Source organism: Perissodus microlepis, chromosome 3 (assembly GCF_051167445.1).
Source record: "Perissodus microlepis isolate ML-2025 ecotype Zambia chromosome 3, ASM5116744v1, whole genome shotgun sequence".
Lineage (NCBI taxonomy): Eukaryota > Metazoa > Chordata > Actinopteri > Cichliformes > Cichlidae > Perissodus > Perissodus microlepis.
This window is the reverse complement of record NC_140463.1, coordinates 40,544,356-40,682,786: the sequence shown is the minus strand read 5'-3', so window position 1 is coordinate 40,682,786 and position 138,431 is coordinate 40,544,356. Positions and strand designations below refer to the sequence as shown.

Below are 138,431 nucleotides of genomic sequence, written 5' to 3'. Positions count from 1 at the left end.
CAATAGTCACAGAATCCCAGGAGGATTCCTGCAACACAAAAGTGAAATGAGATCAACCTGTATCATCTGAAAACAGGCTGTAGAGCCTGGGTTAGTGGCCGGGTTATTCAAGCCTTTTACGTAGGCTGAGCAAACAATACTACTGCGGTAGTTTGTGTAAACTAATGTGTCACCTAAGATTTCACTACACTGAATTACCTGGAATTACCCAACTATGCGTAAGAAAAGCGTGGGCTGTGGTCTTGGAAACCATTTTTAGTGTTTTTTGAACAAAAAGTACAGGCTAATGTTACAAATGCATAAGCTTTATATTTATATTATTTAATACAATATTTTAACATTTTAGACAACACTTAGAATTCCACCGGTTTCCTCCCTCTTCTGCTTTTTTTTTTTTTTTTTTTTAGCTCTGGACTCCTTAATCCGCCTGTCAGTCATCCTGACATCATGTTGGGAGGGGCGGGGCTTGGAGTAAAGATGATTAAATAGCAGATGTGAGGTTAATGGTCTGCAAGCTTTTTAAACACCCTAATAATAGGTTGTTTTTACGCCAGGCGTGATAGTTAACTGATAGTTAATCTGCAGCCCGTCAGCTCACTCAGTGCTGACATTTCAATGTACATTCATTTTTTCCTTTGTGTGCAGCAGCCATGTGCGCTCGCTTTCCCGCTTCCTCTTCGGGGTTTTTTCTCCCAGCACGGCTAGCAAGGGATGCTGGCTGACCGATTTCACGGGGCCAGAGTGCAGACATGTACCCCGGCTTTAGGATAAAGGGAGGGGGTCACGCAGGAACCCGGATTAAAGGATTTGATAGACGAAGAGGGGGAAGGAGGGCGAGGACTGGGGTCAGAGGTGAGGCAGCTGATGTTCAAAAAAGTCAAATGGAACTAAGGAGTGAGCGGCGCCGTCTCTAATCGAGCTTGATTAAGCCCACACTGTGCGTGTCCCATCTTTAAGCGGCCAATGAATTTCGAATGACTAAACATCAGACAGCATCACAATGGATGTCTTCATCGGAGACTGTTGCAGTGACCATTGGAGGTGAAGGCATTATTTTTTTTACAAAGGCCCACCCTTGACTTTTGGGGTGGTCGGCATATTTATCAATGTCATTTTGGGGGTTCAGATCCACGTCTAGTGTCAGTCACTGTTTAGACTGAATGCAGTCCAGCTGGTGGTGAGATTGTTGCCTTTGTCCTTACTCAAATGTCCCAGAGATTAGCTGCTGCCCCCTTCTGGACAGGTGAGGCAAATGCTAAAACAAAATACAGTACTGATTGCCCAGAGCCTTGTATATGGATTGCACTGAACGAAATAGAGCAGAGATTTAAGAAAAAATAACGTTTTACTGAGACTCGGCTAACAGAATGGGGTGAGACACAAAGACAGAGCAAGATTGTACAGACACTGTGAGCTTGATTGAGTCCTTCATATCACTCAGCATGCACTGGTTCAAACAGAACCACAACATTTGCATAAACCGGGCGTACAGATTGGCATAAATTAAGCACAGGCACCAACCAGAGAGGAATATGACCCTTAAAGGGATTGCCATGGCTGCTTATCTGTCGCCACGCATTAATAGTCAGGTCCTGATGTAAGGACACTGCAATCCGTGACCCTGCACTCCTTTGGCTAATGTGTGTGTCGCTGTGCATGACTGTTTATGCATTGTCACTTGTCTGTTAATGTGCATTCCCAGTGTGCACGCTTCTCCTGCATGTGTGCCAGCCAAAACTAGACACTGCCTTATGCAGGCCAAAGGTTGTCACTGGTCTGCAGGAGTGTGTGTGACTAATAGTGGAAGCTGGAGGGACTGTTATGGGGAAGAGGATGACAGAAAAGAAAATCAGACAGAGGAAAGATAGAGAGAGACACACAAGCCATCTCCTCCAGCAAATGTAATTATATGGCTGGGAATCAGGGAGCTGATTCTTGGTCAGCTTTAGGCTGGGCGTACACACACATGATGTTGACCTTGTCCTTGTCCCTTTACATCATGGCAGACAGAGAAGCAGTGACTTGGTTAAAACAAAAAAGAAAAAAATATCTTTGTCTGAAATCCATGCACTAAATGTAGCAAAACTGTGGCCAATCTAATTGCTGTGTAAGTAATGCATGCACTCAAGGATATTAATTCTGTTCCAGTTAAAATTCACTAACAGCATGTGTGTGTGTGTGTGTGTGTGTGTGAGGGGGGGGGGGGGTCACAGTAAGGCGAGGGGCTTCTGCCCCGAGGAACAGTGGGGCCACATGCACAGAAACAGTCGTTTAGTTAACGGCTTTCATTTTCCTAATTAAGATTTAGTGAATCCTGGTTTTCCACCTCCCTCACCCCAGCATCCCTGCTCCCCATTACGCTTTCCGCTTCTTGCGCTGCATCTGCACACATTCGCCCCAACACACGTCTCTTCCATATAAATATATCATTCACGCTATCAGTCTGACTGAACCATTGAAAATCATTGCAGAAATGTGCTGAATGCGTGTATTTCACCCAGAATGTCTGGTTAAACAAGATTACAAGAAGAGCAAGGGGTCAATCCTTACCCTCTGTGATATCCACTACTTGGTGTTTGTGTCACAGCTGGTTGCCAACTGATTTACCCCCCCATGCCTCACCTCTGCTGAGGAGGAAATGGAACAAACAGCTTAAAACCTTTTCTACTAATCCCCCAACAATGGAATCTGCTGTTTTTATCGAGGGCGGAGATGGAAAAGATTTTAGGCAGTAGGGCTGAACCGCAGTTCTGAGCCCAGGTAAGCCTGGAGATTTGGTTCAATGGTCCAGTTAAAGCATTTGATTAGCTTCATTCCACCACACTGCTCCATGACCGGGTGGATTTTTGTCCAGGTTACGTAGAAGCCAAGTGTGAAATCTTAACCTACAAATAATAAGGGGAATGTTGCCAGCTGCTCTTTTGCAACTGGAAATCATTTGAGTATTAGAAGCAATGTCTGAAGCCGACTTTGTTTCTTTGCACAGAATTGTCCTCTGCAAAAGATCCTGCCATCCAAATGTTGGAAGGTAGTCAAAAATTACCTCTTGCTTGAAGTGCTTCCTTGAAGCGAGTTTAGCACCTGACCTGTGGACAAGGTTGGAATAATTAAGCCTGGGTATTGTCTGAAGGTATCCTCTCTCACGCTTTTGGTCATACTTCTGGAAACACTCCATTTGGTTCGTTCGTGCTCAACCGGATAATAGCGAGAACAGTTCAGGGCTGCTGCACACATGTGAGAGCAGATTTGTTCACTCTGAGTCTAAATCATCTGAAGATGAGATTGCAGCTATATTACAAGCACAGGAAAGTAAAGTACTGAGTGCACTTGCTTGAAGAATCTCACAATTGTGTAGTATTCAGTTAGAACTCATTAAAACTCTGCATTAAGCAAAAATTTCCCAGAAAAGTGACAAGCTATCAACCACTATCACTCTCTAAATAAGGTCAGGCATAAAACAATTGGATGCTTCCTGTTGAGAGGATGTAACACAGTAGTCTGATCTTCACTGAGGTTTTATTGCCAGTGCGTCCACCCGTAGCCTTACAGAATCTTGCTATGATACGACATCAACTGTTGTGGCTACTTGAAAAACCTTGTACTTAATCCAAGGTGAAAGATTTCACCATCCTTTATCCAACTTTCCTCCTCAAACTTGACTTCTCTGTCATGCGCACAGCAGCCAGAGGGGTTGCACGAACCTGACGAACTTTGAGCAATGTCAGCGTCTCACAATCTTTGAGCAAACAGTCAGGTTGAGATAATACAGGGAAATCAAACACGACTTAACTGGTTGCAGTGATTAAGTGATAAGAGCTCATCAAAAATATGCAGTTGCGAGTTAGAAAACACATTTTCCAAAGCAGATTTCCAGTGGAATCGGTTTTGCGTGCATTTTTGTCAACAGGAGGAGCGAGAAGAGATTTGCTTCCATACAGAGAAGACTTATCTCAGAATGCAGTGATTATGCACCTCATCTTGCCTTCAACTGTTATTAATCAGGTATGCCACATGCATATCACATTGGATATAATGTAATTAGGTGTAACTCTCAGCTGTCTGGTGTCCTTAAATTTCTGCGTGAAATGCTCTCAGCGTTCACGTATTATAGCATCAATCTTTCACCCCGTTCCTTTATTTCTTTCCAGGGTGTCATAAACACAACATGCATGATGCTTCCAAGAAATATAAACACATGTCGAGATGGTTCTCCTGTGGCTGCAGCTGAGGTGTTGGCAGAGAAATCAAAGCTGCCTTGCACCATCACAAACATGGTGAATGTGCTTGTTTTCAGCATTAATAAAAGCGTCTTAATCAGTGAAGCATTAGCACATGTTAGCAGGTTTGGGGGTTTTGTGTGTGTGTGTGTGTGTGTGTGTGTGTGTGTGTGTGTGTGTGTGTGTGTGTGTGTGCGTGTGTGTGTGTGTGTGTGTGTGTGTGTGTGCGTGTGCTGGGAGAACTGTGCACTGCACTAACCTTCGCTGTGTTGTGGGTCAAAGATGTTCAAACAATGCTAACTTCCTCATTATTTATAGACAATACACAAGCGCAATCTAGCAACAGCAAACACATGAATGAGTACGCATACACACACACACACACACCATCCTAAATCTTAGGATTAAAGGGATAATGTCAGCTATTCAGTGAGTGTCCAGTATGTAGGTAGCATAGCCATTGAGCTGAAATAAAATCATTTACCTCGTCCTTGAAATGACCATAAGCTCTTTGTAAATGAAACATGCAGCTGTTCATCTGATGTCTTAGATTTAATGCCAATATGTCTAATCAATGAACGCAATGGTTGCTAATCAGGCAGCGACGCCCCAGTACGCCTACTGCATTAGCCACTGAGTCAACTGTGACCCCTGGACATGTTTCCTCAAATAGTGACCTGAGTCTTTATTTCCCCAAAGTGAGTGTAACAGGCCTTTATTTGAAGCAGACTTTTTTTTCTATAATAAATTCAGCTGGCTCAGTAAATGAGATCATCTTAGAGATGATCTTGTTCCGATGTCCCGTTACTGAGGCTGTTATTACTGTCTGATTAATGACACAGTTTAGGCATTATGTGTCATTACTTAAGCAAGGTAGCATGAAACCCTCTGTGTACACTGATATGTGCATTAAACACAGCATAGAATTCTAAATGCTGATTAGCACTGTCTCCACCACTGACAAAGCATTACAGCAATCTGTGGTTTTTATTCGTGCAATGGAGTTAAAAATATAACTTTGATATATGTATATTCATCAAACACCAGTATTTAGATCAGTGACTACTTCACTGTGAAACTGATCACTGGTCATTCCAGAACAGAGCTCTGGCAGGGAAATTGTTCACAGTGCTAAAACAGCTACCCACTGCGCTTAGCCAGTCTAATATAAAGATAAATATAGACAAAACCTGATCAACTGACCAGAAAAGAAAATTGCACAAACAAAGAACATCCCAAACACATCATTTCAGCTAACTCAAACCATCCATTTCTTAACATTTGAAGCCTTAGCACCTGAAACAACCGCAGGATGGGATTGCTTTCTGCTCTGAACTGGAGCTTTTATTTTCCAATCAAGCAATACCTGACTGGTAGCTAAAAAAAATGAATAAATGGTTAGCTTAATGTTATGTAAAAAGAGATTAATTATTTGTAAAATATAACATTCTCCATTAAGTTTAGTTCTGTGGGGAAAAAATAACAATGATTAAATTAAATGAAATTAAAAATTTGTAACATGTTATACTACTTTATGAGTTCATGTGATCTGCTCGGGAGCAGGTACATCAATCAACCCAAAGAACTGTTTTTGCGCATTCATTTTACTGAGAGTATGATGAAAGAACATTTTGAAATATAATTATACAGTATCATTTCCCTGATGGGAAAGATAAAGTATAATTACCCTGCACTGCACTAACCTAATTCCATACATATGATATTGTGGTAGATTGATTCAACAGCAGATGGTGCTATCAATTATTGAGCCTGTGAAGATGTCTCAACCCCCAGTCGGATTAAGTAGATTACCCCAACATCAACTCCCTTATGTACACAGCATTATGCTGATCTAAAGATGAATAGCCCCTGACAGAACCGCCTCAGTCTATCTATCTATCTATCTATCTAGCTTGCTAGCTAGCTAGCTACCTAGCTACCTAGCTAGCTGGCTATCACTCAGTCGTAAGACTTTATTGTCCCCAGGGAGTATTGTGTATGTTTAATGTATACATTCTTTTGAATCTGACCTAAATATGCTACATGATGATTTCTCTGAGCATTGTCCCACTGCATACCATGATGGAGGCACTTCCAGTATATTCAGCGCTCCACCCAACACGATGCACGTCCCCTTAATCCTGTTAACCCACTCCAACTGTGTGAAGAGAGGAGAGACTAGGAGAGAGCCCGGGGCGAAGACGACATTGTACCCCTCCACCCCGCTGAGATCCAATTGAAGAAACAAGTGCTTGGTACAAAGTGAAGCTCCTTGGCTCGCTGGGACATTAATGCATGACTAGTGTAAAAAAAGGGGGGAAAAAAGAAGTCTCTGTGATTCATAGCGTATAAATGTGAAATACAAGATTTTGAATCTGGGGGTGCAGAGGAGGAACCAAACGTTTGTGTAGGTGTTTATAGCTGCTCATGTTGTGAAACATCTAATCTACAGGTGAAGCAGCCAACAGATGTCTTTATAAATAATTTTATTATTTAGCAATGCCTGTATCTGTCTCTAGAATTACTTGCAAGTTGTAAGAATCTATTAACAGCATTAACTACAATAACTTCTTATTCACTATGAGCTACAAAACAGCCATTTTCCATTGATGTTGTTACATTTTCTGCTACTCCCATAACAAGTACCACTGTTGCACCTCTTGCAGTACTCTACAAATTACTTTTGCTAATGTTCGTAGTCAACTTCCACATGACTGCTTTGAATTGTATCCAAAGCTTTTTGAGAATCAAACGCTAACCTTACCACCACCCCTTGCTTCAGAATTTCATCACAAAATGAGTGTGAAGTTTGTGTTTTTGTCATTAGTTTACTTGTAGACATGTACTGGGGTCATTGTTTGTTAGTGATAAAAAGTGACCTCTAGAACGGTAAGACAGAGCCTTTGTGCGCTAAGCTGTTCTTAACAACATGTTTTGATTCTCACCCAGCCCGATAAAGTAGTCTTAACCCAAAAGAGTGAGGGTGTGGGTGCACTGGGCATTGTTAGCTGCAGTTATAATGTCTACACATTTTACAGTATGAATAAATGTGCATTTTAAAGAGGAATGACATTCAAGTTATGTCACTATGGTAGATTTCACAGTAGATTTTTTTTTATTGCAGAAGCACCCCTGTAAGTGGAGCCCCCAGTGCCGGAAGATAAACTGCTGTGGGTGGCTGATAGCGCAGAGATTTTAAATCCTTTACAGTAAACATTGCCACAGCTTTTGACTGGTTCTGGTTGCCTCTGTCGGCTTTATAACTGTGCTGCAATGTGGGCCATAGCAGATGTGGAATATTCCCATTTCAGAGTTGCATTGCTCAAGTCCTTTCTGTGTCAAAGCATTCATTGTTTGAGGAAAGCTCTGGCTGTGCTGGAGTCAGATCTATAAAACTGTACAGAGTCCAGCTTTAGTACTGAGCCTATTTTTATACTGTACCCAGAACTCAGCGCATTACACACTCTGTACAACATTCCTAATGCATTCAGCTCTAGGTACAGTGTAAAATGTTAAGTAAGGTAACAAAATCATTAAAGCAGCTAAAATGAGCAGTAGCTGGCTGCAGCATTTGACTTAATTACCGTCCTCCTTATGCACAGCTACACAGAGCTGCCACATGGCTGCTTGTTTACATTCGGGAATAGGTGGAAAATTTCTGTTTCCACCTAATTCTTAAGTGCATTCACATGGTGTTGGAGTCATCGGAAGAAATTAGTTCCTGAAATTTCACATCAAGGTGGAACAATCACTCGGAAAGTTGATGAAATATAAGGAAAGAAGTTTGGTTAGAGGTAGAAAAATGTTGACCGTTGGTGCAAATTTACATACTGCAGGTAATAGGGAAGAGGGGCTGAGCGGGGGAATCCAATGACGATGTTAATGCACTTATTCTAAATATGACAACTTAAAAGATAATAATAATAATAATAATAAACTTTCAGTTTATACAACTTTCTTGTGCCAAATTAGATCTGCTTAAAAACTGCCTGGGAAATAAAAATAACCTCTTCTTTGGCTCAATTCACTTAAATCCATCGTCTGCAAGTATGCTGAAAAGTAAGAAGTCTGCATTATAAGCTTTTCACCCTCATTTACAGAAAAAATTACATTTCTGTCAGACTGTGTAAGATCACATTCAAATAATTACACCGCAGCCAGGACTGAAAGGATGAGAGATGGTGATTATGTAGTGGAAGCAGATTATTTCATTCAGCTGATTCAGTGGCTGATTACACAGTTTATATTGCAGTGTGGATCGCTGATGAAATAATTCTTTGGCTTTATGTGTCTGCAGTTATATAAATCCTCAGTGTGATATGTTGAACATACATCATGTTAAAGGTTTATGTCACATATCGCTCATATCTGCGATTCTTTTGGGGCCAAATGACTGATTTTTAAATGAAGTGTCATTACTAGCAGGAAAAAACACGCTGCTCGCTTTAAATAGGCTTTTTCATGCTGAATCAATGAGTGATGAGTGAGTCTCCATTTACTGTAACATTCAAATTCATTTAACTGTAACAGCTTTAAATGTGAGCTGGAAAATGAAGTACATGTGCTGAACTCAAATAGTATAATTGATCACGATGCCGTAAAATTGACTCTAACTGCGTTTTGTGCTCATTTAACTTTTAAAACATGGAAAGACTTACAAAATTGTTGCAGATATTACCTTTTCAGTGACTCCACACTCAAATACAGAACCAAACATATCACTTTAAAGCAGAACGCTATCTTCTGTCAAACACTTAAAGGTGTCCAGTGATATTTTTGACCACTGGCAGAGCTGTGATCAAGTGCGTCAACATCTTATCTGCACTCTGCAGATCCACACGAATTTGCATGCTTGTTTTAAGGCTTTTCTTCTGATTTACTGTTGGTGGCTGTAATGTGCATTGTGTGCATGGTAATGAGCCATCAAGAAGACTGTAAATACAAGAAATGTCAGTTCGAAATACTGAAAGACTTAATGTGTTTTAGTGAATTAGTGTTTAAGCTTGCTTAGTTTAAACCAGCCTCTCTCTCTCACACACTCTGACATCAATACCATAGCATGCAGAGGGGGATGTAGCTCAGTGGTAGAGCGCGTGCTTCGCATGTATGAGGTCCTGGGTTCAATCCCCAGCATCTCCATTTCTTATCTTATCTATGTCAGCCTATATAACAACAAATGGCACAAAGTGTTTACCAGAATAGGCAATCATTCCTGATGAAAGGATGAATGACAAAGCAGCAGCATCAGCGGCTCTCCTCAACTAAATAAAACCTATTTTGTTTGAAATATATGAGCATTTAATTGACTTACCTGTCCTTTCATCTGAAATTTGTGATAAATGAGTGTGAAACATGGGTCACATGCAAAGTCCTCTCATCATATTCTCTGATTATGTTATCTGTCTCTATCTGCTGATCTCTATTGTCCATGCCAAATTTGCAAAATGAGAATAAGAGTGCAAAGAGAGTGAGGGTGGAACAAGGAGCAGGAACAAAGAGAAGGAGTAAATTGATCCTTGGCTGATGGAAATTGAAAATGCTTCGATGAAGAATGCCGTCTGAGCGTGCGAACACGATGCCATCGTGTCTATTAAACAAAGGACACGGTTCAATAATCAGCGCACGAACAAGCTTTATTAATTTCATCGGGAAGGATGAACAGGTTTGTGCAGGGAAGGCGGGAGGGATGAATCCAGCTGGGTGTCTGCTCACATGACAACAGCTCCTTCATTTTTAAGATTTTGCAAGCCAAGACTGAAAGAAATTCAGAGGGGATTAAAAAGGGGGAGAGGAGGAGTGACAGGAGGACAGGAGGGAGGAGAAAGAGAGTGGCATCTGTCCCTCCCAAACATCTGCTCGTTGATTAGCAGGAGAGGAGAGGGGAGCAGAGGAGGACAGGAGAGGAGAAGAGGGTTTAAAGTTGGTTTGAGCGCTTAAAATAGCCATGGTGGAGTGGAGCACAGGAAATAAATCACACGTTCTTTAAATACTGCATGAGATTAGAAAATATATTATTGAAATGTGAGTCCCTTTTATGAAAAAAGTGCTCGTCTCTCATGGTGAGTAAAATACAGAGTGCAGCGTCTCATCCATGGCTAATGTCTTTCCTCCTACTGTACGCGTACACTAAAGGGAAAGCAGCCTGATGTGTGCGTATGTGTGGACCAAAATCTGTTCATTGTCTCTGAATTGTTATGAAGTATCTTTTAAAAATGAGTCCTCTTGGCTACTATTCAGGACAGAGAAGCTATCATTGCAGTGGAACCAAAATAAAATATCGGTGCTGTGATAAAATTAATCTTAGTGCATTACAGCGGGCTGGATTTTGACCTTTCTAACAAAAGGCATCTTGGGATACATATGGCAGACAAACAGCAATGATGAGCCTCTGGGGGACACGCTGACACGCTGCTTTAATGGTCTAATATTAGATGTCTCCTTTAAAAACTGGCTGTATCCACAAATTTAGCTCCACTTACCTGCTGTCACACTGATAAATAACAGTCCCCAACCCCCAAGAGCTGCACTTAATTGAATTGTGAAGACTCCATAAAGTGCATTGAAGTGTAGGAATGGGTACCGTTTATGTTCTGACATAAACGGTACTAGTAACCAGACCGAAAAGCAGCGCACATTTCGGTGCTTTATTTCGGTGCTTTTTTTTTTCCTGAGATGTCATACACTTTGGATTCCAGCCTATCATTTTACCTTTGCGAGCGTAGTAGGCGGGCCCAGGTACGTACATTCTTTTAGAGCAGAGCTACAGATTAAAAATGCCCAAGGCGAAGCAGTCAAAAGTCTGGCTGTACTTCACAGCAAAAGATGCAAACTCAGCAGCCTGCAACAAGTGCTTTAAGGTGATACTGTGCAAAGGAGGTAACACCTCGAATCTGATGAAACACCTGGCGACGTATAGCATTTTGTTGAAAGCCGAGAAATGCGCCGTATTTGATAGCTTGCTGCGAGACCGAGCAACATCCCCCAAGAACCCAAAGAGTAGAGTCCTGGCCCCTAGCCCTGCCAGTGTAGCAGAAATGATGACGGATGATGATGGCAGCAGCAGCCGTTCTTCTCTGCGTGAGTAGCTTAATGTTGTTCGTGTGTAATTTACGTTGAGTAGGCTAACCACGTTATTACATTAATGCATGTAAGGTGAACTAGCAAACACCGTCGTAGTTACATGTGGCTGTCTTCTTGTTTGATGGCAGATACTCCCTTCACCCTGGCCAAAAAGGCTAAAATGACCAAAGAAAAAGTGGAAAACAGCTAAACATGAGAGGTTTTTGGACAAAGTTTGTTTTTTCCATTGATTAAGCACTGCTTCCAGCCAAGAGTGATACCATAAATCCCCTATAGCTGCAGAAAAGGCTAACATTGTTATCTTTTTACAAAAAAACAGCTGAACATGAGAGGTTTTTGGACAAAGTTTGTTTTCTCCATTCTTCGAGCACCATTCAAGCACCGGCACCGTTTCAAAAGTACCGGTTTGGTACTGGTATCGGATAAAACCTAAACGATACCCATCCCTACTGAAGTGCATGATGTTATAAGTGTACTTCAGTTGTAACGCTGAATACAGCTTCCACTAACTGCTGATGTTCAATATAATTGCTACAACTGCATTGTGATCACAGTTTATGTACCAGGAGATCAAGAACGAAAACATTTTTTAGACAATGTCAGAAAAACCCGCCCCCACCCCAACTGATTCTGTAAACAGGTAGTTCTCAGGGGTAAATTTAAGTCGACAGGGAGTTGAATACCTTTCTGCTCGGGGGGCGAATTGTGGAGAAACGTGCAGAATAATCACGCAAAAATGTCAGAAAGGATTACATCAGCTTAGGCTCGCTCCTTTGAACACGTCCATCACAAAGACATCTCATCCCAAAGTTGGTTTCTTTGGAAATTAATTAAGAAGAAATCATCCATAAATAAACAGATGTTTTTGCACACCTTTTGCTGTTATTTGACAGCAGAGTGACGAGTGTTAGGGAAGCTAGAAGACTACAATAAACCTATTATAGTGGTGTCGTTGCTGCGGCTTAATAAACCAAATTGTCTCACTCTGCTGTTTCATAGATTTTAACATTACTGCTCTGATACTGACCTTATTTAAAAGTGGGTTTTTTAAGTAGTGTGTAAAAACGCTACAGCCTGTTCTTCATCTGCTTAGTGAATGGATCATTCCTTAATGGAAATTAGAATATATCTCCACTTCCGAAACTTCGACCTAGCTGGAATCAAAACAAGCTGCATCTAAGCACAAACTAACATGTGTTTGATGCTCCTGATCCACGCTAAAGCTCGCGTTCACCTGTTTATTTCCAGCCTGGATTCTGCCTCGTGCGCTCCTCTTTCATTCTAAATTACTTCATTCTCATCCCAGGAGCATTAATTAGTGGTGTTATGTCATAGCCACTGGAGTGGCTCATGTACGCACAAGGTGTCCTTTTGCATATGTGTCCTGACTCAACGGGTTATTGCGTTAGCGAGACAGAACTTCACCAACGAGGGAAAGCAAAATTAAGAAGTGAGCGAATGAAGAACAAAAAAAACAAAAGACGTTGTCAAGCGCAAAGATCCCAACTGAACACAAATGTACATCACAAATGATGATGTGACAGACAAACCAAAACACAAAAAATGTGTCTGTCTGTGTACGCGTTTCCATTTGGAGAGTAAACAGAGAGGGTTTCTAATCCACTGCAGTCTTCTAAAATCCTAACTGTACATCGTTGGATGTGAATGATGTAATCGTCTGCCCACTGAGTGACTGACATGTGGGTTGGAATAGGGAAGTGAGCAGCGGCGGAGTTCCACGGGAACAGAAAACAAACATTAAAGCGTTCTAATTCAGCTCTTTGCATGTTATAACTTTGCTCTTCTCAGCAGCTGGCTGATGGACCAACAACAGGACAGGCAAGACTGGCTCACAGTCTACCATATATGTACCACGTGTTTTTGATAACTCCCCCATTAACAGTAACCACTCTGTTCTACCCCTGCTCAAGCGCAAAACAAGTCTTGGCACCATATAAATCCTGTAGCTTGTTCATCAAGGTACCAACAGTAAAGAAAAATGTTTGCCCAACAGGAAGACCCAGGTGGCATCTTGCAAAAAATGATTTTACAGAATCTAAACTCTCTTTTCATTCAGATAAACATGGCATCAGCACCAACATGCTGCCCAAAAGTGTTTTCTTTCACAAAAGACCTGCTGCACAGTCATAATGACTGAACTCAAAAGGGTCACAGGTAGTGCTGTTACCTTGAGTAAACTCATCAAGGAGCAAAAAAAGAAACTATTATATTGATGTGTTCTTACATAAGCTCATCTATTAATGATGCTGGTCATGGCTACAAGACAGTGCTGCGCTTTTTATTCTTCCTCTTTTTTTGTTCAGTCCTCATTTATTTAGTGTGGCAGCCGATTTGTTCTATCGTTCAGTTCCTCTTTCATCGGTTCACCCTCCTCTGTTTTCCTCTATGTCCTCGACCCTTCCTCCAGCTCTCCTCCACTCTGGTGCGTCTCCTTTGAGCTCCGTCAGCTCCCTGAAGACAGAAGGGAAAGCCGGCTTTGGGGGAAGGGGCGATAAGGTGGTGGTGGTGCTGATGGGGGATGAGGAGAAGGGTGTGAAGAATGGTGTTCCCAGAATGTCAACACCCACACATGTGCACATTTAACCTACATATATCTACACACATATATGTGCACACACACACACACTGGAGATCTAGCTCTGTAGCTGCCACTGTGCCCACTGGCACACACACAAAAATGTAGATACAACTGCTGCCAGTCGTTCCACACTAACCCCCCACCCCCCCCAGCCCCCGGAGGCCCCTATATGCATTAATTGGTGTAATTATATTTGCATAAGGGTGTCCTGTTTCAGCTAACGACATGCACCACAAACACACACACTGCAAGTTTTAATAGGCAGGATAATTGAATATGGTTCTCCCGCTACTGCCCCGAAGGCTCTTTCCACGTGTACTGCAGAGGGTCGCGCTTTACATTTGCTTAGATAAATAGATACGCATTTGCCTGCGGTGCAAATTCTAATCATAAACTTCAAAGGTTAATCATCATATAGCTGATCAAGAGCGGTAACGTCCTGTGTCCAAAAAATTGAAAACAGAGAAGATAACCTTAAAAAAAACACAAACACACACAGCATTGAAAACAAATCTGCATATTTGTCATGGGCTTGAAGTGGAAATCAACTTGACATTTTCCCGAGTGTAATGCTTTTTTACCCCCCCTTCTAATCATTACTGGGTTACGTTTAATAAGTGAGACCGAAGAATGCACGCTACTTGTTTACAACGGCCGCAACATAATTACCACCCATGCCATGCAGTCGGAGATGCTGATTAAAGGAGTTACAAGAGACAATTAGTTGTTTTCATTATCGCTGGAGGAATTGGAAGAAACCTTGAGTTTGCCTGGATGGATTTACTGTACGGGTAATTATATCTCGTATTATACAGTACAGTTTAATTTCAACTAGACAACATTAGGCATCGTACTAAATCCCAAAACATTAATTACTTGAATGTTGCCGCTACAGTAGAAATTTCCAGTTTTGTCCACTCAAAGACTGTGACCGTGACCTTTCAGGCCACAGTCACACCAACATAACCAAGGAACTTTAGCCAGGTTCACTTCTGGCCAGAGCCCAGAGTGCAACAGTATCTCCCAAAGTATTACCACCACTGGCCAGATTAATGCTGTACACATCCCTGCTGGATTATTTTCTAGCAAGTACACCACATTTCTGCTGATATCCTCACCAATATTGCAGCAAAAGATTAGTCCCATTAATGCCTTCATGATAAATTGTTGGACTCTGGCGATGTATTGATCTGAAAATCTCTTGGACTGAGACTTTCCAATTTATATCAGGCAGTTGAATGCACCCTTGGAGACAACTAATCCCTGCTTACAGTCGTTTTGTACTCAGCCTCCATACGTCAGCTACCTTTTCTCCAGTAACATGGCGCCAGTGCTGGAGTGGAGCACACTGATAACCAGCCCACATTTACTGCTCCCTCTGAGCTTTTTAGAAGCAACACCGGTGTGTTTTGGTCTGGATTGAGCACCAGCAGAGGAACAGGGGCGCTTCATCTAAACTCTGAGTGATTGGATATCATGGAGGCCTAAAAACAAAGGTGTTTCTGGGATTTCACAAGTATCTAAGTAAACAATAAAACTATATTAATCGATATTCTCACCTGACAAGCTCTTACATTTTGCCTGAATGCAATGGGAATGGGTTTCACTGCTCAAGCAGACACCCAGCTGGAGATACTGGCAGCATTAAACATGCTCATTGAAGAAAAATATGATCCCTCAGAAATCACTGTGAGTGTGATTTCCTCTTACTGACATGCATCATCTACATTACATCCTACTGTACTATACATTGCTACTGTACTGAATGACATGTTAAAGTATAGAAAAGGTATAGCCTTACAATAACAACCAGGCTTTACTGTCAGAAATCTCAGAGATGTTATGGAAAAAATGAAAAGAAATAAAAAAGAAAGCTGACTTATTCACACAGGTGACGTTCAAGACGATTAAATACGTTAGGAATAAGAAGAAACTCAAAGTGAATGGGAATGCTCTGTAACTGTGGCCGCTGCCGGTCATAATGCAATGTTGCATTTTTTAGGCTTTTCTTTTACAGTCACTGAATACATTTTTCTTTTCTTGCTTTGTTAACCATATCTCCCTTCCCCCTTTCTGTCTCTCTTTTTCATTTACGAACTCACCTCACCTACGCTATCCATCGCTCCCCTCTCCTCCTCCTCCTCCTCCTCATTTTCTACACTCACCAAGCCCCTTGCCTAAAAATGAAATCTGATTTTCCTTCTTTCCCTCTCACTCTTTCTCTCTCTTTCTCTCTCTGTGTATGAGGGTCTCTGGGTCTTTTGTTCATCCACCCGCTCATGTGGCCTCCTCTGGTTGCCACGGCAACCGGGTGTATACATACAGTTGCTCCAGGAGAGGAAAAAAATTGAGATGGAAAAGAGAATGGGATGCAGAGAGATGCGTGAGAGGGAGAGGGAGGCTGAGATGGTGTCAGGGGAGACGGAAAGAGAAAGGGTTAAAAAAAAATGGTAGAGATATGGAAAAAAAATGAGAACAGGACTTAGAGGAATATGAGAAAAAAATGTAAGGGATGACAAAAGGATACGGCAAATGCTGGAATGAGAAAGAAACTGATATTTATTTACCTCCTGCAACAGCAGTACTTTTTTCCCCAGCTGAGATTTTTCTCTTCTGAATGAAATAAGTCTCCAAAACCCCTCGAACAAATTTATAATTTGTAATTCAGCTCTCAGCACACAGCAGTTGGATCCATTTGTTTGGCAGACGATTATTTTTTTTAAAGCACAGCAAAGTTCTGATCTAATCTTCTGCCCTGTGTCTTTCCTATCAGCAGCTAATATTAGCAGAATATAATTAAAATGGAAAATGTTCTGCAGAACTAACAAAAAAATGCATAGAAACAAACCAGCTATAAATTCTTTCTTTCTAAACCATAGAGATTAATAAGAAAAAAAAAGATTTTAAAGTTGTCACGGTTTCTTACCCATAATCCCATTATTACACATTTTAAATTAAATTCATAGTTTTACCAAAAATATGTCATCTAATAAAGAAAAAATGAGGCAGAAATATCATTAATTCAAATTCTTTATAAATATTTTGCTCCTTTTTTACGTTATCTGCTCCTTAAGTATAACATAAAAGAGATTTTTTTCTTTTTTCTTTAAGAGCATAAGAAGGAGAAGCTAAATGAAGCTAAATCAGGCAGACGTGAACCAAAGGTAAGAAAAAAAACATGAAACCAGTTCAGAGAGACACAGAGAGAAACAATAAATATCTGTGTCCGGGCAGCATCTTTCTCCACCCAGTTGTCTGTGTTTGTTGTATTAGAAGCCCTGTAGGAATCCAAACCCTGCAGACAAGCAGCCATCTGCCATCCTGGCTCCAGTCCAGCGATGCTCTGCAGAGCCAAGATGGCATCCAGTCACACGCACGCAGAAGAACTGCATCCAAAAATTTACAGTCCAACGAGACATGTCTTAGATATGTTTTAAAACACATGAAGTCATACAGGCAGAGAGACGGTCGATTCATTTCTATACTGGATTATGGAGTGTGGAAATAAACTCATTTAGTTGCTGCTTTTCAAGGAAAGGTTTATAAAAACGGATTTGCTGTAAACGTCTGGCAACATAATAACAGCGCAGAGATGAAAAAAGTCGAGACATAATAATGGTTAGTTGTGTGTGCGCGTGTGTGAAATGTCCTTCTCAAATATTATTTGACATACTGTAAAATTCAATTCAAGGCAAACAGAAGCAAACACTTGATACAGAACCATTTTAATTAGATCAACTGAACACATTTTGGAGTAAAATACATAAAATGCAATCAAAAAGGAAAGAAGTCTTTAAGATCATCTTCTCTGAAATGTCGAGATGTCCGGTCCTGCTGCTATATTTGGATCTCTCAGTGACAGCCCCGTTCTGTCCCCATGCGCTTGTGCCTCTCTGATGCACGCTGGTTCTCCTCCAGCGTGTCAAATTAGAGATAAATCAACCTGATTTTAATTTGATGGAAGTAGAACTCGCCTAGGAGAGCTGGAGGTGAGTGAAGGTTGTTTTGGTGCAGCCAAAAGACTCCTCAGGATGTTAAAGAGGAACACTGACAGTCTCACCCTGTGGGACAATTTCATGATGCACAACCTCATCAATGTCAAACCCCCCCCAACAACAACGATATGCTCCTGCTAGTGTTTCTTACCCAAAGCCACGACATTGTGGGCTCTTTGAAATATAAGATAATGGACAAGTTTGAGACTTATGGTGAAATTTCATAAATACATTGTATACTGGGACTTTCAGGAAGCAATTTAACACAGCATCTGCACTGAAAGAAGAAGTGATTGTGATGGAGAGATTTGGCATCTTTCTAGTCATGCCAGAAATGAATCAGCCAGAAATGATATGTCTCCCAGTCATTTTATCATGAATTCACAAATTCATAAATCAAAATTACATCTAGGAGTTCTTCCAACTTCCAGCTTGTAATTACAGTTCAAATTAGGCTACCGGAGCCGCAGAGAGTACCGTGGAGACTGGATTATTAGCAGAACTGTGAAGGAAATTCTTTAATCACTTGAAGGATCTAAATTTGAAAAGTACAAAAGCATACTTTTTTTGGATATGGTATTTGAAAGCATAATTTATAAAAAGGGCTTCACCATTTCTTTTAAAAAAAGGAAAAAGCAAGAGGAAAAGTGACGGGAGAAAAGGAGATGACTTCAGCTACAGCCAACTTTTTCTCTAGCTTACCACCAGAGACGCAGCCTGAACGTTAACACTAAGTGACATCTCGTTGGTGCTGCCACATGAACTGCTTTGAAGAGTTGGTGGCCGCCTGCATGCGTGGCTGGTGACCTGCTTGTATGAAGACTGACTGAGTTGGAAGCTGATAAAGAAACGACAAATGGAGCAGAAAGGAGAGACGGAGGGAGGCAGACGAGCTATCGGCTTCATAGTGATTAACCATCCAAACACACTAACCCAGAGCTGTAGAAGGATCATGATATGATACTCTGATCTCCCACTAATGCAGACACATTGGCATCACTCCATCTCACCCGACACACACTCTCCTGGCAGCTCTTCATTATAATCTCTACTCTTTCTCATGCACACATATAGACTCACATGCTGGCTGCCAGAATGCTACAACACCCAAATCTAAGAGTCTGTATAGAAGTTTATCCTGTTATTTAGAGACTCTCATTCATGTTTAATTTATTCATCTCATTCTTCTCTTTGAACCAACACCTTTGTAACCCATGATGGGTGTAACATGCTCCAACAGTAACACATTACTGTAAACACGTTACATTTTTCAGTAATGCGATAATGTAATGCATCACTCTGCATCATTAGGAATTCAATTGCATTTACAATTGCACCATTACTTGCATTAGAAAGGTTTCTTAGTTTTCTGCACATGGGTGGATAGAAAGGATTAAAAAAGTCAAACAAACATGTTTTTTCTTCCTTCACATTTGCGCTACAATTAGCTGATTTTAATATGTGTGCATAAAATGGGGCGGTCGACAGCTTTCGAGGAGCGGAGACACTACTTTTATTTTTATTGTATGAAAGGGCAAGAGATTGATGGTAAACTGCAAACAGCATCCATAACAGAAACAGCTGCATCACAGTGCTAATTCAACATCGGCTCTTTGCTAGCATCTGCACAGATAGCATGCTAACACAAACCTAGCAAAGACGCAGTGATGTTAAAGCTGCGTGCATGATGTTCTCAGCCCAGCAGGTAACAAAGCACTGATGGAACCTCATTTTCTACCTGTAACTAATGTTTCTACAGTAGAGTCAATGTGGCAATCACTTTGAAGTCTCTTTGGAGGGTTTTCACCGGCTTCGTGTTGTCAGCCATGTTTAGATGTAAACACTAATAGAAAGATCTGTGTGTGCCCTCGTTAAGACAGGAATTTGTGTTGGTGCGTGGGACTGTAGCCGCAGGTTTGTATAGTTAGCTGGTAATTATGCGACAGTATGTTTCAAGTCATTTTACAGAGTAAAAAAGGTAATTTAACATGTAGTGTTACATGTTTACTTTTTCTGGTGAGTAATTAGGTAACGTACTACATTACTTTTAAGAGACGTAATGAGTAATGTGTACTACATTACTCTTTGAATAACAACCCTAGCACTGTTTGTACCTTGAGAACATCACTAGGAAAGTTTCAAAGGAAGGGACAGCTTAGCATGTAAGAAAAGAAGGAACACTTCCAAGTCTTACAAGCAGCATGTAGCCTAAAGGAAAGATAGATTAAAAATGACTAAAAATTAAGTGGAGAGAACTGAAAGGCACTAAAACGAAGGGGTTAGACTTTGAATAAAAAAGTACAATAAGCACTTTAAATGAGTAGAATCTTTTGGGTTGCAAAGGCGCTTCTATTTTATTGCTAGCAGTTACAAGGTTGGCACCAAGTGGGTTCTCTCTTTATTTAAATATTAACTTCTATGTTAAAATCAGTGTATAATGAATGGATATGTGGCTGTACGGCACACAATTTTTATGCATCACTACTCTGTTCTGTAACAAGGACAAGCTTGTTCATTAGTGAAGACGCTCTTAAGGGCGAAGAAATTGCAAAAATCTGTTATATGAAGTTTAACTTCTGTGAAGTTTGGCCTAGAAGTCAGTAGCAAGCTGTCTAGACAGCACTGACCTTTGAGGGGACAGACAGCCAAAGAGTAGAACAAAGTATCAATGCTTATTAGCTGGGTTGCAACACTCCTGTTTTCCTATATATTTTTTCTTCCTCTCCTGGTCTACAAAATATCAATGGTTTGCAGACAGTTATGCAATGAATCGTTTATCTTTTAAAACATTGCAAACTTTTGATTAGCGAGCTAAGTCAACACGCTAACAACTCTGATAACTGGCCATTAGCAAACTTGTTAGCTTCGAGAACATTAAGATTTCTCTTCAGTAGAAAAAAACATGGACTCCATATTCCAAGCTGGCTTTCAGCATTACGTTTCAAATAGAAATTTCTAAGTTAATACTCATATTTAATACTTACATTTCTAACTTCGTGTCAGAGCTTAGAAGAAATTAACTGGACTTCAAATTTAGAGGTGGTTCTAGGGTTTGTTGACCCACTATTGATTATCTGAGTCATCACATGAGCCAAAGTGTGAAAAAAGGCATTGGTCATTACTATGACTGGGGGTCAAGGGTGAAATCACTGAGACCTTGCCCGACCCTATTATTACTTATTGAGGTCACACGAGACAAGAGGACATAGATGGCCTCTAGTTACCATTCACCAGTGGACATATACTGATCAGGCATAACATAATTACCACTGACAGGTAAAGTGAATAACACTGATTTTCTTTTCGCCATGGCATCTGTGCATGGGTGGGACATATCAGAGAGGAATTCAACATTTTGTCATCAAAGTTGATGTGTTAGAAGCAGGAAAAATGCATAAGCACAATGATTTGAGAGTCTGACAAGGACCAAAATGTGATAACTAGACAACTGGGCCAGAGCATCTTTAAAACTCCTGCTCCTGTGCGGTGTTCCCAATCTGCAGTGGTCAGGATCTATCAAAAGTGGTGAACCAGCGAGAGGGTCAAGGGCTGCTAAGGCTAAATCAGGGACCTGGGGAGTAAAGGCTGGCTCATGTGGTCCAATCCAACAGATGAGCTACTGCATCTCAAATTATTGAAAAAGTTGATGCTGGTTTTGATAGAAGAAGGTGTCAGAATACACAGTGCATCACAGTTTTATTGGGTATGGGGCTGCATAGAGCCACCCACAGACCAGTCAGGGTCCATATGGACCAAGGAAAGAAAGTGGCCTGGTCAAATGAGTCACATTTTCTTTTACAGTACATCACAGGATGGCTGGGTGCATTAGTATTGCTTACAGGCAATGTAATGTTTTGAGCAATGTTCTGCAGGAAACCTTGGGTCCTGCCATCCACATGGATGATAGACATATACCACCTACCTAAGCATTGCTGCCGACCACGTGCACTCTTTTATGGAAACAGTATTCCCTGATGGCTGTGGCCTCTTTCAGCAGGATAGTGCGCCCTGCCACAAAGCAAAAATGCTTCAAGAATGGTTTGAAGAGCACAACAGTGAGTTGGCATTGTTGATTTGGACCCCAAAGTCTTCAGGTCTCTCCAAGTGCTGGACAAGCAAGTCATGGAGGCCACACATCCCACCTTGTTGTTAACATTTTTGCGCCAGATACCACAGGACACCTTCAGGGAGTCCATGCCTCAATGGCTCATGGCTGCTTTGGCAGCAAACAGGGAACCAACATAGTCAGGTAGGTGGTCATAATGTTAAGTCGGATTGGTGTACTTGGCCTCTATTTTAAAAATCATCTGACTTTCAGTCGAAAATGTGAACATTTGCATCCTTCAAACAGTGTCCTTTGTCCTTTAAGTGCACGTGTACAGCTGAAACTTCTTTCAAATTATCAGTTAAATGACACTTTTGCTTTTGGCATTGTATTGCCTCATTTGTAAGCGCATAAGTGAGGAGAAAGTGTAGTTGGTGATCTTCGAACAAAGCCAACATGGGAGTGCCAGAAACTGCAGGCCAAACCCCAATGAACTCCTGTGCCAAAATGTCCAACTACAGAGCATTAAAAGTTCATGTTTATATTCTTTACAGTAACTCTTGAACTTCTACAACCAAATCACAAAGACAAATTAGTTTCACTATAAAGTATTAAACATAGAAACCTAAATTTCTCCTAAAAAAGTGTTTCCCTGCCTCCCTTCATCCCAGCATCGTGTAGATTTTATCTAAGATATTAAGATGATGTTAAACCTCCTCATCTGATTTTTCCCCATTAATATGGCCTTCAGCTACATTTTTGGGCCTATCTGTGTCCTCTCCAGGTCAGAGGGATTATATGTGTCGCTCATGTCCAGTATCTGTATAATAACAGATTACAAGTGATTACACAGCACACAGACATATCTGTATAATCCTGACATCATTTATCTGACATGTGGTGAAAGTCAGCATATTTTAGCTGTTTTTCTAATGACTGACACCAAGACAGATTAAAGCGAGCACTTAATCACCTTATTAATTTGCAAATCGGTGTGTGGCTGCAATATAGCTTCAATCCATCTAAAAGCAACAATATATTGAAAGTGTGATTATGCATCTGCATGTGTGTAACCATCCGGTAATGTATGGATATGCAGCATTGTCATACATGTGTGTGTTTATATGAGTCCACCATCTTTGTTGGGGTTATCCAGGCAAAAACTGACGAGGCGCTAACCCATGTGTCCGATATTTTAAAAATGCTGTTAATAATGTTGTGTGGTTTGTGTTCAGCACAGTAGAGGGTATATAATCTGCAAGGATTATTGCCTGTGGATTGAGACTGAGATTAAATTCACCAATCAGGGAGTCGTACTGCAGAAAGACAGATTAATTTGGGTGTTTATGAGGTCATGTGCTTTTATTGATGGCACGTTCAAAACCCAGGACAGACACTACATGATCGGGGTAAAAGGGTTCTTATGGATAGTATTAAATGTGTGAAAAAGGTTTTGGTCGTTTTAGGTATTCAGTGATTACAGTTAATAGTTAATAGTAGTTAATACTTTTTTTTTTAATGACACTCACTTCCGCATCAGTTACAGCTTGATAGTACCAGGCCGGAGCCCCTTTTGTTTTCAGAAATCCCCCAATTCCAAACATCCAAATGGTGCTCTTGAGATCTGGTGATTTAGTAGACCATCTGAGTGCAGTGAAATCCTTTCCAGAAAAAACCTTTTAACATGATTTGAGTTTTGTGACATGTTGTGTTATCCTGCTGGAAGCAGCCATCAGGATAGGGGTGCACTGTGGCCATTAAGTGATGGACATGGTCAACAACAACCATACTGAGGTAGGCTGTGGTGTTTCATTGAGAAATCTAAATAGTTGATAGAGGTCAGGATGGATCCACGGTTTCATGTATATGTGTGTGTAAGTGTATGCCCAGAAATGCCCATTCTTCCCAGTCCAGCCTGGCTATAACAAATACTTATTTGAGTTGCTGTTGCCTTCCTACCAGCTTGAACCCATCTGCACATTTTCCTCTGACATCCAGCAGAGAATGCTGCTCACTGGATATTTTCTCCTTTTTGCTCCATTCATTCCATTTAAATAGCCACATATTTCCAAAAAGCAACATATTTCCAAAAAATCATGTTTTTCTCTCATTTTAAATTATTTGCCTGCTCTGCGTGAAAAAAAAAACAGGTCAACAAACATTTATTTTCTCTTATTTCCCCTATTTATCCATTTTGCTTTGACACACACACACAAAATACACCCACTGTCCCTCCATTCTTCTTTTGACCTTTAAATACGCTGTCAGGTTTTTTTTATATATATCTTTGTTGAGAGAAACAAAATCTTAAATTGCCCCTAGGCTCCTGTTCACAAACTTACAATCAATGCTTTCTGACATTTAGAGGGGGAGGGGTATATGTGTGTGTGTGAGCATGTACAAGAGGATGTGCATGCATCTTATTGCATGAACGAGCAACCCAGCAGCAGATACAGTACACCTGTTCTAACCAGCCCCTGCTCACATCCATCAAAGTACAAATTTAAATTGTGAAAGTGACAAAGCCTCGCAGTCTGTGTAGTATATTTAAAATTTTCCAAAAGGGTAAAAAAATGACTTCCACTCGCTAATTTCGGGATTACAAGGTTTTGGAATTTAGAAAGTTATTTTTCAACCATTAAAAAAAAAAACTCTTCATGACTTCAAAAACACCTGTACTATGTGTATGTATTAGTAAGTGTAGTTTGAAACAGAGAAACCCTGTGATTACACATAATAAAAGCGCCGCATGTCCACTGCCAAAATCAATACAAATCTATCGCAACATACTGAGGACAAAGTGCTGACAGCATTTTTACAGTGAAGGCTATCATCTTAAACCATACAAAATTCAATTGCAAAAAAACAAAGAGATACTCTCTGTGGGTACGTGCAATGAAAGAGCATAACACTTGACTCTGAAACGTTTTACCATAAATGACCTATTGGAAAATTGAGCAGGCCTTTCCAAATAATCAATACATTGTAACAGTGTAGAGGCATCACTATCAACATGAACACTGAGTTGTTTTCTAATTAACACTTTCACAGAAGTGCACAAATTGACCAGCTTGTGACATTGTGTGGCATCCTGTGGATTAAGTGACTCTGACCGGGCATATCCTGGAAGGTCATTTAAAATGTTTGGACCAAACACGCCCTCCCGTTTCCTTCTTTTTGTCTCGCTTTGGTAACACGCAAACAACGTGTTTCCACCACCAAAGACTCGCAACAAATTATAGAGCAGCATGATTGAATATCTGTCTAACTGCAGCACTGTAAAAGCCACTTCTGTCATCAGTCAAGATCATTAATGCTGTCACGGTGGGCTCTGAGAAGATGCTTTTTCAAGTGCCACAGTGACAGCTGGCAGTATGTTTCCATGGCTTTATTGCAAATGTTCTCCAGTTTATAGCACGAAACAAAGGATATTTATTGTGCTTTTGGGGGGGTTTAAATTAATCAGTGATCGCTTTAACTTTGTGCCAAGTGATCGATTAATCATTAATGTCACAGATATTTTTATCTGTGACATGTAAATGAAACTGACATAATGGGGAATATCGAATGTTATGGCAAAAATCAAAAAGGGAAAAGAGCACACCTTCCACAGCTTGACTGACATTTACATTTTTACTGTACAGATCTGCTTGAATGCTCTTACAAGGAGTCTTCCACTTGCCAAAGGGTAACCACACACTCTTAGAAGACTGTCCGGTAAAAGGTTAGGATGTGCTCTGGGGTTGAGTGCACTAATCAGAGGGACGTCAGAGTGCAGAGTCCATCTGAGGCAGTTTACATCAAGCCTTTTCCCCTTCTAGCCATGCACACCCTCCTCAAAGTGAACTTATTTACCGGTACAACTGATTTGCAACAACAAATACATTTTGAATTGAAATGAAGGTAAAATGAGTTACGTTTACAATTAACCTCACACGGAGATGCTTTTTATTCATTTCTGTGCTAGTTTCAAAAACCTTGATTCAGATTATATACATCCAATATTTATGTGGCAGTTTTTGGTGTTTTTCATTAGGACATCATGATTCTTGTTTAGGATTAAGTATCATCATAGAATACAGTGAAAGTCATCAGTGAAATGAAATACACTGCAACTGTAAAGATGTTATCAAAACCATATTATTTTTATTGCCTTTTGTCCACAATCACGCAGGCCTAGTGATCAGTCAGTGACTCCGTGGCAACCCCAGGTTCCTAGGAAAAAGTGTGCCCTCCACAGCCAGATGGTGAGTGGTAGCTGAAGGTTGCAGGCAGTAACTAAGTGAAACTGGTACATGTATATGGTGCTGCACCAAAAACCTGCCCCTAGAAACCGCTTTGGTTGCTAGGTGCAGGTTGAAAGGTAAATTGCACAAAAGATGTTTCTCACCAAGTTGCAGTGCAGGTTGAAAAAGTGCGATACAAAGTAGAAACAGAGAATGTTCACCTTGAAAAAAACTTTTGAATGGTTTAGTCTTACTACAGCCTGGAGAGTAAATTTTAAAGAGCGGGAAGAATGTAAATTGATTGTAGACCAGTCAGCTCAAACTAGGTCAGGGCAAATACAGCAATCTGCTAGGGACCAAAGCAACCACCAAGATGTTTTTGCTGCAGAGCCTTCTGGCAATAGCCAGCAACCACTCTCCAACCAACTGGGGAATGCAAATTTTTCCTAGCAACTGCAGGATCCCAGGGGGTCACTAGGCCTGCGTGACTGAGGCCTTTATAAGTCATCAAGCAAACCCAGGACTCTGATGTTAAAGCCCATTTTCAATCCCATGGTGCCCAGTCCAGTCTCATGGCAAGATGTGTGTATAAATGTATAAACAGTCGGCATATTTTAGCCAAAATGATTTTTTTCCAAACCCAAATAAGTAGTTATTTTGTTGCCTAAATCTAACAAAGTAGGTAGGTTTGACTTAAAACATACCGTGCTTTATTATGCTTTCACATCATCACAGGCATTATAATTTACAAAATGAGACCATTTTCTATACAGTAAGATGTGGAGCTAATAATTGAGACCACGAACTCATCAACAAAGTGTCTACTGAGGTCATAGATCAAGTGAATAGAAGAGTAATTTTCTTCTTCTTTTTGTAACCCCAAAGCTTCTTCCATCTTTTATGTGTATTCTAGCTGTGAAGACACACACACAGAAAATGTCATGTTTGTTTTGTTAACAGCCCTCAGAGTGTTTAGCAGAGATTTATTCAGTGTGCACTGTACATGACAAAAAGAAGTTTGTGTCTACGAACTTAAAACAATGGATTAAATCAAACTGCTGTAAGACTGCTGGCAGGTCAAAGTGCAGCTTGGTCAAAGGGAAATGCACAAGATGTCTTATATGAGCTTTGTTGTGCTTGCAAACAGGACAGTTAGCTCTGGGTGTAGAATATTACTATCCGGTCGTTAAGTCTGACGCCACTAGCCGTGTCTGGGCCTAAACTCCGCTGCAGGTCCATATATCAAACGATCACTATGGCATTACTGAGAGTTGAAAAACTGTCTAAAGTCTTTCATCTTTAATAAAATGATCAGCGTTCTGCTCTACCAGGTGTAACAATTGAGTTTAACATCCAGGCATCCATGAAAACGGAATTTATGACATTTAACGGAGTTAGAAGTTAGCAGGAAGTTAGCTCACTAGCTTCTATCTAAATACAATATAGCATGTCCTGACTGCGGGGTTTTGGAAACAAATTAAAACGTACAGCTCTGTTATCACTTCCAACATAAATGAAGACAGAAAACTAAACAGCAGTGACGTTTGTAGGGTTACTGAAGTTTGGCTAGCTGGTATATAATGATGTGCTGCGTGACCGCTAGCGACACAGCTATGTTAGCATAATATAAACAAGCTAACTTTTTTTCCACTCGATAAAAGTTAACGTGAGTGTTCTCGGTGGTCAGGAACAAATGTAATCGCATGGCAGGATGCTGTAAAAGGACCAAACTTCAGCCAGGAGAACAACTGAGATAATCCATCCACAATACGAGGTTAGTCATTCATATACTGCTGCATGGGCTGGGCTGTAGTTACATCCTAAGATTTTAAAAACTGAGCTTAAATAAATGATTAGCGGTAATAAAAGCCGAGGGAGGTCAACAGTGATCACTGACTGTTTTAGGAGCTTTTTGAGATTAAATAGAAGAAAATACAAAACATTAAACATGTTAACAACACAAAAGCCATATTAAACGCAGACTACTTTAGGCCGGGAAATAGGATTCGTCACGTCATTACTTAATGACCGGATAGCACCACTGCTAAAGGATATCCCTCCTGATAGTATTTAATGACAGCCTTGAATTTGCTGCATAGCCCATTCACCTGAACTACCACCAGCAATGATGAACTTGAAATTAATTAGAAAGAAAAAGAAATGTTGGACTGGAAAGTCTTAAAAACTTTGTTTGAAAATTGATTCTATCAGGAGAAGGAAAATTCATTCACTGAACGAAAGAGACAAATTCTCCAGGCAGACCGGAACGAATAAAATGTAATTGGAATAAGCTCGGGAAATGAAAAGACTACTAAAATGTAAACAAGGTAACCGCACACATCTTCTTCCCGTCTCAAAGACATAACAACTGACTTTGGGGTATTAGAGCATTTGACACAAATAAACATATTGCAGCAAATGTCATCTGTCTAGACGGTCGCAGGATCACACCAAAACACAGCGACACGCCAGAACCAGCCAACTGAAGAACACCGATGCCTTAAAGCCTCGTCGTCTCACAACAGTGGGATTGGAACAGGATAATACCCGTGTTCAAAAACAGCCTTCCAACCCTTCTATCCCTTTGTATAATCCTCTTCATCTATTCACCCCCAAAACACTTCCCAAATAATCAGCTTAAGTCACAAGACTGGGGCTCTTAATTAAAGTTCACTATTAAAAATGTGTGTGCTCCTTTAAAGAAAATAAAATCCATGAGAGTTAGGAATGAAAGGTGGATCAGCGCTATTGTTTATCATTCAGCGCGTGCAGCTGATTTTCTTTAAGGAAGATTTCAGTGCGCTTGCAGAATTTACAATACTCTCCTAATTTCATTATTTAAGCACTGGCTGTGTAATCCATCTGAGCCTATTACTTTTTGTTTAGACATTGAATCATCCCCCTCAAGTCCCAGTTGTATCTGTCGTGGCTCAGATCGGATCAATGGGGCTGATTTAATTCTCAGTCAGGGCACTCAATATTTGTAACTGATGCTAATTTAGATGTTAATGATACCATCCAAATAACACATTCGAAGCCAAGGTCATGTAAGGATGAGGGGTGGGAGGAAACAGGATGCTCGAAGAACAACAATAAAATCAAAGGTACAGAAGATTACATGGTGTAGGCTGAATCATGGAGCTGACATCCAAATTGACAAAAGACACTGCTTTGTGTCTCACCCTGCAACATGTTAGTGGCTTAAATAAATAGGGTTGTTGGCTTTTTATTTACAAAAAGGACTGAGGAATATCTGTGTTTTTGTTTTGTTTTTTACCATGGAGACCCAAACAGAAATCGGATTTTAAAAAGACCTGTGTGAATATCACATTTTAACGAGACGTACTGCTGCAGAAAGTTCAGTCATAAATTGAGCTCCGAGGAAGCAGAATTACAGCTTTGGTGTGGATAGAGGACTCATATCTTGAAAAGACAAAAACATTCAACAATTTACTTTCCAGCCTTATGGTTCCCATCACACCTTCACGCTCTTAGGAGAGACTAAACAGGATACAGCAGGTGGCCAGCTGCTCTGAAAGACCTTCAGTCTGAAACTAGCAGTAGTCTGGACTTTATATGTATTAATGTTGAATCTTTTGGTTTCTTGTAACAGGCAGTGTGATTTATGCTACTTATCTGGAAAAATATAATTTCAACTTTGTCCAGCATTAAAGCAAAACGAATATAGTTTTATTTTCTAGCTGTGCCATTAAGGTCAGAGTAGAGGTGAGATCAGGCCAAGGTTTAATGAGCAAGTGTTTCCCATAGAATTAGACTGTGTTTGTAGTGGTAGCGGAGCCCACACATGCATGTGTGAATATGCTTGTACATGCAAAAGGAGGCGGGCCCAAGCTTTCTAAAACAAATGACTAATTAATAATATATTCTGTATAAACTTTCTGACAATAAATGATGGAGTGATAATCGCCTGCCTCTCCAGTCAGTCCCTCTCCCACCAACACCACCTTTAACTGCAGGTATATTAACAGCACATAAATCACCTGCTGCAGGTCCACTGCAGAGCACCATCATGCAGTCCATGATGGTGGGGTTGGAGTCTGAATGACTCTGCTGAACTCCAGATGGATCAACGTGTAGGCGAGGAAACACAACTTAGCTAGTTAGCAGTGACCAAACTTTCAAAACAGGAGTTAAGTTAGTTAACTAAAAATTAAAAATGTTAAAATAGATCTCATAATATACTTCGAGTTAGTAAGCCTGGTGTCATGGTCCAGGTGAGTGGCGGTGTTTTTCCATAAAACTGCCTCATTCCTAACATGATCTGCACCTGTGGGCAATATGGGCTAGTAGGCCAGTATATGAGACCAGCGCTCTCAATGGGTCCCCACCAGCTCTTCTGTTAACCTAGCATTAGTGTGAGGCCACCAGGTTGTTCTTGTGTGTCGCAGCTTACTGCTTATGCCTACCTGGTGTTTTCTCCGTGTGATTTCTAGGCGTCCTCTGGTTCCTCATCTCACTCTAGGTAATAATCACTCCTCTCTGGATGTTGGTCTTCTCTGGAATCACAGTCACAGCCCAAGCTCAGTTTAATTGTCTGTTTACCTGCCTGCCTCCCTGCCTCTGGAAACTCACTTTGACTGCTTTCCCCTCCACACCGGCTTCCACCTGCAAAGACTGTAAGACACTCAAAGTAACTCACCTGTCTCTACCTGACGAATCGTGGGCACCTCTGACATTTCTCTCTTTGTGTTCTCGTATCTCTGACCTCCACTGCCTAAGCCACGACCCTCTCCCTGAGACTCCCTTTTGCTCCTGCTGTATAGTTCACAGCCCCGTCTGACATTTCAGTTCAAAATTCATGTTTTGATCTTGTTATTCGTGTTTGCAACACTTCAGTTCACAGTTGCTTTTCGTTAATAAAGTTTTTAACCTCGCCTTCATGCTGTGTCTGCTTGGGTCCATTTACCTGGTTCTGGCTGCCCTGCCATAACACCTGGGAGGTCTGGGAAACCATACACTCAAAACTCACATAGATATTGATATAGTTCTCTAGATAATTGGACAGCAGTAATTGGTTGTTGATGATAGTGCGAAAGTGTAACAATCCAGCAAAGGACAAGAGATGGCAGAGAGAAAAACAACTCATAATCAAGAACGAAAGAAAACAAACAAGGAAATATAAGTCAGTGAATTTCAAAGTTCAACAGGAAGAAATAAAATAATTAGTACAAAAATACCAAAAAGATTAAAAACTCAAGTGATCACCAAAAGCTATACTATTTAAAAACAGAAAGAGAAGCCCTGTACAATATAGAGCAGAGCATCCATCCAATAGTCACAGCTAACCTAACCATTTATGCACTGGAAAATATTTACGGTAAACAATTATGTTCTTGATTTTAAATAACTACACTACTTTAAGAAATAAAAAGGTGAAACCAACATCATATCAAATCCAGGTGAATACCAGTAAGGGTATCAAACACAAAGAGTGAGCTTCACGCTTTAGATTAGCGGTCCCCAACCTTCTTTGCGCCACGGACCGGTTTATGCTGACAATATTTTCACGGACCGGTCTTTAAGGTGTCGCGAATAAATACAACAAAATAAAACTAGTACCGGTAGCGGAAAAAAAAAAAGATTTATCCCTGACACACGGGAAACTGAGTTAACGCTAAAAACGATTAAATAATAATGATAAAAACCGATAAAAACCCTGAAAACCATAAATTTCACACCCCAGCCTCAACTCTCGCGGCCCGGTACCAAACAACTCACGGATCGGTACCAGTCTGTGGCCCGAGGGTTGGGGACCGCTGCTTTAGACATGTCAAAAGCAACTGTTTGACTACAAAGTTATTTAAAAACTAAGCGATTCACATTAGTACAACAGCTGACACTCTTGGATGATAGATGCTTCTTAGTGGAAGCCATGTGGTCACTTCACTGCGAGAATATTAGTTTACACACACACACACACACCTTATTGCTTCTAAAATCAGCTAATTTGATTTATCGGACATTTGATTTCGGATAAGTCTGTCCCGAGGTCACTCTCTGACCTCAAAACTGACATTTAATCCCCAGAGGGAGCCCCTGGTGTCCCGATAAACACTCCAATACACACAAGCTAGTCACAGGACACACTCCCCACAGCGTGGGAACAAGCGCTCCTGACAGCAGACAGGAGAGTCCAAAGGAGGATATGTGAGGCTAAATGTTTTTATGTGTGTGTGTCCTTCTGTGGCTTGCTCAGTCACCTGCATGCGTTTGATCCCTCATTATTTCTGCTTGCATGTGTGTGTGTCTATGTTTCAAAGGGAAGCTCAGAAGACAAGCACTAACAATGATATCACTTCAGCCTCTATAAATCTCTTTCTACCTCCCACAGGGCGAGCAGTGGTGGGAGCACAGAGAAGAAAGCAGGAGTGTCAGAAATGAAAGACAAGTGTGTTTGCGCCTGTTGGGCAATGAGCATGTGAGGGTACAGAAAAGGGGGGGATGAAGAAAAAAAGAAGTGGTTTGTTGGCATGATGCAAGCTGTCTCAAAGGAAAAGTGGATCAGAGAACTGTCCCTGTGATCTCTGGATTTTCCTGTATTTATTACGTGTGTTTTACGAGGTCATGTTGTGTTTACTAGAGACGGACGTTGATAAGAATTTAGCGAGTCTAACTCCATTATCGATATCACTTATCGAGTCGATTCCTTCTTAATTCTCTTATGGAATATCATTGGGTTTTCATTGGCTGTGAGAGTCACCACCATCCAACCCAGTATCACGCATAAGCGTGGAATAGACACGCCAGTCCACCGTGTCCATTTCACACTTTGGAGAGGCAAAGCGTGAAATGCAGTAAATTCAGTACAAGCAGGGGGCGGTAATATATTTAAAGCCAAGAAGTCGCTTTTGACCAGGGAAGGTATGAAGTACATTCCAGGCTCCTTCTATGCCCGAAATGATTAAGCTAGGTGGATAATATGTATTTACATGCAAATGTCTTTTCTGTGATTATTTTCATGTTGGCTGAAATAAAATATCTCCCTTTGCTGGTACCACAGCTCACTGCAATTTCTACATGAATATCTGAGGCAAAGGATGATTTGCACACAGTGGACCGGTCTGTCTGTTTTATGCTTTGATATCAGGTTGCAACATCACTATTATCTTTCTCTTAGTGTTTAGGTATGAAAACAAAGCCGACAACACAAAGCAAACATGAAAACCAGAACAGAGAGACTTCAAAGTCTCTTTGTTCGGTCGCCACAGTGATTCTACTTTAGAAACATTAACAGGTAGACACAGAGGCTACAGCCTGACTGCTCATCACTTCTATTGTTGCCTGTTGACGTTCAGGGTCTGGCTGCTGGGCTGGGGTCAGCATTAACACAACAAGCATCACTCTGGATTCTTGGCTAGCTTAGCATTAGCATGCTACCTATCCAAGTGCTTGCAAAGAGGCAAAGTTGTGTTAGCAGCATAACGCAGCTGTTTCTGTCCTGGATGCAGTTTGCACTTTACCATCGCGCTCTCTTCCTTTTGTGCAATAAAAATAAAAGTAACATTGATATCCACGCTGTAGAGTGTAGCACTACTTTCCTCCTCTGCCACACAAACTGAAAACAGCTGAAGTGCAAGTGAAGTGAAGTGAAGTGGAACTGATACTGATACAAGAAACTGAACCAATGAGATGTTGTCTACAAGAACTGGTTCTCGATTCCATCTCTAGTGTTGATCTCTGAGGATCTCTGGTTTATAGATGTGTAATATTATCATTATTTGAGTTTTAGTGACCTTAGTTCAACAGACAGTACGTCACGATTTTTTCCTCAAAATTACACAAAGCCTCTTTCACTAATTAATTAAAGTATTACAATAAAGAGGAGACCATGGAGGTTATTTTGATAACATTACTGTATACTCTACAGGAGGGAGGTTATTGAATATTTAAAATACATTTATAATTATAACCCTTTTCCCCAAAGCAGTATAATCAAGAGAAGAACAGTGATCTTCTAATCATGTAAAAGTGAAGTTGGTGTATAATTTTGTAGTCAACTTTTTTTTCTTTTTTTTTTGGTATTACACTTCACTTTGCATTCATTTCACAGCTGGGTGCACAACAGTGTTAATTATCCTTGGCTTGTTTTGATGAAAACTAGGTTGTAGTTCATTGCAGTGTTTCCTAACCTGCTGGAGCCACGGCACATATTTCACATTAGAAAAATCACACAGCACACCACCAAACAAAAATGTCACAAAAAGCATGTTGATCAATATGGTGTGTGGGTCGGTTTGTCCCCAGTATACCTTGTTTGCTTTCGTCTGACCACTACTCATGCTAGGGCCTTCATCTGGGTGAGATTGACTACTTTTTCTTTTCAAATATTTATGTATTGCTATTACGCGCTGTGTCGTCTCACAGCATGATTATTACGGAATTTCTTCTTTTTCTTGTTCTATTTTACTAGCAGTTGGCAGCCCATTTAATTAGAGCAGGTAGTAGTACTGCCCTCTAGTGGAAGAGAATGTAAATGTTCTGCGTGTTACTCGCGCTGATCGTTTAGAGTACCAGTCAGGTGGAACGAGATAATCTTCCACAGCACACCTGATCATTTCTCATGGCACAGTGGTTGGGAAACACTGGTTTATTGTGTATTTTAGTACACAATAAGTGTTCTAAAGTCAGTTAGAAAGAAGCATCAAATGTGTAACAGCATTTTGGTTATGAGTTATCGATCTTGAAAGTTTTAACCATGTAAGATTAAGTTTACTGAAGTTTGCAGCTATGTACAGGGGTGTATCTACAAAAGCCTCAAGAAGTGGCACCAACATTCTCACTGTTGCCATTAGACTCAATTACTGTCAGTATTACAATGCACATAAGATGAGAGGATGGAGAGGACGAGTAACTCAAGTACTTTACTGAATACAGTTTTATTCTAGTATTTTAGTTTTACGTTCTACCTGTATGCTGCTAACTTTTGAATACTAAAGCTCTAGTTACTATATCTACTAATATATGATCTTGTATTATTTTAGGCAAAGCTACCAGAAGTGTAGAAGTAATTAAAATACCTCCAACATTAAAGCCACATTAAAGTCATGTACATATTAACAAACTGGTCATTACCAGTAATCCAAGTTTTAAAAAGTATATGATTCAGTATAATGAGTGAGGGCACAATACGCTATATTAAGATTAATAGGATTTCGTGGCCATGCAAGTACTTTTAGATTTATAAAATGTATATTTAGTGATAAAAAAAAACCAAATTGATACATGTTGATACATGATGCAGTATATTTATTTGCTCGTACCTAATAACACGCAGCCAAAAAAATTAGCTACTCAGTGGATCATTTGAAAGAAAAGACTCAGGTTTGACGAAAAGCAAAAAAGCAAAAGGAAGAGGAAAATATGACACTTTCCAAAAACAACGCTACAAATAATTGACGATATGGCTCCATGTCTGTGAGGTATTTAACTGTAATAACAGTTTGCTAAAAAGTTTGGGACATACATTTTTTTGAAAGATTTTCTGTTTTCATTTATTTTGGAGGACCTGCTGCTTTCATTGAAATGACTGAATTGAATGAATGCAAGGCCTCGTCATTTTTGTCCTCGGTAAAGTGCCACACGGAGCTCCACAGGAAGTGGAAAAATGGCATTTTCAATGGAGAGACCACACTCGTCCTCGAATCTCTCATTTCTACATTGTTCTTCTTTCTTTTTGCCCCCTCTCTCCTCTCCACCTTCTCTTTCTCCCTCTCCCTTTCTTGCACCGAGTCTTTCATGTTCAGATCAGAAGAGCCCGCCACTTATCACGGGAGTCTAGAGAGGCTCTCCTATAAAAGCTGGCGTCACATGCCTGATTTAACAGGGCACACACAAAGAGTCCTCTATCTCTCCTTCCTTCCCCTTCTGTAGGATATCCCTCTCTCTTCCTTTATCAAACACATTTTCTCCATACAGGAATAATGTCGCTCACACTCGGACTCTCACACACACATATTGGACTGCCTCGCCTCTTGTTCTGTCACAATGGGATTAGTGGTGTGATTCTTCCACTCCTTTTAAGTGGGCACACCACCAATCCACTTACGATAGACTCGGCTGAATACTGCAAAGACTGAAAAGGGGGGAACGAGGAGGGAAGAAGTGGACTCGAGAAGACATGGACAAGAACGAAGGAGTGAGCAAAAAAAAAAGGGAAGTGGATATGAGTTAAGGAGGAAAGTTAGTGAAGATGAATTGTGCTTTGTGTTTTAAAGGGCGCACACACTTTTTAGGGGATAAAACCCAACTTCACTTCAGAAGAAAAGAATAAAGGGAGGGCATCGAGAAAGACGGGAAGGGGAGACTGAAAGAACTGGCAGCACACTTATTGGCAGAAGTGAATTAGTGACTGCATAACTCTTAACAAGCGCGCGCACACAGACACACAAATGAACCTGTTGCCAAGGTGACAGGAGGCAGCAGAGGCCCCGCCCTCCCCCGCAGTGTTTCATACAGTGATGTCATCGGTTGCCGCCAGCACCGGGTGGGCCCTTAGCCAATAGGACAAAGGCACCAGAGGGCGCAGACTGTCCTTGTGTGTGTATATGTGTGTTTTTTTTCTTCTACTTCTTTTTACGAGATCGTTGTGTCCTTTCATCAGGTGCTCCCTCTCCCGCCCTCTCATTTTCCGCACCTCTTTTTTTTTTTTTTGACTTATTCAACTGGCTTCTGGCGGCTGCAGAAGTTGAAGCTTTAGGTCTTTCAACCTCTGATGAAAGTGAAGCTGATTAGTCTGGCCGGGAGAATATTTCACAGCAGGAGGAGGCTGCAGTGATTGTTCCACCCGAGTTAGGGAAAGGCTCGAGATGCAAGTTTGTTTGTTTCTTTAGTTACCTGCTCATTAAAGCATTTTTTTTTTTTTTTCTTTTTTCAAATCAGGTTTCAGGCTTCACTGTGAGGCTGGAACACTCAAGGAAAACAAGACTGTTGCACACATAAATTACAGCAACGGACAAAAATCTGACGCGTTTATGGCGCCAGATAAGAAGTGATCCCACCAATTTTCAAAGAACTATTTGTCAGCCCTGAGCCTCATCGAACCAACAGTTGCTCATGTATTTTGTTCTGAAAGTCGACACTCGAAGGAGCTACTAAATGTATCGCATATCTATTTAATGGTTGTTCTTGCTGTTCTTTTCTTATTTATTGATTGCACAGTATTGCAGGCTTGATGTTCACTGCACAAAGGAAGCAGAATTCAAAATGATTTCCCAGCACATGCAAGATGAAAGAGACCGTCTCCAATTCCAAGCCTTACTTTTCATTACCTGGGTGAACTGTATTTGAGATCGCACATATCTGGCTGGGTTAATCTGACATTTAACAGTTATTAACCTGCAAACTCCCTGGGACCAAGTCTGACTAATCTCAGTTGCACATATATAAGAGTTGGAAAGATAACTGGCAGGTAAATTCTTAGTAAGCCACTGAGTTTCATGTGTCCTGCTTTAAATCTGCATGACCTACACAACCTGCCTCGTAGCCTAGTTGTTTGAATGTTGTGTGCTGTGTTTACGGCAGGAGGACTGTTGTTGACCTGACACTGTCTGGGGTTCAGGTTCAAAAGAAGTTGCAAAAGTCCAAAGAAGTTCATTGTTCCTGCTCTGGTGGCATGATTGCCTTTCTTCCACTACATTCGAGTCTGCAAGAGCTGCTCACTTTCTGCTGTCAGAATCCTAAAAGCTCACTTGTCAGGAGATATTTCCCTTTTCTTAGCTGATCTTGCCCAAAGAAGTAAAGTAGTCGGATGCTCTTTCTTTTTCCACTGCAGCACAAGAATATCATTTTTTTGGTGATAACACTTTAATGGCTCTGGTGTTTCTTCGTTTTGATGCATCCAAATGAGACAGAAAGCTGATTACAATGCAAATGAACCTATTGCTAAAAGTATCTCTTTATTTGGTATTATCTTTGGAGATTTTCTTGAACAAGTACGTGCCGTACTCATCCATTATCGTGTTTCATTTCAATATATTTTTGCTTTAACCTTGTTTTATTCTTTGTCTTTATACCATCTGACCCTCTTTCCGTGTGCTCTTGCTTTCTGTAATCTAATTTCATTTGTGATGACTCTCTCCTCTTTGTAATTATCTTGCGTCTCTGCCATGCTTTTTGTCACAGGGGAGAAGAACAGCTAGTGCTGTTTTGCCTTCCTGCCCCAAAGCTGCAGCCTACAAGGACTCGACAAAGTAGATAAAAACATTCTGCAGACACAAGTAGATAAGAAACCTTTGCTATAACGAGGCTGTCCATTAAGCAAGCTAGTGTGTGTGTGTGTGTGTGTGTGTGTGTGTGTGTGTGTGTGTGTGTATGTACCAGGTCAGTGAATGGAACTGTTGGGGCGAGACTGATTGCTAATTATTGCGTTGGATGTTGGCGGCATGTGGAGAGAGGAGAAGATAACAGGTGGAACAAACAGCAGAGAACTCTGTCAAAGTCGTTTCCTGACACATGCACACAAGCCGTGAAATTCAACATGTCCTCCGATGACATGATCTTATCAAAAGAAAAAACACGTGAGCTCTGCTCTGGAGTGTTTCTTATTTAAAGGAATAAAACTTACTTACAACCAGAAGGTTGGAATTCAAGTTTCTTCTGCGACCTGGTTTATCTTTGTTTTTACTTGCTAGCTTGTTCGAAAAAGTTTTGGTTATTACTGAGCAATTATGTTTGAACGGTATAAAAAAAGAGTGACACAGTTATCTCTCATTTGTTTGTGCAAAATCATTTAAGGTCTGGAATATGAAGTATTTTAGCCATTGCCATTTAGGCTTTTTTTGTTTCTTGTTTGGTATTTTTTCTTTTTAGTTATTAGCTTTAACTTAGCACTGGAATGCTAAGTTAGCATTAATAATAATAATGATAATAATACATTTTATTTATAGGCGCCTTTCAGACCCTCAAGGTCACCTTACAGTAGCATGTAAACAATACCATAAAAAACATGAGAAAATGTATATATAGCAAACATGGTAGATAAAATTTAGACATAAACAGTCATAAAAGTATAAAAGCAAATATAAAAACTGAGCAAGGTAAAAATGGCCTAAGACAGATCAGGTGTATGCAATTCTAAACAGATGGGTTTTGAGTAGTGATTTAAAAGTGGTGAGACAGTGTGTGGTCCGGAGAGCAAGTGGAAGTGCATTCCAAAGTCTCGGGGAACAACTAAAGGCTCTGAGTCCAATGGTAGTCAGGCGAGCAGGTGGAACAGACAGAAGGGAAGCTGAAGAAGAGCGGAGTGTACGAAGGGGTGAGTATGTATGAAGAAGATCGGATAGATATGGAGGAGCAAGGTTATGAAGCGCTTTGAAAGTGAGAAGCAGGATCTTGAAATTGACACGGAGGTGAATTGGGAGCCAATGGAGCTGTTTAAGAACAGGTGTTATATGTTCAGTGGATCTAGTTCTGGAAATAATACGAGCAGCTGTATTTTTATGGGCTCAAAATGTGGTCATAAATATTTTGTACTTGTAAATCAGGATTTGTATGTGTAAAAAAAAATTGTGTATGTGTAAAAAAAATTTGTATGTGCCTAAAAAAGATTTGTGCGTGCGTAAAAAAGATTTGTGTGTGGACTTAGCCAAAAAAAAAAAAAAACCTGCAAGTTACAAGTACGAATTTTGACCCTATTTTTCTTCCTTTCATCTGATTGGTCAATGTCATGTCAATCACAAATGTAACAATCCAATCAGAGAACAGATGGGTTTGGCTGTTGGAGGGGCACTTTTTTGAACTGCAGGTCCTTGAAGGGTAATACAGTTTGAAGCTGGAGGATCTCTATATAAATATCCGATAGCAGCTGGGTCCCCTAACTTTCAGTAGCTGTTGAAAGGATAAAGTTGTGCTATATCAGTGGTTAGAAATACCATTATTACTTTAGGATTAGTTTAACACAAAGTCAGGGCTGACCCGGGACCATTGCTGTAAGTCACAGTGCGCAGCATAAAAGTCCTTTCACATGGGACGCAGGATGTGCTGCTAATGCTAACTGCTAACTAAAAGCAAAGGATCCAGAATTTGTTGCGCTGGCTGCTGGGCTCTGTGGGTTTTTGCAGCAGCTCTACCTGTAATAGATGCACCTGCTCCTTGTCGTTTCTATCTCTGACTTTATGTCCTCTACAAGAGTTTCTGGGTTTTTTTGCTAGTTCTTCAAATGTTCAATAAAAACATGTAAGCTAATTCATAATGAAGAAAGCTTTGTAATAAAGACTGTCATTTCCAAAACACTGCCCTCCCCCTGCGGTCCGCAGCGCTGTTGAAAAGGCTGTGGAAGTCCCTTTATTAAACACGTAGACCTGTGACATAAAAATCACCAAACTCGGACGACCACAGACTGTTTTCCTTCGTGGTGATGAAGGAAAACGCTGGGTTGGCATGTAAAAGGGCATTTATTCCCTTCAAAGACCTGCAGTTCAAAAAAAGCGCCCCTCCAACAGCCAAACCTATCTGTTCTCTGATTGGATTGTTACATTTGTGATTGACATGACATTGACCAATCAGATGAAAGGAAGAAAAATAGGGTCAAAATTCGTACTTGTAACTTGCAGGGGTTTTTTTGGGCTAAGTCCACACACAAATCTTTTTTACACATACAAATCTTTTTTACGCACGCACAAATTTTTTGTACACACACAAATCTTTTTTACGCACACACAAATCTTTTTTTTACACACACACACACAAATCTTTTTTTTACACATACAAATCCTGATTTACAAGTACAAAACCGATTTACAAGTACAAAATATTTATGACCACATTTTGAGCCCATATATTTTGAACCAACTGCAGTTTATGGAGGGATTTATGAGGTAAACCATAGAGAAGAGAATTACAGTAATCCAGACGAGATGTGACAAGAGCATTGACAAGTATGGTGGTACTGTGTGAAGTGAGTGAGGGACGAAGACGGTTAATATTACGGAGATGAAAGTAGGAAGACCGAGTGATATTATTTATATGTGCTGTGAAGGACAGAGTGCTATCAAGAATGACACCAAGACTCTTAACCTGAGGGGAGGGTGTGACAACAGAGTTATCAATGGATAATGAAAGACTGGTTGGAACTGTAGTCAGTTTTGATCTGGTGCCTATTAAAATGAATTCTGTTTTATTGCCATTAAGTTTAAGAAAGTTGTGAGTAAACCAGACCTTGATTTCACTTAAACAGTCAGAAATGGATGTGGGTGGGAGAGTAGCTGTGGGTTTGGAGGATAGGTAGAGCTGGGTGTCATCTGTGTAGCAGTGAAACTGGATGTTATGCTTCCTAAAAATATTACCTAGGGGTAGGAGATAGATGATAAAAAGTAAAGGACCCAGGACAGAGCCTTGGGGTGTACCGGAATTAACTGGAGTAGATACTGATCTGTGAGGGAGTAATTGAACAAACTGTGAGCAGCCAGAGAGATAAGAAGTAAACCAGGCGAGTACTGTACCATTGATGCCAATAGATGCTAATCTGTGAAGGAGGATGCGGTGGGAGATAGTATCAAAAGCTGCTGTAAGGTCAAGGAGAATGAGGATGGATATAAGTCCAGAATCAGCTGCAAGCAAAAGATCATTGGTGATTTTTACTAGGGCTGTTTCTGTACTGTGACATGAACGGAAGCTGGACTGAAACTGATCGTACAAGTTATTTCCAATGAGATGATGATGAACCTGTGCAGCCACTGTCTTTTCAAGAATTTTTGCTAGGAAAGGGAGATTTGAAATTGGCCTGAAATTATTTAGATTGGAGGGATCTGAACCGTTCTTTTTCATTATTGGAGTTATTATTGCAGTTTTAAGAGAAGAAGGAACAGAACCAGATATAAGAGAGGAGTGTACGATATTAGCAATCAGTGGGGCAAGAGACGGGAATGAGAGTTTAACAAGATTTGTCGGCAGTGGATCAAGTTTACATGATGATAACTTTAAGTTAGTAATTATTGAAGATAGCTGAGTTATTGTGGGAAGTTCAAAATTGGATAGAGAGGATGACAGCTGAGAAGGACAAAAAATGCAGATAGAACAATTGACCATTTCACAGGACGAGGGCAATTGTTGATGAAGATTCTCAATCTTGGTGTAAAAAAAATCCATAAATTTGTTGCAAACTGTGGCAGAGTGTGTATGTATGGCAAAGGTATCTGGGGGTTTAACAATATTATGCAATGTAGAAAACAAAGTGTGAGTGTTTCCTTCAGCAGATTCAATAACAGAGGTGTAGTAAGCAGATTTAGCATGATGAATAGCTTCTTTATAGTGTTGCATATGACTGAGATACATGTCCTTGTGAATAGTAAGTCCTGTTTTCCTGGAGAGACGTTCTAGGCGGCGTCCAGTAGCTTTAAGTTGGCGAAGTTCAGATGAGTACCACCGCGCAGACCGAGAGAAAGAAACAGTTCGAGTTTTTTGGGGAGCCAAGGTATCTAAGAGGTTGATAAGTTCATTGTTATAGTGAGATACCAGGTCGTCTATGGAAGCTGAGGCATCAATGGTAGGTAAGTTATTAATGCCATGGGAAAGAGCTGATAGATCAATGCTCCTAATATTTCTAAAAGTAATTGAGCGGTTTTGTTTATTTTTGTATAGTGGGAGACTGAATAAAACTAATTTAAAGCTAATGCTAGCTATTTTGCTTTGCTAGATTTTATATGTACAGTACACAAAGCTAATTACCACTTATTATCTGTTAATTTGTGCTAATAAATAATTAAAATGGTGCTATAATTTCATCAAAAGGAAAACTGGGCCACAGACTTCTTTAATGCTTACTCCAGTTAGCTGAGTCGATACCTAGCTATCTGCCAAAAGTGGCTGTTCCCTCAATTGTTCTCTCCCTTAGGTACAGACTGAAATTTGTTTGTATCGGTTTGCAAAAATTTATAACTCATTTTAAGAGACAGAGTCTACTTTTCATTTCATTTCATTCTTTTCATTTTCAGTTGTTATTTGGTTTAGCACGTTTTCATCACAGAAAAGTTTTTTAACTTTAAAACACAGTTATGAGTCAGAATAAACACTTTCACAAATGACCTATGGGGTTGTTTTCACTGGGAAGACGGCATTGTCAAAACACACTTTCAAAGACTATTCTAATCCACTTGCACGCATTACAAACATTTGCAGTTTGTGGCTCTTGGATTTACAGGCCTTGACTGTTTTTACAGATTTACTCAGTGAAATCCATATTGGATATGTTTTCGGTAATGGCTTTTTCAAGGGCTGTCACCTCCAGCAAACTGTATCAAAGCAAACTTTCTTAATCTCATACGACATCAGCTTGAAAGACACAAACATGAACTTGCTTTTTAAAGACTCATTTGTACATGTGCAGTCGATACTTGTTGTTAGCTTTCTCTAACAAAGTTTTTTTGTTGACCTCTCTGGCAGCTGCCAATAATATTTCCCTCTTTGCTAAGCAGAGACTGGAGAGGCCGGTGCTACATCATTTTTCAGTGTTAAAATAGGGTGAGCTGAAGTTGATTAATTCACTTTGCTTGCTTCCCTGATACCTACTGTAGCCATAACAGTTACTTTGTAAAATCTCAAAACAATCTCAGATCATGGTGAACCTGAACCTACAAGTATATCTATTTAGAAATAAAAGTACTTGTCACGGCTGCCGAGGCGAGCCGTGTGGTGTTGGAGGGAGAAAGGACCCAAAATGCAAGCAGTGGATGATAATGCTAGTGATGTTTATTTACAAAGTGGAGTGGTGGCAAAACAGGCAATGAGGGAGGACAATAAACTAAAGAAACCTAAACTGGGAAAACTAAATAACTAACCTGAGAAGATACCAAAAGGGATGAGGGGATGAGGGGATGAGAGGCAGAGAGGCAGAGAGGCCAGGACCGGACACCGTGGGACGCAGATGAACCGGCAACAGGCAGGAGAACACACAGGGTTTAAATACACACACCAGTAATCAGGGGATGAGAGACAGGAGGGCAACACAGCTGGGAGAAATCAGAGCTGACGGGACAGGGAGAAACGTAAACTGAACACACTCACATCAGACGGAGACCTTCACAATAAAACAGGAAACTCACAGACACAGAACCAGACAAGACACAGAACTAAACAGACAGATTCACAAGCAGACAGTGTGACACCATGGACAGACGGAGGGAACACAGAGAAGTGGGAGCAGGCAGGCAAAGAACAGAAACCTAACAAATGGCAAATCACCACAGAATACATACTCGGAATGAACAAAAGCATAAGGAAACACAAAACACTGAGTCGGCAGGCTCAGGACCATGACAGTACTGTTTTCAAACCCTGTTTGGTCTTTGTTGATTTCATTTGCCTACTGAAGGAAATATACATTTGCAGATCTCTCATTTATTGTCATTGCAGGGTGTTTCACTACCATGATTTTGATGTGCGTACAATTAGGCCTACACTACATAACTATTATGTTAAACCTTTGTTGGGGCACAAGCTCCACATTACCCAGATCACACTTTTTTTCTTGAATCCTTAATTTTTTAAGCAGTAAAATTTTTCCCTCAACTCCTCTTTTGGCATCCAAGTCTGTGAGTTGATTGTAGCTCAACCGTCACGCCTTGCGATCATATCTCGCTTCTGATTCCTGTTTTGCACAGAAACCCTGTCAATGGAAAACTACATGACTGCAGGTTTGTACAAGACACACTTCTAACCTTGTATTTTGGGTTGAATAGTGTTGCTTTGAAATTGAAAGGTTTCATAAAACTCAAATGCATGATTTTACTGATGATTTTCACACATAAGAGATCACTACTGTGCCTGAGTAAATAGGGTTTAACTTTTAACAACCATTAGAACTAATTAGCTAACTACATGGCAACATCTCAGTGCATTTAGAGATGCAGACATGGTCAAGACGAGCCGCAGAAGTTCAAACTAAGCAAATCATAAAGATTTAAGTTCTTTGAATGTGTAATGGTTGTTGGAGCTGGTCTGAGTATTACAGAAACTGGTGATCCACTGGGACTTTTCCTCACAACCATCTGTAAGGGTTTACAGAGGATGATCCAAAAAAGAGAAAATATCCACTGAGCAGCAGTTCTCTGGGTGAAAATACCTATAATGATGCCAGAGGTCAAAGGAGAATGGCCAGGCTGTTTTAAGCTGATAGGAGGGCAACAGTAACTCAAATAACCATTCAACAAAATCATGCAGAAGAGCATCTCTGAATGCACAACACGTTTAACCTTGAAGCAGATGGACTTCAGCATGAAGAGACCATAGGAGTGCCACTCCTGTCAGCTAAGAACAAGATTTTTTTTTATTTTTTTTTATTGAAACTGCAAGAAGGAAACTGGAAAAATAATACCTGGTCTGATGAGTCTTGATTTCTACTGTGACATTCAGATGCTAGGGTCAGAAATTTGGCATAACAACATGAAAACATGGGTCCATCCTGCCGCGTTTGGTGGCAGGTGGTGGTCTTATAATGTGGAGGATATTGCCACACTTGATCCCCTTAGTACCAATTAAGCATTGTTTAAACACTACAGCCTACTTAGCATTCCTGCTGACCGTGTCCATCCCTTTATGACACGTGTCGAACTCCAGGCCTCGAGGGCCGCTGTCCTGCAGGTTTTAGATGTGTCCTTGATCCAACACAGCTGATTTAAATGGCTAAATGACCTCCTCAACGGTTGTGTCCAAATTCATGGGCTGCATCCTCCTGAGGACCCGGCCTTCGCGGTCTACGTGGGCCGGGTCCTCAGAAGGTCGGGTAGGCCGGAAGTAAACGGCTGGGGAAATTGGACGGTCTAGCCTTCTGATTAGCGTCACCGCTAGGGATGGGTACCGGTATCCGGTGCCATGATGGCAACGGTTCTGTCATAAACGGTAGTAACCAGACCGAAAAGCAGCGCACATTTCGGTGCTTTATTTCAGTGCTTTTTTTTTTCCTGAGCTGTGATACACTTTAGATTCTAGCCAATCATTTTACATTTCTGAGGATAGTAGGCGGGTCCAGGTACGTACGTTCTTTTAGAGCAGAGCTACAGATTAAAAATGCCCAAGGCGAAGCGGTCAAAAGTCTGGCTGTACTTCACAGCAAAAGATGCAAACTCAGCAGCCTGCAACAAGTGCTTTAAGCTGATACTGTGATACTGTCAAAGGAGGTAACACCTCAAATCCGATGAAACACCTGGCGACGCATAGCGTTTTTTTTAAAAGCCGAAAAATGCGCCGTATTTGATAGCTTGCTGCGAGACCTCACACCGTGCACATCTACTGCGGGTGTGGTGCCTGTTATCGGACCCGGAGTTAGCAACATCCCCCAAAAACCCGAAGAGTAGAGTCCTGGCCCCTAGCCCTGCCAGTGTAGCAGAAAGGATGATGATGGCAGCAGCAGCCGTTCTTCTCTGCGTGAGTAGCTTAATGTTGTTCGTGTGTAATTTACGTTGTGTAGGCTAACCACGTTATTACATTAATGCATGTAAGGTAAACTAGCAAACATCATCATCGCTACATGCAGCTGTCTTCTTGTTTGATGGCAGATACTCCCTTCACCCTGGCCAAAAAGGCTAAAATGACCAAAGAAAAAGTGGAAAACAGTTAAACATGAGAGGTTTTTGGACAAAGTTTGTGTTTTTTCCATTGTTTAAGCACTGCTTCCAGCCAAGAGTGATACCATATATGCCCCATAGCTGCAGAAAAGGCTAACATTGTTATCTTTTTACAAAAAAACAGCTGAACATGAGAGGTTTCTGGACCAATTTTGTGTTCTCCATTCTTTAAGCACCGGTTTGAGCACCGTTTAAGCACCGGCACCGTTTCAAAAGTACCGGTTTGGCACCGGTATCAGATAAAACCTAAACGATACCCATCCCTAGTCACCGCTGTCTCGGTGGAGTTTAATAAACTCAGCCGTCTGCTCCTTGCTATCTAAAATATAACAGGACACTGGCGTAAATTCTCGACCGTCTCACACTTCTGTTTAATCAGTTTTCTGTTTGACGTTTATTCAGCTGTGTGAAAATCCCGGAGGAACCCACCCAGGGGATTAATAAAGTTTTATTTAATCTAATCTAATCTGATAACTTTAATCTCAGCCAAACCGATTTACTCACGAACAAATAAAACACTGAAAAAAGCCCAACAATAACATTTTTAGGTTGTCTAAGTGACTTATATATTACGTTTAACCTGAGTAGCGAAAGTCCGCGGTGATCTGAAAATGATGTGTCGGGAGTTGTGCCGTTCTCGGTGGCTTCAGTGACCCTCGAGCTCCCGGCTTGCTATCGAGCTGGTGGGTAGCAGATGCTCCGAAAACGTCGAAGCACTTTTGCAAATATGCGATATCTTGATAAACCGAGCAGATATTTGACGTTTACACAGCTACTTTCTCGCCTGAAAATATGTTAAAAGTTTATTTTGTGACCCAGAAAGATTAGTAAGAGTAATTTTAAAACTTAGTAGCGGCCGCATACACTTACTATGAATTCTGGGATATGGTGGGCCACGAAGGACACACCCGACCCATCCTTCAAATTCGGGGAAAAGGAGGACACATTTGTCGGCTGCATTCGGAGGAGTCTACGAATTTGGACAGCCTTCGGCGCGTCGCTGTGATGTAATCGGTCTACAAATGCGGCCTCAGGAGGATGCAGCCCATGAATTTGGACACGACCGAACATGTCTTGAAGTTCTCCAGAGGCCTGGTAATGAGCTAATCATTATATTCAGGTGTGTTGACCCAGAGTGATATCTAAAACCTGCAGGACACCGGCCCTCGAGGCCTGGAGTCCGACACCCCTGCTTTATGACAACCCATCTTCTAATGCAGGTGTAGGGAACTCCAGGCTTCGAGGGCCGGTGTCCTGCAGGTTTTAGATGTGTCCTTGATCCAACACAGCTGATTTAAATGGCTAAATTACCTCCTCAACATGTCTTGCAGTTCTCCAGAAGCCTGGTAATGAACTAATCATTTGATTCAGGTGTGTTGACCCAGGGTGATATCTAAAACCGGCAGGACACTGGCTCTCGAGGCCTGGAGTTGCCCACCCCTGTTCTAATGGGTACATTGTGGGTCCAGTATAACCAGTATCTTATATTACCAAACCTTGATATTCTGTTTTATTATTCACTGACATCCATTATTCTTGTTTTAGTCCATAATTAAAATGATCAAAATTCAGATGTTTTATTCATATTTCTTAAAAGCGCAGTTCCACATCACACACTAAATAAAACAAGATGCATTAAATAAGTTAATGAAGCTTTATTCGTAGCTTGTAAATGACATGAAAACAAACATTTAACCTCCTGTTTTCTGTTACAAGAATCCAACACAATTATGGTATTTGTTTGGCAATCATCTACTTAGACGATGGATCTGCTTCAAAATTCAATAGAAGACATGAGTTCATCTTTTGTGCTCATTCCAGAAATCCGTGCATTTTGCCAATGCAGCAGATCACATAATGGAGGAGAAACTGAAGTGGAATCTTATTTCCTGATGTTATCAGGTAATGAATGGTGAGATGTAAAACTGCAGCTGACAGACTTGCTTCAGCCATTAAACACTGGTAAGGGCGAGCACAGGCAGCATACTCCCTGTCATGAGGTGGAAGGTCATTTGATGAACAGGAAACTGGAAAGTTGGATGTGTTCTTAAGACGCATGAGAACTTTTATATAATCCAATTTTTTTAACACGCACAAAAAAGTCAGAATCTAAATCACACGTTTGTCATATGATAACTCCAAGTCTTTGCAACCCACAAACAAACAGAGATGGAGTAAAGCTTCTGGCACAACAGATGATGTTTCATGAAGTTAAAAGGGAACACAGGGTTCACTGAACGGTAATTAGAACAGCCTCCTCTTGACAGAAATCAAAGGCACCACGAAAGAAAACAACATCATATGACAGGGAACACAGCTGCAATAATATTTGAGCTGCATCAGCAGGACCACAGTTCACCGGAGATAGCATGATTCACAGGGACAGGCCTTCTTTTTTCAGCATACAGGAAGAAGATAATTATTGATTAAGATACTTTGCAGTCGATGTCACTGTTAGCCTTTTTGCTGGCAAGTCAATTTAAATTAATTTTACTGCATTCTTCACAATACTCTAGTGTCTCATGCTTAAATTTAACTTTCACTATGATTTGCTGCTGGCTAAAGAGCCACATACTGCATTTGACTGCAGATTCGGGCTTACAGACACATCACGCTCTCATCAGCTTTATAGAAGAAACTTCCAAATGAATGTTGGTCCCCTCACTGACTACATGGTGAAGACTCAAAGTTACATTTTAATCATAACATATAGAAATGAGCATATAAAGATTGCAAGTATTACATCACATTTGACCTCTGACTTCTCCTTCAAGGTCAATAGATTGATCTGAATGTAAAAGTGATAATAATGCAATCCAGAGCTATTTAAAATAACAACAGGTTTTCAAACTGACAAGATGTTGGGATGGCATTCACAGGCGATTCAATTTGTGATCAAAACCATTTTTAACTTGATCTTTATTATTAAAATTGAAACAAATTTTACCAAACAATGAAAAGAATGCCACACACATGCATCAACATAAACAGAAATAACGATAAAAGTAATAACATTCAAATTTATGTATATTAAATCGTAAATTAACATTTTAATAATTAAAGTTTATTAAAATGAGTTTAAAGCAGCCTTCACTACTTGCGTATTGAGATCACAGTCATTGTGTGTGTTGTAATTATTCGTGGTACTAATGATTCAATGGCTGTATGACTGTGTAATTAATTTGTGAGTAAAATGCATGACTGTGAAATAGAATGTGTCACAGTAATTGTTTTATCTCAGTTAAGTTGTGTTTATAATGAAATCGCAAGCAAAAGTAAATCACAGTGTATTTCCCAGCTTTACAGATGTAACAGATGTTGGGAAGGAGCAATATCAGTGATGCCTGCAGCTGTAATTTTGTATGCACTGCGCTTTTTAAAAAAAATCTTAACAGAAATTTTACAACAACTTCTCAGTTTGCTTGATATGCATTTTTGGCTCTATTTTCTTTTATGAATGCAGAACACATTCAAGAAACAAGAAGAAACACTGAACACAAAGTTGAAATGTAGGTTGATGGTGCTGATTGAAAAATTACAGGACTGTGTATCAGCCAACCCACACATACACACACACAGAGGCCCACACACATACACACTCACTCAAACTTGACACACTCATTTCCATGTTCCTGTAATTAAGACAAAGTGCCCTATTAGTTTTCCATTAATGGCTGGAACAACTATATGTCCAACCAACTGATTGGGTCTATTCATTTTTTGTTTCTATGGTAACAGACCTACTGAACCTCATTCAACATTTGATTAACAGAGAAGACTGCTCCATAATGACGTCCACTGTGACCTGCCTCTTCCACTGTTAATCAGAGCAAAATGAGCACTCTAACGATTTAATAAACACAAAAAATTATACGAAATATTCAAGCCACCTTTCTGCCTCTCTCTGGCACTCTTTCAGTTCAGTGTGCATTTTTGACATGAGCTGTCACGAGTTGTTACATGCACAGAACTGTCCTAAATAGCCGACCTTAAGATATTTTTTAAATGTTTAGTGATGAAAACATGCAACAAATCAGTCTGTTCAACAGGTGCATGAATAAAATCTGTTATTAGTGAGACGTGTTTGCATTAGTCTCAAAAATATGACATCTGCAACGTCATATTGCAGCTTATTGAACCATAGTTACTCAGTGGAGCTGCTGCCTGTGACAACCATCCATCCACCAATTATGTTGTCAGACTCAGGGTCACAGTGTCTGGGACCTTTCCCAGCTGGCACTGGGCCAGATGTGGGGTACATCCTGGACAGATCACATTTATTGTCTTTACATAGTACTTTATATATATTCACAATATGCACCACATTGTTTAAAGAAAAGAAAAGTTATGCTTTTTGTCAGTTTTCCAGCTATAAATCATTCAGTTGACCTTGAAGACCCTGGTGGGTGTAAGCCACATTTCAATGGCTTGTTAACATGACCCAACTTTAGACCCCCACAAAGTTTTTAGCAGAATTCATTTGAAACTTTTCCAGCTATTGTGTTTACACACAGAATGACACACACGCAAATGTTAACCAAAAACATAACGTTTTTGGCTGAGGTAATTTTTTTATATTAAGTATTCAACTTACTGTAAGTGGCAAGGGTGGTGCTGTGAAGAAGGTAAAATAGCAGTTAGCCTGCTGTACTGATTCTACTCTGTATGACTGCAAGAGAAAAAGTCGAAACATGAGAATATCAGATAAGTTAGTGTATTTAATTTTTTAAAAGACAGAAAAGACAGATAATTGTGATTGCAGTGTGTACGTTTTAACCTCATTTAGTCCAAAATTCATAATTTTATTCAATAAACATTGCATTGACAGTAGCAATAAATATTTAATAGACTAACAGGCATCATAGTCTATACCCTCCCTCTGATTTATTCTCCGTCTGTGTGTGTGTGTGTGTGGCAAATAATAATATAATACTATTCAATAATACTGTTTTAGAACTGTTCCCCTCTATAAATAAGATAATAAATATCATCAGAAAATACAGCAAGAACAGAAACATTAAAGAATAAATAAATGAAACATAGAATATTATAAAAAATGACTTGAAGTGAAGGAAAGTGAATCTAGTACATCATGTGTGGAGGAATTCGAAAGCATAAATCAGCTGAATCAGTCTTATCGCTGCACACTCACTCTCCATATTTCAGTCAGAAGGGTTATTAAAACTGGGCAATTCACATCAGCACCAATCAGACTCAGGCATTCAGCTCTATCTATCTTGAAGTGCCTAGCCTAGTTTTTCTTTGTGGACTGAGCAGTTTTGAGCCCAGAGCAATTAAACAAACCCACTAGCTCTGTCAGCGAATGCAATGAATGCAGTGAATGAATAAGAAAAAAAAAACAGCACTGAGGAGATTTTTTTTTTTTTACCTTCCGGCCTCCATTCACTGCATCGTTTGCTTCTTCTTCTTTACCCCTCTTGTCAAGAAATGACTGAAAGAGTGATTAACTGCTGAAATCCGTCCACTGGCCTCCCCTCGCGCACATTCAGGGACACACACGCGCACACAAAACTTCAAATTCATCATTCATGTTTCATGTCAGAGGGGGTTGAATGTGACGGGGTGCTATTTGGAGAGCCCAATTTCCATGACAACAGGTCTGAGGATTAGGGTGAAAAACTGTCATGCCAGAGCAATTGTCAGAGCACCTTAAATCAGAGGAGCACTTAAGAGTGAAGGGAAGGAGGAGAGGACGGGGGTGGAGATGGGAGAATTTGGGTCGGCTGGAAGGATCAAGGGAAGAACGAGGGAATGGGTAATGATCCTGGCAAATATCGCTTCACCCCCACATCTTCTCTCACTGTAAGTCACTATGGAAAACAGGTAAAGCCCTATAATGCGGATGTAAATGTATGCAGCGGTATGGTATAAACAAAGTGAAGAAAGATAAACAGCAGTCAGCGAAAACAGAAGAGGGAAGATGGGCAGGAAGAGGGGGAAAGGGTAGAGGAGAAAATTGTAAAATGTGAAGCAACTCTCTGTCGGTTAAGAAGCCTAAATTAAAGAGCAAATGACATTAACCTCACACTGGTGTGTACTGTTCACTGGCCTCTGTGTCTTCGGTTTCAGTGCAATTTAATAATGCTGCTGGCTCATTTCCCGTGTCTTGATTGTTTTTTTTCTGTTAAAATGTTTTTTAGATATGACCAGAAATGTTTGGACGGTGACACAACTTTCATAATCTACCCTCCGTGTGACACCAAAAGAAGATTTCAAAAAGAAAAGAAAACAATCACACCGGTACCTTTTGTCTTTTAAATTTAATTGGAAAATAATTTAAAAGCTGTTTCACGGATACGTGTTTTTTTTATTCTTTCAACACGTGAGTGGTTAGGAAGGGCTGCCAGGAAAAAGACTCTTTTCCTTAAGAAGAACTGCACAGCTTCAGGTTTGCAAAGTTGCATCTAAACAAGCTGCCTTTGCACAAACGAGACCTCGGTGGAGATTTTTTGCCATAATGCACCACATTTGGCAAAAGCCAAAAAGCATATCATCACCTCATACCAGCAGTGAAGTACAGTGGTGGAGTGGTGATGATGTGGGCTTGTTTTGCAGCCTGATAACCTCAGAACCACAAACTCCTCTGAATGCCAAGGTATTCCAGAGTGAGTGAGGACATCTGTCTAACAGCTAAAGCTTGGCTGAAATTGGGTCATCCAACAGGACAATGATCCCATGCATAGCAGCACTGATTGAACCACTGTTTTGAACTGTGCATTAAAAGAATTCCTGCAAACCTCAATGAACTGAAGCAAGGCTATGAAGAAGAGTGGGCCAAAATTCTTTCACAACAATGTGCGAGGCCAATAAAGCCGTACAAAATACAAGTCGTTGCTGCTAAAAGTAGTTCTATAAGCAACTCAATCATGAGGTGTTTTAATTTTTTCAAGACTGCATAGAGAAAGTCATCTTTTTCACATGTTCAATTCAATTCAATTCAATTTTATTTATATAGCGCCAAATCACAACAAAAGTCGCCTCAAGGCGCTTTTTATATTGTACAGTAGATCGTACAATAATAGATACAGAGAAAAACCCAACAATCACATGACCCCCTATGAGCAAGCACTTTGGCGACAGTGGGAAGGAAAAACTCCCTTTTAACAGGAAGAAACCTCCGGCAGAACCAGGCTCAGGGAGGGGCGGGGCCATCTGTTGCGACCGGTTGGGGTGAGAGAAGGAAGACAGGATAAAGACATGCTGTGGAAGAGAGACAGAGGTTAATAACAAATAAGATTCAATGCAGAGAGGTCTATTAACACATAGTGATTCAGAAAGGTGACTGGAAAGGAAAAACTCAATGCATCATGGGAATCCCCGGCAGCCTACGTCTATTGCAGCATAACTAAGGGAGGATTCAGGGTCACCTGGTCCAGCCCTAACTATATGCTTTAGCAAAAAGGAAAGTTTTAAGCCTAATCTTAAAAGTAGAGATAGTGTCTGTCTCCCGAATCCAAACTGGAAGCTGGTTCCACAGAAGAGGGGCCTGAAAACTGAAGGCTCTGCCTCCCATTCTTCTTTTAAATACTCTAGGAACAACAAGTAGGCCTGCAGAGCGAGAGCGAAGTGCTCTAATAGGGTGATATGGTACTACAAGGTCATTAAGATAAGATGGGGACTGATTATTTAAGACCTTGTATGTGAGGAGCAGGATTTTGAATTCAATTCTGGATTTAACAGGAAGCCAATGAAGGGAAGCCAAAACAGGAGAAATCTGCTCTCTCTTTCTAGTCCCTGTCAGAAAGAGAGAGCATATTGTGCAATGTTTGTGCAATAGAAATACTATGAGCACTCTAGACAGAGTTACAGTGAATTGTTGTGCTAATCCAGCAGTCCTCAACCCCCGGGCCAACCCCACGAGTCATTTGGTACCGGGCCGCGAGATTAGGCTCAAGTACGAATTTATGTTTTTCAGGGTTTTTATCAGTTTTTAGCGTTATTTTTTTAATCGTTTTTATCGTAAACTTGGTTAGCCTGGGTCTTTTCCTGTGTGTTATGAATGAATCTTCTTTTTTTGGTATCGGTACTGGTTTTATTTTGTTGTATTTATCCGCAGCATCTTAGAGGCTGGTCCGTAAAAATATTGTTGGTGGCGCGAAGAAGGTTGGGGACCGCTGACATGGCCTAATACTAACAAGTGGACAAATCGCAGTATCATGCAGTCTACCCACAACATGTAGCTTTTTGTGTGTGTTACAGAATAGGGTACACTACACTGCTAAACTGTAGACCTAATGCCGTGCAATAAATCATCAAGCTCGAGGGCTCAAAAACCAATCTATTAGAGGAATAGCAGGAGCATTCGGAGCGCATGAACAGTTTTGTTATGGCACTTTATTGCGCATGCTGACAATGACCCGAAACATCTTGGCAAAGCGACCCAGGAGTTTTTATAATACAAAGAAGTGAAATATTCCACAGCGACTGAGTCAGTCCCCTGAAGTCAATCCAGTATCGAGTCCCATTTCGTGAGCTACTGAAAAAACGTAAAAGCAGAAAGACCCACAAGCAAACAACAGAAGACAGCTCCGGTAACAGCCTAGGAAAGCATTACAAAGGAGTAAACCCTTTTTTTTTCTAGCAATTTTCATGGCTTCAGGCAGACAAAGTATAAAAAAAAATTAACATTTCATTTTGTTCATGGTAATTTTGTCTGGTCCCTTGAAAATAAGTGACTGTGCATGAAAACGGCAGTAATTGTTCAATGGTTATTGCAATATTTTGTGCTCAGAACCTTGAATTAATGTGAGGAGTCTGCGCTTTGATTGCATCCTGATTGCTGTTTGATTTTAGTTCCAATGTAAGAAGAAGAAAACAAGACTATTAACATGCATAGCCAGAATTATGAAAATTGTGCCATGATCCAACAATAAAAAAGGGATAAAATGAATAAAAATGTCAAAGATTGTTTTTCAATTGGGGGAAAAAAAATCAAAAACACTACATCCACACATTTATTCTCATCACACTACATTATAAGTGACATAAATCTGTGTATTAGTTTATGAATTTCATGTGATACAGTTGCTGGCTTCCCTCTTTAGCAGATAAATGTGAAGACAGTGTGATTTGGCTTTAATTATCTTTTTATTTTCCACTTTCATGTCTAAAATATCCAGATTAATATGGTGTATTTACATGTGAGCATGAGTCTTTGTGCAACATGTAGCGTTGCCACATGTGTGCTGAAAGGAATGATTCCAGGTGGGTGGGAGATGGAAGAAAAACACGTTTCTTGCCTCAAACATGAACACGACCATGAAGAATTCTCAGCTGCAAAAAGTAATTTTAGGGATGCTTCGTGAACCTGGAGGAGACTGGAGGCAGGTTATAGAAACACCTTGACATTCAAAATTTGTTTCCTTTGCTTCGCCTAATCTTGCGACGACAGAAGGATCGCCTCCTACTTTCATAGCCGCTTTTCAAAGCTGAGCCAGAGAGCAGAATCGCTTTGTGTGAGCACGTTGCATGCGGTTCTCTCCAGGGCAAATTGTCAGTCACTCCTCATAAAGTGTATAACTTGTTTTATACGTGTGTTAATTTTATTTTTACATTTGCAAAAACACTTCTCTTACCTTTGACGTGGTTCTTTCATGACACCGAACCTGCAGATTAAGAAGATGTGAAGTGTGTCATTCACACCGGGGTCTTCTGAGATGATCAGTTTTGTTTGCCACCAGGCTGCAGCTGCTCTTCAATTAGCTGTATTTGAGCAGATTTTGAAGATAGCAAGCGGGTTATGTTCATCTTAAAACATCTGTGTTTTTCTTTTAAGTGCATCCAACCTGTAGACACTTTTTCATATGCTGCAAAGTGAATGCTAACTATGTCAGTACATCCTGTAACTTCCACATTAGACTTAACGTTAGACAGTGACTTAAAATGCACATCTATCACCGAAACAGTGACTAAGGGAAACTTCTTGCTCCCTTGAGTAGTGCGTTGACATTTTTGAATACAGTGCATCGGTTCATTGCTCCGGGAAAAGAAAACGGGAAACAATTATTCATTTGTGTAAAATAGGAGAATTTAAGATGATGAATGTTGCATGTTTGCGATATGCATGCGTACAACATGAATCATCAAATTATGGCCATCAGAGGAACAAGATTCATGATTGTGTTAACAAAGAAACCCCCTCAGGGCACTATGGATGCATCCATCTAAACGGACAATGACCTTATGAAACACAGAGAGCAGCGACATCGCCGCCATGATGCACTCAGCTCCAGTATCAACCTTTAGCTCGCACACGAGAGAGAGCAGGCAAATAATCTCCTTTCTAACTTAGTAATCACCAAGTCTTGCATTGATCAACAAATGCATTGATCAGCAGATTTACTGCTATTTTCTCCAATAAGTCAATAATGTACTGTGTGACCCTTAAAAAGGAAACGCCAAAAGCAAATCCATTAGTTTTAATGTATTTGCACGTCACACTAGCGCAGCTGGGCCTGTCTATGCTGCTGCTGCTGCTTCCCGTTCTGAGTGTGTAATACAGAGTTAAGAGCAACAACAGAGTGGATTGTTCCAGAGTCACATGACCCATCAGGAGATTAAAAGGGAAGATGCGGTGCTGTTACTGTTACTGTACAGAGCTATACTGTACATACTGTCCCTCTGCAGAGATGAGATGGAAGTGTTTCCGGACATCTCAACATTACACGCGAGACACAAAGAAGATCAGCGTGCATTTGTTGCCTATATCAACAACAGAGAGAACGGTGTGCTCTGATTGTTGTCATTTCACCACATACAACAGATTTCTATTACAAATCATGCATCTATTAACTTCTGTGGTGAATTTTTGCAGATCCCGTGACGTAACCTACGTATGCGGGTGACGTAGTTGGCGAGAGTTATTGGTGTGTCCGTGCATTACATGTTTATTACTGTGTGGTCATGTCCCCGTGTTTTATATATGGTCACAGCCAATAGAAAGAAAATAAAACGCTGGCACTTTTTTCCTTCTTAGTTTTTTCGTGGATACATATTTTTGTTTTTTGACTATTCCAATATTTTTCCTCCAAGGAATATCTTGGTCCTTATATTGGGAGGACGATTGTTATTCTGTCACAGATACACAAAAACTGTGCCAAAAAAGTAAGGAGGATTTGGTGACACTGAACAGGCCCAATGTGTAGTTACATTTCTAGGCAGGTGTACGTTGTAGGTTACATCAGTTTCAGTGGGTTTTGTGGTTACAACATAGCTATGATGTAGATTTCCTACTGAAGTATAAATCCCCAGTTTGTAATTACAAATCTTAGCATCTTTAGCTCAGTTGTCCTACTTATGCACCCATTTAATGTAACTGTACTCACTAACATATTGAAAACCTCGTCCTTTACTCTTACTGGTCTCACTTACTGGTGAAGTACCAACCATTCTCTTTCTGACTTTCATTACTATTCTTTCCAGGCTCTCCTAAACCTGTTTCCTACTCACTCTACCGATCATTAAAACAAACATTATAATCCACAGAGATTCGTGGCTGACTTCAACCTGTCTATCACCCTGGCAAACAGAGAGGGCTTACAGGCAACCCTCCGTGTAATCCCCCCTCCACCTTGAACCCATCTGTCACTCCTACTGCACACCTCACCACTGTCTCACTGCCTTCGTCCATATCCTGCACCGCTCTTATCTGCTTCTCTGTCAGCTGAATTCTTTTCTGTGATACTGCGCCTCGTCTCTCTGCACTCTGTCATGTGCTCTCTCTAAGCCCACAACAACAGACCAACTCCTTCTGGCCTTTTCTATCCTCCTGTAGAGTTCTCCCATTAGTGCTATTTTTTCACCTTGGACAGATTACCAGTCTTTTGCAGGGCTAACACACAGAGACAGAAAACCATTCACACTCACATTCGCTTCTATGGGCAATTTAGATGAATCAATTAACCTATCCCCACAAACTGCATCTCTTTGGATGGTGGGAGGAAGCCGGAGTACCCCGAGGGAACCCACGCAAACACGGGGAGAACATGCAAACTCCACACAGAAAGACCCCGGCCTGATGGTGGAATTGAACTCAGGATCTTCTTGCTGTGCGGCAACAGTGCTAACCACCGTGCAAACGTGCTGCAAAACGAAAACTTTTCTACTTTAAATGTTTGAAACCCAGTGGGCAGGAAGTCAGAAGATCAGCAATATATCTTGAAGCTGTATTATCACTTCAAAAGTAAGCAATACAATTTTAAAGTCAGCTCCACAATAATCTGGGATCTATAGTGAAGTGACTTTAAAACCACTCAGATGTTTTCTCTCCTGCTGGACTTGCTTATGAGTTTCTACATCTGAGGCTTAGTGAGGCTTTGCTGCATAATGCACAAGAGCACTCCAGTGATGTAACAAAGATTAAATGAATGTATGAATTGCTATTTTTAAATTGTAGCAACTACATTATTTTTTTACAACAGATTTTTGAACCACTTTTTTCTTCAGGGGAAATATGATTGGACAAAAAGTTAAAGGTCCAGACTGAGGTGTTTTTCAAAGATAGGGGTAGGGAGGACCCCAATGGGAGAAATGTGATAGGGAAATAGCCCTTGTTAGCTTAGAAGTCAAAACTTTGATATAATGGTTATGTTAGAAGTAATGTGGTAATAATACACTTAAAACGAATAGAAATGAGAAAGATGACCTGATAAGAATAACGTCATCTAAATCACGTCATCAGCCCTGGAGATGTTTATGTTCAGTCAAAGATGAGTCATCTATGTTGAACTCACTCAGGAGTTTTCCTCCAGAGAGCATCACTACTGTTCATGTGGTACATTAGGAACACTAACTTATTGATGAGGCTCCAGTCACAGGATCATCAGGAGCTCCCTGTATTCAGCAGACAGCCTGTTTCCCCGCCATCTTTTCACAGCGCTGACACAATGCCCTTTGAAATGAGCTCCTGCCAGTGAAAACAGACGTCATGAATCTGTTCCAGTACAGCCCAGAGGACGATAAGCAAGTTGTTAAAATAAAAACAATAACGGGAAAGAAAAGGCTGTAAAATCAGCTTTTATCATTACCAGCCTCTGGTAGCAGATCAGCTAAAGCTCTCCATCCATCATCCCATTAGAGGGGGGGGAGTGTCCCCAGATTTTCAAGAACAAATTAGATTGCTGCTTGATATGTAATGGATAATTGCATTTAGCAGCGTTTTTAATGGTATCAGTTACATGCTGAAGAAGCAGGTGGAGAGCTGCAGAATTCACTGCTCCAGCCTTTTTAGTATTTTACCAACCAAAGTACACATTAAGTCCATTATGCACAAGAAGGAGAGAAAGTGACAAATAAAGGTTTAAACACTGGTTTAATCAGACAACATTAAACCTAATTTAAACATGGGAAAAGAATATTGTTTGTCCACTTAGAGTCAAGCACACTATCTGTACAGGCAGCACTGATCCTTACCTTTTAAGTCACATGTCTCCGATTTGCATAAAAATTTTACCGTCCTGCATTGGGACTGGGATCCCATAGTACTCAAATCTCACAGTAGTAGTCGGTTTCAAGCATGAGTGGGCGGCTAAAAATAGACAAAGTGTGCCACGAGCCGTTTTATTAAGTTGTGATTTTCATCAAGTTTGAATGTATTTCTTTAAAATGTGGCTCAGGGTTTTCTTCTGTTTTAAAGCTGCTATTATTCACAATAGTATGATATTTCCATGTTTGTTTGCACACGTATTTGCACTTTTGATTGATTGTCGGCCTCAGTGTATTTGTGATTCAAAGCTGCGAGGCACATGACTACTCTTGCAAGGCTGAAACTACCTTGTAATTTCCCAAAATTAGAATATTCCTGAAACTCCAGAATTTTGCTGATATTTTTGTTTTCGTGATGAACAAAACTTGATGAAAAAATTGCATTTGCTTCATTTTTTGATTTAAAATTTCATGGTAAAATATTTTCCATATTTTGCAGTATTGTGAAATTGAACTGTATACTATTCAGACATACTCACTAGTTGTCTTTTGCCATATGAGGGCTGAAATGTGGGCCTTTTTTTTTAACCATCCAATACTAATTTTTTTAATATATGTGTCCCAAATTACAGATCACAATTCATGTTGATAATGAGAAAAATCTGTGAAAATTTCAGGCTTTATCTTTAAAAGTGCTCGAACTCAAGTTCACACCTGAAACTTGGTCGATGGATGAGTTTTCAAAAGAATATATGTTGAAAACTTGCTAAATTTCACAGCACTCCGTATATATGTTCAAACTTTGGATCATAAATTACAGCAGAAAATATTCTAAAGATTTGCCGACTCGAGATGGAATGACTCTAGAGTCCTTTAATCGCAGCAGCTGTTTCTGAGCTAGGAGGTCTGGGATTTGTGCCCTTTGACCTCTGTATAGCCACCACTGTCATAACTCTTAAAGCCTTCAGGTTACGTAAAGCTCTGGAAAGAGTGCTGAAGGCAGCACTTGGTAGCACTTACAAAGACATTAGTAGTCCATGGTGACCTACTGGTAACATAAACTGTGCTTTGAGATTGCTCATGCTTTTGTCTTCTGTTGAAAACATCTGAGCTCGTTTGTTTCGGACTAAACTAGAGAGCAACTGTCTCCCACATTTGATAATGGCCCTCTCCTCCTCAAAGAAAGCTGAATTTCCATTAGCCCTTTTTGAAAACATTCCCATCCAGGTAGTTATGCACCACTTTAGCTTATCCAGAGACCATATACAGTCAGAGCTAACCACAGTTACAAAAACACACACACAGTAAGCAGCTCAGGCTTTGTGCTCCACACACGGCCAAGAAGGATACCAAATGAACTTGCTTTCCCACTGAGATTAGTGCAAATGCTCAAAGAATTAAAGCTTACCATCTCTAAGCTCCAAGCACGCACACACACACACATACTAGAACAGCAATTCCAATAATGCTTGTCAAGTAACAATAGGACTGGATTGGCTCCAAAATAGTACTCATGCAAATAAAAGAGCAGCTTGACTTGTCCTTAGTGGTACTTCTGAGAAAAAGCAGAAGATTGGTATATTAATGATTCCCTCAAAACGCCCAGTGATATATTTATTTCTTCCTGATATATGATATATTTTATGACCTGAAAGACTTACAGAGGGAATACCGTCATCCTGAGTTAACGTTAATGTAAGAATGCTATTCTTTTGCAAATCAGTCTCAGTTTCTCCTGAGGGCAAATGCCTGTAGGTGCTTTATGTAAATTCTTTCCACAATTATGCTTCCATACTCATACGTTTACACACATGTGCTCTACATGTCAGGTAGCATTTTGCTGCTCTTACTGTAAATGGCATCCCACGCGACCCTGCCGTGCATTTGAGCGCACGTCTTTATATTCTCAGGAAATATTCTGACGAAATCTTTCAGAATTATGATTACCTCCCTCTCATGTCTTTCGTGCCCTCGAGGAAGACAATCTAGTTTCAACAAAACAAAATCAAATCTGTAAAGTCTCACTGTGAGATTATATCGCCTGAGTCTACAAGAAAATACCTGCAGTAGTTCAGTGGAAGTCTGTCTTGTGCAATCAAGGATGCATGATCGATATGCTGTTCCAATAATATAAACAAGCAGATTTCACAGTTCCTGATTACTTGTTTTTCTTTAATGCAAAGCATAACATGCTGAAGCATGCTTTTCATTTGTACACTGAAATCTTTCAGTGTAATAATTGTGGTGGCTGAGGGTTTTTGGTGTCCAGCTGTAACCAAGTATTAAAAATTATTCTTTAAAATATAGTTGTTTAAGAAATTCTCTCATTTACTTTTTGCCAACACTTAGAAGAAAGGACTGGTGCCCCTCATGTCTCCTTGATTGAAAAGAAGAAGAAGAAGAAGATGATGAAGTGTGCAAAAATGGCTTCCCTGGCTTAATCCAAAGGGAATATAATCCAATAAGTATATAATAGGTATAGAAGGTGGATTATACAACCTTATATGATTATTCTGTGCACATTTTTCTTCTTCAGTTTTCGTCCTGATTCATTCTTTCACCCAATAAGGCTGTGCCCTTTTTGATGATATCATTGTTTTGGGCAACCATTTTTCTCCTCCTGACATGACATGCAGCTGTTAGTCATCCAAATCACACCTGTCGGCAGACGTTAATTATTGCACGACAGACCACTCTCTGCTCAAGATAGAACATGCCTGAAACATCTTGCCCAGGAGGTGCCTAGGAAGCAAGCCTAATCAAATGCCTGAAACACTTTAGTTGGCTCCTTTGGATGTGGAGGAGTCAACGGGTCTATTTCGAGTCCTACCTGGATGACTGAACATCTCACCCTATCTCTAAGGCTGAGCCCAGGAACCCTTCAGAGAAAGCTCAAGATGTCATTCTTTCGATCATTACCCAGAGTTCATAACCATCGATAAGGGTAGGGACGTAGATAGACCAATAAAACGAGGAAAAAGTTAAAAACTTTATGATGGACCAGTACAACATCTGCATCGCTGTGGATCAGGGGTGCCCAATCCCAGTCCTCGAGAGCTAGATGCATCCCTACTCCAACACAGCTGAATCAAATGGTTTGATTACCTCTTCAGCATGCCATCAAGTTTGGCAAAGACCTGATAACAAGCCATTCATTTGATTAAGGTGTGTCGGAACAAGGATGCATCTAAAAGCTGCAGGATGGTAGCTCTCGAGGACTGGGATTGGGAACCTCTGCTGTAGATACTGCAGCAATCTGTCTGTCAATCTCCACCTTTTATTTTTTGGTTACAAATTAAATGCGTTTATATCCTACATTTAATTTTTAGCTTATATACTTACTTCACTACGTAGATGAAGTGGTTCAGCTAGCTATAAATGAAGAAAGACTGTGGCTGAGCTTGCAGCTAGGGAGCCCCCTAGTGGATGTTACATAAAGAAATTACATTACAATAAAAAAGGCAGAATCCCTTGGATTCTCTGTCAGACCCACCTATTGCTCATCACATCTAAATTCACATCTGAAAACACTTCAGAGTTCACTAATGCATGATACCACAGGGCTACATCCATCTTTTATTTACAGTCTACAAGTCTTTATGCTCTGCTGACTTTAGCTTTATATTTAGTGCGCACAGACATCATACAAATATAAATATCCTCATCTGAGTCTAGGCAAACTGATACTTCCAGAAATATATGTATGCAGCCATATTTTGAAGAGTATAATATAAATGGGCTAAACATTGATAGGGGTGTGGAACTAAAACAGGTATAATTTAAGCTGTTTCCAAAAATAATGTGATTTGTCCCAGTGCCTTTTTTTCAGATAATTAAAAACCTAAGTTATGAAAATAGCTTCTGTCAACAACTTCCATCTGACCCCCTTCCGCCAAAACTGCTAGGATGTAGAGGATTTTCTAATTTCATGCTCTTGTTCCCATCTTAGGGAATTTAACTAAAACCTCTCAAGGAAGCAAACAACTTAGCAGAACCGACTTAACGTTCATTTAACCTCAGTTGCTCAGTGAATAAAACTAAGACGGAAGTGAAATTCAAAACTGGGCAAAAACGAGCGAAAAGAGCAACTAGTGTGCACGAAAAGTGCTAAAAACCACCGGGCAAACTTTCCCTGATCCCCAGGAGTAAATCAAAAAGACACAGCGGATTAGTATGTTGGTGCAAAGCTCCTATTGACCTAGAAGTGTGTGCGTTCATCACAACAAAATTGGGAGGCAAATTCATGTGTGCATTTTGTGCACGTGTATGTGTGTGTGTGCTCTTTGTGTAAGACTGATTAAGCTCCAATCATATCAGTGCACCTAATCCCTTTACACAGACCCTCATAGTTCAGACTGACTGCTCAACATCCATCCCAGTCAAGCTCCTCACAGTGAAGTCCCTGCAACAGGATGCACAACATATACATTTAGGATAAAAATAGAGCTTTGAGCAAGGGCAGGCAAGTGGGATGTTGACAGGAGGTATAAAGAGTGACTGGGAAAAAAAACCTGGAAGATGGTGCAGGTGCGTGGGATATGAAAAGTTTAGCCAAAAAAGAAAAAGGCAAGATGGAGAACTGCCAGTGCCTTCAAGAAGCCACCGCCCAATGGGTGACATTAAGCCCTAATCAGCTGCTGACACGCAAACACACACATAGATATACGCACAGAAAGACAGAGTTTGTTTTCACATCAGGACCGGCTACATATTCATCCCCAAATGGTTTTGCCAGGTGCAGTGGGTTGGCAGAAGTTAAGTTTTTTTTTTTTTTTTCCTTTTTCCCACCAAAAAACACACATACCTCTTATCTCCCTTAAACAGATGTGCATGTTCCAGTTTCTTCATGACAAACTCATATACCCTGGCAGTGACATGTTTCACTGGGAACATTTGTGTGTGCCTGAGAGAGAGTGACGGGGAGCGAGAGAGAGACGGCGAGTATGACTGTGCACAATTGCAGCAGCTCTCATTTCACGACAGAGCTCTCACCAAAGCCTTTTATGCAGACCCCTTTACAAAGCCCCTTCATCCACGCATACACACACATTCATCAAAAACCTTGTATTCCATTTTCCAAGACTGCAGCTCCCTTCACATCTTGATTGCACCTTCACAGCTCGGACCGTCTGGCTCTCTCACATATAAACAGCCACAAAGTCCAAGAAAGCACTTGAATCAAGCAAACCAGCAATCAGGAACACATTTCCATGCCTTTTATTCTGTCCCTGCACTTTACCTCTCATTGATCTTTTTCTGTATTCATCTACAAATGATGAATAGAAATAAACACAGAAGCGGGGCAGAACAAGATGCAAATGGGGTTTTTGAATTAACATTTCAAAAAAAGTTATGGGGATTTTTTTATTCTTTAATATAAACTTAGCTCAACAGGTAAGGAAATTTGTGTTTGGTTGTGTATTTCATTGCTGTAACAATGCTTCTTTGATATAAATCTTTTACCATTGGAAAGCCTGTTTATGTCCTCTTAAGTGGTACTGCATTTGTAAGAAAAATACAATTGTGGGTTGAGCTGCATAGTTGAATATGTAAGATGCCTGTGAAAAACTTGCCAAATCTTCTCTGTCAATGCCAAACAGGTTATTCTGATACTGACTCTTGTTTTGAGCTTCTGGTACCCCTGGAGCTAACAATCAGGTGCCTGACTGGTACCTGATTAACAGTACCTACTATAGCGGTGTCTGCTCCAAGCATGCCATGTTTGACTGATCTGGATAGGGCTTGTGCACAGAGAAACTTCAAGCAGTTGTTCTGCAAAACCAAGTTGTAGCGTCATTTGGAGTGAGCCATAGTACATCTCCAAATTGAAGGCCAGTTTCCATACAACAGAGGATGTCAGAGGCAGACCGCAAAGTGGTTGTTCTGAGAAGATAATACCACAATGTATTTAAGGAGAAATAACAATCATTTGGGTAGATGAAACATTGAAATTGCTGCTTACTAAGATTAAAGAAATTTAACACAACAACTGAAAATAATAACATCTCAGCAACTTAATAAAAATCTGTTTGTCTTGAATTTTTAAAAAAACAAACTCTCTACCATCTATTACAGATGTTTATTTCAAATAATATTAAAATGTAGATGAAATTCTCTAAAAATGAATTATCAGTTTTATATACCTGCCACATATGTCAGTTTTATTCAGCATTAATAAATTAGCAGAGTAAACTAGAAATTGTTTCAAAGTAAGTTTAGTTAACTCCCAGTGTAACATTATTGGTGCTGTGTCTCTATTATGTTATTTATGCCCTTTTGTATTGAAGCTGTTCTGGATTCGGGTTACAAAATGTATTTACAGGCCTACTGTTAGCATGCTAACGTTAGCATGCTAACCGACTAACTCTCAGGTCTAGGTTAGCTATTTTGTTGATAAGAAGCAGAGCCTGTGCATGTTGTATCGCAACAGTTTGTTGGTTTTCTCTGGGGGCTTTTCTATATACTTTTATTAACCCGTCTACTTGACATAACAGACCGTCCAGCAGAAGCTATTTTCAGAGAAGTTGGAACTTAACCTCAGCAAGGTAATGTTAGCTAAACTTTGCAAGGTATAAGTTGCTAATCCTAGCTAAAATTAATATAACAGCTTTCTAATCTAAGAATAATCTAATTTACATGTGTTTAGTTTTTAAATACTAATAAATTAATGTTTCTTGCCACCTATTATTTGTGTCAAAATCATTTAATTAAAGACATGACCACAGGCAGTATGGATTGCTTGGCTTATTAAAGCTGCACAAAAAGAGATGTGTGCGTGTGTCACTGTAGTGTGATGTTAAATTCACACCACTAAGTAATGCCTGAAATATTTTTTAGGTCAGTGAATAACCAACCCAAAACCCCTGTGGCAAAAGGATTCATTTTTTTAGCTACTGGGTTGAATCTGATTACATTTATTTGTCTTTGAACAGAGTCTAGTCTTAGAGGTGATGCAAGATCAAGGTGTGAAGGTGAAAGATATTTGATCTGGGTGGTGGGAAGCACAGAATTTGGCTTAGAAGAGGAGAACTGAGTCAGAGGTAGATGAAAAGGGCACACAATCAAACAATGCACATATTTACACAATGTGCCCTTTATATTGAAGACAACAATAGAGCAGGGCCTGGAGATACAGGATTAAAAGACCTGGGATGATAAAGAGTGCTCGGAGCTCAGCCTTTGAGGGATTATTTCTGTCAATGGTTTTGCCCTGATAAGTCCACTCCAAGCTCTCTAGTAATGGCTCTAAATCGGTTGTATTTGCTTCTGTTTTTAGCCTTGAGTCAGGCCTGTGACTTGCCTTTACTATTTCAGGTTATATAGTGTGTTTTACATAGACATGATATATCCTATGTCTCAGAGTAATTAAGATTTTCATCAGCAATTTCATTTTGTGACATATCAGTCAAATAGTGTGCTAATTTCAACATCCCAGTCAAAGCTTAATTGCTACAACAATCAGTCCCATACCAAAGGATATTCTGTTTACAATGAATTGAAAAAATGATCAAATCTTCATATTTGACAATCAGCAATTAATTCAGCAATTTAATCAGTTATTTGCTTAAAATGGAATTCACGTCACAGTCCCTTATGTGTAAACTACACAACAAAATGCCATCAGCTGCACTCAACAAGCTGTGGAAATTAAACAACCAGCTGAATAGCTGTGTGTCAGTAAAGGGAGACAACGATGCTGCAGATATATATATAGATATAATGACGGTTTCCGATGGAGTAACTGTTTATAGAAAGATTCGGGGGTTCCCCTCTTTAACCCTTTGGGCACATCCTGTGTGATGGATGACTGATGGCTTCCTTTTGACAGCCACACAGATGGCCCTTCTTACAAAATATATATGTTCAGACTGTTCAGTCATATACCCCTCTGAAATCTACAGGAAATAGTGCAAGGATATGTTTGGGGGTTTTCCCCGAATGTGGATGCAAAAGAAAAAATGAGGTACTAATATTTTTCAAATGTGTTGTAGTCCGTTTTTTAAGCGGGTTTTATTTTCTCAAGCATGGAATTGTGCTTACGTGCATAGTCACCCTGACAAAGACCCATTTCCCAGCTGTCAATTACTACTTTGCTTTTCTACATTTCATATTATAATGGGGTTTTTTTTTTGCATTTTGGATTGCTGGTTATACAATTTAAAGGTTCTAAAATATTAAACATGTTGCCGGTATCATATCTTTAAAACAGCAGTGATCAAATTGATCAGTATTTGGAGCATTCGACACATTAGCGTTGCTTAGTCTTCTTTATATGCTCCATTTTGTCCATTTTGGTTTTACATATTTTCATTTATGATTTATTCCAGCATAGTAACATCATTCTGATTAAGTGAACATTTGAGAGCAGCAGAGCTGGCTGTGTTATCATTTCAGATTATATTCTTGTGTTTTCAGTGTTCAACTACTTCTTTTCCCACCATCCTCCTCAGATCTAAAGGAATGCCCTGAGTTATGTAAGAATGGACTGATTTATAACCTAGTTTCTCGCTACATATTTTCATATGCAGCATAACTCATTTATTCTGTTTATTTTATTCTGTTCTAGTTTCCCTACTGATGATTAGGACTGCAGATAATGTACTTATTTAATGAATCTTGTTAATTCCTAAGGGTGATTGTCATTACAGGGGAAGAGTCCTTACATTTTTCTTTTGTTGTCTTTGTGTACTTTATGTGTTCCTTCAGCATTGTGTTTGTGGTTTGCAGGCTATCATGGAGAGCAGAAAGAGGGCAGCAGCTTCTTCCAACTCTCCAAGTTTAGTTTTCTGGTCCTCGTCGTTCCCACGGCAACCAGCCAGGGTCCTAATTGTGGAGGCGCTGCCGCCCCGATGGTCAGAGACCCGCACGGTTCTTTGCGATGCTCTGGACAACTTCTTGTCTCTGGCCTCTAGTCTGGATGGGCCCTGTAGGATACCTCTACTGAGCCTGTATGCCGTCAGCAGGCAGCGGGAATGTCTATTGCCACTTGTGGTAAGATGGATGAAAGTGTAATATTCCTGAAAGCAGTGCAAAACACATTTTTTCTCTCCTATAATTGCTTTTTCTTTCATACATAAATATCAGCCCTTTTCCTGCTTTGCATTCTGTCATCCACATTATCTCCCATTTTTATCCATTTTTCATTCCCTGTCACTTTTGTTATTTTAGCAAGTTCGTGGTAACTTCGCCAGGCTGCATTCCTGTGTTGAAGAGCTGAGGTCTATTCCAAGTGAAGGTTGTATCAGAGGAGCAGCCGCGGGAGCTGATCTGCTGCGACAGGCAGTGCTGGACAGTCTGCAGCAGTTTAAACAGTACATCAGACACACCAGCGCTGGCAGTCAGGCCGGCAGCAATATCTCTGTGGAGGTGAGAAGCGACACTTCACAGCAAGAAATGAATTTCTATGTAAAATTGCACATTCGTACAAGTCACAGGGACTGGGTAGCGAGCTCCTCTCAGAGTCCACTCTTACCATTGACTTAGGAATCAGCCCCACAGTACAAAGCAGAGAGCAACTATCCTGATCAGCTTCCAAAGAAACACACATGTGTGAAAGCTCTGTCTTTATAGTGAAAGAAGACACAAACACCGTACACACTTCTGTAACTTTTAGTGAATAATTTAACTTTGGTTTTCATTTACAGTTGGCAAACAGCTTTTAGAAAGGGTGTCACACACAGCCTGTTTAACTTTGCTGATGGTTAGTGGAGTAATAAACACATATAAAGCTTCTAACTATCTGCACAAAGAGGTTAAAAGGCTCTTTCAGTTACTATTTTCTAAGAAATTGCTTAGTAGGTTTGTAAGTGCTGATCGATTATACTGAACACACACTGCTGGAGAGCCAGTTAGATCTGTGGTATAAGAGTACCCTGGTAACTGTTACAGTAAATACAAAGCATTAAACCATAATCTTGTTTCTTGTCCTCAAATTCCACTTTGTAGCACAGACCTCTGAACTGAGTCTAAATAGTTCTAAATGGCAACAGAAGTGGAGATGCTGGGGATTGAACCCAGGACCTCATACATGCGAAGCATGCACTCTACCACTGAGCTACATCCCCCATGAGACACAGGGAGCATGTTGATCATAAAAGCTTTATGAGATTCATCAGCGCTTTCTAAGTAGGAGAACACATTGAGAAATTTCCATCGAAACCGAAGCATTACCTGCGGCAGGTAAATTACTTCTTTCCATCCCCTGAACTGTCAATTAGATCTGTGAGGAGAATAATAGGCACAGTTTTTCATGTTTTTTCATTTACATGTTTTTCTTTCTCTGCAGTTGTTGTCACTGGATTATTTTTTTTAAACTTTATCTTCATTTTCATTATCAAGGATCATCTTTTCAGCTGCAGACCAGCTCACACTAAATAGATCCCCTTTGGATATTCAAGATAGAGAAGAGGTTCCACTCATACCTATTAAATGAGCTGTCCTCAGGTCCAATTCAGTGTATTAAGCAGCTGCAAAAAACAGACTGAACAAGGCAATCTCATTAGCATGTCTCTGTTAACAGCCCTCTGTTAATGGCTCTTCATGTTTTATATGAAACAGTGCACTTAAAATAAGCCTGTCCACATATGAAATGGAGCAAAAGAGCTACTATTTATCTGCTAGTGAAGCATCTCTGTAGAAAGAGGACATCGCAAAAAGCTTTAGTAGTTTCAGTGTTTCCCCATTTGAAGGGGAAATCGGATCAGGTATCGCTACTTAACGCCAGTGTACGAAATAGTGAAGCCAGTTTCCTTAGTGAGCTTCGTGCAGTCAGTTTCAAAAAGTAAATCCTCTTGTATCCTGTTGTAACAACTCATTATTGAACAGTTAAGTGTAACATTACAAGTTTCACTAAAAGCTCATATCTGCTGCTGAAGCAGCACAGTTCATAGATCCGTTCAATTCTATTAATGTTGTGTGATGTTTTTTGCTAATGGTATGCAAAAACGTGCAGGCTCATAACGCACCGCAGAAAACATTTTTGGTGTCACCAAGTGATAGTTTATGGCATGTGTTCACTCTCACTTTAACAAATTAGATGCTTTCAGCTCACTGAAAACATCTAATTTTTTAAATGTACGGGTCAGGCTGGCAGTCAGCCAGTAAGAACTGTGGTAGCTGCTGAACATTGTGTCCTCTGGACACCAGGCTGTAGGTTGTTGACGAGATTTTGTAAATTCCAGCCAGCTTTTTATGAGGCTCTGGACAGATGATTGCACTAAGACCCACTGCTTCCAAGGGTAGGAGATATGAATAACGCTGTTAGGAGACAGCGAAGGAAAAAACAGAAGCATGGCCCTTTGCATGTGTGTCTGTGTGTGCCTTGCTAGCCCACCAATACAATGCATGTTTTCATTCAGATACATGACGCTTAATGCATGCATGTATTCTCCTTGAGCAGCAGTTTCCATCCACTTTTTCTAAACAGCCGGAAGCCGAGAGCAGCTCTCATCAATAACCGAAATACAATCATCATTTCCTGCTACTGTTAATGTGATTCAGTAGAATGCTAAATGTCAGCCTAGCATTATTTTATCTTTTTTCCCCCATTAGGCGTGTAAATGACACAGAAAACTAATTTCATCTCTTCCCATGATCACATTTTTCTGCTTATTTTAAGTTGCTGTCTTTAGTCCAAATGTTCAGCAGAAATCTTCATTATTAAAAAGATAACAGATGAGTAAAAACATTTTAAAATGTATTACCAGTAGTTTTGTTCATTTACAGATAATGAGAGCTCAGTTGCAGAAAAAAATAAATTAAAGGGATAGCTCGTTCCCAAATCGAGTTGACATATTTTCCCTCTTGGGCTGTGATGCTGTTTATCTGTTTAGATTGTTTTGTTGTGTTTTCCAGTTTTATCTTCTGTAGAATACCGCCTTCCCTTGAATATAACAGGACCTGAAGGCATCTGCTTTAGTGCTCAAATACATTTGAAAATCTCAGCAGTAATGTCTCTCTCTAGAAATCATGAGTAACCCAGTTACTCACAAAGACCCTCAAACCTTGTTAAGAGCTGTTCCATACAGAACCCAACATTACAGGTCATTCAAAGGGGAAGCCATTAATCTTCACATCATCTTCAAATGAAAAGCCATTAATAAACTCAGATGAGTGACTAGCTCAGGATTTCTGCAAAGAGACAGTTTTTAAAATATTTTTTGTCAAGGTACAGTATTGTGCAAAAATGTTGAACTGCCCTCATTTCTTTGTGTTTTTGTAAAACAAATGCGAGGTAGTTTACTGAAATATGCAAATAGAGATACAGAAATGCAACTCTAACAACTTGAAAGTCAGTGTGTGATGTGACCATCTTTGTTCTATAACACAGTGTGAACTGTCTCAGACAAGTGTTACTGCAGTTTCTTGAAGTAGTCTTCAGGAATACTTTTCCAAGGTTTTTAAAGGACATTCAAAAGTCTTCTTTTAATGTTGGCTGACTTTTGTTCTGTTCTTTCCGGCACTGCCTCAATAATGTTGAGGTTCAGGCTCTGTGTATGCTAATCCATCACTGATTGTAGTCCATAGTAGTAGTTTTATGTTTTTCCATCAAGGTATGTTTTTACCTATAATGTAGGCACTATTGTATCCTTCTTCTGAAATATTTACAATAGTTTGAACCAAACATGTGGATTTATCAGCTGTTGCTTCTGATTTTCAAACCAGTTTATGTGTAATTTAGCATATCTAAGTCTTTTCTAGTTGTTTCCCTTCCTTAAATTAGGATTGGCTTCTTGACAGCCACTCTTCCACTGAAATTAGTTCGTATGAGGCTTCAGTGAATTGTAGATCGAATAACACAAGGACCAGATGTATCTCTTCAGCTCTTGAGTTAGTTGCCTTTATATGCTTGAATGAGTGTTAAGAGGCTTAACAAATAAAAATAAAAAACCTAGAGATACAGTACTTAGAAATACCTTTTAGGTCAGTTAAAATCCAGAAAGAGGCACATCTTTACAATATCTCCAAAACTGGGCATATTTAACATAAAATAATCTAAACCGAGAAAGAGAACTAAAGACAGGAAAAAAGTCATACACCTTTAGAGTGTCTTTAAATGTAGAGTTGAGTCTGCATGTACCACTTTCCTTTTGGGCTGACATTATTTTGTATCTAGTGGTTGTGACATCACATGTTCATTTTAGTAACTAATTTACTGCATGTCATGTCCCCAAACTCCCAACAGACACAGCACTGTCAGACATAAAGAATGCTTTGTTGTGGTGTTGCTGTGTCCTGTGACTCTGATATAATCCTTCATAAAACCAGCTGGAACACTTCAAATAGAGAAAGGTTTTGGAAAAGAGTTGTGGCAAAGAACATCAGTGTGGCTTGCTAATGAAAAGTGATAGTGTGGTTGTGGAAGAGCAGCGAATGGGTTTCATCATCGCAAGACATCACAGATTAATTGCAGCACACTTGAGTTGAAGTAGTTTGAATGGCATGGATGTCATTCTCATCAGTCGGCGCATAAAACAAGTAGTGGCCAGAATATTGCGCAGTGTGGTTTAAAGAAGCATTAAGAGGGCACCTCTCAGTTCTTTTTGAGCCTGATGACTTTTTTGTACTGTGTCACATTGAGGTCAGCTTGCCCCTTGACATTAAAAACTTAATGAAATGTCTATGTCTGTGCTCCTGGGAGCTTTCTTATTTGTCTTAATATTTGTGCTGCTTCCCCAGGTTACTCTGGTGACCAGCCAGCCAGGCCGTAGCATTGTTCATCAGCTGGAGATGGGGCTCAAAGATGCTGACCTGGTTTCACTGAAGCAACTCCTGGTAGTGCAGATCTACAGTACAGGAGACTGGGGCCAAGACGCTCTCTCACCTGAGGCCGCCGCACCCTCAGAGACTGAAGGTAGGAAATACAAATACACACACAAAACACAAGACTGGAACATGCACACACACTCAGACTCACACAAATTGAGACTGTAGGGTCATTAAAGAGGAGACAGGCTGTCAGCTGTTACTGCAGGCTAACCAGGAGTGCATGTAACTCAGTTTAAAACAACAAGCAAAAAGCATTAACAAACACTCAGTCCTCATGAAGTCTGTTATCTATTTCCAAAGCAGACTTGACTCCTCCGCACTTTCCGTGCTTTCTTAATCATGCTCTGCGGAGCTGTGTAGCACTGACCCATTTATAACACCCTATTTTTACTATTTTTTTACTGTTTTCAGCATATCTGCGCGCCACACTCATCACATATGTCACGGTTTGTATAACTTGGCTACAATCCAAACATTTGCCAGTCGTCTCTTAGAGAGCCTGATTTCATAATCACATGTCATGTTTTTTAATTACACGAAGGTTCAAGTGATGTGGTTTGGTTTGAGTAAGTAGAGGGTGCAATGAGTGCTGGGTAGGAATGAAGGGGTGAAAAGGGAGAAGAACAGAAAGTGAGAAAGAAACATCCAAGTGGGAGCAAATAATGAGGACTGAGGCGTTTCATATAAAACTATTTGTGCATCGTCTGTTTATTCCTTGATCATAAATAGTTATTTGTATCTGTGGAGAAAATGACTTAGCAGACTTTAAGATTGGGTTGTTTTTTTCTCAGAAGTGTGTGTGTGTGTGTGTGAGAGAGAGAGATGCTGGAAACATTATACTAATGATGTTTCAGAGGAGACAAACTGTATTATGCAAAATCCACTCTCATTGTTCTTGAACATAATTAAGTGTCCCCACTGTGTCTAGAGGCTCAGAAGTCATGAGAAAGTTTCTTTGCTTTCTCCATAGATCAGAATATGTGTCTCTGAATGAGCCATTCAGATTTTGAGCGGCTTTTAACGTTAAAAGGGGATAACCACAGCTCCTGACTGCCAAAGAGAGCTCTTAAATCATAAATAAGCAGATGCAGTTCGCCATTGTTATTTTCTTGCTGGAGTAGTGTTCTGTTAACTTTGTTGAACATACAGCCTGCAGGTCTGAACTAACCCATCAAAGAGTAGAGTCTGGCCCTCTGGGTGGATTTGCAGAGTGTAAAAATTGGAGAAGGAAGGTGTAATTTTGAACTTTCAACTGTAATTTGCACCAGAAAGCATGTTGCAAGATGTTAAGAATGGATAGCATGTTGCCAATCATCTGTCTGAATCATAATCAGTTTTATAGCCTTAAATTACCTGTAATACCACAAGATAAAAAATATAATATACGAATACATCAGGAAGATGGCTCCAACAGACCGCGTGCTCAGTGTAAACCTGAGGCAGCAGAAACCCAAGAAAGAGGAGGAACCATCAGAATCAGAATCAGAAAGGGTTTTATTGCCAAATGTTGAGCAGGTTTACAACATTAGGAAACTGCTGCGGTAGTCAGTGCAAACCATCATGGAAGGACAGGCCCGTGCACGGTATGTACCACCGACAGATAGAGGAAGTGGCTAACATCCAGAAATCCTACCAGTGGCTGGACAAAGCTGGACTGAAAGACAGTACAGAGGCACTAATCATGGCAGCACAGGAACAAGCTCTTAGCACAAGATCCATAGAAGCTGGGGTCTACCACACCTGGCAAGACCCCAGGTGCAGGCTGTGTAAAGATGCCCCTGAGACAATCCAGCACATAACAACAGGGTGCAAGATGCTAGCAGGCTGGGCATACATGGATCGCCATAACTAAGTGTTCAGCATAGTATACAGAAACATCTCCCGGGGTCAAAATGGGAGATGCCCCCTAGGGTGGTTGAGAATAATTGAGCTAAGATCCTGTGGGACTTCCAGATACAGACGGACTAAATGGGGATGGCTAACCAACCGGACATAGCGGTGTTAGGCAAACAGAAGAAGACGGCCATAGTGATAGATGTAGCCATACTGAATGACAGCAACATCATGAAGAAGGAACACAAGAAGCTCGTGAAGTACCAAGGGCTCGGAGAAGAGCTCGAGAAGATGTGGATGGTGAAGGTAACAGTGATCCCAGTGGGAAGCGGAGCACTATGACTCCCAGAGATCTCTGTTCAGAAGAGCGCAGTCCTAGGAACAGCTGAGATACTGCACAGGATCCTTAAGCTAGAGGATAGAGAGAAATTCAACCTTCATATTTTTAACATTTTCAGAGTTCCTCATGGTATACAGGGCTGAAACAAAATTCTGTACTTCCCATTTTATTCTTACTTTCAATTTCATACATTAAATTTGTACTTGATATTCAAAACTAGGATATATCCCATGATATTGATGGAAGTTGGATATAGAAAAAAATCTTGTTTACCAAAAACAAGATTTTGACTTATACATGTTATACTGGCATGCGAAATGTAACTTCTAAACGTGTACAGTGTTATACATACCCTTTAACTCATCCGAGACAGTTGTATCAGTTATGCAATGCTGCCTGCAAAACTGCTCTTATACCTGATCCCCTGCTACAGCTTTTATATAATATCTAAGGAAAAACGTTGTTGCTTTGTTCCATTAGTCCTCGTGAGGCCTTTGCTCCCCATGGAGTCAATGTTAGCGTGAAGCGGCCTTTAAAAAACAGAGGTACTTAGTCCTTGCACAGGCAGTCAGGTGAAAGAGAGGATAGTGTGTTACATGTGAGTTTTTTTAGAACTAAAAGTATTTAGAATAAAATATTGAGGAACCACAAAATAAGTGTCCCTGAATCAGTGCCTCAAGTACACATTTTTTTGTGTTTTTGTGTTATTGTATTTGTAAATCAATATGCGGGGGCACTCATTCCGATCTCTCCCCTGTATCTAATCAAACAGCAATGCCATTCAACATAGAGATGTTTGGAAAGCCTGGAGATGTGGTTTTGTAGTTACTGCAGTCTGATGATTGACTTTGATGAGGATGCCACTGGGAATACATCACTGTGTTCCTCCGCAGTGTTGTTCAAGTGTTTATAGCACAGAGTGTTTGAAACATGACAGTCACTCTAACTTGATGATACTACGGCTTCCATCATCAGAGATATATCAGTACCAGTGGTCCTCCTAGACCTTTGATGTCCCACAAAAAGCTGTTAGCATTCATTCTTTCCATAGTAGAGTGGGCAGGATTGTTGAAACCCTAATGTCTGCACACAGAGTTATTGGTTCCACTAGTTCGTAGTGGTTCCACTCTTCTGTGCTTGTTGATTGTTGTGCAATCACGCTTAAAGAGCAATGTTTGATTTATTTTAATTAAAGAACTTAAAAGGAGCTTGTAATTCCCAGCTCATTCAACAGTTTCATATCTTTATTCTTAGACTCGACTAGAGTAGCTTTCCATGATTCATTTAGAAATAATCGTTATATATCTTATACTGTGCCTTGGTGCATCCTCTTACTTCATCCTCTGTCTTAAATAAGTTGTTTTAACACCCTTCAGCTGCCTTTTAGACCAGAATTCTTTTGATTGGCTGCTCGTCATAAACAAGAAGATTAGAACATCGGGTGGAGCTTACGTACCTGACGCGACCATATTAGGGATATGTGCTGTAAATGACATCATACCGATCCAGTAGGAGAAAACCAGAGATTTTTGAGCCTGACCTCATTATTTGAGACTCCGGCCAAATTTAATATGAACATCTATTGTAACAGAACATACAGTACAATAATTTATCTAAATAAAGCAAGAGAGAGATTATACATCACATGCTCTATTTGTATGATAAACTTTGTCATGAATGTGTTACATTTTAGTCTCTTACTAACAGGAAAACCTCAAATGTTTTGGATAAGAGTCAGCCAGCACAGAAAAGGGAATGGGGTCAGTGCTTCATCCAAGAGCTACACTGACCTCAGAGTTCATCTGGCTGAAAAACCAAAGCAGGCTTTAATCAAGACATAAGAAGTCTGAGTGTCTAGCCAGTATGAATTCAACTCACATTCACTGGATGCTCTAAGAGGTCCTAAATTGTATTTAGTCACTCTGTTGAACACCCTAGTGGAAGTGTGACAGGTTGATTGCTGCTCTGACACCTTTGATGGGGTCTAACCCGCAGTAGTAAATGCAGAGCTGCTCAGACGTGACACACAGAGAGATACTGCTGCTGTACCTTTTCAGTTATTAGTCGATTTTCTTTTGTCATTTCTCCACTTTCAGTTACAAAAAGCAGTGTGCGGCTAGACACCGGCCCCGCTTCACAAACATTTTTGGAAGCGGTGTTGATACTCTTGAATCTGGGCGCATCATTCAACACCAGACAATTTGGTTTAGCTCTGTTTGTGTTTGTGTGTCAGTTATTTATTCCACAGAGTGAGGCATAGTGCAGGAAGTGGGTGGGAAATCCATTTTTCTTTTATACAAAGTAAAACAAAAACCATAACTATTTTTTCCCTCTGTCTCTGTTTCGCTTGTCATTCTCATTTGTCTGAAAGGGCATGCGGCAGATTTATACTGTCATTTTCTGTCTGTGTGCATTTGTGTGTGTGCCTGAGAAGCGGTATTTGTTATTATTATATCTGACCTTACAGCTGTAAAATCAGCTCTTAATGGAGTTGTTAAGATTTCTCACCTTGACACTCAATTTCAAACATAATTTTTAAGTGTTCCAGATTTTGTTTGAATCTCTCTTACGAGCACTTTTTAATTTGGTTTTACAGTCAAGGTTAGGAGAGGGCCGAGTTAACGGTCCTCACAAAAATGAAAGTATAGATATGTGAATGTCTGTAAGCCAACGCCTTGACGAGCATCCGGTTTTTTGTTGAAACTCCACCAATGTGTCCTTAAATGTGAGGTCTGTTCTGTAATTTTACAGCTGAGCATCAGGGAGACGATACAGAAATGGGTCACGGAGTGAGACAGAGACAGGGATGATTATGGCACCAGTGGTTTTGGTTTCCTCTTCACAGCTAAACAGCAACATTGTTGACTGAAACAGAGTCAACAAGCTGTCCCACTCTGAATGCAGCTGCTCCTAAGGGATAGTCAGAGATAGTCAGGCGTGAAAACTAATTATTTCTGTGCTGATTGATGAGCGAAAAATTATATGGCATTGTTTAGCTGTATTCAAACACATCTCATCCTTCGTCATTCGTCTCTGCAAAATAGTGCATCAATCTGATGCACTATTTTGTGATGTCAGATGTCAGTTTATTATAAATGTTATGCATTACATTAAAATCTAGTGAAGTGTGTGTTTTAGATTGAGACATGAAAAGGTGTTTATCATTGGTAGTATCAATCTGATTTTTATTAAATATGATTGTAATTGTAAACTTGACATTTAAGTTGACATTTTCTGCAAACCATATTTCCAGCTGCATTTTCAAAGTACATACACAGGATAATGAAAGCAAAATCAGATGGTTGTTTGCTTTGTGAAAGGCTGCTTTTTTTTAATCATTTCATTCACTCATAAACAGTCTAAAAGGGCCTTTTTGTTATAATTCATTATAATACTGACGTCAGAATTTGATGAAAGTATCCTAATTTATGTCACTCATCAATTTAACCTCCATTCAACAATTTAAAACTACAACTGTGCTCACTGAAGCTGTACTTGAGTGAAATGGTGCATTGACAATATAGTGTAGCTTGACAGTATTGTCCATTCAATCCAATTTCCACAGGTGTAAATCGAGTACCTAGCCTTTACAAGCATCTGTGAAAGAATGGGTTGTTGTTCACTGAATTTGAGCTGCGATGCTGTCAGGTCGTGAAATTTCTTGTAGGAGAAGGAAACCCCCCGAATGAGACAGCGTGTAATATACGTGCAGGAGTTGCAGTACCAGCAGGGGGAGATGATATATTTAAAGCCACGAAGGTCTGAAGTACATTCCAGGATCCTTAATCACCAGAAATGATTAAGCTAGATGACTAATATGTATTTACACATAAATGTGTTCTTAATGTCTGTTTAAAGCTTTCCTGTGGTTATTTTAATTTTGGCTTGAAATAAAATATTTTTTCCTTTACTGTTACTGCAGCTTACTGCAACTTCTGCATGCGTGTCCATTTCACGTTTTAGAAAGGCAAAGCGTGAAAAGAACACGGTGGACCGGTGTGTCTATTACATGTTTTGCTGTCATACTGGGTTGAAAGCACACTGCTGTTTGTGTCTTATCTCTGTTTTCTAGTTACTAGTGCATTAGCGCTACTCTGCTAGCCTGTCTCATTTATATGCATTACGCTTTTTTCCTCTACTGTCTGTCTTTGAAATATGAATGATTGTCATTTTTTTTCCATTGAAGTTTCTATCTATAGAAGACCTGGACACATGCCTGGCTACATACTCTTCCTGCAATTGATTCTTATAGTTGGATTTTTGATGAAACGACAACCGTCCCTAAGCTGCATGCTAGGCGTGGACAGATTGATCCAAATGTCAGTAATATCGATGCCAACATTGGTATTGGTGTCGAATCAGTACTAACGTGACCAGCTTGATGATTTCGTTTGTTTCAATGTTTCAATACATTGTTTGCATTTCATGAAAAAGTAGCTCTGTCTGTGCAAACACAGCTCCTCTCATGCTGGCACTTTATGCTCCGCCCCCTCCTTCCGGCTCCAATGTGTTTTGCTGATGTGCGGTCGCTCAGCTGCACTGACAAAACACATGTGGGCTGCAGAGTGAGAAAGAGGAGCATTGTGTGGAGAGACTTTACAGCTGTTAATGAAAACAGTGCAAACAGCAATATGTGTATGAAAGAAATTTCATACTTTGTCAACACTACTGATTTATTAAATACATTTTTATTTTCCCCAAAACAGGCCACAAAAGAAACAAAGGAAGAGGGAAATCCTTTAGACACACCTAGACCTCCACACAGAGGTCAGAGGTCACTGACAGAGTCCTGTCAGAGATACACAGAATATCCAGGTAGCTCATTTAGTGGCAAAATCATGACTCTTCAACTTTAGTTAAGGTTAGTTACCACAGTGTTATTGGTCATCATAACTGTTACTTTACCAGACTGACTACCTATAAAAAAAACTGCATTCAGACATTAAAATAATATATTCAACCCATATGAAACATACTACATAAATGATTTTAATGAAATTGAATAAAAAAGAAAAATACTTCAAACTTGAAGTATAAATATGTCTGAATATAATACCCTTTTATGGTGACTGTCAAGTTATTTTTATTTATGACGCACATTAGAAGTTGATCTAAAGTGCTTTTCATGCAAACACATTAATACAGCAAAACACACTTACAGTAGAAAACAAAATTCAGACATCTACTTGTCATTAAAATATATCCACATGAAGTATATTGATGATGCAGACTTGCCCACTGCTCTCCCCTGCATACACTGCTTTTATAACTTACAAGTATGAGTATCTGTGATAACCAAATTGTATTTTTTGCAGTATCATACACCACTGCAACTACACAGAGAGAGAGCAGAATGGTGGTATCTTGTAGAATATGGGTTACAACTGACCATTCAAAGATGTTTCAGTAGAGGGAAAGTCTGAGGAGGCTGAAGTCTGCCAAAATAATATAGTATGTGACATGTTTTAAAAAACATGTTTGCTAGTACAGTATTGTACAGGACTCCCTCTACCAAGACTCAAGCATGTATTTTGGTTGGGTGTCCAGATGCCAGTTAATCTAAATGCCTCTTTGGCAGCAGAGCAGATATCCTCCAGTTTGGCTGAGCTGAAATTGTCATTTTCACATTATGAATTATTAGAGGCACTAACAGACAGATGTATGAATAGCTTTGCAGAGGAGAAAATGTATGTAAATCCATTTCAGTTTCAAGTGTAAGGCCTTCACACACCTACCACAACAAATCCCTGTGAATATTTTGTGTGTTTAAAGGATTTTTTGCACTCACCTTTCTTAATGTAGTAGTTCGAACTGACCATGTATTTTTACTGCATGAATTAGCAGCATTTAGTTTTGCGAACCAAGGCGGATTTTAATGATTCTTTTTAGATCCGAATCCAATCAGATCACTGCATTTAGCTCATAACTCAAATCGCTTACCAGGCGTGAATATACGGTGAGATGAAAATAGTAAAAAAAAACATACTATTTTATCTAAACTGCTTTTTAGAGCATGCAAAGCTCATGTGAACACACAACAAGTAACAACCAATTACAAGAGAGATGATTCAAATCAACCAATTAGATGTAAAGATTAAATGAATTGGCAGCTAAAGTTAACATATTGATTGCATTCTGTGTAACTGACAGCAAAATCTTGGTAAATTGCTTCAGCACTACTCGCAAGATACTGATTGTAAAGTTAGAGGAGCAAGTTGTATCTACAAAAACTGTCCTGAGAAAGTTGCTCTATAGACCTGTGGGGTGTTTCTGTTTGTGTTCCTAGCTTTAAAAACATGTCACAGATGCAAGGTAAAAGCTAAAAAGCCTTGATCAAATTATAATGGGTCTACATAAAGCTGTTAGATGGCACTCCTCCCACTCAAGCGCCTGCAGAGCAAAAGGCTCAGGATGTCGGCTTTGTGAACAACGTTGTTTAAGAGAAAACACATTTTTGTTTAGTAAAAAAATCATCATGTCATCCACGATAATACCAGAATAATTTTTTACGTACTACATAAATGTTACATCGTAATACCATTGCTATAGCAACACCATCTATGTTCCCGAATGTGTGCAGGAACGAGAAGAGCCTGCGCTTGTCTCCAATGACGTTTAGTACCTAAAAAGGAGGCTACTTAAAAACCTTTTTTTTTTTTTTTTTTTTTTTTTTTTTTTTTGTGTCCCGTTTGGATCTTTAGCCATCAGAATTGTTGTCTTAAGGCCAAGAAAGATGCCAAGCGGATTTATTTTACCAAGTGGATCATCATGGCCTTGCCATATTGGTCCATTTGATTGACCTTTATTATAATTATGTATTTATTTTATTTTCGGTTGCTACAAACGGGACAGACGTGACTGGGGGATAGGACAGGGAGAAAGAATGAAAGAAAGAGAGGGAGAGAAAGAAAACCAAAGGGGAGAAGAGACGGTGAGAAGGGGGGGAAGAAAGGAAAAAACAAACAAACAAACAAACAAACAAACAAACAAAACGCCTGGATCACCTGTATGGAGAAAAAAAACAGAAGAGAAAGCAAACAACAAAGAGCAACATAATAAAAACAGCACCATCACAATAAACTAGCTAGCAGTAGATAACAGTAGATACTAAATAATAAACGATATTGTGCAGCACGCAAGATAGACAGCGCACAATGTGCTTTGAGGCAGCAGCCAAGAAAGGTGTAGTCCGCGTCTGTGAACACCCGTGTGTACACCTGTGTGCATACCTGTGTGGATCAGCATGCTTGTATTCCAAAGGTTTCTCCATGTAACGATCTGCTAGGGAGTGTGGGGAGCCATAGCCCCGTCCACCAGGGTATGAAGCAGGTATGGAGGAGATCCAGGCCCCAGATATCCAGAGGCCCCAGAGTACAAGGACCCGAGGAGGACCACCAAAGGGGGGGGGAACCGTGCCACCCTCCTGGGAAGAGCTGAGTAGAGCCCCAAACGAGAGGTCACCCCGCAGCTACGGAGCAGAGGCCAGAGGGGGTTGCAGTGGCGTGCCCGCGGGCTCCGCCGGCAGCCAGCTGTGCCAGAGAGGACCGAGCTTCAGGCCCAGAGGCCAGAGGCCTGAGGGCATCCCACCCCCCGGAAGGAGCCCAGCCGGGCCACAAGCGCCCGGCCCCGCCAATCGGCCACCAGGAGTGAGCCGGTACATGCATGAGCGCCCAGCCCCAGATGACAAGGACCACCAACACACCAACGTCTAAGGGCATCAGCCACCGGCAGGGAGTGTGGTGAGGAGAGATAGGCCTCCGTACTTTAGAGGGCCTGAGATGTACCCAGAGAGGTTGAGTCTAAGACCCAACCTGACATATAGACACAGACAAACAGGCACACGCGGACACAGACGTGCATTCCCACCCCCATATGCACAACCAAATACTCGGCACTCACCCAACGTGTAGACAGACACAAATAGACACTGCACAGACAGTCGCACTCCCCAAACATACTCTATATCCCAGGTCCAGGTACCCCCGCCCCCAGAGGGGCAAGCCGCACCTAGACCCAGGAGATGTAACCCTTCTCTCTGGGGTGGAGGCAAGTGGACCACCTCCTTATCTGCAGTAGCAGGGAGGCCCCGCATCCCAGACCCCAGTCTGACGGCCAGCACCTCCTCCCAGCCCCCCAGCCCTGACGGCTAACAGAACCGGGGTGAGTGAAGACCTCAAACCTCCCTACGCCCGCTCATATGTAATGTTGTTGTGTGCTGTTCTAAAGTGCATTTAAAACTCAGGAGAGCATGGTACTAGCTTCCTCTCAGAGAGCAGCACGGCTCCTCCCGAAAACCCTCAGTGTCTAAATGCATTTAAAATTGAGGGTAGGGCACCAGCGCCAGAGGTGGGTTGGAGTACAACGACCATCCTCTGGATGCTGTAAAACGTGCCCACCCCCAAGGCCCTATATGTATGTGTTATGTGAGAGTGTGAGTAATGTGGATGTCTAGGTTGCAGAATAAAATTGAGGCACAGGCGGCCAGAAGGGGACAGAGGGGGAGTGCCTCCCCTGCACCCTGGTGACATACCTGCACCCCAAGCCCTGCGTGTGTGGGTGGGTGTGGTAGAGCGGGAATAGGGAGGCAGCTGAGGATGGGGAGGGAAGAAAGGGAGGGGCAAGCGGCCCCTCCCTGGGGCCAGCTCCCCCGCTGACCCCAGTAGGCACCCCCACGCTCTGGAACCCACCAGGGCAAGGAGGCCCAGGCCCATCCGGACCGGGGCCCGCAGCAGCAGCACTGCCCAGCCCCACAGAGTCCGGGGCAGCCCACCCGACTCCACCCCAGAGAAAACTGCACCCACCCCATCATCCAATCATCTCCCAAACTACACAAGACAATAGACACCCAGGTTGAGTTCATTCTCCCCCTCTCCTATATCTCTCCCCCCACCTGCAGAGTGAGCTCCTGTAGTGAGGAGACCACCTGCAAAGATGTAACAACCTCCCCACCAGTTAGAGAGCCCCCTAGTTGGGCCGATGCACCAGAGGTCCCCTGCACTGGGGCTGAGCCCCCCTGCACCCACCCGCCCACTGCTCCGGCGACACAACAGCCAGGACCCAAGCCCCCAAGGCCCGGCAAGCACCCCAGACCGGGGGACGGAGCACCCCCAGACCCCCAAGCCTCCACGCCCGTCCCGGACCCTCCCAGGGGCAGCCAGGCTACCAGGCCAGTAACCAACGTCCGCCAGCACAGACCCTCCCCCATCTCCGCTGTACGCAGCCACAAGGAAAACACCATCCAAGAGCCCCAGAGCTTCTAACCAGGTCATGGCCACAGCCCCCAGGTTAGGCCCTCCAGGGAAACGTCCCTAGGGACTCCCCAGATGCCCTAAGGCCGTCCCTACCCCCACATCAACCACAATAGCGAAGGCAGGACCAAACCATGACCCCCCACCCCCACTAGGTGATGAAGCCGATCAAAGGAGCCCAAAGGGATTGATCAAATGTGATGGCAGAGGTTGTATCAAGACTAATGTGATCTATTAGATGGTTTTTATATTGGTTAGAATTAAGATTATTTTTATTTTTCCAGTTAATGAGGACCATTTTCTTGGCAATGCATAGGGCCGTAAAAACAACGTGGGCTGTGTTTATTTCTGCAGTGACCTCATCCAAGTTGCCCAGCAAGCATACTAAAGGGGAGGCTGGAATGTTACATTTCAGACACTTTGATAAGTCTTCACATATCTCACGCCAAAATTTCTGAACTGGTGGACAGAACCAAAGAGCGTGGATGTAATTGTCCGGTGTATTTGCTGTGCAGTGTGAGCAGTTGTTGGAAGGCGTATAGCCCATCTTGAACATCCTATGACCAGTATAGTGCACTCTGTGTAATATTTTGTATTGTATTAATTGCAAACTGGGATTTCTGATCCATTGAAAGGTTTTTAAGCATATCTGAGACCAAAGGTTTGGGTCTAAGTTGATTGATAAATCTGCTTCCCATTTTGCAATAGGAAGGGATATTGATTCATCTATTTTAGAAAGTGTTCTGTATATTTTAGACAATAATTTGGGGAGTTTTAGACTAAGAAATTGTACCACACTTGGTGGTGTTTGTAATTCAGCTTCACTGGGATTAAATTTCTTTTTTACTATGGATTTAATTTGTTGATATTCCAAAAATCGTTTCTTGTTGATCCCATATTGTATAACTAGTCTGTCAAACGAAATAAAGTCAGTTCCTTCCAATATATGTTCCAAGTATTTAATTCCTTTGCAACTCCAATCTGAAAAGTTTATCATATTATTGTTTTGTAATATGTCCGGGTTGTTCCAGATAGGTGTACGTTTGCATGGGATTAATGAAGACTCTGTCATTTTTAGAAACTCCCACCATGCTGTCAGAGAAGAGCTAATATTGATGCTTTTAAAGCATTCATGTCGTTTGATGTTTGAGCTGATAAATGGTAGGTCTGAAATTTCTAGGTTATTACATAGTGCCTGTTCTACATCTATCCAAGGTTCATCTAAGAAGGTGTGTTTAAACCATCTAGAGATGAACTGAAGCCTGTTGGCTAAAAAATAGTGATTAAAGTTAGGCAGATCTAATCCTCCTTTATCCTTGGTCCTTTGTAGTGTTTTTAAGCTGATACGTGGGGGTTTATCTTTCCAAAGGAATTTAGAAATGTACGAGTCTAGAGATCTGAACCAATCTTGTGATGGCTTATTTGGGATCATTGAAAATAAATAGTTTATTTTTGGCAAGATCATCATTTTTATAGCGGCGACCCTTCCCATGAGTGATATGGGTAAAGATTTCCATCTAGCCAGGTCGCCTTCTACTGTCTTTAAAAACCTTCTAAAAGCACAATACTTTGGTAACAACAAACTTTGCACCACTTAAGGCAAAAACACATCGCTGAGTCATCCAGGCTACGAAGCATGTGACAGTACTGTGCAGCTCCTGACAAGTAATTCGTAAAGAAGGCTGGAAAATAGCCTTCATTTACTTATGCGTATAAATACAAGCTGCAAGCACTGAAAAAAACTGTTTTCTGTATTGTTAGAAATGTCGTTTTCACTGTTATTAGTCTTTTGATTAAATTGAATTTTGAGGCTATATCGCCCATCCCTAATGGCAGTCCATCTTAATACCAAGGATGCTGATTTGGTACGAGAAAAATTTTTACAGATTTTTACCAAACACAACAATTAGTGAGAATGTTTTCTTTGCAGCAATCCCACCAAAAATAATAAACACATTTCCATACAGCAACACATAATTAGATTTTTGCTTTGCAATAGTTCCACCAATAAGAGGGGAGGAGGCGATGGTATATATAGAAGTACAGAGAAAGGGTGATAAAGGTCTGATTTCAGAAAAAAGAAGAAGAAGAAGGAAACAGGAAAAAAAGACCACATTTTAACTGACAGGTGTTGATAATGGTATCAGTAGGTAGGCAGATAGCCTCTTGCTTTTTACCTGATTGAAGTCAATGCATTGGGGTCACTGGAGGCTGACTGACTATAATCCAAATAGCCTTTTGCAGTTTATACTACATCCTTTGTGTGAGAAGCAGGAGAGACCAGTCAAAGATTCCTCTGGAAAAAAGAAACTCCAACCAAGGTAGAGGTGGAACCCTCACCTTATGCTTACCTAATAATTATTTCATGTAATTATTTCATGTAACAGATATCACACAGGATAACTTGACCTGTAAATTGTATGTGTTTCTCTGTCTCTGTTATTTTCCATAGCCTGGAAATGCTAAGGAAATACATCTATACATCATATATGCAAAGCTTTCTTTACCTCAAAACTCCTATTGTTAGCACGCCTATTTAAACTCCTATAGATAGATAGTAGATGTATATGTGACTGGTTCACACCATATGGGGCTCAATTATATAAAGAGATTGTCACCAAAAAAAGAGAGTATGAGATAAAAAATTCCCTGTGTTCAGGAAATGAAGTTAATTTTTGAGTCTGTTTGCTTTTCCACACCAGTCTGGGATTTTTTTCGTTGTTGTTTTGTTTTGCCATTAAGCTGGTCGTAGATGAGCAAAGCAGGGTAATCCGTTACTAAACAGCTGCAATTAGTAGTTTTATAATGAAATACAAATGTCCCCAGTAGTTTAAAAATACTGATTATCTTAAGGGTCTGTGGCAGACAAAAGCAAAGACAATTGGGATGTGCTTGCTAAAAGTTAGGAGTAGATAATATGATGGACTGGATCCAAGATGAATTCAGCATGCCAAATCATGTTTCTGCCAGCCTTAACAGGGTAACACTTTCCTCCCTTCAGACTGGAGAAATATGAACTCTTCTGCAGCTCTCAGACTTCATCCATCTGTTGCTGTTTCTTAGTTCCTTAGAAAAAGAACGTGCAGGTGCATGTTCAGTCTGTTACATACAGCCCATTCAACAGTTTCTATTCACACTTTAATATTAGGTGTTGTTTTCAGCGCAGTGCAACTTCTATACACGAGTCTTGATCGTGATCGGGATTCATGAGAAAAGTAAAATGCTTTAGTGTTTTTTGCAAAGTCACTGTTGGCACTGGAGGCCACCTCTGTGATAGATACCCATAGTCACTCAAAAACACCATCTGGAGCAGCTAGACTGACAGATTATTACCATCTGTCTCTTATGAACACCTGGACCTTTGTGATCTGAGCTCCATCTTTCTGTCTCTCTCTCTCTCTCTCTTTCTGTTTCTGGGCCTGTTTAATCACAAACAGTATGATTGCATAGAGGATTTAATCTCCCGCATTTAGTTGGTTACGCAAAGACTATTATCACTAGTAAAGTGCCTATGTGTTGTCATCTGTTCAGACTGCTACTGCTTGCATAGCATGCATGTTATCATGCAGTGCTTAGACAACAGGCATAAAAGCACCGGCTATAAACAGACATATTATAAGAGAGAGAAATGGCACTTTAAGATTCCTGCATTTAAATTTATTGGAGAATAAAGAGAAAAATGTAAGTGTTGCTGTCAGATTTCAGTGGTAATTATATACATGCATTCTTTATTTGACCACTGAGATTAAGTCAATACATACACATTAGATCAATATAACTGCTTTGCGATGCTGCAGGCTTGTTTCTATAAATACTGTAAGATACTGAAGGGAAGTTTGTGTGGCCTCTGTGAAAATTTCAGTACAACTTCTCTACCTTACCTCTTCTATATGTTTGTGTATGTGTATAACAGAATATCTGGGATAGGCTGCCAGGTCACCAACAGTCGATCTAGACTGGAAAGATTCAATTTTCTTTTTTTTATAAGTTATTCAATTTTCCATTTCTCAACTACCTCGAGACTCTGTTGGATTTAACTTAGTCCCTGAAAGACTTAATGAGACACTATAAGCCTCCAGCTTCAGATTTAAAGAATATATTTACTTCATAGCAGTAGTGAAGGTAATAGCCTGTTACACCAGTGCGATCTAGGGAATCCAGCACTAAGAGGGTCTTCAAAGCACTTTATAAATGACTCTAACTTAACTCAGCAAAAGCATTGGCAACTACATCAGGGTGATTATGTACACAGATTAATAAAAAGTAAAGTAAAAAATCTGATTTTTTTGTCAGTCAGCTTTACACCAAACCTGAATATAATATTAGCCAAATGTTCCCTCCGTCTCACTTCTGCTGCATTCAGTGCCAGGTGCGGTTTTGTGTGGCCCTGTGCAAATAACCTAAATGCAAATGCAGTGGGACTAGAACAAATAACAGGCTTCAAAACTTGATGTGTTGTGCTGTATCTTACTAATATCCCAGTCTGTGTTTTTCTTGCTGTTTTTCCACGGGGTGCATAAAATCTTGATTGGAGCAGCTGTTGACATAACTTAGCATATCTTTGATTCTGGTACACTTTTAGTTATGTCTAAACTAAAGTCTGTATGCATTATTACATAAAATATATGTATATCTGAAACTAAAAACTAAGCTGAATAACACAAATCAACTGACTGGAGCAGTCTTAGCTTTATAGGAAAAGGAGTTTGCTGCTGTTCTGCTGATTTTTGGCTTTACGAAACTGTAACAGTGTTACGGGTCTGTTATGTAATGGTGATTTGCTGTGAGACACAGTATGACTTCTTTACAGCATTTCAGAGCTGTGCTGAGTCTGTCTTCTGAAGCATAAAGACACTGAGTAAAAGAATGTAGCCCAGATAAAAAAATAAAAAAATAAATTGCACCTCTCGGTGAATCACGGAGTTAGCTGGCACATGAATGGCTTGACTCAAAAATAGACATTTCCAATTGTATAGTTTTCTTTGGGAAAAAAAAAATACGCACCTGACAAACAGTTTGTACTTCTACTGAGTTTCTTCTCCTATCTGAAGTATCTCTATGCAATAGCTTGCAACTATTGGCTTGTTAAACTAAATACACTTTAAAACTCCCGTAATGGAATGTGACACCTTTTCCCCACTGAAAATGTCATAATTTGGTATTTTATAGTCTCACATAATGATTCTGAACAGCTCATCTCCTGCTGTTGTTAGTCTGCTGTTCCTCAGGGAATCCCAGCAGAGCCTTTTTACTTTTTAAGATTCTCACCGGAGAGCGCTTTTTGCTGTGCTGAGCAAGACACTACATTCAGAGAGTGAACACGGACTTATTATTACATATACATGCATTTCTTAATATTGCAATTATAGCCACATACATAAGCTTCTGTCAGCCTCTGATTGTGTGACAGCACCCTGATGAAGGGCTGCCATTATGCATGCACAGTGATTAATTATGCTTTTGTTTTTTAAGTGTTTTTAGTTCGGCATGGTGAGGTGATTAAAGCCTGTTTTTAAATATGTGATTAAAGGAAATGGAGATGCTGGAGATTGTTCCCCATGCCTCATACAACAAGCACACTCTGTCACTGCTGCCCCCTTGTGCCACATGTCTTTGCTGGGTAGTGTTTCCTTCCTTCGTCTGCAAAACAGACCAAAAAGAAGACAATAAATTCAAGCTTGATATGCTGGAGACTGATTCAACTAATTGTGTAATTAATTTAACTTAAGAGATGCTGAAAGCTTTAAATATTAGTGGACAGCAGGGTGAATTTCACTGTTTTCCTTGCTGATTATATATATATATTAGATTTGTAGTCAAGACCGCCTAAACCAAGACCGAGACAATACCAAGACCAGAGGGTATCAAGACCCAGAAAAGACCAAGACAGACCAAGACCAAGACAGACCGAGTCTAGACAGACCGAGTCAAGACCAAGACAAAATTGAGACGAGACCGAGGCAAAAAAGTCTTTAAACTGCAGCCAGATGCTGCTTCGTTTACGGGTTTCAGGCATATTGCACAGCCCTCCTCACCGCTGTCTACTGTCTCACTCACTTACTGAGGAGGACAGACGCATGCTCCACTTGACTGTCGCGTCTCTCACCCTCTCTGTTTTTCACATAATGATATTGTCCTATATGCTCGCATGTGATTGGCCACAATATAGAGGGATTGGAGCATAGCTGAGCCACTGTGTAAGAGCTGAGCAGCGAAAGGAAATTAAGTGAGGAGCCGGCTCTCGCTCAATGGGAGTCAACTCTTCTGATTCACTACAAAGCACTCTGTAAGCACGGCTCTTAGAGCTGATGCTTTTGCACATGACACATTATCAATTCAATTCAATTCAATTCAATTCAATTCAATTTTATTTATATAGCGCCAAATCACAACAAAAGTCGCCTCAAGGCGCTTCATAGATACAGAGAAAAACCCAACAATCATATGACCCCCTATGAGCAAGCACTTTGGCGACAGTGGGAAGGAAAAACTCCCTTTTAACAGGAAGAAACCTCCGGCAGAACCAGGCTCAGGGAGGGGCGGCCATCTGCTGCGACCGGTTGGGGTGAGAGAAGGAAGACAGGATAAAAGACATGCTGTGGAAGAGAGACAGAGGTTAATAACAGATATGATTCAATGCAGAGAGGTCTATTAATACATAGTGAGTGAGAAAGGTGACTGGAAAGGAAAAACTCAATGCATCATGGGAATCCCCCGGAAGCCTACGTCTATTGCAGCATAACTAAGGGAGGATTCAGGGTCACCTGGTCCAGCCCTAACTATATGCTTTAGCAAAAAGGAAAGTTTTAAGCCTAATCTTAAAAGTAGAGATTGTGTCTGTCTCCCGAATCCAAACTGGAAGCTGGTTCCACAGAAGAGGGGCCTGAAAACTGAAGGCTCTGCCTCCCATTCTACTTTTAAATACTCTAGGAACAACAAGTAGGCCTGCAGAGCGAGAGCGAAGTGCTCTAATAGGGTGATATGGTACTACAAGGTCATTAAGATAAGATGGGGCCTGATTATTTAAGACCTCGTATGTGAGGAGCAGGATTTTGAATTCAATTCTGGATTTAACAGGAAGCCAATGAAGGGAAGCCAAAACAGGAGAAATATGCTCTCTCCTTCTAGTCCCTGTCAGTACTCTTGCTGCAGCATTTTGGATTAGCTGAAGGCTTTTCAGTGAGTTTTTTGGACATCCTGATAATAATGAATTACAGTAGTCCAGCCTGGAAGTAATAAATGCATGAACTAGTTTTTCAGCGTCACTCTGAGACAGGATATTTCTAATTTTAGAGATGTTGCGCAAATGGAAGAAAGCAGTCTTACATATTTGTTTAATATGTGCGTTGAAGGACATGTCCTGGTCAAAAATGACTCCAAGGTTCCTCACAGCGTTACTGGAGGCCAAGGTAATGCCATCCAGAGTATGAATCTGGTTAGATACCATATTTCTAAGATTTTCAGGGCCGAGTACAATAACCTCAGTTTTATCTGAATTAAGAAGCAGAAAGTTAGCGGCCATCCAGGTCTTTATGTCTTTAAGACATTCCTGCAGTTTAACTAATTGGTGTGTGTTATCTGGCTTCATGGACAGATAGAGCTGGGTGTCATCTGCATAGCAGTGAAAATGTATGCTATGTCTTCTAATGATGCTGCCTAAGGGAAGCATGTATAATGTAAACAGAATTGGTCCTAGCACTGAACCCTGTGGAACTCCATAATTAACCTCAGTGTGTGAAGAGGACTCTCCATTTACATGCACAAATTGGAGTCTATTAGATAGATATGATACAAACCACTGCAGCACAGTACCTGTAATACCTACAGCATGTTCTAATCGCTCTAATAGGATATTATGGTCGACAGTATCGAACGCTGCACTGAGGTCTAGCAGGACAAGCACAGAGATGAGTCCACTGTCAGAGGCCATAAGAAGATCATTTGTAACCTTCACTAAAGCTGTTTCTGTGCTGTGATGAGCTCTGAAACCTGACTGAAACTCTTCAAATAAACCATTCCTCTGCAGATGATCTGTTAGCTGTTTGACAACTACTCTTTCAAGGATTTTTGATATGAAAGGAAGGTTGGAGATTGGCCTATAATTAGCTAAGACTGCTGGGTCTAGAGATGGCTTTTTGAGTAAAGGTTTAACCACAGCCAGCTTGAAGGCCTGTGGTACATAGCCGACCATTAGAGATAGGTTGATCATATTTAAGATCGAAGAATTAATCAATGGCAGGACTTCTTTGAGCAGTTTTGTAGGAATGGGGTCTAAAAGACACGTTGATGGTTTGGAGGAAGTAATTATTGAAGTTAACTCAGAAAGATCAATTGGAGAAAAAGAGTCTAACTTAACATCAATGGTACTAAGAGTAGCTGTAGATAATATTACATCTGTGGGATGATTACTGGTAATTTTTTCTCTAATGATAAAAATTTTATTTGTGAAGAAGTTCATGAAGTCATTACTAGTTAACGTTAAAGGGATGGTTGGCTCAACAGAGCTCTGACTCTTTGTCAGCCTGGCTACAGTGCTGAAGAGAAACCTGGGGTTGTTCTTATTTTCTTCAATCAGTGATGAATAGTAAGATGTTCTGGCTTTGCGGAGGGCTTTCTTATAAAGCAGCAAACTATTTCTCCAGGCTAAATGATGATCCTCTAAATTTGTGACACGCCATTTCCTCTCCAGATTACGAGTCATCTGCTTTAGGGTACGTGTTTGAGAATTATACCACGGAGTCAGGTACTTCTGATTAGAGACCTTAGTTTTCACTGGAGCTACAGTATCCAGAGTCGTACGTAGTGAGGAGGTGAAATTATTAACAAGATAATCAACCTCTGTTGGGGTAGCGTTCAGATAGCTGCTCTGCTCTGTGTTGGTACAGGGCATTGAAGATGATAACAGTGGGTGGATTATATTCTTAAACTTAGTTACAGCGCTTTCAGAAAGACATCTACTTTGATAAAATCTACTCTCCACCGCTGTGTAATCAATTATTGTAAATGTAAATGTTATCAGGAAATGATCAGACAGGAGAGGGTTTTCAGGAAACACTGTTAAATGTTCAGTTTCTATGCCATATGTTAAAACAAGATCTAGAGTGTGATTAAAGTGGTGGGTGGGTTCTTTTACATTTTGAGAGAAGCCAATTGAGTCTAATAACAGACTAAATGCCATGTTGAGGCTGTCATTTTTAGCATCTACATGGATGTTAAAATCACCCACAATAATTATTTTATTTGAGCTCAGAACTAAATTAGATATAAAGTCTGAGAAATCAGACAGAAACTCTGTGTAAGGCCCAGGTGGACGATAGATGATAACAAGTAAGACTGGTTTCTGAGTTTCACAGCTGGGGTGGACAATGTTAAGCATCAGGCTTTCAAATGAATTAAAAGTCTGTCTTGGTCTTTCATTAATTAATAGGCTGGTGTGAAAAATTGCTGCCACACCGCCCCCTCGGCCTGTGCTTCGAGGTTTCTGGTAGTTAGAATGACTCGGGGGTGTTGATTCATTTAAACTAACATAATCATCCTGCTGCAACCAGGTTTCTGTAAGGCAGAGTAAATCAATTTGTTGATCAATTATTAAGTCATGTACTAACAGAGACTTGGAGGAGAGAGACCTAATATTTAATAATCCACATTTCACTGTTCTACTCTTTGGTTCAGATGTGGATACTGTATTGTTCTTTCTTTTTGATTGTTTATGTTTAAGTTGTTTGTTGCTGGTTTTTAGTTTGTTTTTTGTCTTTTTGGAAGCTGACACAGTCTCTATGGAGATGGTTTTTTGGGGGGGTAGCAGGAGGAGAGAAGCTGCAGAGAGGCGTGTAAGACTGCAACTCTGCTTCCTGGTCCCAACTCTGGATAGTCATATTTTGGGGGGTTTAATAAATTTGTCCATATTTCTAGAAATGAGAGCTGCTCCATCCAAAGTGGGATGGATGCCGTCTCTCCTAACAAGACCAGGTTTCCTCCAGAAGGTTTGCCAATTATCTATGAAGCCCACATCGTTTCTGGGACACCACTCAGACAGCCAGCAATTTAAGGAGAACATGCGGCTAAACATGTCACTCCTGGTCTGATTGGGGAGGGGGCCAGAGAAAACTACAGAGTCCGACATTGTTTTAGCAAAGTTGCACACCGATTCAATATTGATTTTAGTGACCTCCGATTGGCGTAACCGGGTGTCATTACTGCCGACGTGAATTATGATTTTACTGAATTTACGTTTACCCTTAGCCAGCAGTTTTAAATTTCCTTCAATGTCGCCTGCTCTGGCCCCTGGAAGACAATTGACTATGGTTGCCGGTGTCTCTAGCGTCACATGTCTGAGAACAGAATCACCAATTACCAGAGTTTGACCCCCGGCGGGTGTGTCACCGAGTGGGGAAAAACGGTTAGACACATGAACGGGTTGGTGGTGTACCTGGGGCTTCTGTTTAGGACTATGCTTCCTCCTCACCGTGACCCAGCCGCCCTCTTTCCCCAGCTGCTTGGGGTCTGCCGGGGAACAGCTAGCGGGGCCTACGCTATCTTCGGCTGCACCAGCTACAGGGGCCTGGCTAGCTACGGGTGAATGAAGGGTGCGAAGCCGAGTCTCCAATTCAGTAATCCTGGCCTCCAGAGCTGCAAATATGCTACATTTGTTACAGATATCATTACTGCTAAAGGAGGCCGAGGAGTAACTAAACATCTGACACAATGAGCAAGAAAGTGCAGGAGGGACAGGTGAAGTAGCCATGGTGCTAACGAGTCGGCTACGAGCTAAGCTAAGCTAGCGAAACAGTACAGAGACAGTGAGTGAATACTTTGGCTATAAATTAGGTAGTGAGTACACAGAAAGTGTGCTTCGGATGAAGCACGTGAAGATTATACTATGAAAGAAGAATGTATTTAAAAGTTGTTAATTAAATTGCTAAGCAAATAAGCTACTCAGAAACACCACTGTGTTTGAGCAGGAACAGGAAGTGATACTCTACCGCAGAGCGAGCGAACACCAAGTGACAGCGCCACCACGAACGTTACGTTGTGTGTCAGGATACTGTTGACTCCAAATCTCCCGACCACTATGTCGATCTGAGACAGCAAGACTGAGACAAGACCGAGACAAGACCAAGGGATCCGAGACCAAGGTCGTGTCCAAATTCATGGGCTGCATCCTCCTGAGGACCCGGCCTTCGCGGTCTACATGGGCCAGGTCCTCAGAAGGTCGGGTAGGCCGGAAGTAAACGGCTGGGGAAATTGGACGGTCTAGCCTTCTGATTAGCGTCACCGCTGTCTCGGTGGAGTTTAATAAACTCGGCCGTCTGCTCCTTGCTATCTAAAATATAACAGGACACTGGTGTAAATTCTCGACCGTCTCATACTTCTGTTTAATCAGTTTTCTGTTTGACGTTTACTCAGCTGTGTAAAAACCAAGGAGGAACCCACCTGGGTGCTTAATAAAGTTTTATTTTATCTAATCTAATCTAATAACTTTAATCTCAGCCAAACCGATTTACTCACGAACAAACAAAACATTGAAAAAAGTAGCGAAAGTCCGCGGTGATCTGAAAAGTATGTGCGGGGAGTTGTGCTGTTCTCGGCGGCTTCAGTAACCCTCAAGCTCCCAGCTAGCTATCGAGCTGGTGGGTAATAATTATGGGTGCATTTATATAGCGCTTTTCGAGACTCTCAAAGCGCTTTACAATTCCACGATTCGGTCACTCTCACATTTACACACTGGTGGAGGCAAGCTACAGTTGTAGCCACAGCTGCCCTGGGGCAGGCTGACAGAAGCGAGGCTGCGATATCGCGCCATCGGCCCCTCTGGCCATCACCAGTAGGTGAAGTGTCTTGCCCAAAGACACAACGACCGAGACGGTCCAAGCCTGGGCTCAAACCAGCAACCTTCTGATTACAAGACGAGCTGCCAACTCTTCAGCCACGATTGCCCCGGTAACAGACGACTCCGATAACGTCGAAGTACTTTTGCAAATATGCGATATCTTGATAAACCGAGCAGATATTTGACGTTTACACAGCTACATTCTCGCCTGAAAATATGTTAAAAGTTTATTTTGTGACCCAGAAAGATTAGTAAGAGTAATTTTAAAACTTAGTAGCGGCCGCATACACTTACTATGAATTCTGGGATATGGTGGGCCACGAAGGACACACCCGACCCATCCTTCAAATTTGGGGAAAAGGAGGACGCATTTGTCGGCGGCATTCGGAGGAGTCTACGAATTTGGACAGCCTTCGGCGCGTCGCTGTGACGTAATCGGTCTACAAATGCGGCCCATGAATTTGGAGACGACCCAAGGTAAGACCAAGACCATGTAAAAGTGGTCTCGAGACCAAGACCGGTCTAGAGACATCCAACTCTAATATATATGCCTCTTTTTCCAACCTGTCTATTGAGTTAGTGACATTATCATTTGTGATATTTTATACTGAGTTGTTAATCCCATTAGTAGTTTCTTGCCTCAAAGATGCTCGGCGAGTGTGCTCTTCCTAGAGCTTGACAGATGTGTCCCTATCAGCGTGGCAGGATGTTTAATGCAAGAACACGTATGTTGTGATCCTTTTTTCTCCAAAGTTGGATGTTTGCATCTGGGAGTGACATCATATCTAAATTTAACCATGTTTCAGAAGTTATAAAAATAAAAAACAGCAACATTTTGCTCCTTTGCAGGGCAGAGCCATTCAGCTATCGCTAAAAACATCTGAATTACAATCCAGTGCTGATTTTTAGACCTTAAAATGCCATTGCAGCATGTACAACAGCAGAGACTGGTTGGGTCACTGTTAATGCCTCTGTTGTATATTAGTGAATTATCTGGAAAGTGACGAGGGCACCATACACTTATCAGCCACTTCATAACTTAGAATTTACCAGTACCAGGTTGTTCATCTTTTCTTTGTTTTAATTCTTCACCTTCAACAAGGTGCTGGAAACATGCCTGAAAGATTTTGGCTCATATTGACATGATAGCATCACACAGTTGCTGCAGATTTGGCAGCTGCAATCATGATACAAATCTCTCGCTCCACCACATCCCAGATTTGCTCGATTGGATTGAGATCTGCTGACTATGGAGGCCGTTTGAGTACAGTGAATTCACTGTAGAAAGCAGTTTCAGACTGAGTTTTGTGAAATAGTGGATCGAGCAGCAGTTTCTTAAAATACTCAGATGAGCCCCTCTGGCACCAACAACCATACCATATTCAAAATCAACATCTTCTTTCCCATTCTGATACTCAGTTTGAGCTTCAGCAGGTTTTCTTGAGCATGTCTACCTGCACTAAGCTGCTGCCAAGCTCTTCTGTTCACATTAAAAAGCGATGAGGTTGGAGACGCTGGGGACCAAACCCAGGCCCTCATACATGCAAAGGAGGCGCTCTACCACTGAGCTACATCCCCAACTCCACATAGACTCAATGTCTCTTTATCCTGAGCTTCACTTTTTAGCTTACAGAAACGTTGCAAAAGCGTTTGACAAGCTATTTTCCAGTGGCCACGATACTCACTTGTGCAGTAACTGGCCTAAATTTTTTCAGGCACACTTGTCTGTGTTCACCACGCTAGTTACCACCAAGTTGGCAGCACTGAGAGGCACTGTGCTTTCAGCGAAGAAGGTGAAGTGTGGAGCTGAAAATTGTTTTGAAAGATACTAGATAAACACTGACACAAGCACTCCTCCTTCACCTCCACTCTACACTTTTTATTGGATGCCACAGTCGTAGTAAATTAGCACATAGCAGGGAATAGCTGTGTTTTAACCATAAAAGCAGTATTTTATTTTTGTAGCCTGTTTTTTGAACTTTTTGAAGTTTTAACCTCCACATTTATTTCTCAGCTAAGAAGTGTGGCTGATGAATGCTCTATATAAAGGTAATGCATTCACACAAATATTGTGTAGCTGTTTTGTTTATGTGACTGAACACAACTTTTGTGTTGCTTTTACACTAGTCGTTTAAATCGGCATACCAAACTGTGCTTGTGCATGTGTCAGATTTTAACATCTTTTCTCATTTACAATTTGCCTGATAATAGAGTTCAGTCTTATGAAAATCCATATGACGCAGGCTTCTTGAGCTTCTCTGAAAATCCCTTTCAAATGGCTGACAAAATGCGTTTCCTTATCGTCATATTTTGACAAAATACTCATTCAAACAGTTCTAGTCTTTTGCACTTCACTTCTGAGCTTTGTCAGGGCATTTATCTTATTCAAATATAGAATTTTCAAATGCTTCTCGAAGTGACAAAACAACCATTTTACCCACATTTAGTCCCAAAATCCAGCTTTCAAGTGACAGCCTTTATTCAACTAAACACCATCCACAGTGTGTTTGTTATGGATTATGGAGGTTGTGTATTATCCCACCATTGATCTATCCTCCATCCCTCCATACATTAGTCTCACATCAATAAGCCTCTTTATTGCTTCGCTGCTGTAGCTTGGAGGAAAACCTATTTTCTCACACAGACTCCCAGGCCTGCACCCAGGTTCAGCAAGGAGCACATAACCCTATCACTTTAAAGTATATAGTTATGGTGTCAGTGAGGGAAAAAATGTCAAAATTGTATAAATTAACATTATTTTATGAGTTTTTACAACCTTTATTCCTGATTATAACTGTTCAGATGCTTCAGAATTTTAACCATTTACTTATTAGTTTTTATTATGCTGTTAATGTTTTTTGTTGTTTTTGTTATTTTCATTTTTTAATGAAAAAAAAACAGAAATGCATTATTTTATGTATATCAAGTATTACAGAGAAATATATACAGGGAGTGCAGAATTATTAGGCAAGTTGTATTTTTGAGGAATAATTTTATTATTGAACAACAACCATGTTCTCAATGAACCCACAAAACTCATTAATATCAAAGCTGAATGTTTTTGGAAGTAGTTTTTAGTTTGTTTTTAGTTTTAGCTATTTTAGGGGGATATCTGTGTGTGCAGGTGACTATTACTGTGCATAATTATTAGGCAACTTAACAAAAAACAAATATATACCCATTTCAATTATTTATTTTTACCAGTGAAACCAATATAACATCTCCACATTCACAAATATACATTTCTGACATTCAAAAACAAAACAAAAACAAATCAGCGACCAATATAGCCACCTTTCTTTGCAAGGACACTCAAAAGCCTGCCATCCATGGATTCTGTCAGTGTTTTGATCTGTTCACCATCAACATTGCGTGCAGCAGCAACCACAGCCTCCCAGACACTGTTCAGAGAGGTGTACTGTTTTCCCTCCTTGTAAATCTCACATTTGATGATGGACCACAGGTTCTCAATGGGGTTCAGATCAGGTGAACAAGGAGGCCATGTCATTAGTTTTTCTTCTTTTATACCCTTTCTTGCCAGCCACGCTGTGGAGTACTCATTTCATCAGTCCATAAAACCTTAGAAAAATCAGTCTTGAGATATTTCTTGGCCCAGTCTTGACGTTTCAGCTTGTGTGTCTTGTTCAGTGGTGGTCGTCTTTCAGCCTTTCTTACCTTGGCCATGTCTCTGAGTATTGCACACCTTGTGCTTTTGGGCACTCCAGTGATGTTGCAGCTCTGAAATATGGCCAAACTGGTGGCAAGTGGCATCTTGGCAGCTGCACGCTTGACTTTTCTCAGTTCATGGGCAGTTATTTGGCGCCTTGGTTTTTCCATATGCTTCTTGCGACCCTGTTGACTATTTTGAATGAAACGCTTGATTGTTCAATGATCACGCTTCAGAAGCTTTGCAATTTTGAGACTGCTGCATCCCTCTGCAAGATATCTCACTATTTTTGACTTTTCTGAGTCTGTCAAGTCCTTCTTTTGACCCATTTTGCCAAAGGAAAGGAATTTGCCTAATAATTATGCACACCTGATATACGGTGTTGATGTCATTAGACCACACCCCTTCTCATTACAGAGATGCACATCACCTAATATGCTTAATTGGTAGTTGGCTTTCGAGCCTATACAGCTTGGAGTAAGACAACATGCATGAAGAGGATGGTGTGGACAAAATACTCATTTGCCTAATAATTCTGCACTCCCTGTACATATATATAAAAAAAACCATCACCCTGGTAAAGAATGCCCAGCAGCAGCTGCACTTCCTCCGTGTCCTGAGGAAGAACAATTTGGACCAGACGCTGCTCCTCAGTGGAGAGCGTGCTCTCCTACTTCCTGGTTGTTTGGTTTGCAGGGGCCACAACTGAGAACAGGAAGGCTGTGCAGAGGGTAATTGACACCACCCAAAAAAGCATGGGCTGCCCTCTGCCACACCTGAAGGTCATTGCCAGATCCTCCTGTCTCAGAAAAAACACACACAAGGGGCAAAAACAGGTGACCCCTTGCACCCCACCCACCACCTCTTTCACCCACTGCCCTTAGGTCAGTCAGGTCCCACACCTCCAGACTCACTAACAGCTTCTTTCCCTGGGCCATTCAGACTGTTAACAAACACTAGCACCCCAAACTGCATCCAGGATAGAAACAAACTGGATGCTGCTAACACAACTTTGGTTCTTTGCAAGTATCTGCCAAGACAGCGTGCTAATGCTAAGCTAGCCAAGAACCCAGAGTAAAAGCCGACCTTCAACAGGTAACAAGCAGATGAGCAGTAAGTCTGCAGCCTCCCTACCTGTTCACGTTTCAAAAGCAGAATCACTGTGGCGATCACTTTTTTGTGCTTGTTTTTTTTTTATCTTTGCTTTGTGCGGTCAGCTTTGTATTCTACTAGGAGAAAGATCTTAGATTTGTGTGCTCATTAGGGATTTGTGTTGGTGTATGGGCTTGTAGCCTCAGGTTTTATAGTGTTAAATGGTGATAATGAGACTGTGTTTCAGCTATTTTAAAGAGTAACATGAAAGTAATACATCGAGTAGTATAACAAATTACTTTTTCCCGGGAGTAATTAAGAAACATACTACATTACAAGTAATGTGTACCATGTGTAACATATGTAATAATGACTTTTGAGTGAAGACTGATCACAACTAAGGGAGGAAATAATAATTTATTATTTGTAATTTATTTATTGCTGCTTAGCAAAGGTGGTGACTCACAACGGAGCCAATGAGAACCCAATGACAATCGATAAGGAATCGAATCAATGAGTGATATCGATAATGGAATCAAAATCGCTAAATTCTTATCAATTCCTATCCCTAGATATAACAGTGGTGACAATAAGATTCAAAATTGATACTATATTATTATTTTTGTGGGGGGTTCACTTAAAAAAAATCAAACTCAGGATGTGAGAAGACAAAATGTCTTTGACATAAAAGCTGCCATAACAAAAGCAAGACGAAGGGGATGTAGCTCAGTGGTAGAGCGCATGCTTCGCATGTATGAGGCCCTGTGTTCAATCCCCAGCATCTCCAACTTTTCAATCCTTTAATCAGCTTTAGACTGTCAAAATATATATAATTTTCATATTCACCGGGGTTAAAGTAATACAACATGAATTGTCATCATAACTACCAAATATAAGTTGATTCTCTTATAGTATGACCTGAGGCTGAGGTCTAATAAATTACAATAATTTGTGAGACCCAAATGTTAAGGCAGTCACTACCTAAGTACCTTTTAACAACAGTTCTTTTTAATAAAATGCAGAATTAAGAAACAGAGAACACCAACTTCATTAGCATGTCGTGCCAATCAGTATACTGTGTTGGTCCTATATTACTACAAAGCAGGCCTGATCCCATAATATTATCCTGCTGTTTAGCCTTTGGTTGCTTGTGAGATGGTCATACAAGAGGTTAAACTGTCTTTTATTCTTTGGACTACAAATGACTAGTCTGGATGTCCAGTAACTGAAGATGAACAGGTGATACTTATTTTGTATTTTTGACTGTTCTTCTAAAAGTCCTGGCTCAAAGTCTCCGCTCTAATTGATCCAAAAGGTGTTCTATATGGTTGAGGTAAGGACTCTGTGCAGGCCAGTCGAGTTTTTCCACACCAGATTTGTTCATCCATCTCTTTATGGGCCTTGCTTTATGCATTTGGTGTGCAGTTGAGTTGGAATAGGAACGAGCCATCCCCAAACTCTTCCCACTAATCTGGGAGCATGAAATTGTCCAAAACATCTTGGTATGCTTAAACATTAAGAGTTCTTTTCACTGGAACAAAGGGGCTGAGTCCAGCTCCTAACAAGCAACCCAAAACCATAATCCCACAAAAGCAACCGCCAAACCCAGAATCGTCTATCCGATTGCCAGATGAAGAAGCGTGATTCATCACTTCAAAGAACACATCTCCACTGCTCTAGAGTCCAGTAGCTTTTATCACTGGATCAAACACTTTGCAATGAACGTGGTGATGTAAGGCTTGGATGCAGCTGCTTGGCCATGGAAACACATTCCATGAAGCTCTCTATGCACTGTTCTTGAGCTAATCTGAAGGCCATGTGAAATTTGGACATCTGTAGTAATTGACTCTGGGGTCAAAGGAGCTTGCAAAGAAAAGCGTCTGGACTTCTTTAATTTGCTTGAAGACGTTTCACCTCTCATCCGAGAAGCTTCTTCAGTTCTAAGGTCAAATGGTGGGGAGTCCCAGATATAAACCTAGTGGGAGTATCCCCCCACAGAGGGACAAAAGGACCCCCTGATGATCCTCTAATCGCCTGAGCCAAGGTGTGAAACTGGGTGTGGGTCCCAATCAGCCAGGGTTTCGGGTGAGCTCTTTGTGAAACCTGGCCCCACCTTATCAAGCAAATTCCTGAGGTCGGATGGCCCAGGATGTGAGTGGGCATTAAGGCATCTGGGGAGGGAACTCAAAACTGGATTATAGACGGCAGACAGTTGGTGTCGTAACCACCGCCTATGTTCAAAGATGGTCGCTCACAGTGGACATAGATGGCTTCTTTCACTCCTCTTTCAAACCATCTGTCATCTCTGTCCAAAATGTGAACATTGGCATCCTCGAAAGAGTGACCTTTGTCCTTTAGATGCAGATGGACTGCTGAGTCTTGTCCTGTGGAGGTGGCTCTTCTATGTTGTGCCATGCGCTTGTGAAGTGGCTGTTTGGTCTCTCCAATGTAGAGGTCTGGGCATTCCTCGCTGCACTGTACAGCGACCTATGCGCACTATGCACCTCAGGTGGCCTACCATCTTGTGGCACTTTGTTAAAATACCATTAACTGACTATGGAATATTCATAACAAGGAAATTTTACAGCTGGACTAGTGGCATCCTTCCATAGTACCACCCTGGAATTAACTGAGCTCCTGAGAAGGACCCGGTCTTTGACAAACCTTTGTAGAAGCAGTCTTCTGGAACAAACGACTGTATACCCACATAGTTTTCATGACTGTCTACTGTGCAGTGATGCAAGAGACAAATTCTTCTCAATAAATCATTTTCATGTCATTCTCAAAAAGACTATTAGTACGACCATTACCAACTCACCACTGAGGAGCAGAAAATCATTAAGAAAATGGTCACTAATATTTTTTTTATCATTAGCCCTGGTATTGTTATGTTAGGTGATAACCTTAACCCTAACCTTTTTTCTAACCCAAGGCAATCATAATATGTAATTTTTGTTTTTGCTCTCCCATGTCTTGACAGTCACGGATCAGAGAAAAGAAAAATCATTCTGACTGACGCACATTAAAAATATATTTTTTTGCCTTTCTCTAAAATGTAAGAAAACCATTTCACACCAGACTTTTCTATCTCCCTGTTAGTACAGGGAGTCTTGAGTTGTAGCGATAAAAAGCCGGTTACATGGCTGGGGATTTTCTTCACCTTGTCAAATCATCACATAAATACATGTCATTTTACATCTATAGTGTTGACAGCTTACTGATCATAAGCAAAATAAATTAGACTTTGTTTCAATGTTTGAATTTCCTATAGTTCCTTCTTAAAAACACTAATATGACTATTACTAATGTATATGTTCGATTATAGTAATGAAAATTATTACTAAATTAAAACAATTCATTTAAAAAGCATTAAGTGAAATAGATTGGTCTCTTTGTGCTTTTGTGTTTTGGGGTTGTTGGGTTTTTTTTCCTAAGACCTCAGAGCTGAAGGTAGAAGCAGTCTAAAAGCAGTCTCATATCTTGGGCAAATAGCTCTTTCAAACTGACACCCTGTCAGCGATTCTGGGATCCATCTCTCAATAGAAAAGGATTATAGCCCATTATATCTCCCCTAATCCTCTCTCTCTCTTTCTTACCATCTCTCACTCCCCTGTCCTTTTCATATCTTTCTCACTGTTCACAAACCACAGTGCTACAGCTCAGTCTTTTCCCCTCCAGATTTTTGTTTTCTTTTGCTGTCTGTCCAGTTTGTACAAGTGATAAGAAGCTTTTATGGGGGACAGATGACAGTTCTTGTTTTTAGGCCTAAAGGAACACAGAACTGTGTGCGTTTGTAATTCTGTTTATATGTCTCCGTTTTTGCAGGTTGTGTTGTTGCTTTTTTTATTTTTATATTTGCTTATGAATCATCATACACTTTTGTGTGTCCTATGTGCAAATATGTCTAAATGACTCATGAGTCTTTCTTTGAACCTTTCTCCAGTCTGTGTGTGTGTGTATGTGTGCACATATTTATATATATTACAAGCATGTGTGGTCCTTCCCAGTGTTAATTTTCACTTTTCTTTTAATCATACCCTTCTGCCTTGCTCTGTCAAAGCGTAACAGAAAGATGATAGGACTTTTTGCCTCATTTCTTCTCTTCTTTCTCCAACTACCTAATTACTTTCTCCTCCTTACCACCTCCCTTTTCCTCTTTCCCGTTCTTTTTTGGAGGAGAAAGTTTTGTCTCTAACTGTTGCCCCTCCCTCATACTTCTTGCTTTCTGTGAAATGGGATACTTCTGTGAAGTATTCCATTTCTTCTTTCTTTTTATCTTCTTTCACTTTATCTCTCTTGTATTACCATAGATTTACGGTGTATTAACCTAGATTTATTGTGCCTCTCTGCCTTAACCATCTGTGATTTTTCAAAAAGTGGGTCTGCTTAGATTAAAACTAAACTCCTTTCAGCAAAACGCTACTTTCAGTCTATAACTGTGGAAGATAAGCTGCAAGGGAATTCTGCACTTTGTGCATGACAGGATGAAATGATCAGCATATTAATGCTACAAAAAGAGAAGTATGGCAGCATGTATACAGTCAAGGAATCCTGTCCGCAGTCTATACATTCTGCATCAGATTACAATTATATAATGTCCTTGTACTTGACCATTTTCAGAGGAATGTTTTTTTAAATTTCTAAGCCACTTAACACTGCTATAAATCATTCAAACATAAAAAAAAGAGACCTAACTCCAGGGATCTACATAAAACAGACAACTTAGCAAAGAACCAATTTTAAATTTTATCTTTAGGCACTTTGTTACTAGTAGTCGGTTGCAAAAGCATATCATTTTTTCCCATTTTGTTAGTTGCAGCTATGAAAAATACTAAAGAAAACACAGTTTGACAGCAATAAAAGAATATTTTTTGCGCCAACGAGGTAATTCCCAACGAGTTATTAGCTGAAAGTCACATATCTCAGCATGGTGTGTCCTTAAAAAAACTGAAGAAAGTAAACAAGTGGAGGACAAAAGAAGTGGCAAGCCTAAAACAAACTATCTACAGCAATTTTACAGAAAGTAATGTTCAAAAAATAGAAAGACTTCAGATACCTTAATGTTAGGGACTTCATTACTAAAAAAAATGCTTTTAACTCTATTGGCACGTTAGCAGTAGCAGAGCAATTCGCTTCTCCTTGTCCCAACCAAGCCACGACTTCGTCTTCTATTTACACATACAAGCCAGTGGATACTCTTTCAATGATGAGGATGTACACATCCTGGACAAGGAAGGAATGCTGGTTTGAGCGGTCCCACTCGTGGGACTAATAAAGGTATATCTTATCTTATCTTATCTTGAGTCAAGGGGAAAGACCATCTCTGAATCGAGGAGGGGGCCTAAGGGTACATCTAAGGGTACATCTTTCACCATCTTACAATGCTGTGCTTACAGCTTTTCTCTAACTATCTGTGAATGGTACTCACGGCCATTGATTAATTTCTCACAATAAAAGGCACCAGATGAATCATCAACTTTCGTACTGAAGTGTAAGACTTCAATCGAAACCTACATACACTGTGTTTGGTCATGCCAAAAATAATTAATCCGATTGGATAGATATTTTGCAGGATATGGAAAGAATACTTGAAAGTGGACACTGTATCTCTGCTGTTGGGACATCCGAGTCGGGATAATATTACTGATGGCATCTTTAATAGACTTTACGATATCTCTGCATATGCTATAAGGAAAACATTTTTCTATCTTGGATAAATGACAAACCCCCAGCAAAACAATCTTGTACATAATTCTTATGGAATACTTTCCTATTGAATATCTGACCTGCCTGCTCCATTCCTCAAGGGAACTGTTTAGAAGAATTTGGGTTCCATATCTTCATTTCACGAACTGTGGTGGGTGTTCTGTATTGTGTAATCACATTAACTGTTACAGTGCCTGGAGTATGTGCTGTATGCCTTGTTATCGTTGTGGCTGCCACTTCGGATAAGAAATGCTCTTTTTGTTTAGAAGTGTTTTCCTTCTCCTTATTTGCCTCCTTCAGAACACTTAAGCCATTTCCACACCCCACACAGTTGCACTTGGATCAGCACACATCCCACAAATCCATTTCGAGTCACAAGAATAATAACTGTGAAAATTTTTGTCCCTTGAGAGGAGGATTATAATCCACTGGCCCACAGTCAAGAATTATAAAAAGAGTAAGGCAAGACTTCATCCTCAGGGCTCACAATGAGTCATATTTCTTGTATTACATTACAATGATAATATGAAACTTCATCGATCCCCAGAGGCGACTACTCCCCTCAGTTGGCTTCCTCTGTACAAGAAGTTAATACTAACATAAAAGAAACCTGTGAGCTTTTCCATCGATGCCTTAGCAAAATCGATGCTTGGAGATGTTTTGCCAGAAATGATGCTTGGAGATGAGGCTATGTTAACTCTGGTCATTTGGAGTTGTGAAGAATGTTGTCCCTTCATCCTGATGCTATATGTTAGGTCACATGAAGGAGTTCTAGTTGGGCAGGTAGCCAGAATTATTTTTTTTTAATGAAAACATAATTTGGTATTCCGTCACTGACAGACGCTAGGGCACTGTTATCATTTTGTCATTATGTATAAAGGTGGTTAGGAAGTTGACTAGGGGTCTAAACATCATTCAGAAAGCTTCAGATGTTCTCTGCAGAGCAGCAAAGTTAGTATCTCAATGTTAATGAAACCTTAGGCTACAGTCCCATACACTGGCTGGCACAAATCCGTATCCTAATGAAGGAAAACATACAGTCTTTCTTTTAGTGTTTAACTTTGAAAAAAAGTAATATTCATTTTCTATTTCTCAAAAGTTGTAGGCTGCGACACCATTACTGGGTTGTACTGTAATTGTACTTATTCAAGAGGTCGAAAGTTGGAAATTTCCAACTGGAAGCTCCCAATGAGAAATGTATAGCCCACTTGTAAAGAGCAGACCAATATAAAACAATCCAAGATGGCGGAACTGAATGTAAACACTAGTAAAACTTCACATCTGTACTGCCACTGTTGTGTATTTTTGACTCATTAAAAAGCCTTGATAAATTAATACTACTGGAACTCTGGTCCTACACTGTAAATGTCCAGATCAACAAAATGTAAGATTTACTTGTGGTAGCTTGTTTAATCCAGCTATGTAGGGCCTACCCTTGCCTTAATAATGATCGATTTCTTGTTCCTCACCTTCCATTTACCCATCCAGATGGAAAATACATGTAGCTGCTTTTGAAAACTGGATAGTTTCAGGATATTTCTAATTTTAGAGATGTTGCACATATGGAAGAACGCAGTCTTACATATTTGTTTAATATGTGTGTTGAAGGACATGTCCTGGTCAAAAATGACTACAAGGTTCCTCACAGTGTTACTGGAGGCCAAGGTAATGCCATCCAGAGTAAGAATCTGGTTAGATACCATATTTCTAAGATTTTCAGGGCCGAGTACAATAACCTCAGTTTTGTCTGAATTAAGAAGCAGAAAGTTAGCGGCCATCCAGGTCTTTATGTCTTTAAGACATTCCTGCAGTTTAAGTAATTGGTGTGTGTTACCTGGCTTCATGGACAGATAGAGCTGGGTGTCATCTGTATAGCAGTGAAAATGTATGCTATGTCTTCTAATGATACTTCCTAGGAGAAGCATGTATAATGTAAACAGAATTAACCTTAGTGTGTGAAGAGGACTCTCCATTTACATGCACAAATTGGAGTCTATTAGATAGATATGATACAAACCACTGCAGTGCAGTACCTGTAATACCTACAGCATGTTCTAATCGCTCTAATAGGATATTATGGTCGACAGTATCGAACGCTGCACTGAGGTCTAGCAGGACAAGCACAGAGATGAGTCCACTGTCAGAGGCCATAAGAAGATCATTTGTAACCTTCACTAAAGCTGTTTCTGTGCTGTGATGAGCTCTGAAACCTGACTGAAAGTCTTCAAATAAGCCATTCCTCTGCAGATGATCAGTTAGCTGTTTGACAACTACTCTTTCAAGGATGTTTGATATGAAAGGAAGGTTGGAGATTGGCCTATAATTAGCTAAGACTGCTGGGTCTAGAGATGCTTTTTGAGTAAAGGTTTAACTACAGCCAGCTTGAAGGCCTGTGGTACATAGCCGATTATTAGAGAAAGGTTGATCATATTTAAGATTGAAGCATTAATTAATGGCAGGACTTCTTTGAGCAGTTTTGTAGGAATGGGGTCTGAAAGACACGTTGATGAGTTACAGATACAACTCCACTTGAGGCATACAAACCACGCCACTCAGTTCTATTTAATGCTGCACTACAGAGTCAGATGTGAGAGTCTGGTATAAATTTATTTTTTCCAGCAAAGCACCTCAACAAGGAAACTGAACAGTGAAGGTATTTCTGATCGGGTCACTTCTTGAACCTCATACAGCTCACTCCAACTCAACTCTGAGGTGTTAATAAACACCATTTCTACACTTTTGTGTAGTTGGCTCTGTGTAAAAACAACTTTCCACCAAACCGTTTCCTTCTCAGCTACTATTTCAACATACCTGCAGTCTTTCACCCGAGGGTCTTTTCTCCCTCACAAACTTTTTTCTTCAGTTTCTCCCCGTCTCTCCCATTCAGTTCATTTTCCATCATAGTCAGCTAGTTCAGTTTAGTGCATTGTGGCTAAATGTGCACAGAGGTCCTCCAAAGGAAACCCCACCCAGACCTCCTGAGAGACACACACACTGTAGCCATCGCAAAGCTTTCACCAAGAGAGAAAGCACATGCTTAGATAATTGTGTCTTAAAATGCGTACAGAAGGAAGAAGGAGAGAGAAACCTTTTTTTTATTGTCTGAAAATCAGAATCCGTATTTTTCATTTCACTACACACAGACATCGGCAAGGTCAGGCGGTTCACACCACTGTATTAGCAGAGCAGCAGGTGGCCTCACAGATGGAGACTGGTATCACCGTTCACACCAGTATATGGTGTCTATTAGTATCTTGCTGAGATTGGCTGGTTGCTCTGGTTCATGGTCACGCTAAAATACAAAAAATCATTTATCTAATCTCTCCTAATACTTGTGTCTTCATTCTTCTAGATCTTTTTAAATCATTTTAGCCCCACCTGTTTGAGAAAATAAATCTACAGTTTCTATTCATGAAAGGAAGCCTCTGGTAAAACATAGGGTGGGGTCCCATATCGTTTTCCTGTAGTTGTGGTTTGCAGACACGTGCAGTATTTTGGCAGCCAAAAGAAGCAGTTTCAGTTATCTTCCCTCATTCTTTCTTTCTTTCTTTCTTTCTTTCTTTCTTTCTTTCTTTCTTTCTTTCTTTCTTTCTGGGGTTCACACAAACTTGGAAAAGTGAATGTCAAAAGAGTGAGCAGAGAAAGAAAAAAACAAGGTTACTCAAAGTGGTTCACAGCAATTAAACACCATCCTCTATCTACCTGCCACTGTCTGTCACTGTCCTGCTCCATCAGTCACATCTCTCTTCTGCCTTCAGCTCCATCAGGATTGGAGGCAGAAGGGTGCATAACCAGACCTAAAATTCTGATTGTGGTGAAAAGTATAAGGCAAAGTAAAGGATCGTGTTGTTTTCTTCTTTTTTTAGCATCTGCTCTCATTTCTTTGCTATACCCTGTTGTGTAGGTCTGTTCTGTCGCCCTCTATTTATTTCTGCCTGTTTTCTTTCACATGAAGCCACATGTGCTTATGGTCCTCTATGGTTTGAGGACAGAAGTGTGTGGGTGTCACTGAGCCTCTTTCAGACATGCATTCATGCAATCTAAACGGGCTGGTTTCATGTCTGAATGAGCACCCTGGTCATTTTTCTGTAGAAGTCACAACAGCAGGCACGCACAAGATTACCACTGCACATGTCTCTCAAGCTGTTTGTGAGTAGCTCACTGAGAAACTGGAGAATTCCCTAAACAGAAATACCATCTACATAATAACATTTATCCTGCCCAATTTGTTTCTAATTTGCAGTAATATTAATAGATGGTTGTTTCCAACATTCACGCCTGAGTTTTCTGAGACATTACCCAGCATAAATTGTGCCAGATTGGACATTAAGCAGTGATAATCCTTCCAAGTCCCATGGACAGAGTCAGTTTAATATCAGTTGGAATCCATAACAATAGAGCAAGGAGTTGTCCAGAAAATTTGCAGTCATATATCCCGCCCCCTGCACACTCCATCCAAAGAACACCCTCGCCTGAACCAAACAAAGTATTTCCAGTAATGAAAAAGCATCTGTAAGGGTCAGCTTCCTGTTGTGTGCTGTGTGTATAAAAGGGCAGCTTCGAACAAAAGTGAGGTCTCTGTCTCTCAGCTTGTGTGCAAGGGTAAGCACAGCACTGTGCAGGACATACACAGGCTGACTTTTCTTGTTGTTCCTATGCATAATTGTATATGAGAACACAAATAGCAGCTTCTTGTCTGAGATCAAGTTTTTTTTGTAGTGAGAATATTTCTGTTGTCTTCTGCATGCTGCACTCTATTTGACATTGCCCAGATTTTCTATATAAAAACAGGGTAAGATGCACAAACTAAATGTTTGTGTGGTTATACTTATTTGGGGTCAATGCTATGGGTTCCACAAGGTCCATCAGTCTTTAGCCCCTATGGTAAATGTTGTGCATGCACTTTTACTCCCTCAATCACTGTCAGGTGTATCTCACCGAAACCAGCAAGGAACAGAATGACAGAATGACATCACTTTGACACATGCACACAAAAAACAAAAGCAGTTTTTTGATTCCTGTCGTCATTTTTAGGTCTTATAAAAAGTATGCTTTGAAGGAGATTATTTGGTGCATGATCTTTTCTGGTTTCCTTTCATTTCCTCTAACCCTCTTCTCTCTTATGTGCCTCCATGAAGTGCAGTCTGCAGAGTGCTTCCTCTCCTCTGTCCTCTTGTCTTTTTCAAGTGCTTCAAAGAAGTCACCCAGCTGCTATCCTCTCTGGCTTTCTGTGTCTTTCTCTTCCAACTAACCACCTGCTATTTCCAGATTCTGCTTGTAGTGAGGCAGTTGATCTTTTGCCGTCACTTTATTTCCATCCATTGGCCATCTTCAGTGTACCATGGCTGGTTTGGAAATAAAACCAAAGTTTGTAGTTTTCTATGTCATTCATATACTTATTCCCTGGTTTACATAGCTGTGAATAATATCCTTGGTTTCAATTTGAATCTGGTTCTCAGATTTATTGAACTGGGATGGGAACAAATCTCTTAAGAGACCTTACAGTCATGGTAAAAACAAAATGCACCCTTTTTCAATTCTAAGGTTTTGTGTATCAGGACTTAATAAAAAATAATCTGGTCCTGAGCATGGCTTAAAATTAAGTAAATACAACATCAGATAGCACACCGCATTGTGTTATTTATTCAACACAAACTAAACCTATATCGTCAAAGTATTCAGTTGGGGTGTTTTCTCATAGACTTCTATACAGTCTGATGTTTTTGCAACCTGACAAGTCTCCCTCTGGTTGCCAGTGGAAAGATTGCAGGCTTTAACACTGACTTTACTGCTAAGATTCATAGGCTAAGTTTGTCTTTTCTGTGGTAGCTCCATCTGACTTAAGTATATCTTGGTGCTAATTAATGTAGCATGTTTTGTTCAAATATTTTTCATGTTACATCCACTTGCAAATAAATTCTCCAGAATCCTGTAACACACCCAATCAGCCATCAAATATGAATAGTCCTATTATTCAACCAGCTCTGTAGTATTTCTTGTTCTGGCGCTCCCTTTTTTCTCTCCCTTTGTTCTTCCTCTTAAGATGACAGCTAGATAACAGGGCTGTTCTTCCCCCTCATCCTCTTGTACTCTTCAAGTGTCTGTCTTCTTTAATTGCCCCCATGACCGCATGGCTTTAACACAAATGTCTGTGAGGCAACTGGGTCACACAGCGGCTGGTTTGTTGAGTGCCCGTGTTTCAGACCATATGATCAATGTCCTATTTGTCACAGTCTCAAAGTACATCAGTGAAGTATTCATCATTAACGCTCACACAGACGTACTGACAGAGGACAGAGTGGGTGCTGTCACTGTATAAGTGAAACAAGGATGTCAGAGGGAAATTCCACAGACAGACGTTCATCGACCCTTCCTTTATGTTTATGTACATTTATCAGAGTTCATTTCAGGTTGTTGCTCATAGCTGTAATGCCTCCTCGCTATATTAATTTGATAAGAGTTCAAACAAAACATACTTTTGATTTAAATGAAAATTATTGCTTACTTAATATAATTTTGAAGGAAACAAATTAATAGAGGTAACTGTGTGATAACTATGTTACTGTTATTTGTATGTAACTGTTAAATGAATGAAATTACTTATTCAAAGCTTAATACTTATTAAAAGTAGTGGCTGTGGCTCAGGGGGTAGAGCAGGTAATCTACCAATCACTGCTGCTCAGTCTGCATGCCAAAGTATCCTTCGGCAAGATATTGAACCACGCGTTGCTCTTGATGCATTTGCTAGAGTGTGAATGTTAGAAATAGAAATAGAAAAGAAATAGAAAAAATAGGGGGGGGGGAGTGCTTGTCTGAATGAGATGTGTTGTACAAAGAGCTTTGAGTGCTTATGCAGTGTAGAAAAGTGCCATGTAAGAACCAGGCCATTTAACTTCTTTAACTGCTTATAACTGTAAGTAGTGGGGAGTTACCAACATACAAAGTATTCACAAAGAAATAAAAAGCAGAAGGCACAACTTTAAAGATAAAAGCAGTTCAAAGTAGAGTGGTACATTGTGCTCATAATATGAAGGAGATGGTCAGCACCAACACTCAGATAGCCTGTGGTGTTTAAATGATGTTTAGTTGGTACTGAAGTGTTACTCCCGCCAGTCACCATGCGGACAAGTTCTTTGTTTACATGTGGCTTATTCCAAGCTCACCAACAGGATCACTCAGCATTGTCATCGTGAGAACTATTAAAATAAAGCAATTATATTTAGAAACAGTTTCTTAAACATAAAACAATAATTCTCTTTTAGCTTGTCTCATATATCCAGTGAAAATGAAATGATTGAAACCATTATGTGTGACAGGGTTTCCAAAAAACACTGATGCCAAGATAAATCCAGCAAATATAAGTGTACATGTTTTACATGGAAACTCAAATTAACAGAGACACGTTGAACGCACCTCATTGACTGCTGTAGCCAAACAGGAAAGCATGTTCATCTTGGAAGCTGCACTTCATACCTCACAATCTGCGGCTCATTCAAAATCACAAAAATGTTTCCAACAAATATAAAACAAAGAACGTGAAATTAAATCACTGTCAGTTACACTAAATGGCCCAAAATGTGCCAAGATTTCTTTAGCTAACAGGTGCTGCTGTAGCTTCTGCTTCATTCCTATTGTGGGTTCAGAGATGCTCTTTTGCATACCTAGCTGTAGCATATAGCTTTGAGTTATCGTTTCCTTCCTATCAGTCCAAAGCAATCTGGCCATTCACTCAATTAGTTGACATTTTCTCTCTTTTGGACCATTTCAGACCGTTCTCTCTGAACTGTAGAGATGGTTGTGTTGGAAAATCCCTGTAGATCAGCACTTTCTGAAATACTCAGCCCAGCCTAGCTGACACCAACAACCGTACCACATTTAAAGTTATTTAAATCTTCTTTCTTCCCCATTCTGATGCTCGGCTGAAAAAAGCAGGCATTTTATTCACTTAATTAACAGCTATTAACCACAGTAGAATACACTACACATAATTTATGTCACCCACATGCATCTGGTAAATGATTAAGTTTTTCAAAAAACCCTCTCAACTTGACTCCAGAGATGATATCTCTGTGTTGGTTATTTTGCTGCAGTCATTGTTTTTGAAACAAAGAATTGTCTATGTTTGGGAATATGGGATAATAATTTGATAAATGTACTTTAAGTGATAGAACCATATCTAACAGATGACCAAGACTTCTAAAATTATAGACCACATCTACAAAATTAAGATCCAGGTTATAAAATTTGTGTCCTGTTCTTCAGTGGTGGGGAAGTTAAATGGCATGTTTTGCATAAAATTTAAAATGTTGCATATAAATGTTCATATATATGTTGTGATTGCATTAAAGAAATTTAAATGGCTAAATATACAGGACATAATTCCAAACTATTGATGTGCATAGTAGCATACTTTAAAACCCCCCATTTCCATGAGCTCTCTGGAATTAGAAAATGACTGTCAGAAGCTTTCATGGCATTACAGGCCACAGTGTCCATCATGCTGATCCATATCTCTATGAAGGGGTAAAAACAGGGCTCCATGGAAGAGCTCAGCTTTCTCTTCTAATTGAGCATTAGTGTCATTAATTTGAACTCACAAGCTAATGTTGCACTGGTCAGTGGTCATGACAATGATGTGCTCTTCCTAATGCACAGAGTAAAAGGATGGACGTGGAGTGGAGATTTAGAAGACGCGCACACATAGAGTCAGCAGGGTAGTAATCTCGTATTTGACCAAGATGAAAAGCAAAAGGAAATAGTTGCATTAGTGCATTAGTAAAGATACACCAATGTGTTTGGTGTTGCAGGTGGTCAAATCACTTGGCATCTTGGCATCTTGCAAAACAGATTTTGGTCAAACTCAAAATGATTTCTCCTCCCGCCCTTTTCTGAAAACAGTCTTGTGGGAAATTTCAGCAAAATCTGAATTCATTTCATTTTCATCTGATGAATTATTCGACTCTTTTTGTTTGTGTATATATATGTGTGTCAGCGTGTTTTGTGTGATCATTTAAAAAAAAAAATACGTACCTCTAAGATGTCATCGGAAGCAACTTAGTTGCATCTATTTGGTATTTAATCACATATGAGTCAGGAGGATATGGTATCAGAGAACTGGATCAATGGAGACAGACGAGGAACACTAATGTAAAAGGAAGCCATCTTGCGCTTGACTGCTTTTGATAAGTCAGCATCAGATTCATCAGCTAATGTGCAACTTATCTTAAAGAAACCGAGTTTCTGCTATTTGTGCAATCTTATTTAACAAATGCATAGAGACTACAAGACTGAGAGGGATAGAGCTGCTATGGGATGCTGCTCAGTATAAAGTAGAGATACTTTTAATGTTTGTTTTGGACTTTACCAGGGAAAATAAGTGGCTGTTTGTCTGTCTGGTATTTGGTGCAAGGAGGAAGTGTGCAATGGGCTTAAAGCACCTTTTTCAGTCACATCAGCTTTCTGTAGCTGCTGGGAACAGGTTAGTGAGTATATACCCAAAGTTTTAATACCATAATAATGAGTTGAGAAAGTATTATGCTTGTTGTGCAAAAGCGTCTGATTGAAGAGTAACTTGCTATGGGACATTTGGCCAAATAGAAGTGGAGGTGTAGGTATACTTTTGACCCTGTGTGGATTAGTTGTGTGCCCATTAAAGATGTCTGCTGTGCAATCATTCCACCCTGGAGAAAAGAACAGTTCAAAGAAGTGATTAAAAGCCCAAAGTTACCATTAAAGTGATGTCCATGATGAGTGGATATAACTGTGCCTTTATTAAACTTAGATTCGGAGTGTTTTTGTATATTTTTGTAAGAGAATCTACAGTTATTATCATTTAAAAACGCAGTCGGCCCTCTATAGAAATGATCTGTGCTAATGTAAAAACACATGACGGGCTCTTTGGAGGAGAAACCACACCCTAACTAGATACGCATTTCTCCTACTAAGGCAGGTTGTAAGCGTTAATGAAAATGTGAGTATGGATGCTGTTTTATTGTGTTTCTTAAATAGAGCTTTATAATTCTTTCTTTAAGTACCACATTTTGAAATGTGATGTCATCCATATGTAGTATTGAGGTTTATTCAACGCACAATTGTGTGTTATGCTTTTGCAAATAAATAGTTTTGTGTTAAAAATGAGCATGATCTGCAAATAAAGTTGCAGTGCACTGAAAAGTCAAATGAACATTTAAATTTCCTGTTTATGAATTTTACAGCTGACACAGAAACTGTTTATTTTGACATCTTCACATCACTTACTGTATATCTCACTAATTTTGGTCACATTTAGTCACATTTTTAGTCTTTTTGCTGGATTTAAACACTACGGTTACAGTGCAGTGCTTAGTGTAAGAGGGGAGCAATCATAAATCCCTTCGTGACCACCCTGACTTTCTGACATCTGATAGAGACACACACACACTTAATGAGATTCGACTGCCACCCTGCATGCTTACCTCAGCATGCATGTCATGGTTTATCTTCTCAGGTACACACACACACACAAGCAAATGCTAATGAAATTCAGGAGCACTATTAGACTTGTAGATCAGCGGGATGGGTCACTTGCTCTGACTCACAATTTAATGGCGTCTTGGTGTCTCATACCAACAGATCACAGAGAACAGAAACAGAGGGAGCGAGAAGAGATAGCGATAGGAGGATTTAATGATAACACATAATTGATTTTTTTGATCTTGCACACTTGCAATAAACACACACTTGGTGAACCGAGCAGAGGGAGATCTGTGTGAGGATTTAGCAGTGTAAACACATTCTTCATGAACGCTGATAATCCTGCCAAAGAGAAACAGAGAGCATCATTACTTCGGCTCATTGCCATCTCTCCAAACACGCACACAGACACATATATCAGGGTTAACTACTTTCACCTATTCTCTTCGGTCTTCAGTGTATTGCTCAGCAAAGAGCAGACACAAAGGGTGCATCTCGAATTATTTATGCCGCAGTGAAAAGGAATACACCTCATTTTCTCTTTCCTTTTTCCTTCTGGATGGACCACACAGCTAGAGTGTGGTCCACCATCCATCACCCACCACACCCACCCGTCTCTTCCCTAACTCATCTTGTCTTCATCTGCCTCCTCCTCCTTCCTCCTCCTGGTCTTGGTCTTTCTGTATTCATACTTTCTCCACTGTCTCTTCTGTATACACCATTCTTTCTCTCTATTTGTCTCCTTGTTCTTTTAGACTCTTTCTCTGCAGTCGCTTGGTTTTTGCTCAGTAACATTGCAGTGTTGTAAAGTGGGATGCACAGCTCGCCCCGAGTACCAGAGAATTTCCAAAACCTCTTTATCCGTGTTCAGAGCAAGAGCAACATAGCATGTGTCAGGACAGTGTGCTTTCCCTGACACATAAAAGGACAACTTGTAAAGCTAAAGTGTCATTAGTGCATGTTTTGTTATCCTCTAAATCCTCCCTCTCAGCCTTCATCCCTCTCGCCTTCACACAGCAGGAATCCTACCGCAAGTGTCCATCAGCAAAAAAGTAGCAAACCTAATCCCCCCCCCCCCACCCCCACCCTCAGAGGATGTACTTATTTCTAGATAAGGCACTTTTGCAAACTTTGGCCAAGAACCAAAAATATCTTCTGTGCTGTAGTTCCATCTGACAGATGAAAGAAGCATCGGCATATTTTAGTCTAGGAATTTCAACTTTCTTATTTTCTCCGCAGTGCTCCTCACAGGATGAGATTAAGCACTTTGCCTACTCTTCTCCATCCTCCCTTCTGTCAACCTTCTCCTCCGTCCTTCCTGATCTCCTGCTCTCCCTTTAGTCCCATTAGTCATGTCCTGATGGCTCATTAACTATTAAAGAGCAGAACGAGGGAAAGAGAGGAGAGGGGCATTCTGTAAGGCTTGCCTATAGTCATTTGGTAATGGATATCAGGGGATGAGATAAGCGAGAAAGCAGGAGATGAGGGTGGAGCAAGTCCGTGGGGTCTCTTTTCCTCGTCTGATGATGAGTGGGAGTCATCAGGCAAAAAAGGAAGACAAGTTAGGCCTTTTAGTATGTTGTGTCCTTTGGGATGAGGGAAAAGCTCAGAAGCAGAACAGAAGCACATTTGTTTGCATAAAAAGCTTCAAAATATAACCATCTTCAGTCTTGGAGGCTTTTATTCATTCTTAATCAGACAGGCTGAAGAAGGCTTTCAGATAATCCACAAACACTGGACCCTTGTACTGATAAGTTCACAGAGGCTGTTTGCTACTGTACTTTGGATTTATCATATGTTGCTGCCATCTAGTGGCAAAAAAAATCCTTCTTTGAAAGTTGGGGAGTTGTTGAACAAGTTTATAAAAATGTTAAAAATGTCAAAATACAGGTCAAAGAGAATGTTAGTGTCAGTTTGTTCTAATTGACATTGTTTAATTAACATATGTCAAACTAATGAAAGAGGTTAAAATCTTTAGAACAATGCACTTATCACATACAGAGCCTCAGACAGTCTGATACAGCTTTTTAACACTATGTATGTGCATGTGTGTTTGCAGACTCTCTGATGCTGGGGACAGAGGTCGACCTGCAGCAGGTGGAGAACACTGTGTTTGCCATAGAGACTGTGTTCAAGGCATGGCTTCAAGAACAGGGTGGAGACAGAGAGCACCTTCACCTCTTGCTACCAAGCCCCATGGATAACCTCATTCCAGGTTAAAATCTACAGCCACACACAGGACGTGAACACACTGATGTTTTAGGAAGTCAGAAATGCATTAGAATTACAGTTTATTACGTTAACAAAGACATGAAAGAAAGAAAGGTTTTTAATGCACATAAATACAGCCACATGACAAATACAGTTTTCACATGACTCTGTGTAGTCGTGAAAAAGTACAAATTTACAGCTTCCATAGAAATTAAGAGGGTAAGTTGCAGCCAGATGCTGCTAATCAAATGCACTTCATTACCTGATCATTAGGAGCAGAGGTTTTGGCAGCAGAAGCAATTGTTTCTTCTGTTGAAAACCCTTCCCAGTAGTAGATATCCCAGCATCTCCAAAGTGCTCAGAAGAACTGCATAAAATCCAAGAGCTACATCTCAGACTCTACAGACCTCAGTTAGTGTGTTAAATGTTAAAGTTCATGGCAGTACAATTAGAGAAGGCCTAAAAAACTGTGGGTTGCCAAAAAGAACATGGCAGCATGGCTTAGGTTTGTAAATCTACATCTGAACAGTGTGACTCTTGGAACAGTGTCCTATGGACAAATGAGACTAAAGTTGAGATGTCTGGGCACCTTATAGTTACTGAGTTGACCACGAACTCCTCTGAAAACAGAAGTATTCTAGAGTCCGATATGATCTACAGCGAGAGCAGTTTAGAAACAAATATCCATAAACCTCAATGAACTGAAGCAACATTATAAAGAAGAGTTGGCCATTCATCAACAAACACCCTAGACTGGTCACCAGTCTGTCACACAGAGACAAACCATTTGCACTCACTTTCTCACCTATGGGAAACTTAGAATTTCTACAGTTCTAAGTTGTACAAACTACTGAATCATGGCGTGTACTTTGTTTTTAACATGACTGCATGTTTCTGTTGCATGTGCAGTGTGCGTGAAGTGTGACATGCAGGAGCGCATGATAAGCCCGGCGCTCATCCCGCTGACCCCGAACCTGGGAGTGAAGACTGAGAGCATTCGGGACTTCCTGCCTGGCACTAAGGGCTCGGCCAATCAAAGCCCAGCACCGCAGACACTGAAAGTGATCAAGTAAGCGTGGGCATCGATGCTGAGGGCCTTCGAACTATAAGCATAAATAAAAGTTTTTCGGATCAGCTCACCATCACTTTGTTAGGAGAAAGGAAGAGAAGACTTGTGTGTGCAAGATCCAATAACACGCGTTCTCTGTATGCACAGCTCCTTTTTTTGACTTGGGAGCATCTGAGTGCACTTTGTTCTGCTGGAGTTACTGCTCCGACGCTGTAAAAGCAACATGAGCACAAAGTTCAGTCGCTTTTGTTAGGAATTTTGTTGGCCTCGTAAATGTACAATCAGCATGATGGACGAGGAAACCAGAAGATAAAATATATTCCGGAGGACAGGAAAATGCTCATCGTAAAAGTCTGACAAATGAATAAAATCTTTCATACCAATCACAAAACAAATATGGAGAGTTTTACAAGCTTGTAGGTCAAATAGCCTCTGTGGACAGTGTCATACAAAAAATGAGCTACATTTGCATCCTACAAAACAAACTCTTCATGTTATTTTAAACCTCACAGGGATTGTGGACACATGAACTGAATGTAGCGCAGTACATTTTCACTTTCTTCTCTTTCCTACCTGTCAGTAGAGGAATGTGTACGTGCCATTTTTTCTCACAAACTCATGCAGTGCACTGAAGATTGTCTCATGGGCCAGCACAAGGCCAGTTGCAGACACACTGGTGATCCTGTGCTGGCCCATGTGTGGGCCACCTCTGGCTAACCTGATCTGGACCACCAAAGGGCCGTCACTCTTTGCGGTATGTGATCCATGTGTAAGTTGTGTGCAGCCACGGGCCAGTTGCAGACACACTGCTGGCCCTGTGCTGGCCCATATGTCAGCCTAATGTGTACCTTAATCAAGCCATGTAATAACAACATGTGCCGGAACATAATAGTGCAAAAGTAACATGAAAAACCCTGTTTAGACAGTGAATGTACTGACTCTTTCATAGCGCTTTTCTACTCTCCCAGATTACTTAAAGTGCTCTATACAACATGCCACATTCACACACTTTCTCTAAACTGACTACTTCCTAACTGCATTCATACACATTCACACTCTTGACATGTGGACTGGAGAAGCCAGGGATCAAACCACTGACCTTCCGATCAGTAGGGGACCTGCTCTACCGCCTGAGCTACAGCCACCCGCTGGCAAAGATGAGTAAACCGTCACTAGGTTTTGGATAAAGTGTACACTCACAAACCTGTCAAACCTTATTTTGAAACGTTGGCTACTATAGCAGTATTGCAACATGGCATTTGGTTCTTCTAACTAAAATAGGAAAATAGGAACATAAATAGTGCCATCATTGCCAGAACTAGCCCACATCTGGTTGACATACACCCTGCTGTGACACCAGTTAGTCAGAAGTGCCAGCTTGTTGCCAAGTCTGGCCCAGACTTGTTTTCTATGAGCCTGGGCCACATAAACCAAACCACAATCGAGCCAGATATGGCATGCCATCACATCGACATTGCCATCTATGCCGGGCCTGGCCCATATCTGGATGACATACGTCTTATCATGCCAGAAGTCAACCAGCAGTGCCGGCTTGACACCAGATCCGGGCCAGACCTGCCTGCTGTGTGGGGTGGTAATGTTTTCATGCAGTTGAGGTAATGCTGAATTTATTTCCAACTCGGTGAACAGCTTTTGTGTAACAGCTGATGTCATTTTTCCCTAAATGTCCACACACATGCTACACACACGCTAATGATAGAAAGCAGGCGCTGAGGTAGAAACTTGATTTGCATTTGTTTTACATTTTCAGGACCTACAGTAGGAAGTAATGTGCGTTTGTGTGAACGAATGGGCATTCGTTTTGCATACCAGACGGTTGGAAAATTGTGCTGTTTATGTACTTGAGTTAGAAAATGGGTCACACTGCAAACGCACCTCAGCAGGGATGATGTCATTCTCTCTGCTCATGATGTTTTCCATATATTTGCATACTTACAGTTTTCTGCTGGAGCTAATTTCAGAAATGAAAAGGATTTCATTGTTTTTTCCATTTTTGGCATGTGTGTGTGTGTCTTTCAGAGTTCTGCGCGCAGACGGAGTGTGTGAGAGTGTGTTGTACGGCCTTCCGCTGGTGATCCGCCCAACCACCTGCTGGCAGCTGGACTGGGATGAAATGGAGAACAACCAGAACTTGTTCCATGCCCTCTGCCACACACTCAGGGTGTAGTTTCTGTTTTTTCATCTTGTGACAATTGTCTTTATTAAGAGAAACTGACATTTTATGACCGCATGTGATGCAGAAGTAAAACCCATTTGACCAGTCTACATGAAAGAATTTGCATAATGCAAATCTGGTTCCCGTTTTAGCGAATGTGGGAACGTGGGAGTCATGGTAGAATAGAGCAATCATATTCATGTTAGTGTTTTTGTTTGACGGTTGTGATTCTCAACTCATACAAACCAACACCAAAAACACTGGAAAGTTGTGCAAATTCAAGTAAAAATAAAATACAGTGGTTTGTAAATTTCATAAATCCATATTTTGTTTACAGCAGAACATAGTAAACATATCAAACAGAGAAAATGTGCCAGTTTAAGAACAGTATTAAATAATCTTGTGGTTTATGGTAGTAACACATCTCAACCAATTGGGACAGCTCCATGTTCAGCACTAAAAAGCATCTCCTATTTGTTTAACAACAGGTTTTTTTTACCCCTCGGCTATAAAGGGCTGATGGAGTATTGACATCAGTCTGCTGGGCGGGTGCGCAGAGGTGACATTTTCTGAAAATGTGATTTCTTGAATGTGATAACTTAAGAACAAGGTGACAGAGGACTTTCAAATTGATACCTCAGGTGGATCTACTTAAAAATCTCAGACATGTTAGAGGTCAGAGGTCAACTTTTCTGAAAATCATCTAGAATTTTTAATTGTTACCAAAGGTGCATCTAGGGTTAGAAGTGGCAGGTATTTTTAACTGTCTGCGAGCTGCAGAGACCGGTTGCTTCACATTTGAGTAGTGGGTATACTTTGAGTATGTGTATGGTGGCGTGGTGGGTCTGTCAAGCGATAGTTGTGGCCAGCGCTAGCGGTCCAAGTGGAGGAGCAGAGGAGTTTTCGGTATTTAAGCAGCCCTTTGCTGACCAATCCGACCAGGCTAAAGCTATTACAAAAGCTACTGGGGTGTTTAGCTGCAGACGGGAGGCCGTATTCCGTTGTGCAAAACAAGGGGTTTAAACTATGATGAACGTGCTTGAGCCACGCTATGATATCCCGTTCGCGTCCACTTTAGTGGCAAGATCGTTCCAAGCATGTATGAGCAGGAAAAAATTTAAGTTATGGCTGAACTGTCCCAGGCATCTTCTGTTGCCCTAACTACTACAAATGGGTGGACCTCCAGGGCAACGGAAAGCTACGTGACCGTGACAGCTCATTATATCACAGCAGAGTGCGATATAATGAGCAGTATGTATTATTGTAGGGTCTACCTTACAATATAAAGCACCTTGAGGCGACTGTTGTTGTGATTTGGCGCTTTATAAATAAAATTGAATTGAATTGAGTGGTAGATACAAAGACTGTACTGCCCTATATTGTACCATAATTTTTTTTTTAAATAATTGCGTGGAATACTTCAATAAGTAAATAATTAAATGTTCAATTTTTGTCTTTTTTCTTTTTTGCTGATCCGAAAATTGATCCGATCCGTGACTAAAAACCGTGATCCGATCCGAACCGTGAGATTTTTGATCCGTTGCACCACTACATTCGAGAGAGGAATGTTGTCCCGTTCTTGTCTGATAAAGGATTCTAGCTTCTCAGCAGTCCCACGTCTTCTTGTTGTATTTTCGTTTCATGTTTTCAACTGGTGAAAGGTCTGGACTGATGGCAAGGCAGTTCAGCACCCAGACTCTTCTGCTGCGAAGCCATGCTGTTGGATTAGCTGCAGCATGTGATTTAACATTGGCTGAAAATATGACTGAAATATGCAAGACTTTTTTAAATGATAATGATGATAACAAGCTGTCAGGTCTCTGCTCTTTAGTCTGGAGGATGTAGCTTTTTTTCCCCAAGGAATTTCACAATAAATTCATCTGACCACACAACAGTTGTCCATTTTAGCTTTAACCCAGAGAAGAGGTTTCTGGATCATGTTCACATACTGCACAACTTCTTCTCTGCATGATAGAGACAGGAAGGGAATTTGTGGACGACTCAGTGAACTTTCTGGAAGTGTCCCTAAGCCCATGTAGTCAAACAGAATCATAAAGAGCTGGTACGTCCCAATGCATAAAAGCTCAGAAACGAAACTGTGTACTTTATATTTACATGATTCTGAGTATCTGTAAATAAGAGCCACATTGAGCCTTTTTCTGTATTTGGATTCCAACTTTACCTCAGATATAATGGCTTATATCCCTCAACTTTAATACTTCTTTGGTTCCCTATATTAATGTAACTGGTGCTAATACACTACTGAAGTTAATTTATCTGCTTCTGCTTCTGTTTTTAACACAGTGCTGCCCGAGAGCTCAAAGATCACAGGCATACAATGTGGATTTTCAGCCTTGTCACTTGCACACAGAGATTTCTCCAGATTCTCCGAATCATTTGATGATATAATGTACTGTATATTATTGATGAGATGTTCAAAGACTTCCCAATTTTAATGCTGAAGCATGTTATTCTGAAAGCAATCCCTGCTTTGTAGATGCAGTTTTTTTGCAGAAAGGTGAACATTTGCCTATCTTTACATCTAAGAAACTCGGGCTCTCTGACGTGCTCTTTCTCTGTTTCCAGTTAATATAAATAGTTCCAAAATGTTCCTCCAGCTGTTTTTCAGTAACACTTTTCCGGTCTTTTTGTTGCCCCATTTTTGAGATGTGTTGCTGCCATTAAATTCAAATGTTCTCTGTTGTTTTTTTCATGAAATAGTCAAATGTTCCAGTTTGAACATTTGATGTGTTTAAGATATGTTTACATTTTACACAGCATGCCAATGTTTCTGCACTAATAACGTAGCATAAAATTGTTTGGACCATTTGATCGTCTTTTCATTTTAGCTTGTCAGCCTTGCAAGATTCTGCATATCCCTCCGTGGTTCAAAAAGTTTTTGATTTCTCTCTTTCAGAGTCGTGACCTGTTCCTGCTGCTGCAGGTGGAGCCGGCTCAGAAGTCTGCAGCTGGAGCCTCAGGTCCATGTGTGTATTTGTGTTTATGTTTATGTGTGAGAGAGCTGACTGTTTATCAAGTTCATTCGTGAGCAATCATAGGCCCCGTGTATGTGTCCAACACAGGTGTGTATTCCCACTACATCCTCCAGCCATCTCCATCTCTGTCCCTGCTGCTGAAGCCTGTGGTCTCCAGAGAGTTGCTGCTGCCGTGCTCACAGCTGGTCTCGGCTCAGGACCCTGCACATCACGCCATGCAGACTATACAGGTTAGATGACCTCCAGTTGCTCTAAACGATTTAGAGAAGTAAATAGAGACACTGAGAACCTCAAAGCAGAAGTTGATGATTCAACTTCAGTAATCTATCAGCACTGGTTACCTTTACATTAATACAAGGCAAGCTGTCAGCCAAGTTAGACAGATATCCTCACATCTGAATCTACAATATTTTGGCATACAGAGGTGTTCATGGTCAACTCTGTGATTGCAAGTTGCCCGGGTCTTGTGCCTGCAAAGTGAGCCTAAATCATCACCCCTCCATCTCCATGGTGAAAGCTGATATGAGGGGGACACTGTGCATTGTGGCCAAACATCTCCACTTGGTTCTCACCTGTCCAAAGCTGTGCTGTTCTTTTTAGGGAGAAAATATGACAGCCTTTACAAATAAGCCGCACTTGTTCAGTCTTTTCTAATTTTACTATCATGCTAACTCAGGCCCATAGATTCTGATGTAGCTCTAAGAGTTACATCTTCTTCAGGTGGATTTGCTGCAACGTCCCCTCAATGGAGGATTTCGGCATCGTGTTAACACTCACCTGAATGACCAGTTAACCTTTTAAAGACTGAACCATGAAATCATCATCCATTCGCTTCCGCTTATCGCGGGGGGCGCTGGAGCCTATCCCAGCTGTCATAGGGCGAGAGGCAGGGTACACCCTGGACAGGTCGCCAGTCTGTCACAGGGCCAACACATAGGGACAGACAACCATTCGCACTCACATTCATTCACACCTAGTGACAATTTGGATTACAAGCTGCATGTCTTTGGACAGTGGGAGGAAGCCGGAGTACCCGGAGGGAACCCACGCAAACACGGGGAGAACATGCAAACTCCACACAGAAAGACCCCAGCCTGATGTTGGAATTGAACTCAGGACCTTCTTGCTGTGCGGCAACGGTGCTAACAACCGTGCCACCGTGCTGCCTGAAATCATCATACAATTCTAATTGTATATACCTGGAACTAAGGACCACACCATTTGTTTATATGTCTTCTTCTTCTTCTTTCCCCTGTTGGATCACATACCCATCAATCACTTTCTCTTGCATCCTCTTGTGTCACTCCAACCTTCTTCATGTCCTCCTTCACCACATCCATGAATCTTCTCTGAGGGTTTCCTCATTTCCTCCTGCCGGGCAGCTCCATCCACATCAGCACTGTCTCACTGTCCTCATGCCGTACACCACCCTCACCATTGCCATTCCTTACTTCCTTCTCTCCAAAATTCTGAAAATTTTGTACCCTAAAAATCACGTTAAACAATCTAGTTAAAAAGTGCCCTGCTCTCTTTCATAGACATCTCCACCTTGACAGGTAGGTCTTCTGGACCAACCACCTTTCCACTCTTCATTCTCTTCATAGCTGCCCTCACTTCCTCCTTTCTAATCTGCACTTTATGACCAACTTGCTTCCATCTGTCTTCCTCTCTCTTACATTTCCTACACCCATCAGTTCCTCAAAATTACTTCTTCCATCTTGTCAACACACTCTCTTCACTCATTAGCACGTTTCCATCTTTATCTTTATTCCACTTCGGTCTCTCTATAACCAACTGACAAAAGTCCCTCTTTTTTCCTTCTTTTAGCATCTAGTCTCACAAACAACTCACTGTAAGCATTTTCCTTTTCCTTTGCCACCTTTCTCTTTGCCGTATACTCCCACTATTCCTGTCTACTTTCTTCATCTCCCTGTTCCTTCGAACACTTTCCTCACATTATCACTCCCGCCCTGATATTATGACCTTTACTTAAACTGCACACTCATCATCGCGAAGGAGAGGCACGCAAAGTTTCGATGACGTCTCAGGATGAAGCTTCTGTGAATGTGATGATGACAGTATTAGACGTCATGTGTATTTTCGACAGGACATTACTACGATTCTGTTTTGGAACACAGTGCCTCGTCATTTACTCCGACTCACTTTTTTTATTCTGAGTACTCGCTAAAGGTCGAAACAGGTCGCAGTTGAAATATTCAAATGATACTCGTGTGCCTTCTGTCTCTGTCAGAGCTGTCTCACTCAGCTGGATGAGGAGTTTGTTTTAAACCCTCTCACCCTGAGCAGTAACCTCTACCAGCACCTCAGGAGCCGAGGCCTGCTCTCCCAGCCACGATACCCATACAGGTCAGCAACACGGCACGTCAAGCTCTAATTTAAAGAATGACGTGATCAGTGCCGTTAGTGAATATGTAGCTAAGTGAAGGTGATCGTAACCACAAGCTGTTGCCAATGATAAAGAAGCTTATTAAGAAGATTCTGTTCAGGTTACAGATATATGTTAAGGAGATAATATTGAGGAGCTAAGCTGTTTGTGTTCCCAGGATTCAGCCACCACAGGAGGGCCCTAAAAGCACAGGCAGCAGACAGCCACGGCAGGTAAACACAGCAGCTTTATGACAGTCTGAAGGTCACTCTGCGATGCTTATATATAACATGGGGGAAGTTTATGGTTCAAGAACCATTTGACCGCATTCTGATTAACCACATTAAACATCTTTCTATGGAGCGTGTGCTTTAGTAATGCCCTTCAGCCTCATGTCCTCATTTGATCACTAGATGGCAGCACTCGCTGCAGTCAGACACAAACAAGCCTTTTGGACAAAAACATGAAAATAAACATGAGAATGAAAAATGTGAAGTAAAGCAACACAATCCAATAAAACAACCACATTGTTGTTTGGAGGCAGCGGTTGAGGACGAGCAGATGTCCGAGTTAAAGCAAACAGATAAAGGTGTTGTGTGAGCGTGCCCTCCGGAGGCAGTTTAGATAATCGGGCATTATTGGTGCACTCGGTTGAGCTGGAACTAGTTTTAACTGCTTAGTTCGTAGCCAGGTAGTCGTAAACTAGAGGTCAGCCAGTCTCAAACACTCTGAGGGCATTGTTTTTGTAAACTGTTGTGTGATGTCAGCAGTTTTGTTTGAATGGGAGCATCTGAGAGATGCATGAAAGCTGTCAGATAATGTGAGAATACTAAGTGACAAATAAAAACAATCACAGGTTTTTAAAGGAGGCCACAAAGTGAACTTGTGGTTAATCTTTAATGGTGCTTTGTGTTTTATAATCTTATCATGTCCTGGAAAGAAACTAGAAACTAAAAGTGCCAGATAAAAGTTTGCGAAATACCCATTTAAGCAACTTCAGTGCCTAAAGTTTCACAAGAATAATTTTGGATGCAGATGAAGTCAGAAGTTTAGTTAAAACCTAAAAGTAAAATTTTATTTCAGGAAGTGGTTAAGTTACCTCATTGAGTCTGAGGATTACTGCGTTTCTGATGTGAAACAACGATAGTGCAGTGAAGCATTCTTCAGTTTTATTTTAGAGTTTTCAAAGTGAGTCATAAACTCTGATTAAACGAGCACACAGTCTGTGCTGTGGTGCTTTCTGATACTCTACAATGTTGTCAAAGATAGCACTTTTGAGTGTGGTTTTATATCACAAGGGATTCTTCTAAAAGGTTCAGACTTTCCAGAAGATCATTCGGCTCGTGGTTTGTCTGGTGGCATCCTATTGGGTTTTTTTACTGTAATTCCAGACCAATATTCAGTGCTTCGGAGTATATTCCGAGTATTTTCTAGTAGAGTGTAGTATTTCATGTGGATTTCACAGGCAGTGTATCGCTCGTGAACTTTCACCCTAATTTTTTTTTATGTATTCCCATCAGCTGAGGCCTGCTGTGTCCTGAGGGTGTATAGCTGTTGGCAGGGTGACTCATCGGGGCTGATAAGGCTGCTCACATGCAAATAGTTCACTTCAGTGGGAAAACGCAGGGAAAGTGTTTATTCGCTCTGTTCTGTGGCGAGCTCTCGCTCCAGCTGACCTCAGACTTAAAGTCCAAACATAATGTTCCTTTTTGCTGCGTTCACATGTCCTTCCTCCCAACTCCTTCACATCCTCCTCTTCCACTCTTTCATCTCCCGTTTTCTACAAGAAAGTGATCTTGAGTTTGAAATTCAGAATGTGTGTGTGTGTGTGTGTGTGTGTGTCGCCTCCATTCAGCTACAAAACTACAGTCGCCAACTGGGAATGAACAAGGTCAGGGCCACCGTTGCTCCGCTACCCTCCTCCTCCGCCGCCTCCTCTTCCTCCTCGCTGGGACCTCCTCCCAGCAAGGCCTCCCGCCCAGCTCTGAACTTCCTCAGCAGCAGCAGCAGTAGCAGCAGTCGGGCCCCTACCCAGCAAGAGGGAAACGATGATGATGATGATGATAACTCTGCTAATACAGTAAGAGTGCTGCAGGGTTAGTAGCAGAAAGTGAGGAAAAGTCCATTGTTGCACACTTCAAAGGGGTTCCAGTGGAATCAGCGCACCTGCAAATATATAGGCCCTCACACACACACACACATATTTGGCTAATTGGTCTCCACTGTAAAGCTGGTGAGCAATCAGGCAGCTAATAAAGGCTTTAAAGAAAGGAAGAGACAAGCTAATTTGCACGTAAATGCACACAGGAGGCAGTGCAACACGCTGTGAGCACACTTACTCTGCACTGCACTCTGGGTGGTTCTTCTGACACTTTCTTTCATCTCTATTTATTCTCACCGCTCGCTCGAACAATATTAGTTAGATCTGAATTTAACAAGCCTCCGTCGCTGCATTTGCAAGCATGTGCGTGCATGTGTGCGAGCGTGAATGTGAGAAAGGAAAGTTTCAGCTCGCTGCCATGTGCAGATTGCTGAGTTAGCAAAACGTCAAAATCACACACCGTAAACAATGAAAAAGAAAAAAGCAGGATAAAAGATGAAAAGAAGGGAAGCGGCAGGACAATGAAAGCCTTAAACAGTCACCCAAAAAAAATGGAGGGAAGTAATAAGAAGTTGCAAAAAAAAAAAGAACAAACGTGGGTGGTGTGTGGGAGATCAGAGGAAGATTAAAAGCTGATGGATGTATAAAAAGCAGTGTCTGCGCTAGAGCACGCACGCTGGCACGCACAGCTTTAAGTCAAAAGGAAACTAGCTACAAAACTACAATTGATGCATAATAAACGAGACGTGCTGTATAAAGACTTATAGCGCGCACACATGCACATTCCATCTTGAGCTCCCGTTCGAACACAGCTTCACTGTTTCAACAAGCCAGAGACAGAGAGGCCTCTCTGCTCGCCTTTACCCCCGCCGCCAGCTCTCTCTCAGAGGGTTTAAAGGCAGCGTGAGGGGGAGGAGGGTGGATGGAAGAAAACTGATAAAATCTCCAGTGTGTTCTGTGAAAACGTGAATATGACAACTTTGCATTAGAAAAAAACACTCCGTTGTGTCTGCGAGTGTGTGTGTGTGAGGCGATTTGAAGCTATTACATCACTGCTGGTTTGTGCACAGTTTTATATTTACACTCCGACAGTGATTCACATTCACACATTAGTTACGTTTGTCCGTCGTCACTGTTATGAATTCATTTCCCGTGAATGAGCCTTGTCACACACAGGTTTAATGAGTCTCCCGCCATTCCACCCCCTTACTGAACCTTATAACATTTGGCACATCCCAGTGGCCAGTGACTTCATGACGTTGTGATGTCACACTACTTCCGCATTCACGAATTGCGATGACAACGATGCTTTTGTCTCTGAAAAGAATTCACCCGGACCTTCAAAACTAGCCACTAAGATTTTCCCCACTTCCCCCTCTCTCTCCCGTCGCTTCTTCACTCTCGCTCTTCACTTTCTTTTTGATTCTCACGAGCGCTGGAGAGCTGAGTCAACTGGTGTGAATTTCATAAATTTGTTCAGATGCAACGACAGCAGTCCCTCTGTCTCCGGAGAGGTCAGAAGGCTAGAGCCGGAGCTCTTCTGCGTGACCTGCACACTGTTAGGCACACTCCTCATTAAATGTCACAACTGTTACAGATAAATGTGATATTACCAGAAACTGACAAAAGTTCAATTGTTTTTGAAATTGCAGGAAGTTTAACAGTGTCCCGCTTGTCAGGTGACTTTTTCGATTTTTCGCTCTAAAGCAAAAGGTCTTCTCTGAAAAATGTTTTGCATTTGTTGTTGTTCTTTTTTTCCTCATCTCACAGTGTTAAATCAGTCGTGCTCCTGTTCAGCTTTCTTTCATATATATGAGGTGTGTATATATATATATACACATGTATAAACCTGTATCTGATCTGTTCATCTGCTGTGGAATAATAAAATACCAGTTTGTGGGCGGATGATTGTGGTAACATTTCTGTAGCATAAGGTGCTGATAGTAGAAGAAGGGCACCTAACCGCCTTTAACCTTTTACCTCCCACAGGTTTCCCTGCACATTAATAACATTATTGAGTTTCCCAAGGATGAGAGCAGAATGAAAAGGCGTATAAATATGAAACTGTTGCATATTTAATGATTGATTCTCTTTGTCATCTTCATCATTATCGCTTAAAAAAAAACCCACCGCACAATTAAGTGCATCCAGTGTGTAACTAAAACCTTAAAAACGCTTTTCGTTTTAAGCCATGAACCTATTGAAATTAACCTTTTTAAAAGTGTAGCTCTGGATCCTAACTGGTGATACTTTTGTTTTCTAGTGGGCATTTCTTTAATTTCTGTGGTATGTGGACAAAGGAAGCAGCTGGGTATTTTTGTCTACCATCACCAGACATCACTAGTAGGTGAGGACAGGACATTGAAAATAGTGTGCTAAGCAATAAACCAATCCTGCCCAAATCCTGCTCTCAAGCGGTCTGTTGTCAGGAGCTTGATTGTTTGAATCTTTATTTTGAACATGTTGAAAAAGTACAACAACACAGAATTAAAAAGAGACCAACAAACAAAGCAAAAGAAAAGGAAAACGAGCAACCACAACTACAAATAATTTTCATGTTCAAAAAGGAGATTTTCACCACCTTTTCTCCAACACCCTATACATGGGCACACAGTGGGCACTGTTCAACATAAATCAAAACAATTTTCAGTGCAAGGCACTTTATATTGTAAGGTAAAGACCCTACAATAATACAGAGAAAACCCCAAGAATCAGCTGACCCCTTATGAGCAAGCATGTGGTGATAGTGGGAAGGAAAAACTCCTTTTTAACAGGAAGAAACCTCCAGCAGAACCAGGCTCAAGGAGGGGCGGCCATGACTGCCCCTCAGGTAAGGAGGTAAGGGAGAAAACTAAATGCAGAGTGGTGTATAAACACAAAGAGTGTGAAAACAGGTGAGTGAAGAAGAAATATTTAGTGCGTCATGGGAAGCAACCTAGGCCTATTGCAGTGTAACTAAGGGAGGATACAGTATCACCTGATCCAGGCCTAAATATATGCTATATGGTGATGTGGTGCTGTGAGGTTGTTAAGATAAGATGGGGCCTAATTATTCAACACCTTGTAAAAAACTTTTAGCTACAAACTAGCATTACACGCGATTAGTTACTGGAGTTAACTGGTTAGCATATTTATTTCAACACACACACAAACGTCTTTAGACCTAAGCTGTTAACGCTCCAGACAAAGAATGAACTTTGGTCTGCAGAGAATAATTGTTGGGTTTGGTGGTTAATTCCCACATTCTGTTATTTTCTTCAGACTAATAATCATACACACTGACATCTCTCACAGACTGTTACTGTTAAGAGAAAAGACAGAGATTGTATAGGAACCGACAAACATTCAGCAAGGGTGCTTCACAGTAAAACTTCTCTATTTGTTACCGAGCACGAAGTGATATTTTGAGAAGTGATGGTGTGTGCAAGTCTCTGTGTTGCTTTTGTAAGCTTAATTTGCTTTATGTATTTATTTGTTTTTTTTAAGCGTAGGAAGCTACTTTCTGCCACTATTATTTTTAGTAGTGTCTATTTAACCTTTTTGGTAACGCTTATTGCTCAAGAACAGACTAAATCATTGTTTTTAGCAAGATAAATATAGACAAGATGAAATTCTCCAGAAGTATAGGTTAAAGTTATAAAATAAAATAAAATGTTAGCTTTTATTTGTTTTCACGTCAAAGCTGCACCATCAATAGTGTCATTAGCAATGCATCGTCACCTTGCAGAAACCATATTGGAAAACTTCATGTCCAAGTTATTCATTCTAATAACTTCTAAAAGGGTTTTGTTTTGGTTTGGGGTTTTTTGGGGGACGTTTTTCGCAGACGTGTCTGTGCATCGAACTAAACTCGATAATTCTGAGCCGTGTAAAAAGGCTTTTGTGGTTCAGCTGTCTAAAAATGCGGTTGTATTCTTTTTTGTGCCATCTATATCTGAGTCAGGATAATATTAGTGCTTTGACTTCCTGCTTTATGCTCAATGTTCCATTTCCTTTTTTGCTGCAATCTGCAGAGCACAAAAAAAAACATGCATCAGACTCTCTGTCTGTCCCACAGACTGTAACGCATTGTCTCTTTCCTGCGATTGTCCTGACTTGCCACAGGACTCCGATACTATACACATGAAAGAATAAGCACAGGAGTCACAGTTCATACACAGGCAGAGAATAATTATCTGTCTTACCAGCAACGCTGAGCGAGAATTGAAAGAGGAAGTTCATCTCTGTGAGGAGGAAGTGAGGAGGTGAAGTCAGAAGGTTACAGAACCTGAATTGGAAACCTGTAAGAGAAATCTTGAAAGGTCTCTACTCCTACATGTCTGAAATGCATGCACATGTGCACATGTGTGACATAAAGTCAGGATAACAAATCTCTGAAGAGCGTGCGCCCCAGTGATTATCATCATGGAAAGCACAGAAACTAGAGAACCTGAACCTGAAGTGTGGTCCACTGAAGCTCGCTGAGAAAAATCACTTCTTCACCACACATAACCTTTGTGCAGATAATCATTGAGGTTTTGCAAATGAAGCAGCATGAATGAGAAACTGACGTTTCCTTTAGGTAGCACTGAAAGAGAGCGAGAGTGAATGAACCTCTATTTCAGACACACATGACTGAATTGGTTTGCCCACGCAAAGCCAAAAATAGAGCGCTGGTGGTCGACCAAGTCAAACACGAGAGGAAACCGGACAGTTTCATGTGTATCTCGTGTCAGAAAGCACTAACTTCGTGTCAGATGCCCACGACAGGAGTGTGTCATATGCAGCGCATCGCAAAGTTGAAACAGAATGAGGAAACGATGCTCAAGGTCGTTTTTATATTAAGAGGTGCAGCTGACAGGTGTCAAGTTTTCACAAGACCAAAAAAACCCAGCCATGTTTGACATAAAAAATGGCATTTGCACAGATCTTAACATTTGAAGCCATAGCCTGACAATGCTGTTGTTATTCATTTATTCAGTAGAGTAACTACATCATTAAGAGGCTATTGGGATTCCTGACCTGATGAATCTCTCGGATGAAGTTTCCTCTGATTACATCAAAGCTGCACCATCAATAGTGTCATTAGCTATGCATCAGTAAATCTTTTGGCTCATTATTTTCCTTTTAGAGCTTCACTTGATGCAGTTGAGTCAGTTCACAGGCTTCAGCACTAACACAGAGTAGAGACCATATGTAGACCTTTGTATGTTGTGTTTTGTGCGTTTTAGCAAATTAGGTCAACTTTAAGTACTAATGCATGGAGGTGGTGAGATAATCTGTAACCACAACTGTCCACAATCACACAGTTTTATGCAATTTGCAGATAGCCAAGCAACTGACTAATAATGAAGTGGACAGATATTTCAGAAGCAATGAGCTAGGCTAGCAGCTTCAGTCTGGAAGGCCTTGTTCAGCAGCTCCTGGGCCTTTGAGAATAGATGACAAGTGGAAGGGGAATGAAAACAAGAACTAACTGGTGTGTAGGGTAGGAAAGACTTTATATCATAGTTTGAAATCTAAAAAAATTAACAAGACATAACTAGAAATAAAACCCATCCACCCATTAAATAAGAATACACAATTCTAAATTAGGCACAGAACCCAGGGGCTACGTCAATTTGAGGTTCCTATACCGAAAAGTATCCTGACTTTGTTGTGTCCTAACTGCAAACATGCTAGCTGTGCGCTAGCTAACTAGCTAAACTATGGATGGATGGATTTCTGTTTTGTTTCTCAGACATCAGGGACAGATGTTTTCCTCTGCTCATAGTTTTCCTCTCATCTTTGGAAAGCTAGGATAATGTGAGTGCAGCAGTTTCATTTCTTTTTGCTGTTTTGTGTTCTGTCGTACAGGGACAGAGAAAAACCATTACAGTGAGCTATGTATATATATTATCTATTACATATTTTTAGGATTCATTTGGTTGCACATTTGCGTATCATAGGGCACTGCCCTGTTGGCCAAGCACCTACTGCCCTTCAATATGAAGCCTTCTGGAAAGGAGTTTTGTTTTCCTTCTCTCTTTCCACAGAAGCACGTGTTTGTGAAAAAAACAAGTTTCAGTGCCTCTTGTTGTTGGGCTGGTCCTTTTCTCTTTCCGAAACTAAACTCTGATGTGACCTTTGACTAAAGAGGACGAGCAGGAGACCTTGGTGGGAAGAAGACAGTCACGCAGTGTTGAGAATAGACAGTGAAAAGAACAGGAAGGCTGTGACTGACATGATAATAGTTAATATAGTATGTGTGAGTGTGTGTGTTTGTGTAGACATGCAGTAAGTAACACATAGACCTCAAACCTGCAGATAAAACTGTCTGGCCAGAGATAGACTCGTGTGTCTAGAAATGGTGCAAACACACCCACACACATACAACTGGTGTCATGTCTGGTAGAGTAAAGCCTCTATATGTTTCTGCTGTCTGTTGATCATTCACAGCATCTTAACTTCGATGCTTTTGGTGTCACATAACCTGCAGCAGAGTGCTCACTGTTGAACTTGTCATTTTTCGATGAGAAAACTCACAGAAGTTGATCTGAAACTGTGAAGTGAAGTCTGATAAAGCCTTTCAGTATGAGGCTACCACACACACACATACAAGACAACAATGTACACAACAAGGGACAAATGGTGGAATCCATGCAGATGCAAATAACACCCTGATACACATCAGTATCGAGTTGTTCATACGTGTTCGTGCACCTTGCCCGTTGCAGATGTGTGAAAGGTCAAACAGATGAAGAGCAAAGTGTGAAGAACAAAAATGAAGAGGAGGTGACAGAAAGAGCGGGGTGCTTTCTGTAACGTCAAAATAAGATCTGAATCTTAGCTGGTGATAACGGATAAATCCATCGGGTTGTTGTTGAGCATATGTTGACGGGATGCATGCAGATTTAGTTGTGATGGCCTAGCCCTCTTCTGCATACCTGTTAAGAGGCAGTTTAGCTTTACAGCCTGTCGTGGAGTTCATTGCGAGGCTGCTCTGCAACTGCTTCACACTTCAGGAAATGCACATGACCAAAACAGGCTTAATAGCCCAGCACATAAAAACCTGTAAAACCACAAGCTGATATTTTAGCACACTGCTTTTTGAACACATTGAGCGTTTAAGTGCGTCACTGGGTGAGCTTCAAAAGTGACGGTAGCTCAAAGTTGTTAACTGGCTGCCGGTTGTAGCAGCATTTGAAAGGGAGATATATGCATGAAATCGTGCATTCATGCATAAGATACACATCTATGCAAGAAAGCTGATATACAAGTACAGTGCTAACCCTAACCCTCCATTTTTTATATTTTGCTTATAGATTTTTTAATTAAGTGGTCTTGAACAACAGTTCTCCAGGCTTTCTGAAGGTCTGGACATTTGTACCTGACATTTTCAGAGGTTTTTTTCTGTT

At 40.7% G+C, this 138,431-nt stretch overlaps 1 protein-coding gene and 3 non-coding genes across 4 annotated transcripts; 3 read left to right on the top strand and 1 right to left on the bottom strand.

Annotated features, from left to right (window-relative positions):
• Positions 1–9,284: 9,284 nt before the first annotated feature.
• trnaa-cgc (transfer RNA alanine (anticodon CGC)) lies at positions 9,285–9,356 on the top strand. The gene has a single exon. It is a non-coding gene; the product is annotated as a tRNA-Ala (tRNA).
• Positions 9,357–66,548: 57,192 nt separating this feature from the next.
• m1ap (meiosis 1 associated protein) lies at positions 66,549–132,949 on the top strand. The gene is made up of 12 exons (XM_084924458.1): positions 66,549–66,726; positions 68,909–69,172; positions 69,350–69,547; positions 73,859–74,033; positions 120,176–120,331; positions 121,237–121,396; positions 123,437–123,578; positions 126,490–126,559; positions 126,656–126,798; positions 128,820–128,935; positions 129,133–129,187; positions 130,810–132,949. The coding sequence occupies exons 2-12, from the start codon at positions 68,915–68,917 to the stop codon at positions 131,053–131,055; spliced, it is 1,719 nt and encodes a 572-aa protein (XP_084780584.1). The 5' UTR covers positions 66,549–66,726; positions 68,909–68,914; the 3' UTR covers positions 131,056–132,949.
• trnaa-cgc (transfer RNA alanine (anticodon CGC)) lies at positions 70,174–70,245 on the bottom strand. Its single transcript has one exon. It is a non-coding gene; the product is annotated as a tRNA-Ala (tRNA).
• Positions 102,674–102,745, top strand: trnaa-cgc (transfer RNA alanine (anticodon CGC)). Its single transcript has one exon. It is a non-coding gene; the product is annotated as a tRNA-Ala (tRNA).
• Positions 132,950–138,431: the final 5,482 nt, after the last annotated feature.

Bases quoted from the DNA above. Each gene is read 5' to 3' on its own strand.
- m1ap (XM_084924458.1), top strand. From the start codon at position 68,915: ATGGAGAGCAGAAAGAGGGCAGCAGCTTCTTCCAACTCTCCAAGTTTA. The intron at 126,560-126,655 runs GTGTGTATTTGT...TGTCCAACACAG, and splicing joins AGCTGGAGCCTCAGGTCCAT to GTGTGTATTCCCACTACATC. The intron at 126,799-128,819 runs GTTAGATGACCT...TGTCTCTGTCAG, and splicing joins ACGCCATGCAGACTATACAG to AGCTGTCTCACTCAGCTGGA.